The sequence below is a fragment of the Arvicola amphibius genome, chromosome 9 (assembly GCF_903992535.2).
Source record: "Arvicola amphibius chromosome 9, mArvAmp1.2, whole genome shotgun sequence".
Lineage (NCBI taxonomy): Eukaryota > Metazoa > Chordata > Mammalia > Rodentia > Cricetidae > Arvicola > Arvicola amphibius.
The window spans coordinates 40,777,562-40,917,947 of NC_052055.2; the positions used below are offsets into that span (position 1 = coordinate 40,777,562).

General features: G+C 48.9%; 5 protein-coding genes across 9 annotated transcripts in view; 2 read left to right on the plus strand and 3 right to left on the minus strand.

Moving 5' to 3' along the window:
• Ccdc134 (coiled-coil domain containing 134) overlaps positions 1 to 11,856 on the plus strand; it is a 12,508-nt gene extending 652 nt beyond the window's left edge. Inside the window, exons 2-7 of the mRNA XM_038343501.2 lie at positions 1,254 to 1,372; positions 3,085 to 3,206; positions 3,382 to 3,466; positions 4,975 to 5,156; positions 5,467 to 5,538; positions 10,500 to 11,856. Coding sequence (XP_038199429.1) covers positions 1,270 to 1,372; positions 3,085 to 3,206; positions 3,382 to 3,466; positions 4,975 to 5,156; positions 5,467 to 5,538; positions 10,500 to 10,625 — 690 coding nt within the window. The 5' untranslated portion in view covers positions 1,254 to 1,269 and the 3' untranslated portion in view covers positions 10,626 to 11,856. The remainder of the gene's footprint in view (positions 1 to 1,253; positions 1,373 to 3,084; positions 3,207 to 3,381; positions 3,467 to 4,974; positions 5,157 to 5,466; positions 5,539 to 10,499) is intronic.
• Positions 11,857 to 15,841: 3,985 nt separating this feature from the next.
• Positions 15,842 to 77,731, plus strand: Srebf2 (sterol regulatory element binding transcription factor 2). The gene is made up of 19 exons (XM_038341561.1): positions 15,842 to 16,080; positions 40,566 to 41,000; positions 41,954 to 42,135; positions 43,895 to 44,041; positions 45,972 to 46,193; positions 46,462 to 46,576; positions 46,730 to 46,911; positions 49,368 to 49,560; positions 50,066 to 50,247; positions 52,697 to 52,973; positions 55,668 to 55,837; positions 62,888 to 63,056; positions 65,105 to 65,222; positions 65,995 to 66,104; positions 68,162 to 68,294; positions 69,737 to 69,905; positions 71,823 to 72,008; positions 75,556 to 75,667; positions 76,082 to 77,731. Exons 1-19 carry the CDS (start codon positions 15,993 to 15,995, stop codon positions 76,300 to 76,302), a joined length of 3,411 nt encoding a protein of 1,136 aa, XP_038197489.1. The 5' UTR covers positions 15,842 to 15,992; the 3' UTR covers positions 76,303 to 77,731.
• A 1,819-nt stretch (positions 77,732 to 79,550) lies between these two features.
• Positions 79,551 to 84,299, minus strand: Shisa8 (shisa family member 8). Its single transcript, XM_038344270.1, has 4 exons — positions 83,776 to 84,299; positions 80,874 to 81,007; positions 80,140 to 80,286; positions 79,551 to 79,951 (listed from the first exon to the last, which is right to left on the minus strand). Exons 1-4 carry the CDS (start codon positions 84,297 to 84,299, stop codon positions 79,551 to 79,553), a joined length of 1,206 nt encoding a protein of 401 aa, XP_038200198.1.
• A 10,123-nt stretch (positions 84,300 to 94,422) lies between these two features.
• On the minus strand, positions 94,423 to 95,616 carry Tnfrsf13c (TNF receptor superfamily member 13C). Its single transcript, XM_042055791.1, has 3 exons — positions 95,475 to 95,616; positions 95,072 to 95,296; positions 94,423 to 94,568 (listed from the first exon to the last, which is right to left on the minus strand). Exons 1-3 carry the CDS (start codon positions 95,614 to 95,616, stop codon positions 94,423 to 94,425), a joined length of 513 nt encoding a protein of 170 aa, XP_041911725.1.
• Positions 95,617 to 104,036: 8,420 nt separating this feature from the next.
• Cenpm (centromere protein M) lies at positions 104,037 to 114,845 on the minus strand. Of its 5 annotated transcripts, none has more exons than XR_005286856.1 (7): positions 114,728 to 114,845; positions 114,260 to 114,339; positions 113,447 to 113,539; positions 111,201 to 111,280; positions 109,612 to 109,703; positions 104,526 to 104,697; positions 104,037 to 104,360 (listed from the first exon to the last, which is right to left on the minus strand). XR_005286856.1 is itself a non-coding variant. In XM_038342472.1 (7 exons), exons 1-6 carry the CDS (start codon positions 114,782 to 114,784, stop codon positions 104,561 to 104,563), a joined length of 543 nt encoding a protein of 180 aa, XP_038198400.1. In that variant the 5' UTR covers positions 114,785 to 114,845; the 3' UTR covers positions 104,037 to 104,360; positions 104,526 to 104,560. The 5 variants fall into 5 exon arrangements, 4 of the variants coding, with proteins under 4 accessions (XP_038198400.1, XP_038198402.1, XP_038198399.1 ...); XM_038342472.1 differs by having other exon boundaries at positions 104,526 to 104,701; XM_038342474.1 differs by having other exon boundaries at positions 104,037 to 104,697.
• Between the last annotated feature and the right edge of the window lie 25,541 nt (positions 114,846 to 140,386).

Here is a 140,386-nt window from a genome sequence, read left to right on the forward strand (position 1 = left end):
CTCTGGGTTGAGGTGGGGTGTGGCCAGCTTTGATATCAGGTGCCCTTTCCTTATTTAGAGACAAGAGACACTGACCTGAGAGTTGGACTTTTGGCTCAGTGTAGGATCAACTGTGAGGCTCTGGACAGGCCTTTCATTTGTTCATTCATTCGTTTATTTTTGGACCCCCAAATGGAAACATTAGTAAAAACTGGGTATCTAAGTATGAAACCTCCCTTGACTTTTATTTCCCACCCATTTTTCTATCCATTTTGGAGTTTTAGACACGATCTCACCATGTACCATAGATTAGTCTCAAACTTAAGGGAGCTCTCCTGCCTCAGCCTCCCAAGTGATAGGCTTAAAGTCACGAGCCACTACTCATGGCCCCCACTTACCAATGTTGTACCTGATCAGCTTCTTCTCATGATTTTCTTTTTAAATTGTGTACGTGTTCATGTGTGGACACTTCCGTGTGTGCGCATGTGGAGGCCAGAGGCCAATATCAAATATCTTCCTTAATTGTCCTCTACCCTATTTGTTGAGACAGTGTCTTTCACCGAACCTGGGGCTCCTAGATTCAGCTAGACTAGTTGAATCCCAGGGATCGTTCTGTCTCCAGCTCTAAACCACAAACATGCACTGTGCCCAGTGTGTACGTAGATGCTAGGGATCGAACTCAAAACTTCATGGTTCTAACTTTACCAATCAAATCATCTCCCTAGCCCTTTTTTATTAAGTATATTTGCTTGTATGTTTGTTCTGATGTTGGAAGAAGTTGGAGAAGGGGGAACCCACACAAGTTTTACATATTTTTTCACTGCCTGAGAGTTCCTGGTTGGTACCCTCCAAGGAGGCTAGAGCAGGGAACTAGAGGAGTGCTATTGGCCAGCCCCTTCCTCCAGACATAGTACATCATCCAGACCTGCCCCTCTGCATCAGGAAAGAGACCTCCTAAGTCCAGTTTTACAAGTAAAGACGCCGTGGTTTAGAGAGCTGGGACAATTGCCCAGTTACAAAGGCAGATGTTCTCACACTCCCTCCTAGATCTCTGGCTTCAGTCACCCCATCCACTATTGTAAGCATTGCCAAGTCCCTCTTCCTGTCTTTCTCCTGCAGTCCTATAGACCTGTACTGTGTGTGTGCTAGTCTCCAGTCCGGGCTAGATCTTCAGGGCTTCCCAAAGCTGAATTCTTGGCATTTGGAGGTTGGGCCATGTCTGAGGAAGTTGCTTTTCACCGAACTCACTCACCTTCTCTGGTTTACTCCTGTAGCTCCAGAGTCTCAGACATGGACCCTCTTCAGTTCCTCGTGTCCATCTTTGTCCTACTGTTGTCTGGCACAGAAGTCACAGGCACCCTAAAGACCACCGTGGACCCCAGCCTCAAGATTTGTATCTCTTTGGGGATTGGGTGGGGTAAATGAGCTGTTTTTGAAGGGCTGGTAAATGAGATCTCTCAGTGCCCATAACTTCTTAGAGGAAATCCCAGGAATGAGCAGAGTTGGGAAGAACGGGAGGAAGGAGGAAACAAGCTTTAGCCAGACTATAAGCAAGTCAGTTTTCTCCTGAGCTGGTTCCCCATCTGTTAACTGAAGTTTAGGCCCATCTCTCAGCTCTGCAAATGAGGAGTGTCATGTGTAGCGCCTGGCTGGTTAAGACCCCAGGCAGATCCTCCAGAACTCTGGATTACTAGTTTATCTTGACACTGGTTCTCTGAGCCATGTCTTGGCAACACACGGATGAAACAAGACTGTTGTTTTTTAAAAATGCTTTAAAGTCCCAGGCGGCAGCTGTAGGCAGGCAGCGGACTCTGGGAGCAACCAGTCCCAAGGCAGAGACGACTGTGGGTCCCTGCAAGATCCCCGGGGGCCATGTGAGCAGGAGGCAGCCAGCTCACAGAGCAGCTGGAGCCCGGCGGGTCAGAGCAGCTAGCAGAGGGAAATGCTAGTGGGTTCCCGGTGCCACCCCGGAGCGGCTTGTGGCAGGGTCAGACAGACATGGACACAGTAGGCAGACATAAAACTGGACATTTATTACTTAGAGGAGAGAGAGACAGAGACAGAGACAGAGAGAGACAGACAGACAGAGACACAGACAGAGACAGACATGCGCACACGCCAAGACGCCAAGAGAGGACAGGAAGAGAGAGATCCAATATGGCGGCAAGAGGTCAGGGGTCACCGGGAGTGGGCATGGCTTGCCCCTTAAAGGGCCAAAAGAATAACAAAGACCATCCCTGGTTTTGAGGCATTCACAGAGCTAGAAGGAGAAACATGTGCATTAGTTACTGTTCTGTGGCTGTGAAGAGAAACCATGACCAAGGTTTACAAGATTGGGAGCTTGTTTACAGTTTCAGAGGGTTAGTCCTTGATCATCATGGTGGGAAGACAGGCAGCCATGGTACTGGAGCAGTAGCTAAGAGCTTATATCCTTGTCTATAGGCGGGAGGCAGAGAGAAAGAGAGACTTGCTTGGTGTGGGCTTCTGAAACCTCAGAGCCCATCTCCAGTGATGCATCTCCAACAAGATCACACTTCCACCCCTAATCCTTCCTAAAGGGTCTAACAAACTGGGAACCAAACATTTAAATATGAACCTATGGGGGCCATTCTCATTTAAACCACCAGAACATCCAAGTGAACGGCCTTGGTTCTCTGGATCGAGGCTCTGGTGGATACTGGAGGTCTTGGGAGAAGCACTGTACTGTGGACCTTCTTTCTGAGCAAGGTCTTGAGGATAAAAGCTCCAGAAGAATGGCGGGGGCATCTCGGGCTGAGGTTATAGTTTAAGCGGATTGCTGGAGGTCATGGAACAATGAATGCTTGTGAGAGATGACGGGAAGACACAGCGATGGGAGGGTAGGTGCCAGGTCTTGGAGTGTTGGCTTTCGGTTCTTTTCTGGGTGTGGAGTCTCTGAGATCTGGAGAAGTGGTACATTACAGGACCTGTATACTTCACAGGCAGCCCAACTCTCCCCAGGGGCATCCCAGCTGTGGCCATCCAAGGCTTTTAGTAGCATGGGTCAGAAAGGGGCCCTCTGAGTCAGGGCCATCAGATTGCTCGGGTAGGTGTTTTCTGCTAGTCCCTTAACTTAATGGTGCTCAGACAAGAAGATGTTTGAGGTGAAGCGGCGGGAGCAGTTATTGGCACTGAAGAACCTGGCCCAGCTGAATGACATCCACCAGCAGTACAAGATCCTTGATGTCATGCTGAAGGGACTCTTTAAGGTGTGTCAGGGAACAGGGCCGCTCCCAGCAGACAGATGAGTTCTCTGCGAGGTAGTGTTCAATGAGGAAGTGACTGTATATGCGGGATAGTGGGAACAGCGTTCAGGTAACTGGGGCTGGAGCTAGGTTGTGAGGGTCCCCACAGGGCCACTTAGCAGACATGGGGTTCCTGCAGGTGCTGGAGGACTCTCGGACAGTACTCAATGCTGCCAATGTGCTCCCCGACGGGCCCTTCCCCCAGGACGAGAAGCTGAAGGACGGTATGGTCTCCCCAGCACTGGGCTTTGTTGCCTGCCACCCTGGTATTCTCTAGCTGGTCCTTCTCTGTTCTCGTCATTTGTCCCCTGGGAATATCTTCATGTGATGCCTGAGTAGTTGGCCTGGGGTGGATAAGGCCTAGTCTGTGGTTCTCTAAACATTCCTGGCGTCCAGAGCCAGTTTCCCTGCCCTTGCACATATTCCCTTATGTTGTCCTGTGCCTAGGACAGGGTAAACCAGAAAAGAATCTCTGCCCTCCCCACCGAGGGTCAGGACAGAGTCTGCCAGCTACTTTTTGGGAGGGGAGGTAGGGATTGTTTCTGTTGGAAGGTGAAGTGGTCGAGGCCTGTCAGATAGCTGAGTCAGAGTGTGATTGCCAACACTCTTTGCTTCTATAGTAAAATACACAAGCTCCTTAAATCCCCTTTTAGACAAGGGTAGAAAAGTGAGTAAGATGAAGGGATCTTTCACGTCCCTTTGCCCCCTCTTGCAAGAACGTCTCTTCAGTGGCAGTCCCTCCTCACTCATGCCTGCCAACAGATGACATTTTTGTTTCTTCTCACTATGTAACCATGGCTGTCCTAGAACTTGATGTGTAGACCAGGTTGGCTTCAAATGCATTGTGATCCACCTGTCTCTGCCATCTGAGTGCTGGGATTAAAGGCCTGACCTCACCAGTCCTGAGAGTCACTGAGAGGAGGGAACAGCTCATGCGTAGGAACGATGACTTTTACAGGGCCACTCCTCATGCCTGGGAGCTGCTTCTCTTCTCCAGTTGGAAGAGAACAAGTCATTTGCCTTTGCTCCTCTGTGAACCAAACTAACTCTTCAGTTCTCTGAGCTTCAAGATTATTCTGAAGTCTATGGGTCCATGTCCCACATGCCAGCCTGGCAGATCTTTGGCTTCTGCTTGCCCCTCTGTGATGCCCAGCCAGCACTAGGCAGGGCTCTCCGGGTCCTCTCTGCTCTAGGAGTAAAGAGATGGCTACTCTTTGTTGTTATCTGGGTCTGGGGACCTGTCATTAGAGTGAACATTCTAATCCCAGTGTAAACTGATCTGTTGGTCTCATTTGTGGGAAAACTGACCAAATTCAAATGACAAATAGTTGTAGGTAAGTTAAAGTATTGCTAATTTCCTCATTTAGATATAGTGATCTAGGACCATGGCATTAGAGGGATCTGATTGAAGTTCCCTCTTCCCAGATGACTAGCTTATGTCAAGTTGAAAAAAAAAAGAATCCAACAACAAATAAAACAAGCACCTAACCAACATAGTCTGTAAAACAGGATCAGCCATTGTCTCTCCCTCCAAATTCCATCAATGGGGACTTTAGAGGGTCTTACTGCATATTGCACATGCAGTGAACAGCCTGTGATCAATGGGTGCCGACCCTTCTCTGGTTGGGGGATTTTGTAAGTGCCTCCATTCCTGGAGGAGGTCTGGGGCCATCTGGGTGGACAAGAGGAGAAGAGCAACTACCCTGATGACTCACTAAGAGCCTCTTGCCAGCTTTCTCGCACGTGGTGGAGAACACAGCCTTCTTTGGTGATGTGGTGCTGCGCTTCCCAAAGATCGTGCACCACTACTTTGACCGTAATTCCAACTGGAACCTCCTCATCCGGTGGGGCATCAGCTTCTGCAATCAGACAGGTGTCTTTGACCAGGGGCCCCACTCACCCATCCTCAACCTGGTAAGGACTGGTAAGAAGGCTGGGAACCCTGTCAAGTGGTGGGCTGGGAACCTCGTGTCTGTCTATGGTTGGCCCTGTCAGTTATCCTCGGTTGTGAATGCTTAGTTAACGTTTGTTTGTGTGTCTCAGGGCACTTTGGGTCATAGAGGCTTAATTCAAGGGGTCCTGTGCTGACTTGGAGTCCCTAGGGATTGTTTCTGGCCCACATCTGGGCCTGGGTTTGAGGCTTAAGTCCATGCATAGTGGGAATGGCTGTCCGGTAATCAGGGAACAGAAGGCAGCAGAGGGTGACTAGTTTTTTCATCCACAGATGGCCCAGGAGCTAGGGATCGCTGAGAAAGACTCTGACTTCCAGAACCCATTCAGAATGGACCGGACAGAGGTGAGCTGCTGGGTCCTGTGACTGCTTTGTGTCTGGTAGGTGTGGGAGGCTGGGTCTGCAGGGCTAAGGCCTAGGGTAGACTGAGAGCTTTAAACTTGGAAGTGGACACCCCAGTGAATACAGGTCCAGAAATCATTACTCAAGTCACTGAAGGTTTTGACAAATCATCGTTCCTCTCTGAATATGTACCATAGCTGGGATGGAGTGGAGATTGGGGGACAGTGGGATTCCTGCGGCAGTGAGCATCTTTATCTCATTGCACAGTATGTACCCCAAGTTGTGAATGTCAGAATGACCAGGTGAGGTCAGATGATGTTCCCAGCTTTGAGCCTGTGGTTCTGGTACACCGGGGCTTCTGTTCTCACTCCTACACATGCCTTTCATCTAGAGTTCTAAAATTGGCTTTGGGGCTAACAGCTGCAGTTTGAGAAGACAGATGGTGACACATGCAGGGAAGAAGGGACCAGAGGGAGCAGGGCAGGGCCAGAAGGACGGGAAAGAAGGGCCCCCATGCCTAGGAAACGAGGACTGATGCCTGTGCAGAGGGTGTGGAGTCTGATGGGTCCAAGGCTGTACCTGCTTGCAGACTGACACAGTAGCCTGCTACTGCTTGTAGATGCCAGCAGATCACAGATGTTCTTCAGTGCAGCAAAAGCGGTAGCTTGACTGTTGGGCTCATCGTCTTGGATACCCTGTTCTTCCAGATCTTTACATGGAAGGCCAGGCAGATGCTGTGTGTTTAGTGGGTTTGCATTATGCCTGCAGACCTCTATGCTTGGAAAGTTTGCCATCTTTCTTCATAGTGAATTGACTAGATCTATGCATTATCCAGGGAAAGATACTCATCCTTCCAAGATTAGTCTCTCTGCAAAAGTAATCCTGAGAAACGCTCTGGGTAAAGTTGCTAGCTGGGAGGTGTGATCCTCACCTGTAACCCCAGCACCCAGGAGGCTGGAGCAAGAGGACACCTTGGCTGTCTACTGAATCTGAGGCCAGTCTGACCTAAAACTGCCTTAAAACAAAACAAAATTAATCAAACAAAAGAACTTTCCAGATTTTGCATTATTAGTGTCCTCAGCAAGAACACAGGAAGGGGCCCAGCACCATTGCAAATGGTGTACTCCATAGCCTACTGCCTGGTTAATCTGACCAAGAGGCGATGACCAAATCTATTCGGTTTGTTTCATGTCATTTATTGAGGCTGCACTTAGATACTGCTTTTTGATTGTTGGTTTGTTTTTTGAGACAGAGTCTTGCTCTGTAACCCCAGTTGACCTTAAACTTTCCACTTTCCTGCCTTAGCCTTCCAAGTGCTGAGATTATAGGCACAAGCCACCACAGCTAGCTAGTCTGAGTACTAGGGTAAAGCCAACCTGCAGAACTGACTACAATTATCATGTTCTCTGGGTCCCCGACTCAACCCAGACTTAAATATTGGGGGGACTAGTGAGTCTCATTTTAAACCATCAGAATATCACCTAAAATCAATGTATATTATCCGTTATATCCACCTAAAATTTAGATTTTTACCTGCCAATCTCATTGAATGTATTTGTTAATAATTATAGGAAGCAATAGATAAGCCCAAAGCAACAGTCATTCACCGTGGACAGACATTCCTGTGGCCCTTTCTCTTCTGCTTTACACTTTTAAGTCTTCAGTACATTGAGGGTATTTAACTGCAGAATTTTAACCTCAGTTGCCTGTGTCGTATAACCCAAGGCTGCTTAGGCATTAGGAATAAAAGAAAGACCAGGTCATGTTGGCACATGCCTTTAATCTCAGTACTTGGGAGACAGAGGCAGGCAAATCTCTGAGTTCAAAGCCAGTCTGATCTATAGAGTGAGTTCCAGGACAGCTACGGTTACACAGAAAATCTCTTTAAAAAAAAAAAAAGAATAAAAGGTAGTTTATCTGTGAGAGTAAAAGCAGGTTTTACCATCCTTCGTGGGTACATAGGTACTCTGAGCAGACCTCTGATGGTGTGAGACACAGACTGTGTCAGTGTGAGTGTTCCCATCATGTGGATGAGGACTACACACCCCGTGACGGTTAGTGGCACCTGCCACTGTGTTTTCTGTGCCTTCTAGAGTCTCAAGCCCTTCCTAGGTGCTCAAGTGCTGAATTATTCATGTGTCCCATCTCAATGCCTATGATTTTTTTTTCTCTAGTCACCCCCCCCTTTTACCTAGAGCCTTCAGAAGGTTCAGATGTGAGTGGGACAAGGGAGTTTCTACAAGATTATAGAGATCTGTTGGCCAATTGTGGCAGCACACCTGTGATCCCAGTTATAGAGACCAGTTGGCCAGTTGTGATGGCACACATGTGATCCAAATTATAGAGACCTGTTGACCGGTTGTGGCGGCACACATGTGATCCCAGCTATTTGGGAGGCTGACTGGGATGATCACTTGAGCTCTGGAATTTGACACCAGCCTTGACACATGGGAAACCAGCTGTTAGCATTTGCTTCCAGTGGTCACAGATGTATTTAATTCCCCCAGCAACAAGTTGTAGTATGTAAGAGCTTCCTTTATCAACTCACTAGAGACCCAGTGCTTTGGTTTTTACTGGGAGTTGGTTATGAGTGCATTGTATCTAACTAGTACCCAAACTCCAAGCTGCTCCGAGGAAACTTATCATAAACCATTTTGATTTCACAGACAGTTTGGGAACAGTGAACCACTTTTACTTATTTAGACTATGATTCCCAGCTGCCAGTCAAGGGCCAACTTTAGACACATGACTTTTAAAAGATAGCAGCCAGACCTGCAACTCCTTTCCTGGGTTTCTCTGTTGTTTCCTTATTTGTTGAGACAGGGTCTCATGAAGCGCAGGCTAGACATGAAGGGCAGGCTAGCCTCAACTCCAGATTTGCTTGCTGGGACTCCAGGTGCTGGGACTACAGCCATATGCCACCACACATGGCCACACCTGCAGTGTTTACTAATTTCTGTTCACACCTTAGTTTTTTAACCCAGCTGAACCACAGTGGACCATGCCTGGCTGTTTATATCTAGCCGAACCTCTGAGGTTCCTGTTTTATACAGAAAGAGTAGGGAATATGGTTTTCCCATCAAAGTAGCTACTACCCCTTCCCAATGATATACCCCTCAAGGCTGCTTTCTATCATCATAACCCTGATAAGTAGCCCTGGGCAAGACCTTGATTCTAGGTGTACTCAGTCAACACACTCAGGTGCTCAGGGTCTTGGAGATTCTGTCCACCACAAGGTGGCACCTAGGGAGATGCTAAATTTCTGCAAGTAGTTCTTCTGGCAGTGTAAGTCACATGTGCTTCTGTCATACAGATGGTGTCAGAGTACTTCCAAGATCAGGCAGTGGTGGTGCACACCTTTAATCCCAGTACTCGGGAGACAGACAGGAGGATCTCTGTGAGTTCAAGGCCAACCTGATCTATAGAGCGAGTTCCAGGACAGGCTCCAAAGCTACAGAAAAACCCTGTTTTGAAAAACCAAAAAAAAGATAAATTTAGTGTAACATTATCATAATATATAATATCATATCATATAGTGTCATAATATCATTATCATAATATAGTATCTTAGACACTACTATAGGAGCAACATAATTCCTTCTTGTTGGTCAGGGATGATCCCGATAGTTTTCCCACTCCCCCCTCCTCCCCGTACTGGGGCTTGAATCTAGGGCTTTACGCATGCTATCCAAATGATCCCCAGCCTGTCTACCATCTTGTATTCAGTGTGACCCTCTCAGTGAGAAGATTCTCTTGAGATGAGAGTGGCAGCTCTCTGGAGGTGCATGCAATGCCTGGTTGGATTAGTTCTAGTTAGCTGGGCATTCCACTAGTTGTGTGGCCCATCTCTGAACACTACTGGGGTGTCCCCCTTTTCCCAGAGATGCGCATGGCTGCGTATGTGGCAGGTAGATTAAGCCACAAGGTGGCACTCTTAGTTTGTTTTTAATGCCTATCTTGATCACACTTGTCCATTCAGTCTGAGTTTTGGATACTTCTGTGTTTTATAGTCTCATGTTCATTTTGTTCGAAGTGCACACTGAATGCTGTTGTGAGGCTCTGTGCTTGGGACATAGTGGAGTACAACATCCAATACCAGCATTGCGTCTTCACAGAACATGCTGCCATAGGTGACCACAAAGGAGGAGCACAAGAATAAATTAGTACAAAGCTGAAGCGAGGGTGCCAGCGAGGAGGGCGAGTGCCCGTGAGGAGGCAGCCGTGGAAGAGGTCCCCAGGGTAGTGGGAGCAGAGTTGGAGCAAATGAGACAAAGCAGACAGGGCTGGAAAGGGCATTCTGGGCCTAGGCCACAGCATGTGCAAAGGCCTGCCGGAGTGTCGTCATGGAAACCAGCCATCGGTTACAGAGACAAATAGACATAGAGATGCAAGTTAGTTATTTAGCCACAGAGAGCAACAGAAGCTATGGGTTGAATGAGACTTGAGGAAAAGCATGGAGGGAGGAGAGTCGTGCCCTGGGATTGAAGCTGAAGTTGCCCCCGAATCCTTGTCCTTTCCCATCCCTGCCTGCCTGGAAGTCCCATCTCTTTCTCTTCTGGCCCACTTTGCTCCTGTGTGCTCCTCTCCTGGGGACTGTTCCTTGTTCCCTAGTGGCAGCACCTGTAGTCTAGGATTCCTAGCTTGCTTTGCTCCTGAAGGGTGTCAGGCAGATACTCCAAGAGCCACACTGCTCCCTCTTCCTTAAGAGAGTATTTGTTTTCCAGTTCACACCTCAGCTGGCATTGTCCCCCAGACCTGGAATCTCCTGTATTCTCTGTCTGCCTGTCAAGCTCCTGATTATCTCTAGATACAGTCCTGCTTTCCCAGAGCCCTCTCATCGACTTCCTTGTCTGGGACTTCCTGGAGGCGGGGCTTTCTCTGGGATCTTCTCGTTTTACATTCCATGATTTAGCTGGGCGGAAACTCTTTGATACTCCTAAATTAAATTACTCTGCTCATCTCAGTTCATTCCTAGCACTGACCCTTTCCAGAAGGCCCTGAGGGAAGAAGAAAAACGCCGGAAGAAGGAGGAGAAGCGGAAAGAGATTCGAAAAGGCCCAAGAATCTCAAGAACCCAGTCCGAGTTGTAGCCCTGCAGCAGTTTGGGGCCTAAGGATTCAGCAAAAGGCCAGTCAGAAGAGGCGCAACCGTGTGGCTATGGTGTAGCAGCGTCTAGCACCATGGTGAGCAACAGCCAGTTCCAGATGGGGACTCTGTGTTTACTGTGTCCTCGGGAGCTGGGTCTGAGCCTCGACTAGAAAGACTGAGCCTCTGGGATCTTAGGGCACACCATGGAGACCTTGAGAGGACACTGTTCTGCAGACAGGACTTGTAGGGAAACTATTGGGGGAGGCTGACTGAAGGGACTCCTGGTCTGGATCCTCTTAGTGGATGCCCTTTGAGGAAGCAGTAGAACCTGGCTCTGAGTTACAGATGAAGGTGCCATGCTTGCAGCTGGCCTCCCTGTATTCCTGGGCTGCCTAGCACCAGTCCAACAGCTCTCTGCAGAGCAACACTATGAGCCAGCAAATCCACTGGCCTCACCAAGGCTGATGAGGAGGTTGTAAGGGTACCAGAAGCTCCTAGAGATGTCAAGACCAGCCTGGAGTATGTTTCTCCCTCATCAGGAGGGAGCCCAGGCCTTTGCATTGCAGTGAAACGAGTCGGGTTTAGGCCTCTTCTTCACTCACTGCTGCCCTTCATGAGGGACTAGTTTGGAGAGGGGACCCACAAGTGTCCTGGGAGGGTGTTTGTTTCAAGGAGACCTTAAAAGAACATGATCTCTATTCTCAGATAACTGAGGACAGTCATTGAGCTGGTTCAAGGGACAATCAACTTGTTCTCTCTGCTGCTGAAAAATAGAGCCTGTGTGTGGGAAGAGGCTGTAAGAGACAGGTTACAGGAGACTGCTTTGTAATGGGGCTACTGGGAGCTGGAGTGATCAGACAGTGGGCTTCCCAGTTCAGGGTTCAAGCGGAGTCCCATGGGCACAGGACAGGAAGCTGTGGAAGGAATTTAGGCCCTCAGAGGGCAGCCTGGTTTCTGTGAATCCCAAGGCACGTGGCTGCCTTGACTCTATTGAAATTACAGCACCGCCTCTTTGATCTTGCCAAGCCAGAATGTATCTCCTAAAGGCACAGAGACACCCACCATCCCTGTATCATTCCCAGCCATACCCTACCTTCCATATAAAGTTTCCCTCTTACTGCTGACCGTGCTCATGAGACCTGAGTCATAGCCTGACTGATCCTGGCCTACTCTCCCTTCCCTGTGCTGTGCCTTCATTGGTAAAATAAACTTGATGATGTCTGAATCCTCTGCCAAGCTCTAAACTATTTCCTTGGAGGCTGACTTTTCTACTGGCTAGGATAGCAAAGGGAAGCCATGTGTTAGGGAGATTTCATGGAAGATCCTGAGTAGCCTGCATCCCAACAGCCATTCAGGAAAAGTAAAGAAATGAGAAGTCATTGGGAGGAGGGCTGGAGAAATTTTCCCATCAGAAATGCTTGTCTCCCTTGTGAGGCAGAAGAAATACACAGCTGGCTCCAGAGACCTGGGCTGCATTCCCAGTCCTGTCCCTTTCCAGCTGTGTGACCCAGCCAGTTCCTGTGAGGTTTAGAGGAGATGACGGCACTAGGCCTATGAAAAGGATGACTTCTACCCATCACCTGTCGAAGCTGAGTGAGTGCTTGTGAGGGTCAGAGCCAGCCATGAAGGTCCTCCCTATTCATCATCTTTGCTGGCTCTGCAAGGAAAATGTTTCTTCCTTTAACTGAGGGAAGAGCTTCTAAAGAACCAGGCCAGCTTGGCTGGGGACCTATCTTTTTGTTTTTGTCTCTTTTTGTGTCTTTGAGACAGGGTCTCACTATGTAGCTCTGGCTGCCTTGGAACTCACTCTGTAGGCTAGGCTGACCTCACAGAGATCCACATGCCCTTGCCTTCTGAGTACTGGAATGAAAGGCATGTGTCACCATGCCTGGTGGTGGGTAGGTGGGTGGGTGGATTTAGAAAACAAAAACACAAAACACTTGAATGAGGGCACTGGCTTCTTCAGCTTACCCAGCACTGTGTTCAATTATGTGATAGCAGCTCTACCAATTGTGTGTTTAGGTAGTGGCAGTGGCTGAGGTAACAAGAGTGTGTATATTTTCTAGTGGCCTGATCAGTGGCCATTGCTAGGGGTGCTCATGATGGCAATAGTGACATTGTGGTCTTGCATTGTCCAGTCTTATAAGTCCAGTCCATAGCACTCCTGGAGACTCTGGAGCCCCTAAATTATCCTTTAAGGCAGGGCAGCTCAACAGTGGCACTGTTGGCATTTTGAACTATTTTACTGTTGCGTGAGAAGGCTATCCTGAGTGGTGTACGATATTTAGCAGTACCCCTGGTCACCACGTACTAGATGCCAGTAGCAGTCCTGCACTTAGGACAACTAAAAATATCTCCAGTCATTGCTAGATGTCTCTCCTTCCTTCCCCTCAGTCCTCTATTTTCTTCTGCCCTCCCTAGTCATTGTCCAGATAGATGTTGAGGGCTTTTGGGGATGATCTACCAGGGTTATTTTATTTATTTTAGTTTATTTTATGTGCATTGGTGTGAAAGTGTCAGATCTGCTGGAACAGGAGTTACAGACAGTTGTGAACTGCCATGTGGGAATTGCTAGGACTTGAACCCCGGGCCCTCTGGAAGAGCAGCAGTGCTCTTAACCACTGAGCCATCTCTCCAGCCCATTCTGGAGCTCTGTCCTTGTCTGCTCTGTGTCTTCCCTCACCTCTTTAAATGAACAGGTATTTTGGCCTAGCTTCCTGCCTCTGCTCTTTTCCTCTTGGACAGTCAAACCATCTGGACTTAAATCTGCCCTGCCATCCCTGACAACCATCATTACCTATGTTTCAGCTCATTCCAGCCAAACTCTTGATTAATCAGCCAGAAAGCTTCCCAGAGGTAGTGATAGCTGAAAGCTGATGGAGAAAGCCTGAAAGCAGAGCTCTTAGAGGAAGCCAGTGGGAACTATTTCTATGATGTACAGCAGCTACCCAACTCACAGGACATACCGTGACGTAACACTTAGACGCTTCAGATGAACAGCTCAGGTCCTGGGGAGTAGTGTTGACAGGCTGGCCTCCCAGTGGGAGCCGGCTGGAAGAGAAATTTCAGTTATGTGGGCAAGGCTAGGAGATGTCAGCGTTTGCTAAGGTTTGGGCCCAGTGCAGTAACCATCTTGTTACCATTTATTTATTAATTTTTGGTTCAAGGCAGGGTTTCTCTGTCCTGGAACTCACTCTGTAGACCAGGCTGTCCTCAAACGCAGAGATCTGCCTGACTCTGCCTCCTGAGTGCTGGGATTAAAGGTGTGTGCTGCCACTGCCTGGTTTAAAAAAAAAATAAAGATCTTTAAGAGAAAGAATAAAAAACACTACACACCTAGTTCCAAGGCCAGCATGGACTGCATAAAACCTTGTCTGAAAAGAAAAGGCATGAGTCACCAACCATTTCTACTGAGCCTTCATTTGTGCTTTCTTAGGCCTGTTGGCCAAGCACACACATGTAAAGGACAGAGAACTTACAGGAATTGGTTCTCTCTACTTTGTGAGTCCCAGGAATTGAACTTGAGTCATCGAGTTTCGTGGCAGGCTTCCTGGCCCCAGGCGAGAGTCTTGGCGTCACAAATCAGGCCCCTTGTTAGTCTCATCACACCTTTCTTCCTTGCTCACTTGTGCCATTGTCTGTTATTTTATGTTCAGTATTTTTATTTTTACATGCACAAACACACAGAAATACTTAGTGTAAGCCCCTTGAAGCCCCTGAGTGGCCAGGTTCTGTCTCCCAGATTACTGTAAGGACCTTAAAAGCAGTTTTCAGCCCCTGGAGAGACAGGTGGCCAAACTGCCCTACCCCCCCCCCCAAAAAAAAAAAGCGAGAGAAGCTGCAGTCCAAATCAGGCCACAGAATCCCATCAGGAAACCTTTCCCCTCTGGCCAAGAAACCCTATATAAAGCCCGCCTCCTGCTCAGTTCTTTGCTGCTTCTCCCAGCCACACTCTTGTGTCTTTGCTAATAAATATCTTGTGTGAGGGTTGTTACCTTTCCGCTCAGAGCTGCAACACTTGCTCTGGGGAAGCCTTGCCCTCAGTGCTGCAACATTTATACCTACAAGGTAAGAGCTGTGTGCTTGCTACGGAAATCAAATAGATACGAAAATTACAAAGGTGGTCCCGTGCTACTTTCAAGATGGCAAAACTGAGGCTTAGCAACAGTTGCCTAACCAGCCCAGTCGCACAGAGTGGATTAATGGATCCACAAGTTTCTCCATACAGCCTGTATGTTCTTTAGTTCTGACCCGTGAAACAGCTGCCTCAGACTCACAGGAAGATTTTCCTATGTTTGCCCTGAAAGTCTTTTTTTCCTGTCAGTAAATACACATGTCCTTTTTTCTAATGTCCATTCCATAATCTGTTAAGGATGCCATGATATTTCAGAGTGCCTTCCTGGGTTTCTTGATTTTCCCTAGTTACAAAGAACTCTGATGGATGTCAGGGTGTATGTGTTTACTCAGCATTTCTTTGAACACTAATCTTTGTTTCCTCGGGATACCTTCTTGGAAGTTTGCACCTTTGCGTGCTGTGCGACCACCTGTAAGATGATGCTGAGATGACTGCTGTGGTGGGTGCTTCAGAATCCTGAGAGTCCCTACCCTAGAGACCGTTGGTGGACTTGGGCAAATGACCGTCTTTAAAGGCCTTGAAAGATCCTGAGGATCTCCAGATTGAGGGCCAGTTGTAATATGTCGACACTGAGGCGATTCAACACCCTGTCAAGTCTTGGGTGATCCGCCAGGCTGGATGGTCTATCCCTAAGTGTTGGGGTACTATGATTCTCACCAGGGCTGGGTGAGGGAGAGGCTACTGGGAGGATGACGTAATGTGCTCACAGCGTAAAGGGGGTTGTGGAAGGTGCTGCCGGGCAGCCCTGCATTAACCCTTCTATTTCCGGACTCTCGACGAAGCCGCTCCTGGAGCTGATCCAACGGGAAAGTAGCGGCTCCTTTAAAGCACAGGAAGGCTGGGTCGAGGGCCTGGCGGCTACTCTCCGACGGCGCTGGGAGGCCGCGAGGGGCGGAGCCTCGCTATGCAAATCTGAGCTGCTGATCGATGACGCGCCATCACCCCACGAGCCGCTTCGCGCGCCCATTGGCTAAGGGGAGCCTGGTCCCATTGACAACAAACATGGGGGCGCGGGGGCTGGGGGCGGGGCTGCGGTGGGCGCGGCCCAGGGCGGGGGAATTCTGCCCCGCCCCTTCCGTGGAGTCGGGGTGCAGCTCAAACATGGCGGCGGCTGGCACGGGCCGGTGAGGCGGTACCAGGTGGGGGCTGTCGGGTGTCATGGGCGGTGGCGGCGGCACCGCCTCCGCGTCTCCCTGAGCCGGACCTCACGGGGGACTCTGCGCCAAGCCGGGCGATGGACGAGAGCGGCGAGCTGGGCGGTCAGGAGACCATGGACACCCTGACGGAGCTGGGCGACGAGCTGACTCTGGGGGACATCGATGGTGAGCGGCGGCTGGGTGGGAGTGCGGGGGCCGCGCGGGGAGGAAGGGGTTACGGCGGCGCTGGCGGGTGCGCGTGCGCCCACCCCGCGACCGCCCCGGCGTGCGCGGGAAGGAACCCGCGGCCCGGGAGGCCCCGCCGGCTCGCGCTTCTTCCTGCTTCGAAGCCTGAGCCCGGGCCGTGGCGCAGGGCTCCCGGAGGATGAGGAGTCCTGGGTGCCGCGGGGCCTGAAGCGGGGCCGGGGGCGTCGCGAGTGCTGCCGGAGGAGGAAGCGACGGCCGCCTCCCTCGCGCGCCCACTCGCACTCTGGTTTGTCCGGTCTCGGTCGCCGGCGTCCCGCGTCGCACCTGTCACTCCCTGCTTGGCCACTGGAGCGGCTTCGGGATTTCCCGGACTGGGCTCCTAGGCTCGGCTCCCCACGCCCCTGCTCTTTTCGCGGTTGACTGACAGCCGGGTCTCCGGGCGCTCTGGAAAACTTTGGGCAACAGCTGCGAAAGCAAGTTACTCTTGGAGCGGGCAGAGTGCGGCGGCCTCGGATGGAGACCTGGGCGCTCCTGCTGCCGCTCTGCAAAGGGAGTTGAGCAGCAAGAATTTTGAGTTGTGGCCCCCTCGGGTACAGACTAGGGAGCGGGTGGCCTTTGTTTCGGCAGCCTTAACAGCGAAGTGGACGAACTGGTAGGAGCCCAGGGATCCTCTCTTGCAATTCTCTCCCTTTTCAGCCATGGGAAGGTTTGGAGAGGGTCCCAGACTTGCCCGCGGTCCTCATGCTGGTTAACAAAGCCCAGTTCTCTCTGTTCCTGAGCCAATATTAGTTTCTTTGCACTCCACCTTTGAGGATTTGAAGTCCAATGAATAGGGTAGTGATTTAGTAATTCTCAGTTGTTGGGCGCTTTTGACATTCCCAGTCCCAAATACTTTACGTTATTTCATTTACTTCTTGCACAGTCCTGTGAAGTAGGTATCACTCTCATTTTTTTTTTTTTTTCACAGGAGTGTGGTTTAAAGTCCCCTACTTTAGTGAGTCTGGAACTCCTAAGCAGTGACTCAGTTTATTGGAGTGTTATTACTTCTAGAATCTACACCCTTGCAGGCAGATAGGGTGACTACATCCTCATTTTGCAGATGAAGAAACACGTAGAAGGAAGAAAGAAGTAACCAAGTTATTTGAAAAAAGGTGTTTGCCCCTTTCCTGTTTTGTTTTTATATCATCATCCCCCCCCCCCCACCACCCCCTGGTTTGCCCTTAGTTTTTATTCTGGTCATCCAGGCAGCGTGACAAGACCCTGTAATCAAAGTTCTACTTTTAACCGCAGATTCTTCCATTAAGTATTGCTAAATACAAAGATGGTTAACAAATGGGAGGGGTTGGTCCTTGGGACACAGGGTAGCTGATGTGTTTTGAGCATTCAGGTGCAAGACACAGTGTCAAGCACACACACACACACACACACACACACATTCTCAATCCTTATAATAGCCCTTTCAGGTAAAGATGACCTTTAGACCAGTCAGCTCCCCTTGTGGATGCTGGAACCAAAGCCCATGTGTTCATTAGCTTACCAGGTGTTCCGCAGTCAGAAAGAAGTAAACCTGAAACTGCCTCCTGTCAGGGGCCCAAGAAGAAATTCATGTGGTTTTTTTTTTTTTTTTTTTGTACTTACAAAAAAAATGACCTTTATTAATTTTCAGTATGTTAAATTACCTAGTGATTGATACTAACGTAGATTGTTAAATTTATGTCTAAATAAAATGTATGCTCTAGGAAGTACAGCGGTAGATCAGTAGTTTCATAGGCCTCTATGCCAAGTGTTTCCTTCAAGAGCGATAACTCACGATAGATAACTCGTGGGCTGGCTTTGGTGGCTCAGTTGTAAAGAGCCATGGAAGATAAGAAGGATGGTGTTTTATGGCCATGGGATGGAGGTGAGAGCTGGGTGCTCCATAGCTTGCCTTTGCATAGGGCAGTAAGTGAAAGTCAATGAGGAAGGAAGCTGGGTGAAGGCTCCTTTACCAGGAAGGTCTCACCAAGGAGACAGCCCTTGACTCTTGAAAGACAAGATGAACCAGTTGGACAGACTAAAAGACATCGGTCTAGAGGCAGAAGTGTCTCTTGAAACTAATCTGTTCCCCTCAGCATGTTACTAAGGCGAGGGAAAGGACCTTTTCTTCCCATAGTTGTTTGCACCTAGAACAGCACTTGGGACAGTGAGAAAGTTCACTAAGTATCATTATGGAATGCCTGTATGACATGGGACAGGATACTACATGATTGGGTGTAGTTTTCAGTGTTTGAGTAGGTCAGGGTGACCAACCATGTGTTCCAGGATGAGGAAGAAGAGAGATTATATGATTGCATTTAACTTCTGTATGGAATTGGGTGGTTTACAACCATGCCTGCCTCCAGGAGCTCCTCTCTGGAACTATGAATCTGAGACCAACAGAGTCTCTACTCTCTCATACCTTTCCAGTTTTGTTTCATTTGACTAAAATCAGTGGTCAGTGACTGGGAATGTAGCTCTGTGGTGGGGTACTTGCCTGGGATGTGTAAAGTACCCAGTGCTGCAAAGACAAACAGAATGTGGGTGAATATGGTGGCTCACAATCACAACCTCAGTTACTTCAGAGGCAGATCAGAAGGTTTGTTGCCTCATGTTCCAAGACCAGCCCAAGCAACTCAGTGAGACCCTCATCTTAAAATGCAAAGTAAAAAGAGGGCTGGGGTCTAGCTCAACAGTAGAGCTCCTGCTTAGCATACATGAGGTCCTGGGTTCAAGCCCCAGTACTATCGGAAATAGAAGAAACAAACAGTTGTAGCAGGACACTGTGCTAAAATGGGACTGTCTTACAGAGAGAGACTGGGATAACCTAGTTTAGACTGGGTAGCCTCGTAGGCTATCAGTGCCATTCTCTCTGAAGCAGTGCCAGTCACGATTTTTATGTGACATCTTAGGGTTTTTAAACATCTTTTTTTTGTGTGTGTGCGTGCATGTGAGTGCAGGTTCAGCTGTGCCCTTGGGTTTTATGGAGGTTAGAAACACGACTTCAGGTATCAGTTTTGACTTTCATCTTCTTTGAAACAGGGTCTCTTCATTTGACACTGCATACTCTGTCTGGCCTCCAACCTTCCAAGGATTCCCCTGCCCCTGCCTTCCATCTTGGCAAAGGAGGAGCACTGATTGAGATTGCAAACTTGCCTTGCTATGGGTTGTTGGGATTTGAACTCAGGTCCTTACACTTGTGTGACATTTCCCCAGACTTTTTTTATTTTTTACATTTATTAACATTTATTTATTCAGTTTGTGGGTGTGCATTTGCCCACCCATGTGCCCACGTTTGAATGTATGGGACCAGAGGACAACTTTTAGAGTTCTCTCCCTCTACTCAAATGATCAAGTCTGGCAGCATTCCCCCTTACCCACTGAGCCATCTTGCTGGCCTATCCTCTTAAAAAATTATTTTTGAATGCCGGGCGGCGATGGCGCACGCCTTTAATCCCAGCACTCGGGAGGCAGAGGCAGGCGGATCTCTGTGAGTTCGAGACCAGCCTGGTCTACAAGAGCTAGTTCCAGGACAGGCTCCAAAGCCACAGAGAAACCCTGTCTCGAAAAACCAAAAAAAAAAAAAAATTATTTTTGAGAATTCCATATGTATATACAGTGTATTTTGATCATATCCATCCACTGAACTCTCCTGAAACCTCCCCATTACATTTCCTTTCCAACTTCACATACACTTTCTCTTTTTGAATAACTCAGTAGTCCAATTAGTGCTGCCCATATGCACATAGAGGTAGGATCTGCTGTCCCCTGGAGCATGGCCACCTTCCAGGATCCACACTCTTTACCCCATCAGCTGTTTCCTTGTTTATTTACTCTTTGTTTTTGAGACAGTTTCTCACTCTAGCCTTGACTGGCCTAGAACTTGCTATGTAGACGAATCTAGCCTGAAACTTACCAAGATTGCCTGCCTTTTTCTTCCAGATTCTAAGATTAAAGGCATGTGCCACCAAACCTATCTTGTCCCTCTTATTTTTTAAAAAAATAATTTATGTGATTGTGTGAGAGTGTCAGATTCCCTGGAACTGAGTTACAGATGTGTAAGCTGCTGTGTGGATGCTAGGAATTGATCCCAGGTCCTCAGGAAGGGCAGCCATTGCTCTTAACTGCTGAACCATTTCTGTAGCCTTGTCCCTCTTATTTTTAATGATGGGAAAATAAACACCTAAAACCAAAACTTGTGAAAGAAGCACTTGTTTGGGCCCATCTTGAATATCTTGCCTCAAACTTGACCTTGGCCTCCAGCATGACTTCTGCTTCAGAGTAGGGTCTTTGAAGATATTCGTGTTGACAGCAGTTAGAAGTCAGGCTGGAGAGATGGCTCAGCAGTTAAGAGCACTAGCTGCTCTTCAGAGGACCTAGGTTCAGTTCCCAGCATCCACATGGTGACTCGCTGCTGTCTGTAACTCCAGTTCTAGGAGGTCCAATACCCTCAGTATACAAACATACACGCAGGTAAAGCAGCCATATACATAAAAATAAATTAACAAATCAATTTTTAAAAATAAGTGTGAGGGGCATCACTGATAAGTGTATAAAAGAATAACCAAGGTGCTTAGAAATAAAAGGTTGCTAAAGATTTTTTTTTTATAATTAACATTATGTGTAAGAAAATGGTGACTGAGATCCAGGAGGTGAGTTAGGACTAAACTGTGCTCTAGATACGGGGTTTTGTGGAATTTTAGGAAGGTAACTGTTGAACATTTCAAAATAGAGATAACTCTTATCATGGATTAAAAAATTTCAACTCTTGATAAAAGAGTTCCAGGTGTGAGGTGGTGACCTCTTTGAAGGGTTGGCCCTGAACACAGAACAGAGGTAAAATTGTAGGGTTCCATTGAGGCCTTGAACATGGGCCTTTGAGGAAGCTTAGAAGGTAGCTCCACTAGGAAAGCTTGCTGGGGAGATGATGAAATTTAGTCTTAAATGGGTTTAAGTGGGGATTAAGCACAGTGTAGGAAAGGGGAAACGTATTCAGAACTGGCGATGGAGATTGATAGGAAAGGGGAGAACTGGAATGGCTGAAAGAAAAGTGTAGTAAAGGGGAACAAGAAGAGGTGAGCTTCCCGAAGAGTGGTCAGTGTCAGTGCGGCATAGACACAGTGCTGCAGAAGGCAGCAAGGATGGCAAGGCCATAAAAGGAGTCAGGAACTGGGCAGGAGGTCAACCTGTGGTAGAGGCCTCCTGTGGAAGGGGAGGAATCCAAAGCTAGACAACCCAAACAGAAATGAATGGGTGAGGGGGAAGCAGAGGCAACTGTTCACCTTTGGAGAAGGTTGAATAACTTCTAGAAACTGCACCTAGGGCCTTGTGCATGTGAGGCAGCCACTCTACCACTGAGCTATATTCCCAGCCCCATTTCTACATTTTATTTTTAAATGGGCTCACTAAGTTGTACAGGCTGACCTGTCTCAACCTGCAGAGTAGCTGGGGTTGCAGGCTTGTCACTACCAAGCCCAGCTTTACTTTCCTGTCTTATGAGTTGTCTGCTCTAAACGTTTAATGTAAATGGACCCAGGGCCTGTGGCTTCTTTCACTTAGCACACATTCATATTCATCCATGTTACAGTGCAGTGTTTCAGTATGGTTCAACTTGCTAACTCCCTTGTCATCTCATCTGCGGTTAGGAAGGAACAGCTGAGAACATGTGGTTCTCTGTGGACATGTATGTCCGTTTCTGTCCGAGTCTCTGGGCTAGACTATCTGTACTGTTGTTTATCCACTTACTCACTTTCTTAGTTTCCCGGGTCAGTTATTTGTTTCTTGGAGCCCTCCCTTTGTTTGGCCATCTCCTGGGTAAGTCAGCTACTCTTAACCAACCTACAGAGTGATGCTGATGTTCCTGTTCCCTTGTTCTTGGTTTGGGGTAGTGGTGGTGTTTGCTTCCTTGTTTTTACAAAACACACCCAACTTCTCAAGGTTCTTTTTTGTTGTTTGATCTTGAGTTTAATATAGCCCAGAACGGTCTTGACTGTCAGCCAAAGTTGGAACTCTGATCCACTCACTTCTGACTTTGGACCCCTCCCTTTATATCTGACTGTTCTACTGAAGGTTGACCCAAAGTTCTGGAACCACAGGCATGGCTTAGAGGTAAATTTTTGAGGACTGGCCTGTTTAAAAATACATAGTCAAATCTCATCCACCTTAATAGTTTGGCTGGGTTTAGAATTTTAGGCAGGATTTTTTTTTCCCCACAAGGTCTTATTGTGCAGCCCTGGAACTCACTGTGTTGAAGAGGGGAATGCTGGGATTAAGGGTATGTACCACAACTCCCAGCTAAACATAACTTGTTTTGAGAACCGGGCCTTGCTCTGTAGCCCAGGCTGGGCTTGTGATATCTTGGCTAGGCCATCGGAGAGCAGCAGTAATAAACATACTGTAAAGCCTGGTGTGACAGGTAGGACAGAGTTTATGACGGAATTTTGAAGAGTGAAGAGTTGATTGTTTTAGTTCCTAGAAGTTGAGAATTTTGATCCCAGTGTATAGCACAAGCTGGCCTAGAACTCATATCCTCCTGCCTCCGCTTCCCTGTTCGTGAGTGATGGCATTAAACATGTGCACTGCTATCCCCTTTTTGCCATTTTGATGTGCTGGGAACTGAATTGGAGGCTTTATGCCCACCAGGCTGCACTGAGCTACAACCCAGCCCCACCATCTTGACCCTCTGCACTTTAATTCCGAAAACTCTTGAGATCTTGCTGTTGTCCGTAGCTTGTTTATTTTCCACATGCTTTAAGCTCTTTGTCTCTTCTGGTTATGTTTTCTGGGGTTTCTCAGACCACCAAACCAGTGTCCTCTTGAGTGTCCCCTTTCTCTGTTTGGCTTCACCCTTGTTAACCATTTTCTGTGTTCACACCCAGGCCTTTGGGCTAATAATGTCCTTGAGCATTGCCTGTCTCTGATTGAAGTCTTTAAAAATGTTTTTAATTTTTTTTTTGTTTTCATACTTTTTAGAAAGAGTGTTTTTGCTTCTATTTCAAGTAGATCTTAAGTTAGTACCTAAAAAGGAAACTCAAGCAACTCTATGTCAATTATAATTTCCTGGGGCTGGGTGTATAGTTTAGGGGTTCATTCCTCAGCACTGTGTAAAGCTGTGTGTGGTGGCCTACTTCTGCAGTCCCAGCACCTGGGAGGTAGTGTAGAAACAGCAGAAATCCCAGGTTAGCCAGGCTACAGAAGGTCCTGTCTCAACAACCAGCAGCAACAACAGAATAAACCGAGTAGCAGATTGTCAGGACCTGTTTATACTCTTTTGTTTGTTTGTTTTTGTTTTTTGAGGTGTGGTTTCTCTGTGTAGTCTTAACTTTGCTAGAGGTCATTGTGTAAACCAAGCTGGCCTTGAACTCTGCCTGCCTCTGCCTCCCTGCCTGCCTTTGCAGGGGATAAAGGCAGGCTCTGCCACATCTGGCTAGCCAGAATGCTTTAAGTATATACACAGTTGTCATATTTTCACGTACAAATTGTCATATGATTTCTATAGTTGCAGTATAATAGGTATATCATTGAGTATAATCCAGCCAAATTAGACAACTTGCATGTCTTTTTGCTCTGTGGAACATTTTCACTATTTGTAATCTCTCATTGTCATAAGTGCTATTGCTGGGAACACTTAGGGAAAGTCACTTTGGAGTTAGTTCCTGGGTGTGTGTTTCCCAAAAAGGCGTCTTCAGGTCCAAAGCTGGAATCTACACTGCCAGCTGTAACCTTTGCACTTTTCAGATTTTTCTATTGCTACAGATTACCATGATAGCTATTTTATTTATTGGGGGTAGGGGGGCGCTGCATTTATATGGATCAAAATTTTAAACACATAAAACAGGACTGTGGAAAGTCTTACTCTATCTGCTAACTTCCCTAAACTATACCTCCTCAAAAGTAATCACATAAGAGCTGGAGATTGGTCCAGTGGTAAAAGCACTGACTGTTCTTCTAGGGGGCCAAGGTTCAATTCCCAGCACTCACATGGACTCCAGTTCTAGGAGATAGTACCCTCTTCTGGCCTCTGGAAGTAACTGCATATACATGGTCCACAGGCATACATGCAGGCCAGGCACCCATAGAAACACAAATAAATAAATCTAAAAAAAAAAAAAACAAAACTTAGTTTCAGGAGCTGGAGAGATGGTTCAGAGGTTAAGAGCACTGACTGCTCTTCCAGAGGTCCTGAGTTCAATCCCAGCAACCACTTGGTGGCTCAGAACCATCTGTAATGAGGTCTGATGTCCTCTTCTGGCATGCGGGCATACATGCAGGCAGAACACTGTATACATGATAAATAAATAAATCTTTAAAGAAAAAAATTTAGTTTCTTTCACCTTCTACTAAACGTATTATAAGGACAAGCAGAAACATGAGATGACTTAACAGATGAAGGCACTGTCTGCTGAGGACCTGAACTCGATCCACAGAACTCCAAGATAAAAAGAGAACTAACTCCTGCAAGTTATCCCCTGACCTCCGTGTTGTGAGTGTTAATACTCTCTCTCTCTCTCTCTCTCTCTCTCTCTCTCTCTCTCTCTCTCTCTCTCTCTCTCTCTCTCTCTCTCACACACACACACACACACACACACACACACACATCCTATAAAAGAAAAAAAAAGGCATGGCAGTACTCAGAAGGAGAGGCTTGCAGGTCTCTGAGTTCAAGGCCAGTGTGACCGCTTTTCACCAGAATCTTCAGATAAGTTAGGAAATGTCCTTTTGTGTTTTTTCGCATAATACTTTTAAGAAAAAAAAAGAATCTCTCTTGAAGGACTAGAGCAGTGGTCCTCGACCTGTATGTTGTGACCCCTTTGCCAGGGAGGGGGGGATGTCGAACAACCCTTTCACGAGGGTTGCCTTATACCATAGGAAAACACAGATATTTACATTGTAATTCATAACAGTAGCAAAATTACTGTTATAAAGTAGCAATGAAAACTTTATGGTTGGAGTCACCACAGCATGAGGAATTGTTTAAAAGGGTCACAGCATTAGGGTGGTTGAGAAGCACTGGGCTAGAGAGGTGGCTCAACAGTTAAGGACTGTACTGCTTTTACAGAAGACCTGAGTTTGGTTCTTGGAGTCCATATCAGTCTTGGCCTGCTAATAATTTGAGCTCTGGGAGTTTGGGCAGGGAGGGGGGTTTTATGTCCTCTTCTAGTCTCTGAGGGAACCTGCTGCACTCATATGCACATACTCATATACAAATACACACACAATTAGAGTTTTTAAAAATTTTTGTTTTGGTAAGCTTTGAAGTTGGGCTTGGTAGTGCACACCTTTAATCCCAGTACTTGGGAGACAGAAGCAGGTAGGTCTCTGTAAGTTTGAGTCTAGCCTGGTCTACTTACAAGTTCTAGGCCATCCAGGGCTTACATAGTGAGATCCTGTCTAAAAAATAACTGGCTTTGGTAGTTTTTGTGAACTAGTTAGGGGCAAGCTTTCTCTTTATTTCTTGGGCAGGGTTGGACTACAACTTGAGATAGCTGTTTTTCATGGTGGGTTTTTTTGTGTATAATACACATACATAAAATACATATAATTGTTTAAAAGATTATTTTATTTGTTTATATAGTAGGAAGGGCATATGTGGGGGGTAGCGGTCAGAGGAGTTGGTTTTCTCCTTCCACAGTTGGTTCTCTAGTTCAACCATGTGGGCCCCAGGGTTATCAAACTCAGCTCTTCAGGCTTGGTAGCAAGTTCTTTTATCTACTGAGCCATCTTGCTGCCCCAGGACCATTTATTTGTTCTTGATTGTAGATACTGACTTTGATGTTCTCCAGGTATATGTGACTTGTTTCTTTCCTTATTAGTCATTAGCCATTTGCCTTGTTTGCTTTCTGATGCTGTGATGAACCCCATAACCAAAAAGCAACTTGAAGAGGACAGGCTTACTTTGCTTACACACCTGGATCACAGTCAATCACTGAGGGTAGTTAGGGCAGGAGCGCAAAGCAGGAAGCTGGAGGCAGTAACTGAACTGGAGGCCATGGAGGAGTACTGCTTGCTGACTTGGTCCCCGGAGCTTGCCCAGTCTGCTTTATTATACAGTCCAGACCTACCTGCCAGGGGTGGTACCACCCACACTGGGCTGAGTCCTCCCACCTTAATCATTATTACAGTCAATAACATTAATCAAGAAAATGCCCACAGATTTGTTTACAGGCAGTCTGATGGAGGCATTTTTTTATTTGAGGTTCCTTTTGCCCAGATGACTGTAGCTTGTGTCAAGTTGATAAAAACCTACAGCAAACTAACCAGCACACTGTCCCTGTAGTCACATCTGCATGTTGATCTTCAGATTTTAAAGTCACATGTAGGCAGTAGTCACCATGTGCTCAGCAGCATGTCTGTGCAGACCTTTTCAGAGGATCCATTTTATACTATACCCTGGAGTGTGACATTCTTGAAAGGCAAACAGAATCCTTGTTATCATATCATACACAGTTTTGTTTTTAGTCTTTTCTCTAGTTCTCCAGTAACTTAGGATCTGAGCCATGCCACACAACTAGAAAGTGGTCTGTTGGTAGCTTTAATCCAGACGTGTCCAGTTCTAAAACCGGTGTATTTTTTGTCTGGTCCGTGCCACCTTCCTGTCTGATGTAAGCAGGCTTCTGGATGACAGAAGCAAAGTAATGTGATGGCATTCAAATAGATAGATGGTAGCTAGATTCTCTGGTCATCTTCAGGGGACATGTGCAAAGTCCTTGGGCAGTTGGAAGTGACTTCCCCTGAGTTCCCTGGTTCTTCTGTGCATTTCTTTCTTTTTAAAAATTTATTTATTTATTTAGCATACAATGTACTGCTGGCAAGGAAGGCATCAGGTCCTATGACAGATGGTTGTAAGCCACCATGTGGTTGCTGTGAATTGAACACGGGACCTCTGGAAGAACAGCCAGTGCTCTTACCCTCTGAGCCATCTCTCCAGCCCTTCTGCGCATTTCTTTTATACGTAGGATGGGGGTTGGAATAGCTGTACCTTGGGTGCTTGAGGTGAGCTAAATGCACATAGTGGGTTTTTGTTTGTTTGTTTGCTTTTTTTTCCCCTCTACTAAGCATAAAGGAATTGAGTGAACTTCAATTTGATTGACTCTAGAGCCCAGGGCATTTTTAGAACAGTTTTAGAATGTTTATTTTTTTTTTCCCTTTTGAAAGGGCTTTTTATAAGAGTGGGTGGAATACAGGAGGAGTCACAGTGTGGTTTCCTCCACAAGACTCATGGGTTAAACTTTTTGACGTGGTGGAATTTTTTTAGAAGATGGCATCGTGGCCTGGGTCTCCAGGTAAAGCTCTTTGGGGAACTCCTGCGTAGAAACTAACCCCGAGTGTTGACACACAGACGGGAAGACGGCTCTTTCTGCTTTGCTTTAGCCTTGGAAGTTGCTAGTGACCCTCACAATCTTACTCTGTCATCTGACCAGGGAACAGGTCTGTTGGGTTCAGGGTCTGGTTTGGAATGGTGATGAAATTCTGAGCTGCAGAACCAGATGTGGAGCCGCATTGTTGCACCCTTCTGCCTAGCCTGGGCTCTTGCCATCCCACAGCTGCAGGGGAAATAAGCTGTTTCCTAAGTGGTAACATTCTCATGAGGCCTTAGACTTTATAGAAGTCCTCCTAGGAGCATTTGTCTGTCTAACAGTGTTGTGAGATTGATCCTTGATTTTTATCCCCATTTTTCATGGCCATTCATAATGACTCTGTAAAAGAGAAAGAAAATGATTTATCCAGGATTTTCTATGCTTTCAGAGTATGCCATTCAGCCTCTTCCTTGCCCTGTGAGTATGAGGTGGGAGATGGCCTGTTGTAGGAAGCCTGGTTGTCTAGGAGCCTTTTCTCTGCTCAGAAGTTGCAGTGAATGAACACCATCTACTCATCACCCAGAGCTAGAGAGCATTTGAAATTAATGAAACAGTCCCTGTTTTCAGGGAACTTTTTTTTTTTTTTAATTGCTGTACTCAGAGTCGGAGCAGGCATCCAAATGTTCACAAGGGGAAACTGTAACAGGTGCCATTCCAAGAACTCCAGATGTTTGAAGCACTAAGGAAGGAACATAGGAAGGTCTTCACGGGGACTTTCTCACTTGGCCTAAGTTGTGAAGAGTGGGTGAGCAGATCCACTCTTGATAAACTGTTAATCTTCTCAGTTTGGGTCAGGTTCTTCTTTACTTCAGTGTCTTTACCTGGCTAGCTTGAACTAAAAGTCGGGATTTGTTTGGGGAGGGTAGTGTGTTTATTGACCAGAGAAGCTCTAGAAAGCTGGGCTTGGAAATGGGTTGGAACCCAGAGAGGCTCAGGAGCACCAGGCCCAGCCAGTGTTAAACTACACAGCAGCCTACTTAGGACCCCACCCCACCCCATCATCTTAATGATGTGTTTTCTACTTTCCTGGGTCATTCCCTGGTAGAAGCCTTCCTTAATCAGAGCTGACTGTAGGAAGCCTTGTCAAGACATGCCTGGTGGGCATTCTCCAAAGGAAGATCAGGGTGTACGTGGGGGATACTGGCTTGATGGTGGGCAGAGGAAACAAAATGACAGCTGTCCGTTGTGCTTCTACTCCAATGGTGGCATTAAGGCCTTTTATATTTTATCTGTAGGCAGCTCCATCTATCCCTCTTTCATTCTATGATCTCTGTTCTAGCAATTTGGAGAACGTTTCCTGGTGCTGTTTTGTTGTTGTGTCCATTCCACCCCCCCCCACCCCTGCACCAAATTGTTTTCTTTTCCTTGAACATTCTTCCATCCCTTTAACTCCTAAAACCCTTTTTATCCTAGGTTTAGCTTTCAGTCTCCAGAACAGATTGGTCCTTTACTCCGTGGCAGCCTTTTCTTTTTGAGGCATTTGTCTGTTGTCCCCTCTGTTGAAGTTTGTGGGTTTGGTTGAGTTTCTGTCCTTGTTGAGATTTTCTTGAACATGCTAGGCAAGCATTCTACCACTAATACCACTAAGCTACAACCCTAGTGTGTCCTCCACCCCACCCCCCAAGACAGTGTCTCACTGCATCGGAATGGCAGCAAATTCACAAACCTCTAGTTTGAGTCTCCCCAATGCTGGGGATTAAATCCAGGGCCTTACCCTTGGTAGGGAGGCACTGGACCTGAACTACGTCCCAGCACTTCTGAGAGTGAAGGGCGAGAACCAGTACTTTCTCTTTTTGTCTCCTTTCTTTCTGTCACTTTTCTTCAAATCTTTTCCTTCCTATTTTCATGTCTTCTAAGATAATGAGGTTTCTCTTTGTATCCTCAAAGGAAGGCTAGTCTTTCCTTATAATGCTATCTTAGCCTGAGTGTTGAGATTACACCTCAGTACTTTTGTCCTTGCTCTGTACAGGGTCTCACACAGGTATTTGCATAAGATTCCCCAAGCTATCAACACATAGTAAACATCATAGACAAGTAACGAGTGGATGTTTGTATACAATTTAATAACCTATTTTGCATGTATTTTTGGCCTTAGGTTTTAGGGAGATTTGAAAGTGTGATAGTGAATGGTAGAGTCTTGGTGTCTTACATTTTTCCTTAAGGGTTTTAGTGCTAATAAGAGTTGGGGTCCTTTGCTTTGTGGACTCTGCCCCCAAGACCACAGTTCAGGTGAAATGGTTTGTGACTGACTTTTTGACGGTGGGTCATCTGTCATTGTGAAACATGAGGTCCTCTTAGAGCACAGAATCGTGTAGGATCAGTTCCTTGAGCATCTTGCTCAACTTCTACCCTGCTGTTTCAGAAGCATTAAAGAGAGCTGTGTAACACTAGGGTGGGGGCAGATAATGAGCTAGGAAAGACAGGAAAGGCCTGAGATGATGATGTGTGCTTTCCTTCCTGAGCTTGGGTGTTCACTCTGCTCACTCATCAACGAAGCACTCGCTAGTGTCTGCCCTGTCCTTCCGCTACCAGACTTGGTTTGGTGCGATCCACGTGATAATGCAACCAGAGCTTGATGTTAAGTCCCAGCTCCACTACCTGCTGGTTGTGTGACAGTGGCCCAGTTACTTAACCCCTATGCCTTGTTTTACTGTCTGAGACATGGGTGATGACAGCACCTGTCTCAGTGTTGGAGAACTTGCATGAGGAAATCCATGTGAAGTGTTCAGTGGGGTGCTGTCATATGCTGGTTTTGCTAACTAACCCACCCAAAGCCATTTCTTCCGGAATGCTGTACTCAGAGTGCAGACACGTCAAAGAATAAGTGGAACATCATGGGGACAGCCCTTGAAACATGGGGTGCCAAGAGTCTGGTGTCTCCTAACAACCTTAGGTACGGACTAGAGGGCCTGCATAGGATTCTTGCACGAGTGGGAACTCCCATGAATCATTCTAGAATCCAGCTACTGTAAGATGGGCAGTCCTAGTGAGGGAGTTCTTCCGGAAAACCACAGTGTATATGTCTATAGGGATAACTTTTGCACTTGGGTGCTTGTAGGGAAAAAGCAAGACTTCCCCAAGAAAGGCTTCCACCCTTATCTGCCTTTCTTCTCATTTATATGCCTGAGGCTATGTGTAAAACTTTTGTGAATTTAAACTTGTCTTCTTAGGCACAGTCAACTCCACATTTAAGCACTTCAGAGCCAGGCAGTATGTAAAATGCCTTACACGTCAGTACTTGAAAGAAGTACCTCGTGGGGTGATGTTGAGAATTATATAACAATGTGTGTGAACGTGCCTAACAAAGCTTTACAAACACAACAGCAGTGGCATTGCTAATGAGGTGGTTTTCCAGTATTTAAAAAAAAGACATGATTCTAATAAACATATCCAAACATACACAAACTCATGCACAAACACTGGTAAAGAGCCAGCAGTGAAAATGCAGCATCTTTTCAGGCAGCAGACCCCTTTTTACAGTCTCTGTGCTTTGTGCCCAGCCCTAGCATGTTTACTCGGCTTTCACGACCAGAATCTGCCACTTGGAGGCATTTATTTTTGTGGTTGATATATAATAGGATCTCGGGTAATGTTTATTCCATGCATACCTTCTTTGGTTTGTTATCTACTAAAACAGAAGTGGCTAAGGAGAGGCTGCTTTGGAAGGAAAGCTTGTCAAAGTAGATAATATCCTTTATAGGCTAAGGATTTGGGTAGGAAGGTGTGCCTATAAAAAATTACAAACCACAAGACAAAACTATCTCTTCTTTGTTTCCCTCGATGAGCCAGTTACACACATTTCCTAAGGTTGATGGTCTTCAGTTAGCTTGTAGGGAGTTGTTTTTATGATGGTGAAGATGGACCCCTTTACTGAGCTACACCCCCAGATCTCTCCCACTTCCAATATTCACAATATTCAATCAGAACCGAAAGCAGTATGTGCATTATTTCCTAAGCACCTTCTGACACCTTCATTTCCCCTTCACTGTCACTCAGATCTGTAGTGCATCTTTCTCCCAAGTTGTAATTCACATAAATGCAAAATATGTCATATTTGGGAGGCAGGTGTGGTTAGACACACCTCGAATCCCAACACTCATCAGGAGATAGAGGCAGGGGGATCTCTATGAGTTTGAGGCCAGCCTAGTCTACAGAGCAGGTTCTAGGACAGCCATTAACAGAGACACATTATCTCAAAACAAAACAAAACTTAAAAAAATAGATAAATGGGCATTTTGGAAACCAGGCATAGTGACACATGCCTGTAATCTTAGTACTTGGGAGGTGGGGGCTGAGAATCAGGAGTTCAAGACTAGCCTGGGATGCATGAGACCCTTTCTCAGTACCCACACCAAAAAGGGGGGGGGGTCATGTTATCACATTAAATGAATTTGACTTTAGTTGTAATCACCATCTATACATTTAAATAAAATATAAATATTATTTCTAATTAGAAAAAAATTTGCTTTTAGATAGAGTGTAATGGCTTTTTGGAAAAAAAATTATTTACCTACTTATTTATGTGGGAGGAGCACACGAAGGCCATAGGACAACCTGCTGGGAATGAGCACATGGAGACCATAGGACAACCTGCTGTATGCATTCTAAGGGTCAGCTTGGGTCATCAGATTTGGTGCTGCGCGTCTTTATTCACCGGACCATCTTCCTGGCCCTCCATTTATATAGAAGAATGAAGTTGATCTCAAGCAGAAGTCAGTACATGGCGGTCTTGCCCTGAGATTGACTGCCTAACCCCAAGCTGTGCAGAAAGGGAAGTGGGTGTTTTTCAAGGGTAGATGAGAAACTAGTGAGTGAGTAGCGAAACCTTTAAGAGTTGGACAGAGTGGGGCTGGAGAAATGGCTCAGAAGTACTTACTGCTCTTCCAGAGGACCACAGTTCAGTTCCAAGCACCCACAATAGTTGGTTCACAACTACCTGTAACTAACTTGAGCTCAAGGGAATCTGACTAGTCCCCTGCAACACCACATAAGGTAAACACACACACACACACACACATCTTTTAAAAAAGAAAAAAACTGGGCAGTAAGTGTCACATGTCTTCAGAGATAGGGGTGGATCTCTGAGTTTGAAGACAGGCAGGCCACATAGAGAAATCCTGTCTCAGGAAGAAAAAAAGGAAAAAAAAGGAAATCAGAGCAATTGGTAGGAAGCTCTGAAGCTTATTTTTAAGAAATTTGAGGGGCTGGAGAGATGGCTCAGAGATTAAGAGCATTGCCTGCTCTTCCAAAGGTCCTGAGTTCAATTCCCAGCAACCACATGGTAGCTCACAACCATCTGTAATGAGATCTGGTGCCCTCTTCTGGCTTGCAGGCATACACACAGAATATTGTATACATAATAAATAAATAAATAAATATTTTTTAAAAATTTGATTTCAACCTAGAGAGATGGCTCAGCATCAAAGGTACTTGCTACTCTGTAGAGGACCTGAGTTCAGTTCCCTGCACCCACTTGGCAGCCAGCAACCATTTGTAACTAGTTCCAGGGTAGCTGATGCCCTCTTCTGGTCTTTCTGGGCATTAGGCATACATGTGCAAGAAAAAAAAAAGCCAGCCCTTGCTGTTTTTGTGGAGGACCTGGGTCTGGTTCCCAGTACCTACATGGCAGCTCACAACAGTCCTTAGCTAAAATTCTAGGGGACCCAATTCCTTCTTCTCTCTAGGCATTAGGCACACCTTCAGTACACATACATACACTCAGTGAAAACAAACACTCATGCACATAAAATAAAAAAAATTTAAAGTTTTAAATATGATTTGAAAGATGGTTCTACCAATCAGATACTCAAAGCTGATTGCTATTGGACAGGAGACTGGTTGAACTCAGCGTAGGATGTAGGAGTGGAGTGGTAGCTGCTGGGGAGGTGTCTGAAAACAACACCTCTGGCAAGGGGCGAGGGGGGAGGAGATAGAGTGTTTTATACATGTGAATGCGCTGTTGTGTGCAAGCCAAAGCAGGGCCACGTCCATGTCTACTTGTATTGACCTCTTACTAAACTGGAAGCCAGTGAGCTCTTCAGTCCATCCCTCTCTACCTGCTAATTTTAAGACAACAAGCACACACATTCATGCCCAGATTTTATGTGAGTGCTAGGGATTTGAACTCGGGTCCTCATGTGCACAGAGTGAGTACTCTTACACACTGAGCCAGGCCTTTTTAACTTTTGTGCAATGTATATGAAAAGGAATCCATGATTTTAGCATGTTATGAACATTAAGCATTTGAGAACCTCTATTTCCCCACCCCATTTCCTTTTTTGGCTTCTTTGGCAATTAAAAAGAATTCACTCATCTATCACTTAAAAGTTGAAGATAAGGGGTGGGGAGATGGGTCAGAGGTTAAGAGCACTGGCTGCTCTTCCAGAGGTCCTGAGTTCAATTCCCAGCAACCACATAGTGGCTCACAACCATCTGTAATGAGATCTGGTGCCCTCTTCCTGACTGTAGGCATCCAAGCAGACAGAATACTGTATACATAACAAATAAATAAATCTTTAAAAAAACAGTTCACGATAACTAGCTGGGCATGGTGGTGCACACCTTTAATCCCAGCACTTATGAGGCAAATACAAGTGATCTCTGAGTTTGAGGCCAGCCAGGGCTACGTGGTGAAACCCTTAATCCAACACATTATGACATGGATGACCTTGGGGTAACCTTGAACTCCCTCTGCCACCTCCTTCAGGTACAAGATTGCAGACATGTACCACCATGCCCAGCTTTTCATGTTTTTTTAATCTCGTGACCCTGATTCCTCTTTCACATAAGCCCTGTGCTTATAAAGATTTCTTTTTCAAAATTTATTTCATTTGTGTGTGTCACATTTGTGCGGGTACACATGGAGGCCAGAAGGTGTCAGAGCCCCTGCAGTAGGAGCTGGAGTCACAAGTATTTGTAAGTTGTTGGATATAGGTGCTGGGAATCAAACTCGGGTTGTCTGAAAGAGCAGCAAGTGAGCTTAACTGCTGAGCCGTCTCTCCAGACCTCAGTTTTTGTTAGTTTTTTGTTGTTTTTGTTTACTTACTTTATTTTTTTTATCGTGTGTCTCTGTGTGTGAGATTTGTCAGGGGAGGGGAACCATGCCACAGGGTGTGTGTGGAGGTCAGAGGACAACTCTCTGGGGTTGGTTCTTTCCTACCTTTATGTAGGTTCCAGCAATCAAACTCCAGCCTCAGGATTGCACTGTTTTGGTGGAAAGTGCCTTTACCTGATGAGCCAGTAGTCTTGCCACCCTGTTGGTAAAGCTGAAAACCATCCGTTTTCACTACCTGAGTCAGTAAACTCTGGCACCGATATTACAAAGTGCAATACTATAGAACTCCCATTTTTGTTGTTTGAGACAGGGTTTCTCTGTGTAGCCCTGAGCTCACTGTGTAGACCAGACTGGTCCAAGCTCAGAGATCACTTACCTCTGACTCCCAAGTGCTGAGATTAAGGCACGTACCATCACCGCCTGGTCTGTTTCCTAAATTTGTCTGTAATAAATACATTCCTTTCATGATTTAAAACATTGTCTAGGGCTGGCAGGATGTCTTGGCAGGTAAAGGCATTTGTCATCAAAGCTAATTGATGGCTTGAGTTTCATCACTAGAGCCCACATAGTGGGAAGAGAACTGGCTCCCAAAAGTTGCCCCTCTACCTTTGCTATGCATGTGTCCCTTTCCCCCAGGCAAATAAATATAATTTTTTGAGTTCGAGACCAGCCTGGTCTACAAGAGCTAGTTCCAGGACAGGCTCCAAAGCCACAGAGAAACCCTGTCTCGAAAAACCAAAAAAAAAAATTAAAAAAAATTAAAAAAAAATTAAAAAAAATTTAAAAAAATTTAAAAAAAATTAAAAATAATTAAATAAAAATAGATTATATGATTTTAACACAACATTCACAATAAATATAAAATGTAAGAATAATGTATGAAAGTCTCAAAGAATTAGTAAAATATGTATTAAAAAATAAGTAGTAGGGCTGGAGAGCTTGCAGAGAGGACTTTTGTCCAGTTCCCAGCATCCACGGGGCAGCTGATAACCGTCCATAATTCTAGGGGATCCAGTGCCCTCTTCTGTCCTCTGTGAGCACTGCATGCATGTGGTGCGAAGACAAATTCAGGTAAAATACCTGTACAGTAAACATAAATAGGTGACCTTTGCTGCATGTGGCCACTCATTGTAATGTCAGGTCTGAGGAGTATAAGAGAAATGTGCAGCCAACCTTGGTTACGTGGTAAAGTCCATGTGGTTAAGTGTATAGTAAGACTCTGGCCTTGGCTGAAAAGATGGCTCAGTGCTTAAGAACACTGCCTGCTCTTCCAGAGGTCCTGAGTTCAATTCCTAGCAACCACATGGTGGCTCACAACCTTCTGTAGTAAGATGTAGTAAGTTCTACTACTCTAGTAAGATCTGGCCTGCAGGCATACATGCAGACAGAACAAATCTATACATAATAAAATAAAAGTCTTTAAAAAAAAAAAAAGCCTGGCTTAACACTTCTTCCTACCCCACCCCCACAAGAAACAAAGAATAATGATTTCTGATTCTTCCCTCACCTCCCAGGGATAGATAGCTAAAGGATTAAGACATTGCCACCCCATCTGGGAGCTTTGGATTTATTCCTAATCAAAATTAATCTAATCAGGGGCATGGCTCAGTGGTTGAGGGCCCTGGCTGCCCTTCCGGAGGACCCAGGTTCAATTCCCAGCTACCCCCGCACACATATCAGCTCACAACCATCTGCGATGCCAGTTCAGGACATCTGACACCCTCTTCTGGCCTCCTTGGGCATGATGTTTTTACACTTGCTGGGACAGATATATATGCAGGCAAACACCTAAATGCATAAAATGAAATAATAAAAATTTGATCCGATCATATTTCAGGTTATTGTATGTGTATTAGATGCTGTGTGGCTAAGCCAACCAAGATAATTTATGTTGCCTCTAGGTTCATAAACTCCATAGAGCAATGAACTTGTGTCTCTTTGAAGCATGAGACTTCTTGAAATTCATGGGTGCTAAACAATGCCTCTAGTTTTGTTTCCTTGCTCTTGAAGGGACAGAACCCAAATGTAGTCTCTTGGTGCCCAAGCACCTTACCTCTAAATGTCAAAGACAGCTAAGCCTGGGATACGGTGTGGAAGAGAGTGAGGGACGCTGGGTGTGCTGCTCCACTTCTGGGAAGCCTTTTCGCCCTTGTGCTCTGTGAACTGCAACTGGAACAAAAACTCCATTTTCACAGCTTCATAAAACCTTTTCCCAGGCCTCCCTTTCCAGGTCTCATGGCTCTCTGTGGAAATGAGAACCCATATAATTGCCTGACACAAAGCGTGGAACAGGAAACAGTAAAGAGACATTACGATCTCCCACACGGTGGAGCGTGGAGCTAAAGAGCATGACTGTTCCTTCCTGGAGCCTATACCTTAGCTCACTGGGGTCCCTCCTGCTGTCTCTGGATGGCGCTCTTTCCCACAAGCACTCATCTTTCCTTACTACTTGGTTGGGACCTGCTCCCCAGCTGTCTGGAGATGGCATCACTGGAGATCTCGTGAGAGTTAAAAGGGTTCTACTTTAAGAAAAAAATCAGGCAGTTCAGTTCCATCTGCCTATACACTCTTAAACCTGCTTTGTCAACTAAAACCTTGTGACCTTTGCACACCAGCCTACATATCCACCAAGCAAAGTGTTTTGGAGAGCACTTGATGGAAAGCCAAGTGGGCACAAGTGCCTGTGTAGTGGGTGCTCGATGGGTGCCACTAACGAGGGCACAAATTATCTTATTACTCCTCAGAGCAAAGAATCAAGTGTGTGTTTCCCAGCATTCTGTGGTGAGGAAACTGAGTATAGAGAACTAATTTGTCTTCACAGTTCTCGGGCTGCTGTCCTGAGACCCAGACCCACATAGCACTAAAGCCTGCGTCCCTCTATCAGATTGCTGTTTCATGTTGGCTTTATGGGAATTGTCAAAGACTCAACAAATTGTTAGGTTTCTCTTGATGATTTTTTTTTAATAGAAGACTCCATTTAATAAAATCCCAACCCCTCTGGGGAAGAATGCAATGGAAACCATACAACCGCCTCTTTGGATTACTAGCTGTTCATTTTCATGTTTACATTTATTGATATTTTTTTTGGTGTGTGGGGGGGAAAGATGGGCATGTGCCTCACAGCACACCTGTCGGGGCCAGAGGACATTCTCCTTGGTTCTTTCCCTCTAGCATACGGATTTCCAGGGCTCGAACTCATGCCAGCAGGCTTCACAGTGGCTTTACCCCCCAGCCATCTCTTGATGATTTTCTTAAAGTTTCTATAATCTCATGTTATGCTTGAAATGTTTGAGCATTGGATTTGTATTTGGTTCATATTTTGTCCTGAGATTAAGGATGGCTCCTAGTTAAATTGTCTATAAGGAATTGGCCTTAGTTGACAGAGTCGGAATATCTGTGTCTTCTGCGTGTTTCTCCCACCCACATCCAACAGGCTAGTGATGGCAGAGCAGAATGATGAGATGTTCATAAGTACTCGCACTGTGGGAATTTAGCATGTTTGAACAGTTACGCCTCATGGTTAAACTGACTGAATCCTTACAGTGCTGCAATTGAAATACTAAGCTCCAGTTGCTCAATTTGGACCACACTAGGAATCTCCAGTAACATGCTAACATGTCCCACATATGACTCTCCTACCTCAGATGTCTCCCCAAAGGCCCCTCCCTCCTTTAAAGACTTGAAAAGGACTTGCTGGTAGGGATTTGGGGCAATGAATGGAGATGGTGCTCTCCTGTTTGGGTGACTGGTTTTGTATTATGATTATTATTATTATTTGCATTATTATGTGCATTATTGTTTTGTGTGTGGGTATACATTCTGTGACACGTGTGGAGGTCAGAGGATGCCTTGTGAGAATTAGTTCTTTCCAACCTGTGGATTCTGGGAATCAAACTCAGGTTGGCAGGATGGGTGGCAAGTGTTTTTCCCCACTGGGTCGTCTTGCCAGGCATGGTGGCTGTTTTGGTTATGGTGTTTTGTTTGGTGTCCAAGTCAGAGCATCAGTGGCCAAGAGAATTTGGAGAGAGGGGTTCTTGACCACTTGAATATCTCTGCGGTGACCACAAACAATCACTAACTTCATAGGTACACATTAGATATTAGAAAGAGAAAGAAATGCACAGTGAAGTAGAGATCTGAAAATAAGTAGGCCAAAATTGAAGCTCCAGGCATCTAGTAAGGAGCAACCCTAAGAACAAGAAACAGCCGTGAGAACCACGTGGGTCATGGAGTAAGTAGAGTTTAGGTAAGCCTTTGCAGGCTTGAGACTTTGAGGGCCAAGGATTCAGGGGTTATAGTCACTTGGAATCTGATCTAGAAAGGAGAGCATGGTTTCCAAGTGCACACGTCTTCTTGGCCTTACTGACTTCTTTCCCAGAGGGAAAGGACATAGCCAGAAGTCCAGAAGGGCCCTGAAAAGCATGGGATCTGGTGCAGGACCAACTGCTGTGCCTTGGCCTTCAGGCAGGGCTCTGTGATACCATAAGTGAATGAAATAGTGAGGCAGAAAACTGGATCTGAACCTGGCTGTGTACTGACAGCCACTGTTACCATGTTCTAGTTATTTCCAGGACTTTATATATGATCTTTGCATCCTTTCTTCCCCTAAAAGTTCTTGACAATTTTACTGCTTCAAACTCATGAGCTGAACCTCTTGCCTCTGCCTCCTGGGTGTAGGAATTACAGGCATGTACCACCAGACCTTGTGGTTCCTAGGCTACCAGTGACCACCCAGACATGTACCTTGGTTGGAGCAATGACCAGAGCTTGTCTGTTGAGGATGAAAGTGGGTGAGAAGTAGAGTTCTGGTACAGCTACAGCCCCAATAGCTCAAGCCCTGCCACCAGGAGCATTGCTGAGGCTGGAGGTTGCTTCATGGCCAAGGTGACTGTCCTCCAAAGTTTCATGACAGTGACAGCCACCCACCGTCTGCTTTAGGGTGTGGGTTATGTAGACCCATCCTGATCCATTTCTGTTTTTGTCTTAGAAAAGTCATTTCAGTTTACACCTGTAATCTCGCACTCAGGTGACAGAGGCAGGAGGATTGACGCAAATTCTAGACCAGCCAAGGCTATGTAGCAAGACCTTATCTCAGAAAAGATCTCGATCTCTCTCCTCTTCTCTCTCTCTCTCTTTCTTTTTTTTCCTTTCAGACAGGATTTTTCTGTGTACTCTGGTTCTCCTGGAACTTGCTCTGTGGACCAGGTTGGCCTCAAACTGAGAGATCTGCCTGTCTCTGCTTCCCAAGTGCTGGGATTAAAGGTGTGACATTAGATTTTCATTCCCTATATTTTCTTGTTTTGTGTTACGTTGCTTATGGTATCCAGAACAGAGCCCAGAGCCTTGTACATTTATATAACTGCAGAGCGCCACTCTCAACTCGAATGCATCAATTTCTTAATCAAATTTAAAAGTTAATATTTGGGGAACTGAGGATGGAACGTAGAGACAGAACAATTGTCTAGCGTGCACCAGGCTCTGAGTTCATTTCCTGCACCTCAAAAGAAGTCACTAAGTAGTTAATAACCTGAATCACATAAAGGAGAAATTGGCTCTCAGTTCAGCTGTTAGTCAAGAGCTCTGAGCAATAAGATTACTCCTCTCTGCCCACAAATTACATACAAATCCATAGGAGTCATTTAAAAAAAAAAAACAAGTAAAGGTGCTTGTGTTCCATCAGCCTACTGTAGTGCACCTGTTTGTAATCCCAGAGTTTGGGGACTGAAACGGGGATTGTGTGGTTTTGTTTGGTTGGTTTGGTTTTGTTTTGTTTTTTGAAACAAGGTTTCTCTGTACCGTTGGTGGCTGTCCTGGAACTAGCTCTTGTAGACCAGGCTGGCCTCGAATTCACAGAGATCGGCCTGCCTCTGCCTCTTGAGTGTTGGGATTAAAGGCATGTGCCACCACTGCCCAACAGGGGGATTGTTTTGATTACCAGACCACCCAAGTCTACTTAGCAAGACCCTGTCCCAAAAGACAAACCTAAAAAGTACATATTTTTGGGTAGCGATAAAATTACTCCTTTCCTTTGTTCACAGAAATGCTACAGTTCGTCAGCAATCAAGTGGGAGAGTTCCCTGATTTGTTTTCAGAGCAGCTATGTAGCTCCTTCCCTGGAGGTGGTAGCAGTGGCAGCAGTGGAACCGGCAGCAACAGTGGCAGCAACAGCAATGGCAGAGGCAACGGTGGTGGAACCACAGATCCTGCAATACAGCGGGCGTTCAGCCAGGTCCCGTTACCTACCTTCTCCCCCTCAGCTGCTTCCCCTCAGGCTCCAGCCCTACAGGTCAAAGTCTCTCCTACCCCACCAAGGGCAACCCCTGTTCTCCAGCCCAGACCCCAGCCCCAGCCCCAGCCTTCAGCTCCGCTTCAGCAGCAGACGGTAATGATCACACCAACATTCAGCACTGCTCCGCAGACGAGGATCATCCAGCAGCCTCTGATATACCAGAATGCAGCAACCAGCTTTCAAGGTGACTCAGGGGTCAGACAGAGTCATCAGTTGGTTCCACAGCCCCTGTGCCAGTGTGTAGACACTGCAGATCTACCATCTGAGAGTGATAGAGTATTTCAGTGTGGTCTATCTGGACAAGTTTCTGATCATAGGCAGAATGGTACAGGAACATGTCTCCTTCCTCAAAGACCTTATGTCCGTTTAGACCCACTTCAGAGTCCAGCAAACATGGTTGATGCAGGCTTGTCCTGATAACTAGAGGTGGAGTCCTGAATAAAATTAGGTCTGAAACATACATAGTTAGCCATCAGATCTGGGCATCCACGGATGAGATCTGTTCCCTCAGCAAATAATTCCTAAACAAGCACTGTGGAGACAAATAACATTTTTCAAATAGGTGCTGCTTCTCTGAATAGCAGCCCTCACGGCGGGCTCTCAGTATATGTTGAGCAAGTGAGTGACTGAAGCACTTGTTCTTTCTGGGATGTGCTATCTCCAGTGACAGTGGGGAGCGCTGGGTGGGCTCAGGATTCTCTCAGTTTGAAGACACACGTAGTTTTCTGGTGGGTTTGAGACTTTGGAGGAGACAGTATAGCAGAAATCAGAGACTATAATCCCAAAGCAGATTTCCCATTTAGAAAGGATAGGAGGCAATGAGACTCCGGGGGGTTGTTGGTTCTCAACGTCTATTAACTCCATTGCGAGTGCAGCCATTTGCCAAGTAGCTTCCCTTACTTTCACTCCGGCACCCAGAGTAATAAAACAATTTGTACTCATTCTATCAGAAATTGATGCAGCCCTCATGGGATGTTCCTATTCTCTAAACCAGCTTGTAAATGGCTGTGCACATCTTCTTCAGCAGCAGGTGGGGAGTTGAAGTCATGATGAGACACTCCATCCTCAAGTTATGCTGCAGCTACAGAGACACGGTGCATTTCTTATCCATGTAACTTTTTCTTCTCTTCCCCAAAGTCCTGCAGCCTCAAGTCCAAAGCCTGGTGACATCCCCGCAGGTACAGCCAGTCACGATCCAGCAGCAGGTGCAGACTGTACAGGCCCAGCGGGTGTTGACACAGACAGCCAATGGCACACTGCAGACCCTTGCCCCAGCCACAGTGCAGACAGTTGCTGCACCTCAGGTGCAGCAGGTCCCGGTAGGTAGCTTGGAAAGGATTCAAGGAGGAACTGGGGGCGACTGAGCTATTCTTTGGTAGGAACTCTGGCATGCTAAGAAGGGTCATCAAGAGTGTATACACAACAGCTGGGAGGGCTAATAAGGGAACCTGGACAGGATATACTTGGGAGTGTAGCAGAGACCAGAGTGAGCCCCACCTGTAGATACCCTTTGGCATCCTTGGGGAAGGCGGTGATAGTGACTGTATGGTGTTTACACATATGATGGGTCTAAACTGGAAGGAGGGCTCATGAAGTGGCTCAGTGGATGCAGGCACCTGTTACCAAGCCTGAAAACCTGAGTTCAGTCCCCAGGACCTACATAGTGGAAGGAAGAACCAACTCTTACAAGCTTCCCCAACTTCTGCACCTGAGTTGTGACCCCCCGACCCTCTATATACCTGTTAAACTAGTATCTCTCAGATAACTTTCTTTCATTTGTTTTCCCTATTCTGCAGTGGATACTAAGTGTGTATGTGGTGGGGCAGCAAATGTGTATTATTTTTGTAATTAAAAAAAGTATGTTTTAGGGGCCTATGGAGATGACTTAGGAGGTAAGATTGCTTGCTCTTGTAAACATTAGGACCTGTTTGACTTTTGTTTGTGTATTTGATTTGAGACACGTTCTCTCTGTGTAGCTCTGGCTGTCCTGGAACTCACTCTGTAGACCAGGCTGGCCTCAAACTCATAGAGATCCACCTGCCTCCATCTCCCAAGTGCTGGGATTAAAGGCAGTGCCACTACCACCACAGCCACATCCATCAAGTACTGTGTTTGAATTCTCAGTACACAAGCATGGCTGCTTCTGCCTGTAAACCAAGCTTTGGGAAGGGGTTTGAGATAGGCTATCCTGAGCCCACTGAAAGGGTGATAGCCAAAATGGAAGCTTCTAATTAACTAAGAACCTGCAAGACAGTAAGACAGAGAGAGCTGATGTCCTGGTGTGCCCCGCGTGTACGCTTAGATAGATGTGTGTATCTGCACATACATGTGCATTCACTTCACACATACAAAACCAGGCTATACGCAATACAGTATCTGAGCTGTTCTCTTACAAATGAGTCTTTTTATTACGTTTTAAAATATTTATGAATATGTGCACACATGTGGAGGTGAGAGGACAGTTTACAGGAGTTGGTTTTTTGATGGCATACAAAAGAGTTCCACAATAGTCCTCTGCGTGTGCTGGGACCTGGAACTGAATTCAACAACCCAGAAGCCTGCACACATGCTTTTCTTCTGTATTTATAGTATGTGAGACCATGCCCAAAGTGGGTGGGTCTTTTAAAGGCTATTGGCTGAAGGAGTTCCACAGCAGTTCTCTCGTCCCACCTCGTGAGTTCTGGGGGTCAGAGTCAGGTCATCAAGCTTTGGTGACAGGCACCTTTACCATGGAGCCATCCCGCTGACCACAAATTAATTTATTGTAAAAACCTAGGTTTTTATCACTTTTAGTTCTTGCCCATGTGCCTGGCTATCCTGGTTCTCTCAGCTGTACGTCCTTGTTCTGTTCAGGCTAGCAAGTCTGAAGCCTTTAACTCTTCAGCTGTCCCATCAACAGGGGATGCAGGCTGCACAGAATAGCCAACTTTGGGAATTGTCTGTAGGGGATTTCCTTTTTTGTTTGTTTTCAATTCTGTGAAAATGTTTTCTTACTCTTTTCTGATGAGTCTGTGTAACAAGAGCCAAATTTAAAAAAAAAAATACGAAAAATAATGCTACTTTTTGTCCTCCTCCTAGGTCCTTGTTCAGCCTCAGATCATTAAGACAGATTCACTTGTTTTGACCACACTGAAAACAGATGGCAGCCCTGTTATGGCTGCAGTCCAGAACCCAGCCCTCACTGCCCTCACCACCCCCCTCCAGACGGCTGCCCTTCAAGTACCAGTAAGAGTTGCATTCGCCTTCTACTGCTTATCAGAGTTTTTTAAACCTGCTAAGTAGACATTGGGAGCTTCTATAGAATATGTCAGATTGTAAATATCACTCCACTTTTAGTTTTGCTTTTTCCCTTGAAGAAATATTTCCAGAGTGTGTTATTAATCTTGGGAACTTGCAAGGGGGTGGAAAAGACCACCAGGTGAACCCTGCAGCTGGGCAACAGCTCCACATAGAGCCATCATCTCCTAGGTACTATTGTTGCCATGGAGGTTTGACTTCTGCGGTCACCAGACAGGGAGAGGTGTCAAGACAAGGAAAGCACCATCCTTCAGTTCTGGGATCCCAGCCACTTTGAGTAAAAGATGATGTAAGTTTTGGAAGCACTAGTTCTATTCATAAAAACCAAAATCTAGGGCTGGAGATGTATAGCCAGTTGATAGAATATTTGCCTAGCATGCATGAGACTCTGGGTTCAAACCCCAGCAACACATAAACAGGGTATGGTGTCACATGACTTCACATGATTCTCCAGCACTGGGGAGGCAGAGGTTGGAGGATCAGAATTTCAATGTCATTCTCAACTACATGGCAACCTTGGGGCTAGCCTGAGCTATGTGAGATTTTTATCTCAGAAGAAAAACTGCAGAGAACTGGAAACATCCAGTGTCCATTCCTAGAATAATAAAGAACACACAATACACCCGTAAAATGAAACTGTTGCCAACAATAAGAAAGGGGAGTATTGATGCATAAGGCAATCTGGCTAATCCTCAGAATGATAGCAGAAGAAGCCTGTCTCAGAAATCCACACTGGTGATTCCATTAGTAAGAAGCTCAAGAGAGGAAACATGGCTATGGTGATTGTCACAGAAGGGCTATAGGGCAGGACAAAGGGAACATTCATTTCTAAAGGATGAGAGGGAACATACTAATGTGAAGGTTTTTGTCTTGACTTGGGTACTGCATGTTGTATTCATGTAAAACTTCATCAAACTTCTAAAAATGATATTTGTTATGTATAAATTATTTTTTGTTTTGTTTATTTTTATGTAGGATCTCTCAGTATAGCCCTCAGGTTGGCCTCAAACTCAAAAATCTTCCTGCCTAAGCTTCTGAGGGCTGGAGTTATAGGCGTTTGCCTCCTTGCCTAGCCTACTTTTTAGATAGAGTGTCACTGAGTAGCCCTGGATGGTTTGGAATATGCATCTCCTCCCAAGTGCAGGGATTAAAGGTGTGAGCAGTTACAACCAGCCCAGTGAATTATTTTTAATTTTAATAAAGTAGAGCATGGTTTTGTCTCTTTACTGACCATTTGGATTTGAAGCCATTTATCGAAGAATTAGGGCAAAAATTAGTAAACATGGGAACAGGGAAACGGGAAAAGTAGAAATGAGGGATAGGAGCTTCTGTGGTTGATCTGATTAGTTAAGAAGACAGCTCTGAATGGAAGTGTGAGTTTTTACCTTTGTAATCTCTGATGGCCAAACAGTAGAAAAAAGTATGGGAGTTTAGTTGTCATTGAGAAGAGATGTGTCACATACTCAGAGAAAGTGTTCTCTTGGTCCAGTTAATGTAGTTCAATGAAGTTCATACGTGTCTATTCAGAGGTGGTTGACAGTTTGACAGCAAAACCATAGGTTTTTTTTCTGTCACCCCCTAGATCAGAAGTTAAATCTGAACTGATCTTTGGGTGGTACAGCTTACTGACAGTGACTCTGAGGGCAAGAGAGGAGCCAAGGAACTCTTGATGAAGTCTTAAAGTTTTTAGGGACCTATCCTCCTTAGCCCAGGAGGTATCAGACTATACAGAGTATTTCTAGCTGGCACCCTATATGCAGGAGCACTCCCAGCTGATACCCCATATGGAGGAATAAGCAACTTTTTGATATGAGGTTACTTTATTTAAACTAACAGGATAACTCTGCCCTTGTTCTAGACCCTGGTGGGCAGCAATGGGACCATTCTGACCACAATGCCTGTAATGATGGGACAAGAAAAAGTTCCTATTAAGCAAGTACCTGGGGGTGTAAAGCAGCTAGAACCCCCCAAAGAAGGAGAGAGGCGGACAACACATAATATCATTGAAAAGCGCTATCGATCCTCTATCAACGACAAAATCATAGAGCTGAAGGACTTGGTCATGGGAACAGATGCCAAGGTAAGTGCCAAGAAGAAGGTAGATTCATGCCACAGTGTTGCCTATGTTTTTGTCATGGGAGTTAGGGAAGATGCAGGCTTAAGATGAATGGACACCAGAGTGAGTTAGAAAGAAAAAAAGTTTCAGAGTTAGGGTGAGTTGTGTCCCAGTTAGCCACATTTGAGCCAGCATTTGACACCCCCAGCTGTGCTCTCACTTGTGAACTCTGGCTCTGCTCTCCGGTTCCAGCATGCACTGCTGTAGCTGTATTTCCTCTCTTCCTTCCCAGATGCACAAGTCTGGCGTTCTGAGGAAGGCCATTGATTACATCAAATATTTGCAGCAGGTCAATCACAAGCTACGTCAGGAGAACATGGTGCTGAAATTGGCAAATCAGAAAAACAGTAAGTCTGCCTGTTGGGAAAGGCCTATCAAACCTCACAGTTGTTTGGAGAAGTCCTGTGATGGGCATAACAGAGGACCGAGATGTGTATGAGGCCCCACCCATGCGGGATTTTGTAGAAATGAATCGTTTTCTACGGGGGTTTTCCTTGCAGAGCTCCTGAAAGGCATTGACTTAGGCAGTCTGGTGGACAGTGATGCGGACTTGAAGATTGATGACTTTAATCAGAATGTCCTTCTGATGTCTCCCCCGGCCTCTGACTCTGGGTCCCAGGCAGGCTTCTCCCCTTATTCCATTGACTCTGAGCCAGGAAGTCCTCTGCTGGATGATGCAAAGGTATGAGTACCCTCAAAATTCCTCACTTTACCTGAGGCTACAGTGGCCGCAGAGAGGTGACTGGATCAGTGGAGAGGACTAGGAATTCTGTGATATTAGCTACATCTAAAGGGACAAAAACTGCCTAGTGTTGCCGCGAATGCCTATAATCCCAGCACAAGGGAGGCTGAGGCAGGAAGATCTTGAGACGGCAGCAAGACCATCTCAAAAACAAAAAAATTCCAAAAAGGAACACGCTGCCTCTAGATGACACAGACACTCAGATTTAACAGGTCTTACAGAAAGCCCCGACAGAGAGGAATGAGTCCAGATCTTGAATGAGCAGCTGTCAGGCGATGGGCTCTGGGAGTTGCTGGATGTGCTCCATTACTTCCTCTGCCCATAATGGGCCTGGCAAGACCACTTTCTGAGGCTGCTCTGCTAGTTTAGAGCAAGGCTGCCTCTGGCTGCTCTTCCCAGAACAACTACAATTTGCAATCTAACAGATAACATTCTGCCAACCCAGGGCTCTTAAATGGTCCCTGAGCAATGAAAAGCCCATGGCAATTGAAGTTTGTTGAATTAGTTAGAAAAGGCCCTAAGCTTAATGACTGTCTTCGGACCTTGAGAGACTTGATCCTACACGGCATCTTGACATTGGCATTCCTAACTCCAAAAGCATGTAGTTCCGTTTGCTGAAAATCACCATGCTGCTCTGACCGGCCTGGAAGTGGCTATGAAAAAAACTAGGACGGCCTTGCCCCGGTCTTCCTGTCCCCTACCGAGTGCTGCAAGCACAGCGTTGCCAGTGCCTTCAGTAGGAGCTGCCACGGGGCCATATCCAGGACTTCCTGCATGCTAAATAAGCATTCTGTTTTCTTTCTTTTTTTTAAGATTTGATCTCACTATGCAGTCCTAGCTGGTTGCCTGGAACTCTCTAGGTTCTCGATCAGGCTGACCCAGCATTCTTTGGAAACATTGTTGTAAATATGAGTCCGTTCGGCAAAAGTAGTCCATATAACATAAAATTTGAATGCGTGTGTCAGGACTAGGGAAAAATCTTGGCTCCAGTCCCCTTCCTCACCCCTTGTTAGTTCCCTAGGGCCTGTGCTTCCAGTTCCGTCTGTAAAATCAAAGAGACACCAAAAGCACAATTCAGTTTTTGTTTTTTCAAGACAGGATTTCTCTGTAGCTTTGGAGTCTGTCCTAGAACTTGCTCTACAGACCAGGCTGGCCTCCAACTCACAGAGATCTGCCTGCCTCTGTCTCCCGAGTGCTGAGATGAAAGGTGTGTGCCACTACCACCTGGCTACATTCTAGTTTTAATAAGCAAACTCAACTTCAGCATTCTCTCCTTTTCTGTGTTCTCCCTCGCCACCAAGGTAAGACAAGCTCCTCAGCTCTGCCACCACTGCTGTCCCTATTGTGAGGAACTAAAACCTTTGAATCCATGAACAAAAGCAAACCTCCCCCTAAAAAAGTTACACTCTTTACTGTAAAGCATGATTTCCATCATTATTGAGGTGTGGTGTGAACACAATGAAATAGTGCTAGGCATACAACATTGAGCACCTGAGATACAGAACCTGTGTTAAAAACCCCAGATATAGTGGGCCAAATTTGTAATACTCTCTCCAAGACTCTTAGTTTGTTTTTTAGCCACAACATTGTTGCTCATGTACTCTGCACAGTGGCAAAAATAACAAGAGACCCTATTTCAAAAACAAAAAATAACAAAGACCCTGTCCTCTCTGTAGTCATAGGAGTGCTCCTTGATCTTCACGTCTTCAACCCCAGTATGCTCTCTGTTGTAGAGATCCATTTTGTAAGAAAGTTGACCTGGCACTCGGGAGGCAGTGACAGGCAAGTCTGTGAGTTGAAGGCTCATCCTGGTCTATATAGAGTTCTGGGCCAGCCAGCGATATACATTGTGAGACCCTGTACTCTTTACTTTTGTTCTATGGGATATACTCAGTCAATAAAAAGATTTCAATGTTTGAGTAATAGTTTGAATTGTGGACTTCTTAGTTTCCCTCTGGCTTTTTTCCTCTCTGACTTAATGATTTTGAATTTAAAACCCACAGTCTGTTTCTTGGTGTATGGATAAAAATAGTGTTTTAGGTACTTTTCTCTTGATGTGACAAAACACCATGACCAAGGTGACTTATTTAAAGAGAGGGTTAGAGTCTATGATGGCAGAGCAGAGAAAGGCATGGTGGCAGGAACAGCTGAGAGCTCACACCCTGATCTATAAGCAGAAGGCAGAGAGAGCACACTGGGTATGGTGTGAGCGTTATGAAATCTCAAACCCACTCCAAGTGGTGACATACTTCTCCAGTAAGACTTTTCCTCATACTCCTCCCCTAAGCCACAAACTGGGAACCAGATATCAAATGTCTGTGACTTCTGGGGGGCCCCACAAAGTGCTGCATGAACACAGATGGTAATCATGGTAACCCTGTGTTGGTGTTTTGAAGGTCAAGGATGAACCAGACTCTCCTCCTGTGGCACTGGGCATGGTGGACCGATCTCGAATTCTGCTGTGTGTTCTCACCTTCTTGGGCCTCTCCTTTAACCCCTTGACTTCCTTGCTTCAGTGGGGAGGAGCCCACGATGCTGAGCAGCACCCATACTCAGGCTCTGGCCGCAGTGTACTGTCATTGGAGTCAGGTAGGTGGGTTCCCTGATGCTGCCTGGGTTAGGCGGACTGCTTTGGCAAAAGGACCCTGTGTAAAACTGCATGGTGTATTCACCTAATCAAAATGGGGTTGGGCCTCCCACCTGCTTGTTTCCAGCAGGGGCTGGCCTAAGTTAAGCATAGTAAGTCAAGCTTTAGTTTAGTTGGGACAAGCAAAGCAAACCCAGAACCTGCTTTGTTACAGTTACTGTGGAGAGGGATTGGGAGAGATGGGGGAAGTGCCTGTTTGAGGGACTATGTGGCATTATGTCAGGTGTGAGTTTGATGTCCTAATGTCCTTAAACTGAGGTTTGTGTGGCACTCAGTTCCATGGTGCCAGGGGATATAAAGATTTCTCTTTAGACTGTACAGTTGTCTACTATTTCTTCTGAAAATGATGCAGAAGGCTCTTTGACCTCACACTTCTGGAGACTGTCAGGAGCCTTGCTGTTTCACAAGGGGCCGCCTGGTAGTCTCAGCTGAGCTGCCCCTCTTTAGGTTCTGGGGGCTGGTTTGACTGGATGATGCCGACTCTCCTCCTGTGGCTGGTAAATGGTGTGATTGTCTTGAGCGTCTTTGTGAAGCTGTTGGTCCACGGGGAGCCAGTGATCCGCCCACACTCACGCTCCTCAGTCACCTTCTGGAGACACCGGAAGCAGGCGGATCTAGACCTTGCCAAAGTGAGTTCTGTCATCCACCTTTCTTCACCTTCCTCTATGCTGAAACAAGAACTCAGTTGTATGAAGTCTGGTGGCTGGTGCTGGGGTGACCTGTAACAGGCCCAAGGCAGTGGTGGATGGTGCACCTGTGCATAGGTCATGCTGTGGACACTAGATGAGCTTTGTCCTTGGTATGGCATACTATGCTGTGAGTATAGGTGGTGCTGTCCTCACTAAGGACAGGCAAGCAGGCATGGCAGGACCTTTCAAGCTGATAGTGCCATGAGTAACCAAGTACCTAACAGAAGCAATTTAAGGGAGAAGTGTGTTTGAGCTCATAGTTTCAGTCCTTCCTGGGGAAGGCTGGTGGTCACGGGGCAGGGGCTTGTGGTATGGTATCCTGACATCTTGGCAGATGAGGAAGCAGAGAGCTCATCAGTCATCAGGAACTATAAATGGAGATCACTTGCAAGATCTGCCACTAGCACCCCGCTTCTGTCAGCCAGGCCTTAGTCCTGAAGGCTCCACAACCTTCTAAAGCATTACTACCAGCTGGGGACCAAGTGCTAAACCACATGAGCCTTTGGGGGGAGGGGAACATTCACATTCAACTCTTGACAAGTAGACAGAGGATATGTGTGTCAAAAGTGGAGGATCTATCAAAGAGAGATGGCAGTGAAGGCTGGAGGTGTAGTGGTCCACCTTTGCCGAGTTCTAACTTTGACTTGTAACTGAGTTCAGTCTTTTTTTTTTTTTTATTAGACTTATTTTTATTTATGTGTGTGTGGGTGTGTATGAAGGTATACAGGAATGCACACGAGTACAGGTGCCCAAGAGCCAGAGAAGGACGTCAGAATCCCTAGAGCTGGAGTTTTAGGTTGCTGTAAGACTCCTGGCGTGGATGCTGGGAGCCAGACTCTGGTCCTCTGGAAGAGCATCAAGCGCTCTTAACTGTGTGCAGTCTCTCCAGTTCACTGATGAATCAGGGCTCAGGGAAGATTTTTGAGCAGGAAAATTAGCTGATGGTTTTTATTTGGAGTCAGTATAAGGAGAAGTTATGGGGAGGAGTCTGTGGCATCTTATGACTCTGAAGGAGTTAAACTTACATATTTTGGGAGTCATATGACAGAGAACAGTCCTGAACCACAGTAAGCCAGTGTTTACTCTCCCTTTGACAGGCTGTCACACCTCAATTGTAGTCCATTAGAGTCTTCCCTCAGCCCTGGGTCCTAAAACACAGATGTGATGCTGGGGGTGTTCACAGGACTGTCATTGAGGCAGATGTAAGGGTATTTCATCATGCCATTCTGGTGACTGTATTAAGGATAGATCGGGGAAAGGAAACATGAACGGTACAGAAACAATTTAGGAGGTTCTTAGAATAGGCGCAATAAGAGATAAAAACCTGTAATTTAACACTTCAGAAAGGTAGACGTGAATAAGTATTTTGAGATATAAAGTAAGTAATAACTGTAACCTCAAAGGTGGAAGAAGCTGGAAGTCACTAAGGGCTCTTTTGAGGTTATTTGGAAAGACTCAGATGCCCTTGTATTTGAGCAGTGACCAGGAGGCACGCTGCCGGGCCAGAACAAGTCAGCTTCCCTGAGTGGGAGGCTGCATTCTTGCTAGGGAAGGATTTTTAGGGAGAACTGGACTGATTGAGACAAAGGAGCAAAACCAAAGATATCCTGGAAAACAGTGAATCTTCTAGGGAAAGAGCTTCTCATAGCCATTGATAACCTCTCTTAGTCACCAGAATCAGCAAGGTGCCATAGACTCCTTTGGGGACCCTCAGCTTGGCAGAGATCCCAAATTGAGGTAGTTTAGCAATTTAGCTCTGAGTTGTCCTTAAAGCTGTGCTTTTTGGCCTTCTCCAGGCCACAGAATCATAGGCTACAATTCCAAAGCTGTGATTGAGCAACTCTGAGGTGGGGCTCAACAAATTTCCAGAACCTAAGCATGTAATTTATCTAAAATCTAGTTTCTACCTTCTTTATAAAAGCTGCTGTGGCAGCCGGGCAGTGGTGGTGCACGCCTTTGGTCCCCGCGCTCAGGAGGCAGAGGCAGGTGGATCTCTGTGTTCTAGACCAACCAGGTTTTCAGAGTAGGTTCCAGGACAGCCAGAGCTACACAAGAAACCCTGTCTCAAAAAAGAAAACAAAACAGTTGCTGTTTTGCCAACAAACAAGTTGCTGGAAACTGCCAACATTTGCTCAAAGACAACACAGTCCTATTTCATTTAGTAAAAAGGTCAGGGAGTTCATCAGAATTTGTCTGTGGGGATTCTTTGTTGGGGGTAAGGTTACAGGTGGTGGCTTTTTATGTTTTTGTAGCTTTCCAAAAATTTTCAGAGTTTCTTTAATGGAAACTGTGTTTTATTCTGATAACAAAGTTGGTAAAATAGAAGTGTCTGAAAACAAAAAGACCACAGCCAAGACCAATGACCATTATTCCACTTGCTGCTTGATAGGGTGATTTTGCGGCGGCTGCTGCCAATCTTAAAACCTGCTTATCAGTTTTGGGCCGGGCACTGCCTACCTCCCGCTTGGACTTGGCCTGCAGCCTCTCCTGGAATGTGATCCGGTACAGCCTGCAGAAGCTGCGCCTGGTACGCTGGATACTCAAAAAAGTCTTCCAGCGCTGGCGGGCTACCCCAGCCACTGCAGCTGGCTTTGAGGACGAAGCTAAAAGCAGTGCGAGAGATGCAGCCCTGGCCTATCACAGGCTGCACCAGCTGCATATCACAGGTAAGAACGGAATTGCTGCGTGGCCTGCTGCCCATTTGCACACCTCTCTTCCTTAGCTTGCTTTGCCAGAGTTCCACCTTGATGGAAGCCACTTTTACTTGGCTGTAATCCAGCCATCAGCCTGTGTTACACAATGCTATAGCTATAGTTTACCATTTCTGTCTCTCTTTTTTAATTTATTGATTTTATGTTTATAGATGTGCCATATGTGGGCAGTGCTTTGTGAGGCCAGAAGAGGCCGTCAGGTCCCCTGGAACTGGAGGTACATATGGTTGTGAGCTGCCATGTGGGTGCAGAGAATCCAACTCCAGTCCTCTAAGAACAGTCAGTGCTCTTAACCACCGAGCCCCCTCTCTAGCCCATTTTTTTGTTTACCATTTCTAAGACAGATATCATTCACAGTGACACTTCTAGATTCTTCAGCCTGGCCAGGAGGCCCACACCTAAGGGGGCTCAGGAGTTCAAGATTATCCTTGCCCAACTTGTGCTCCCTGAGATGCTGTCAATAAATAAATGAATGAATGAATAAATGAATAAATAAATGGTCAGCGAGGTGGCTCAGTTGATAAAGGTACTTGCCACCAAGCATAACATCCTGAATTCAATCCTATTGATTCCCATGACAGGAGAAAACTAACTCCCTCAAGTTGTGCTCTGACTTATACACACGTGCCCACACACATGCACACATAAAATAGCAATAAATGTTTTGAAAAATAAAAGTGCTGCTTAGGATGGCTTCCTGGCTTCCTGCTCAGGAGTTTGGTTGAGTTGTGGTACCACTGGCAGCTGAAGGGAACGAGGAAAGTTGTTTTCCAAGAAAGGATGTGATGCACTGTTTTGGACACTTGCCTATGAGACATGGAAGAGAAATATTCCGTAGGCATTGGACCTATGGGATCTACAGCCCAGATAATGGGCCTTGGTTCTTCAGGGGAGAGTGAGAACCAGGGGCATCTAAAATATCTCACCAAAGAACAGATGGAGCAGTGTAGTCAAGACAGACACTGCCTAGCTGGGCGTGGTGGCGCACGCCTTTAATCCCAGCACTCGGGAGGCAGAGGCAGGTGGGTCTCTTGAGTTAGAGGCCACCTGGTCTACATAAGGAAGTCCTGGTCAGCCAGGGGTACATGGTGATGTCCTGTCTCTAAAAACAAACAGAAAAAGCACTGCCTGAGAGGGACAGCAATCAAAGGTCAGGAGAATCAAGAGGTGAGAGGGTCAAGGTGAGGACAGGGATGGTTAAGGAAAAGAAGTTTGCTGCTGCTGTTCCCTCTAGCAGTAGATGCAGTCAGAAATACCTATAGGCTGTGGTCCTAAGGTATGGAACATTCCTTGTGGCTTTGAGAGGAAGCAGGCTTAGTCATCTAGGATGGAGGAAGGACCAGGAGATGAAATGGTGGCATCAACTTTAATAGGAAATCCCTATCTTCAGACCTCTCCTACTGGTTTCTTTTTTCCCTGCCCTCACAGTGCCCTAAGGACAGACTCCACACCCTGGTCTCCGAGACTGAGCTGCTAGGGTCTGGAGTTCCAGCTGGAACATGTCCTACCACTCATCTCCACATTCACTAAACAGTCTCAACCCCAGGACCCATGGGGCTCTCCAGGGATAGGGTGCCCACAGCATGGTGTTCATGCTGCGTTCTGGCCCCTCCCTGAAGGAGAAAGCTTAGAGCTTCGAGGGAAAACAGATACTCCACACTAGTACAGAAGGAACTTAGGGATGAAGAGCTCCCCATGTTGATAACAAAAAGGCATCTGGGTAAAAAGAACCCTCAGCTAATGAGGTTAAGAGGGCCTGGTTGCTGCCTGACCCTCAAGGCCCTGAGGTCAGGAGAGTGCTAGTCCTTTGTCACCTCCCAGCTTCCATCTGAGGATCAAAGCAAGAAACTGTAACTATATAAAAGCTTCAGGACAGCCATAATGGTTCCTTGGGCCTATAGCAGGGGCACTTTGTCCTCTGATCTCGTAGTGTAGGCCTTCTACCTACTAATCTAACATGTGTGACTGGCATCGTTCAGTTTATATTTTCCCTTCCTGTGATGCATATGGGAGGAGGGTGATGAAAATAAAATCCATTTGGTTTTTGTGTTGTGTTTTTATTTTTTCCCTTCAAATATTTGGAAATTCAGACCTTTGTCAACAGAATGTGGCCATGCCATTGGCACTGCCTTGGAAAATGTTACACCACACACCTCTGAGTTATGTCCAGTGGCCAGCAATCCTAACAACTCCATTGTCACAGAACCAGAGCCATGTCCCTGTCAGTTTGAGAGGTAGACGAGCACATAGCTAGTAACTTGCTGAGCCTGCATGCCATCTGGCCCGGTGATCACAAGGGTTACTTCTTTCCCCTGGCACCTCATGGATTTTTACTGTGCTCACCACTGTGGCAGAAATGGGAGGAGTCGTTTACTTTGATTCAGTTTGGAGAGTAGGCAGAGGGGGTTTTCAGCCACAGGTGGAGCGCTGAGTCAGACTGGATCTGGAGCTGTGCTTTAGCCCTAAAGACCCTCCCGCCCCCCCCCCCCCCAGTAACCTTCCCAAACAGCACCACCAAGTGGGAACCAAGTGTTCAAATGCCCTAGCCTGTAGATGACAGTTGACGGATAAAACCCTAGGCTAGAGAGGCAAAGAGACTTGTGGTTTGGAGATTTTGTCAACACTAATGTCTGTCTCTGCCTGCCCTAGGGAAGCTTCCTGCAGGATCCACCTGTTCAGATGTACACATGGCTCTGTGTGCTGTGAACCTCGCCGAGTGTGCCGAGGAGAAGATCCCACCAAGCACACTTATTGAGATCCATCTGACAGCCGCCATGGGGCTCAAGACCCGATGTGGAGGCAAGCTGGGCTTTTTGGCTGTGAGTATCCTGCGATTCCTGTATTAGTTTCTTTTCCCATCACTGTGGTAAAGCAACCTAAAGACAGGATTTATTTTAGGAAGGGTGTTGTCCGTGGCAGGGAGGAGGAATCAGGGATAAACCAGAAGCAGGACCAGCCTACAACAATCAAAGTTACCTCTGTATCTCTATCTGCTAAGTAGGCCCATGTTCAAAGTTCCACCACTTCCAAAACAGTGCCACCAGCTGAGGACCAAGTATTCAGTCTGTGGGCGATATTTCATCTTCAAGCTGTAATGTTTCTCCTGAGCACCTTCCCAGCCTGGAGCTAAAAGGCAGTATGTGCTGCACCACTTAGGGGGTGGTTTTTACTTGCTCTTCTACGAATACTTAGAGCAATGAAGAAAACGCATCAAGATGCCCCCTTGCTGGGGTTTTCAGGCATAAAGCCTTCTGGGGACATTCTGGCGCATTAAAATAAAAGTTTCGGTTTGTAGACGTAGACAGCTGTATGTAGGATTCGTGTTTTCCATCTCTCGTCTTTAATTCACCCAAAAACTATTGGGTGGCACCTTGTGTTGCTCTTGGTACCTTAAACCCAGAAATAAAAACCAGGAGCCCTCTGCAAAGAGCTCGGGTCAGATGCAAGGTGGGAATGAAGTTAGGAGGCACGGCCCACTTGTCTGGCAAGGTGCCAGTTTGGTATTCCCAGCTGGTTGATTCCCAACCCCTGTTATCAGCTAGTTCGTGTAGCATCTGCTGACCTCAGCCTTTCTCTTGCTCTAGCAGAGACAGGCAGGCACATTTTAGTCAGTGCTTTACTTTGCATAGATAACTGAATGCATTAGATATGTTGAAAATGAAATTGTCTTATCTCAGCTTGTTGCTAGTCAGTAATGAGGTGATATGCTGAGAACAAACCAAGAACACACTGTGTGGTAACACGATTCATTGCCTCAAGTGGACCATTGTAGTTTACAGGACAGAGAACTCAAGGAAACTCTCCACTGTCTTTATGACCATAATGAGACATCCATTGGTTGATTTATTCAGCAAATCCTACCTAACTCCTGTTCTGGACCAGGTACTTAACTCCCTGAGGGTATAGTACATAAAGCATACGATCTGACAGGAGACCCCCCAAGGTTCAGGCTTTCAGAAAAATGCATGGGTCCGTGCTGACACAGGGTCATCTTGTCACTCTGAAGGCCCACTTAACTTCAGCTATTGTTAATGCTAAAATACAGCTACCTTTAAAAAGGACTCAGCCTGTTTGAGTTAAACGCACATGTGGCAGCTGAGGATCAAGAAAACAGCTCCATTGTAATTGTCTCCAGAAGCTAGGGGCTGTGGCACACCTTGTTGAACCATCTACTTGGGAGGTTGAAGCAGGAGGATCACTTGTGCCTAGAAGTCCAAGGCTAGTCTGGGCAACACAGCAAACCTTATCTCAAGAAAGAAACAAAACCGCCCTGCCTGTAACTTCCTCTCAGTCAGCAGTTTAGTATATAGTTCCTCGGAAGCTTCCTGCACATTAACATAGCATTATAATCCCCTGTGCATAGTTGATTCTGCCTTAAACCTTGGTTTACCTCTTGATTTTTTTTTTTTTTAACTTAGAGGTCTTAGGCATCTTGTTCTGCGGAGGTAGTTAGCCCTGCTGAGGAATGTTTGAAGTGCCTCCTCTCATGTTTGCTGTTACAAACTGGTAGGGGGAATGTTTTTATATTGTCACCCACCTCTGGGCTTTCTCATACTAAATCCCTAGCGACATCTCTCATGACAGTGCTCCTGGAGCAAAGGGTATAAACACCTGCAACTTAATGATGTTGCCCAATTTGCATAGTCAATAAGGTCAGAGAGAAGAGTGGTGGGTGGCTAGAATGACTACCCCTTTCTGTTCGCTCCCTTTTGGTGCAGCTAGATTAAGAGATGCAGACGGTAATGTAAGCATTGCATTGTGGCTCAGATGGAAAGAGATCCTGGTAGTCAGGAGCCAAGAAATACTGAATGTTACAGCTCGGGTGGAAGAGTATTCTGGCAGTTGGGAGTCAGAAAATACTGAGTGCTACAGCTCAGATGGAAGAGTGTTCTCGCAGTCGGGAGCTAGGGAATAGCACAGGTCTCAGTAAATGTAGCAGTTTATAGCGCTGCTCCAGCAGGAGAGAGCTTCCCCAGCGAAGTTGTTACCACTCAGTTCCTGAGTGTGTAGCAACTCTGTTCTACTCAGCTCCTCCCTACCCCCCAATATCTGGCTTCCCCGGGGAAATTGTAACAATATTATGCTACTAGGGGAAGGCTCCCCCAGTGAATGTGTTACATTCTCACCCTGCTTGGCTCCAGCAACCCGCAAAAGGTCTTCATCAGAACCTCATTCAAAATTTGTTGGGAGGGAAGAATTCAGGAGAGTGGCTGCCTCTGCCAGGGTGGAAGAAAAGCAGCTGGAAACTGAACAGGTGCAGGGTTATATAAGGCTTCTTAGGGGCGGGTTTTTTTCAGGGAGAAGAGGGATTGGTGAGCTCAAGAATTGGTTAGTTTAGCTGGTCAGGGGCAGAGATGGCTGATTTTAGAGCCACTGTGCGTCTTTCACTGGCCTTGTTAAGCTTTTTGGCTCCAGTTTTGAAGCCAGGGCTTATTTCTTTCACTGACTGAGTCTAGGACCAAAGTGTTTCTTTGGCACTGGTTTCAGAGTCAGGGTGGATTTCTTTGGTTCTGGCTGGGTTCAGGGCTAAAGCATTTCTTTTACTGGCTCAGCTCTCTGAGCCAGGGGGTTTCTTTCATTGGTTCTGGTTTCAGGGCCAGGGTGGGTTTCTTTGGCTGGCCCTTTTTCCCTACAGGTAGACACGTTGATTTTGGTAATTAGATTTAGTTGACAAATGAAGCAGGCGTTGGGAGCAGAGGGCTCACCTCTGAAAATAGTTTAGATCAGAAGTTCCCAAACTTTCTGTCTGTGGCACTCACTAACGTTTTTATGGTCAGTCAGTAATGGCATTTTGGTTTTGTTTGTTCAGTGGTTAGTAGTTCCGATACCCTAAAAAGTATTTATGTCTTAACAGCTTTGTGTAAAAAGATCATATATGCAATTGAAATAAGAGATGATGTGTATATATGTGTGTGTGTGTTCGAGACAGAGTTTTAAGATTTATTTTCATGTGTCTGGGTGTTTTGTCTGCATATACGTCTGTGCTCCACGTACATGCCTGTGAGCCGCTGTGTGGGTCCTGGGGAAGAACATTCAGTGCTCTTAGCTACTGAGTCATCTGCAGTCCCTTGCCTCCGCTTTTTCCTTTCTTCCTTTCCTTCCTTCCTTCCTTCCTTTCCTTTTCTTCCTTTCCTTTTCTTTCTCTTTCTCTCTTTCCTTCTCTTTTTCTTTCCCTCTCTTTTTCTTTCTTTCCTTTCAATTCAGAGTCTATCTACCCCTGACTGTCCTTGAACTCAATACCTAGATGAGGCTGAGGTCAAAGTCACAGAAATTTGACTGCCTCTGCCTCCTGGGTGCTGGGAGTAAATGTGTGTGCCACCACACTCTGCTTGCCTCCACTTCTTAAGTATGGCTATTACAGACATGTTCCACCACATCTTAGAGTCAGACTCGATACCATTCCCTGTTCCCTGCTGATTTTCACATACTAATTGCTTTTAAAAACAAGACAAGACAGACAAAACCAATAGCTTCCTAAAACTCATCTTTACAAAAAATATGATGTCATTTAAAGGAAGGTAGTGTGGTCTGGCTTTTCCAGTGCAAATCTGGCTTTTCCACCCTGATCTAGTATTTTACATAATGTCCACATGATATTGAATATTTGTGTTTTCATCAAAAATTTTAGATATCACTTGGCTCCCCAGGACTCTATGTGGCACTTATGGTACTTGACACACAGTTTGTGAACTATAATGGGGGACTGGAGTTGGGCCTGGTCCAGGAGTACTGGAAAGCTCTCAAGATCTAAGCAACCCTGGGCTCCTGCCTGGCTTCTCACAGCAGGCAATTAGCAGATGAGCTATAGGAGAGGCTTCTGTGCTGCAGCTCCGGAGAGGTCTGCTGTCTATAAAATTTACAAGGAAAGTGTTTTTTTTAATTAGGAACAGTATAATTGGGGTTATAAAGCTGAGAAAATTAAAAGAACAACAAAAATTATTTTCCCTTTTAGAAGTCAAGTTGTACTGTCTATCCTGGATTTATATTTCTTATTAGTTCAAACTATTAAACTCAGGTCTCCCCCAACCCTCCCATGGAGATTTGTTATTAGCTAGTACTTCTTTCTCTTGCTTGTTTGGTTTTTGGTTTTTTGAGACAGGGTTTCTCTGAAACAGTCCCAGCTGCACTGGAACTCACTCTGTAGACTAGGCTGGCCTCAACTCACAGAGCTCTGCCTGCCTTTGCCTCCCAAAGTGCTGGGATTAAAGGCTTGTGCCACAACTGCCTGTAACTCCAGCTTGGGAGACTCCGACATCCTCTTCTGGCCTCTGTGGGCACTGCACTCATGTGCACAAACACACAAATAAAATCTTTAAAAATTCTTAATGTCCTGCCTGACATAGTGGTACACATGCCTTTAATCCCAGAACTCAGAAGGCAGGGACAGATGGATCTCTATGAATTCAATGAATGCCAACTACAGCTACAAAGTGAGATTCTGTTTTAAAAAAAATTCTTATCCTACAGCATGATTTCATTTTTTTTTAAAATTCAGCTTTAAAATTTATTTTTACTTAATATTTCCTAAATGATTTCTATAGATTCTTCTTGCCAACTGACCTGACAGACTCTTTTTGCTTCTCCGTGTTACATTTGGACCCCTAAGAACCTTTTTCATTTTCTTTTGGGACAGCTGCCTTACCTTGTTGACCATCTCTTTGACCTGGAGAGTTGCTCAATTGTTAGAAGGTTCTGGGATGCAAGAGGCCCTGGAATTACATACACAGTCGCGCACACATGTGTACGCACACACACACACACACACACACACACACACAGAGCCTTTGTTGTCCCGCAGTGGTAGTTATTAGTTCAACTTCAGTGAGCACTTTGAAGGTCTCAGCAGGTCACAGAGTTCTGCTCTGTTTGCTCTCACAATACCTTGTTGTCCAAGTTGGAAAGTAAGTAAGAGACTGTGTCACTGTCTGTCTGAATCTAAATGAAGTGCTCTCCTGGTCCCATAAACTGCCATGAAAATGTCAGTCAGTGTCTGTAGAGCAGTTTAACCAGGCAGCTGTCCCCATGTTCCCCTTCGGAATCTCCCCATTACATCCTGGAGTGGCTGTGCTATTTCTGACTCTGGCATTCAAGTTTTTTGAAGCTGTTACATTAGCTGATTGCTACTTAAAGTCTATTAAAGGTCAGAACCATCAGACTACCAGACCATGAGATGGATGCCCTCATTGTGCCTGAGCGGAAAGGGGAGCTTCCCAGACCAGCAGCCCCTGAGTGAGCTCCATGTCTGCTTCTTCCCTCCCATTCATCTCTGCTCAGCTCCCTGTTCAGATTGAGTCGTTTTATAGATCAGAAACCATGAGTTTTAGAGTAGAAATTTTATCACTCAAAAAATGACAGAGCTCAGGGTCAGGATTGAGGGAAAGTTTCTAAAAACAACAAACAGCGTTGTCCTTGAGTGAGCTTTACACTGGGTCCTACAGTGTTTTCCCAGGTAGGGCTCTGATGGTTTGTATTCCCAGGAGATGCTTTCAACATGTATTTGAGACAGGGTCACTCTGTAACCTCCTGACTGACCTGGAACTCACAGAGATCCTTCTGCCTCCTCATCCCTAGTCCTAGGATTTAAGAAAGGTGTGCACCACCACACTTGGGTCAACGTCCCTTTCTTATGAAACTAGCCTAGATGTCTATCAACAGATACTGATAGGATAATGAAACACGCACACACACACACACCTGTAATGGAGTTATTCAGCTATGAAGGAAAACTGAATCATGAAATTTGTAGGAAAATTGATGTGGCGTTCATATTCAACAAAAATTATTCTGTTAAGCAAAGTAGCATGGCTTCAGAGAGGTCAATCCCACGTTCTTATTCATCTCCTAGTGGGGGGTGAAACTAGAAAAGAGATTGAGCAAGCAGTGTTCACTAGAACATACAGAAACAGGAGGCTACCGGAGTGGACAGGTGTTGGGGGGGATGGGTGGAAACTGAGGAGAATCAACATGCTCTGTTTGAAAATGCCATAATGAAAGCTGATCCTTTGTATGTTAATTTGAGGCTGGAGAGGCAACCCAGCGGCTAAGAGTACTTTCTGTTCTTGCAAGTACTGGTTAAAGGCCAAGTCTGGTTCCCAGCACCCACACCTGGTCTCACAAGCACCGAAAGCTTCAGGTTCAGGAGTTTGGACCCCTCTTGTGGTCTTAGGAGTACACACATGGTGCACTTGCTCATCACCCTCAGGTTTGCCTAAGGGAAAAGCCCATGTTTGGTCTTTCCTCTCAGGTTGGGGCTCATGCAGCTAAGGCATAAGTCTTTGTAGAGGGTTTTCAGAGTCACGCATGGGCACACAAACATGAAACGGTCCTTGGCAAGGCTCCTGCTGCCTGGCGTGGTACTGAAAGGTGCTCTGGGTGTTTGCACAGACTGTTCACATGCAGGTAAGAGCTGACGAACTAGTTGAACAACACAGTTTACCTAGAAACACTCTAAAGGACATGCAGTTTAAATCACCTGAGAAGTCCCGGGGTTGAGGGGCTGCTTGGCTAGGCATTCGCAGAGTCACAGATAAAGTTAGTGACTTCGGAGGCCCCTTCCTACATGAACATCTGTTGAAAACTAGCATGTGAAAGAGAGGTAGACTCTGGAAGGCTCAGACAGGCTCAGCTGGACAGGATGTAGCAGGAACCCTGCTGCATGTGCCTTGGCCCTACTCCCTGGTGACAGGTTCCCCAGAGCCAACTTTGCTACTTTCTCTTGTTTCCGTGAGGGGATCATTTCCAGGGGTTCGCACAGAGCTTGTCATCTGTTGACCCCCTTTCCCCAGCATTTCTTTCTGGTGACTGCACAGTAGCTGCCGCCAGCATTCTGCTACCTTGTGTCACTCCTAGTCCTTTTTTTTTTCCCACAGAGCTACTTCCTTAATCGTGCCCAGAGTCTGTGTGGCCCAGAGCACAGCACTGTCCCTGACTCCCTGCGCTGGCTCTGCCACCCCTTGGGCCAGAAGTTTTTCATGGAGCGAAGCTGGTCGGTCAAGTCAGCAGCCAAGGAGAGTCTGTATTGTGCCCAGAGGAACCCAGGTGAGTGCTGTCTCCACTGCTCAGAGCTGGTGATAAGCTAGGGACAAGGGAAACAAGAGACCCAGGCGTCTCTATCTTAATCAGTGTTCTTTCCTGTCTTTTTTTCCCAAATGATTGGGTCTCATAAAGGTTAAGTAAGTTTCCTGAGGTCAAGCCTCCTCAGAGCCTATCTGTAACTTAGTTCGGCTCACAGCTCTGCTGTGTGGGGCAGTCAACGCCTGTGGTTACTACATAGCAGGGCCACACATGGTAAGTTGTGATTAAGACCAGCTGTATTCTTAGCCCCTGTCTGAACTCTCGGAAGATGGAAAAGGTGTAGGATTTGCTGTTCCTTGGCCTCGGCCTTCCGGTCGCATTGGGGAAGCAGACAGAGAACAATAGGCGGCAGGCAGTCAACAGGGCTCCGAATGGTGACAGGGACAGGGCTCCAGGCATCAGAAGGAGAGGCAGGCTTTCTGTCCCTGGCATTTGACAATGATTGGAGTTGACTGGCCCAGTCTTAGTGCAGAGGCTGGCAGGGTAGACTCACACAGGGAACAGTTGCCTCGTGTTGTTTTTGGAGAGGCTGTGAGACAAGGAACCATACTCTGTGAGTACAGAATGGATGCCAAACAGGTTTTTTTTGGGGGGGGGTACCTTGTTTGTTTTTTTTAATAACTGTTATGCAGTATAAGGATTATGTTTGACACCAAAAGTCGAAGAATAAAAAATGAAAGGAAAAGTAACCTCAAGTCTTCTGGCAGCCTCGTCAGAGGGTAGACCTGGGGCTATCTCAGGTCTTCTGGCAGCCGCGTCCACAAGGTAGAGCTCTACAGACCTGTATTCTCAGAACTAAGTTTTGTCACAGAGAAAATGTCCAGAAACATTCCCCCTCCTCTCGACCATATCAGGTTGGTGATGCTATGCAGGCCTACTGGTAAAGGGACTTGTCAGCCATTCCGAGTTTGCAGGGCCCTTTATCAGTCAGCTTAGTCACAGCATAGCTGAGCATGGGTTCTGGGGTAGAGAGAAGTGGACTCTTTGTAGTCAGGAGCACTGCAGAGCCCCTGCCACATTTTCCTTGGCGAGCAGTTCTCACAGAAACAAAAGGCCTCTGAGATGTGGTAGTGTTCACCTTTTTAGTTTCTGTCCCCTGATAAAGCCTATAGCTATTACCTTACAGTTCCAACCTGGAAGTTCCGAGCCCTGTGTGTGGATAGAGAAGTGCCTGCGTGTACACAGACCCTGGGGGCTAGTTCAGAACTACACAGAGGCTGGCACTGCCTTGTGGCAGTGTAGTGCCTGCTCTTCGGGATGGTTCGCAAGCCGAGCAAGGGGCTGGAGATTAAAATGCATACACAGAGACATGGTCATCCTTGAAACAAGAATGCCAACTTTATTGTGCTCCAGGGAAGCTTATATAGGAATCTTTAACTGATAGCCACGCCCCAGCTCTTGGGATTTTCAGTTGTAAACCCACCAGAAATCACTCCCTGCCATCAGAAACTCATGAGGCTCTCGTGCTCAGAGCAGCTGCAGGCATGGGAGAATAAGTTGTTTACTCCGTTCACTCCAGCAGGCAAAGAGGTCTGCAGCCCCAACAGGGCAGTTTTACAGGATAATTCTTTTCTTCCCTCCTTTCGTCATTTTAGACATTTATTTTGTGTTTGGTTTGGTAGGGACACGTGCCACAGCACTCCTGAAGTCAGAGGACAATTTGTAGGAGGAGCAGTTCTCTTCCCTGCTGTGTGGGTTACAGGGTTGAACTCAGGGCATCAAACTGGGTGGTGTGCACCTTTGCCCATTAAGCCATCTCACCAGCCCCTGAAGGGTAATTGTGGGTTTGGCTGAGGAAGATTTGATCCCTATTACAGGCACAGCTGTTCTAAGACTGTTTCCAATGCATTTTTCACCATAAAAAGGTCTCTGGCTTATTTGGGTTTTTTGTTTTGTTTTCCCCTTACTGTACAAATACTTCACAGGCTAAACATGTGTTCTCTCGCTGAGGTACACCCCCAAGTCCAAAGGCGCTCACAAGTATGACCCATTTAACCCTTCTTTCTGTTCAGCTGACCCCATTGCCCAGGTCCACCAGGCTTTCTGCAAAAACCTTCTGGAAAAAGCCGTGGAGTCCTTGGTGAAACCTCAGACTAAGAAGAAGGCAAGCGACCAGGAAGATGAGAGCTGGTAAAGTCCCCAGTCTCCTCAGGCAGCATTCCTAGACCAAAACTGTCAGCCAGGAAATGGAACTCTGATTTAAACCCCCACAATGTCCTTTTTCACCTTTTACATCCTTTTTCTAACGGGGGCAGTTGTCAGAGCAGGTTAGAAATTGGATGAATTCGCTTTGCTTTTGGGGACAGAGAGCAGTGAAGTGTTGAGAGAGACAGGCGTGAGAGATGGAGAGCTCACCAGGCAGGCCCATCTGGCCCAGGGTGCTTGGAGATCCAGCTCTATGTGAGCATGCGGTCTTTAAATTCTTATATAGTTACTGAACGTGGCCTTTCTTTCACAGATTAAGACCTGGTAAACAGAAAGGTATCAAAGTTACTCACACAAGGCCTGGGCCCTGAGGGAGGGGCAGTTCTACTTATGCAGTAGGAAATTTCTGGAAGCATGTGGCATTAGTATCTAATCTGGAGGAAGAGGAGTCAGGGGTGTCCACTATAGAAGGATACTGGCCCTCAAAGTGGGTGGTCCTGGTAAACAGAAGAATATCAGTGCTGCCCAGAGATGCCTGACAGAGGCTGGCGTGCCAAGCATGTAGATGGTATGCATGGGCAGAACTGGGTGATTCTGGGGTGGTGGGGAAAAGGAGCCACAAAGGGCCATTCAGTCTTGGCACTGGATCTGTAACAGCCAAGCTTAGAGATGTAAGAATGTATGTGTTATGTAAGAGCGTACATAAGTATGGTCTTTCTGTATGTTATACACATGAGACCCTTTCTTTTCTTCTTAGTGAATTTTCCAGTGCCCTCGAGTATTTGAAATTGCTTCATTCTTTTGTGGACTCTGTGGGGTTTGTGACCCCACCATTCTCCAGCAGTTCTGTGCTCAAGTCAGCCCTTGGTGAGTATCTGGGTGGCTCTGTCCAGCCCTCTGCCCATCTGATGTGGACCCAGAATGAGTGAGGAGCATGTCCTGAAGCCTCCTCCCTGGTCCTTGGTTCTTATCTGTGTCCTCTGGGCTGCCCAGCCCAGTTATCCCTCATGGGCAGCCTTCTTTGAGCGGAAAATAATGGAGCAGTGAGTGGTGGTGCACCCCACTGGGGCCCTGGTAAGGTAGTTCATGTCAGGACCTTTTCTAGATGCACAGGACAGGCAACAGGAGTAAGTACCTGGGGCTGCTGGGTTTTCACCCTAACCACAGAAGCCCCTGGAGCTGGGTCCTAATGCTCCTGGCTGTGAAGACTGTGCATCTGTGCCACCCAGCTCCCCACTGCCTCAGGTGCACTCTCCCCTGCTGACTACAGAGCTAAGATTTCTCTCTCTAAACTGCCATCAGAATGACAGTGCATCAGCTGCCACTTCTCAGCTTCTAAAGCACCTGAGGGTAGGGGTTGCCAAGCTACCCTCTGCCCGCTCTTCCAAGGGAGAGAAGTGTGGGCTCTGTTGACTTCTGAGTTGAGAAGAGTACGTGTTCTTGCTTTTGCTTTTTTTCTGTCACTGGCTGCCCCTCACTGGTCTTGTGAGATTTGTGGTAACAGAGTTTACAGTTGAGAACCTGGGGCTCATAGAAGGAAAACTGTAGCAATGTAAGCATAGAATGGATCTGCTGCTATACCTCTTTAAGACCAGTCCCTATGGCTATTAGACCTTACCTTACATTTACACTAAGAACAAGCTGAGGGCCAGGCAGTGGTGGCGCACGCCTTTAATCCCAGCACTCGGGAGGCAGAGGCAGGCGGATCTCTGTGAGTTCGAGACCAGCCTGGTCTACAAGAGCTAGCTCCAGGTCAGGCTCTAAAGCTGCAGAGAAACCCTGTCTCGAAAAACCAAAAAAAAAAAAAAAAAAAAAAAAAAAAAAAACAAGCTGAGCCAGGAATGGTGGCGCACGCCTGTAATTCCAGCCCTTGGGAGGCAGAAGCAGGTAGATCTCTGAGATTTTGAGGCTAGCCTGGTCTGCAGAGTGAGTTCCTCTGTTCAGATACCTTGCCTCGAACCAAACAAACAGAAAGAATAACAAGCTAGATGGGAATGGAGAGGTAGCTCAGCCTTGCTGCTCTTCCAGAGGACCCTGGTTTGGTTCTCCTCACCAATATTAGGCAGCTCACAGCTACCTGTAACTTTAGCTCCCAGGACACACAGTGCCCACTTCTAGACTCTGGGTACCTGTACTCATATGCATACACCCACATACACATAATCTAAAAAGAGAATATATGTTTAAAAGCAAACCAACAAAACACAAACACATTATCACACATCTGTAATCCCATACTGAGACACTGAAGCAGGAGAATCACCACAAATTCAAAGTTAGCTGCATGCTGAGATCCTGTTTCAAAAAAAAATAAAATAAAATAAAACAAAACAAAAGTGGCCAGGCATGTTAGAACATACCTTTAAATCTTAATACTTGGGAGGCAGAGGCAGATAGATCTCTGTTTGAGGCCGCTCTGTTCTTCATTGTGAGTTCCAAGCCAACTAGGGCTACATAGTGAGACGCTGTCGTTAACTTTTTCAAAAATCTAGCATTTAGCAGGGCAGTGGCTATGGATGCCTTTAATCTCCACACTTGGGAGGGAAAGGCAGAGGCAGACAGATCTCTGAGTTTGAGACCAGCCTGGTCTACAGAGCAAGTTTCAGGACAGCCAGGACTACACAGAGAAACCCTGTCTCAAAAAATAAACAAGTAAAAAATCTAACATTAAAAAGAACATTTTTGTTAAACCAGTGTCCTAATGATAGAGTACCAAATATGAGATTAATGGGTTAATAATAGTAAACATTTTAAGGTTCTTGATACATACTGCCAGATCATGTAGGAGGCTAACCCAAAGATCCTTTACCCATCACCACAAAATAAAGATGACTCATGCTGAGGGTCAGGTCCTGTAACCAGAGTTCCTCAGACTTGGTTCCAGTGGGTACTAATGGGTGCTCCTCGCTGCTCTTCCCATGCAGGTCCAGATATCATCTGTAGGTGGTGGACATCTGCAATCACTATGGCCATCAGCTGGCTCCAGGGAGATGATGCTGCTGTGCGCTCTCATTTTACTGAAGTAGAACGGGTCCCCAAGGCCCTGGAAGTGACTGAGTGCGTGAGCTCCTTGATTATTTATCTACTCCTCTCCAAGGGAATCTTATGTGAGGTAGCAGAAGGGAACTGGTCCGGACAGCCATGTTGATCTGGGGTCAGAACTGTACGACAGATGGGAGCTGGAGCAGGGGCAAAGGAACCACAGAGATGTGATCTGGGTCAGCACAGGCCTCTCTGTGTGTTCTGTATAGCTCTTCAGGAGCCCTATCAGCTATCGTAATGATTAGGCTGCCTCTTCCCTTCTGCTCCATAACACCATGTAATATAGAGGAAATGAAAACAGCATAGCCCCCTGCAAATTCAGAAACAGCAGTGTGGTGTAGCTGTGGCCACTTCAAGGAAGTCCAGCAACTTGTATGAACTCCATTTCCAGTTTTCTTATAGCTGCTCTCTATTTCCCATCAGCCCTGTCAGGGGTGTGTGTGTGTGTGTGTGTGTACACATCTACTCATATGTGTGCTTCTCATGGCACACATAAAAAAAGTCAGAGGACAGCTTACAGAAATAGTGTTTTCCCCTCCACCTTTCCATGCTGAGCCATCTCTCCAGCCCCCAGCTTTTTTTTATTACTAAAGTACCTATAGCATGAGGCATAGCCAGAGACTTTGACATTCTTTTTGACGCTTTTGTCTGAACCTTAGAGATGTCTAACAGTTAATGATAAGCGACCTATCTGCTGATAACCTGGCTGCTTGTGGTTAGATTTGGCTGCTTTATAATTGCATAAAATTATAAAATGCGATAAGGCAAAACAATCCACCTGGGGTCCTGTCTTGAAAGCCAAAACATATCTTGTCAAGTAGAATTCTACCCAGAGCACAGAAAGGCTGAAAAAAGTGGGAGTAAGCAGTTCAAGCTGTCCCAGTTTCATTTAAGTGGCCCTATTTTTAAGTCCCCATCCAATAAATACCCAGTCCTGTACCTGCCCTGCAGTAGCTCTTCCACCTGAGTGTGTCTCACTTGACTCACCAGGAGACTCCAAGGTTCAACAGGTAGGTTATCTGAAGTCACTTGGCCACTGAGCCACAGAGCCTCAGCAGATAGCAAAGGTACCTTGTGGGCATCGCTACCCTTGTTCTCGGCTTTGGGCATCCCTACCCTTGTTCTCGGCTCCTCTGCTGTTGAGAACTGATGAGTGGGAACCCTTGCTACCCAATGCCACCACATCCATTCTCTCCTCAACCCAGAGACTTTAACAACAAATTTGGGTCTCTGGTCACCTCTAGCACCAAGTAAAGGAGTACTGGACAGGTAAAGGCTTGACTTGGTTCAAAACCAGTGTTTTCCATCTGATGCTGGCTTCAAGATACCACTATGACATTATTACAGTGACAACAGGTAACAGTGATAGAGGATGTGACAATCCCAATCTTAGGCTCATCCATCTGTTACCCAGCTAACGTGCTCTTCCCGCTCTCACCTTCTGGTTACTGCTCTAGGAGTTCCTTGGTGAAGGCCGTCTTCTATGCCTGTAGAGCCATGCATGCCTCACTCTCTGGGAAAGGAGATGGGCAACAGAATTCCTTCTGTCATTGTGAGAGGGCCAGTGGTCACCTGTGGAACAGTCTCAATGTCAGTGGAGCTACTTCTGATCCTTCACTTAACCATGTGAGTGGGACCTTGAGTTGGTCTGTATGAACACTCCTGCCCCAAGTTTACCTAGTTGTTGGGTTGTCTATGAGACACAGAAGCCAGAATAGTAGTTCCCTTCCCCAGAATGGAGTCTACTAGGGGAGGCATATCTCCTGGTTCCTGGAGTAAATGTGTTTGCACCTTCCCCTCTCCTTGGCTCCCTTAATCCCAGATTTTTCTAGCTGGCAGTTTCCTGTTAGCCACAAATGAACTGGCCAGGGCTCTACATTTGCTTCAGGTAGTGTGTGCTACTTCCTCAGATTCTCCTGTTCCCTAAGAACTGAGGCAACAGACAACCATGGTATCCCCATGGTCAGCTGCACAGCTCCGCGAGCTGCTGGGGTGCATTGTAGTTGCATTGCATGTTCCTGTAGTACCTGTGCAATGTTTCCACAGTGCATCCCAGAGGCCTGCTCTGGCTTCCCACTCTTCTGTGGCCAACGGGCTCGTCACTGGAGAGGACCCTGGTTTGAAGGCACTGCTAAAGGCTGAATCATCCTGGGAGAGTAAGAAGGATAGAATGTCACAGCTAGGCCCCTAGGAAATGTGTGGTGTAACTCCAGAGAGGAGGGACAGGGACCTTTTTGGAAGGTTAGAACTAGCTGCTCTCTGAGGTTTAGTCCCAAGTGGCTGTGCTGGATTTTCAAGGTAGCAGTTGTCAGCAGGTGTGGGTGCTTTATTGAAGTCAGGATAGCATGTCAGCCTTACAAGGATAGGCATTGTGTAGATCATATGCTAGATGGCAAGCCACTGCTGGGCTTTCCGTGGGTCTCCTCTAATTATATCTTCATGAGGAAACCATTGTCAGCCGTATTGAGGAACTAGAAAGGCTTGTAATTGCCATCCTTGGAACTGTGGTTCCTAGGTAGCAGTTCAGGGTGGGAGAATGGGCCTAGAAGAGCGTGGTCAAAGAGCAAGATCCAGTCCAGGCTACTCTGCCACATGTAAAGATGCTGTTCCAACACCTACAGCTTAGAAATGCCAGCTTTGGTAGGAGGAGTGTTTCTCATTTGCACTCCCCTGAGGCCCTCCGCAGCCATAAGATAATGGCCCAGGGTTAGGGCCTTGTGCAGGAATGGGGTAGTACAGGTCTGGGCTGCATGGTACCCCAAGTCCGATGCCTGCAGGAAAGCAGAAACAACCTGGGTGGGATGAAAGTGGCGTGCAGGGAATCCGTGTGATCCATTCAGGGTCTCTCATCTTCCTGCTGCACATGGTACTGTCGGGCTGTTGGGAGCAAGTAGGCAGGAGTAGTAACCTTGTCGGCGGTTGCGGAGTATATACAGCTCATGGCGTGCATGCGGAGTGCTGTTCCTAAAAAACTCATACAGCTGTACTGCCATTCCCATTTTATAGATGAGGAAACTAAGACTTAGGTTAAGTCAGCATGCCAGGGTCGTGTAGCTGCTAAATGGGAAACCTGGGAGTTTGGGTCATTGACTCCAACCTGACTACCAGTGTTCTGTCTTCATGATGTTCCACCTCCTTGTCCCCTTCTTCCTTCCCCTACCTTCTTCCTCTAGGCTTTACTGCTAGAGGGGGAAGCCTGGGTTTCTTTGGGTGACCTATCCTCCAGACCAGTCATGGGAGTTTCCCACAAGGTGCCCTGAGACCCATAAGGGTTATCTCCCTGCCCCCACTACCTGTGCCCTGCCCCTTTTAGGGCTTTTATTTTCTTACCTGCAGAATGATGAGAGCAGACCTCCTCTCTCCTGGGGAAAGAATTAGCATTATTCACAGCTGTTCTTTCAACTCCAGCCCCTGGGTTTTGCACCTGGGTTCAAGCCCTAGAGCTACTGAGTGTTAAGTTGATGGAAGGCTATCTGGCAAGGTGCCAGGATCCTTGCATTAGGCATAGGCCAATCACCGTTCTCTTTTTGATTTATTCCTTAGGTGGTCCAGCTGCTTACCTGTGACCTACTACTGTCTCTGAGGACAGCACTGTGGCAAAAGCAGGCAGGCACCAGCCAGGGCCTGGGTGAGACCTACCACGCATCAGGCACTGAGCTGGCTGGCTTCCAGCGGGACCTGGGCAGCCTGCGCAGACTGGCTCATAGCTTCCGCCCAGCATACCGCAAGGTGAGGCCTAATAGGCTGGTGGGGTGTGCAGATTAGCATCTGTAGGTCCCTTCATAGGCATATGTTGAGAAACTGGCTCTCTGAAGTCAGCCATATGACCTGTCAGGCACCTACTGGAACCAACACTACACTGGGTGCCATATGTTCCTTTGCATATTCCTGTGTGCTCAGCCCAGAGCCGTGTGTCACCAGTCAGGCACGCAAGAGCGTTCAGTGGGCAGAGGAACAACTGAGGCATTCCCAGTCCTGGCCACAGGGGAGCCTGACAGTCATAGCTAGTTGTCAGGGGCACCCTTATCCTAGAGCCTCATTCAAAGTGAAGTTCACCGTGATCTACTCACTAAGTCACTTAGGAAGTGCCTTCCCGTCGCAGCAGCCCCAGGTCCGGCTGCAGATAAGCTTCTGAGGACAGCTGCACGACCGCACTGATCCTAGACACAGGTCATTCCTTCTTTATGTTGCTCATTAGAATAATGTACTGGGCATTTTGTTTTTGTTTTAAGCAGAGTCAGTATATTGCCTAGGCTGGTCTTGAACTCCTGGGCTCAAGTAATCCTCCTGTCTCAGTCTGCCTCAGCACCTTATATATGGAATTGCAAGCACCTACCTCCAAGCCTAGATTGTATTAAACATTTCAAGTTGGGGGGCAAGGGGTTGGCTAGAACTTGCTATATGTCAACCAAGCTTACCTCAAACTCGCTGAGATATGACTGCCTCCCAAATTAGGATTAAAGGGTGCACCACCATGCCCAGTTTAAGACCATATTTAAATTTTTTATTTGACACATAATAATATATTTATAGGTTTATATATAATACATATATATTACAAGTTAATATGTACATAAGATGTAATAATCATAATTGGCATATCCTTCAGTTCATTTTTTGCTTTTATTAGAGTATACTAATTATTCATAATGGGTTTCATTGTAACATTTCCATGTGTGATACATATGGATAGAATGTACTTTGCTCCTAGTTACTCCTGTTACCCTCTTCCCACTCCCCACTCCCGCAGCTCCCATTCATCTCCCCGACTAGTCCCTTCTGCGTACAGGTTTCTTGGGGGTTTTTGTTCTTGTTGTTTTGTTTTTTTTTAATGACCCAGTGACTTTCATCAAGTTTGTTCATAGGCTCATGGGACTTTACCATTGGCTACACTGCTGGTGATAAATGTCTGTCCATCTCCCATCGATCAGTAACTGCATATAGATCCTCACAAGAGAGCTGACACCTCATGAGCTCCACCCTATTCCATGACAGGAAGTGGGTGAGCCTAGTCTGTGCAGAGCTCATGGAGGCGATTGTAGCTTCTGTGTTCCAGAGCTCGAATCTAGGTGCACTGGCTAGATCCTTCCCAGAAGCCAGTGTTCCACAGCACTGCCTCACTTCCTCTGCTATTGTTGGGGAAGGAATTCCTTATCCTAAGGTATAGCCTCAGGGTTGTACCGACCGCTCTGTGCAGCAAGCCAAGACAGTTGGCATATTAGGATACAGTCCTCAGAGCATTGCACTGGCTGCAGGGAAGTAGCCAAATGGATAGTGTGCTTGCCTGGAGTGCACAGATCCCACACCAGTCCCCACACCAGTCCCCACACCACTTGAATCTTCAAGTGTGATGGTGCACACCTGCAGTCCTCGCACTTGGGAGATAAGAGCAGAAGGATCAGGAACCCAAAGTCACCTGGGCTACATCGTGAGTTTGAAGCCAGTATGGATTCCATGAGACCTTACCTCAGCTAAAAACAAAAGGGGACAGTGTGCCCCAAGGTTTAGGCCATGTTGACCTAATGGAATGCACTCAGGCCAGACCTCTGATCTGCTCACAGACTGACATCAGAAGCCTCCATTAAAATGCCCTCCCTTGGGCTGGAGAGATGGCTCAAAGGTTAAGAGCACTGAATATGGTCCTGAGTTCAATTCCTGACAATCACATGGTGGTGCATAACCATCTATAATGAGATCTAGTGTGCAGGCAGAACACTGTATACATAGTAAATAAATAAATCTCTTTTTAAAATGCCCCAGAGGCTTACATGTCAATCTTATGGAGGCATTTTCTCAGTTGTGTTACCCTCTTCTCAGAGAACTCCAGCTTGTCTCAACTTGAAAAAAACAAATGCCCTCCCTTCATGCCTGTTCTTGCTCAGGACGCTACAGTGCCCCCATTCCCTCCCAGCATCACTGAGTGGCATCACTAACTACTCCAGAGGCTGGAACAGGAATATTGCAAATTCAATGCCAACCTCCACAAAAACCGTATTTCACCGCTTAAAAGACTGAGGATACAGCACAGTGTGGAGAGCTTGGCAGGCATGTGTAAGGCCTTAGAAAAACAAGTTAGAGACCTAGACCTGGGCCTCCACCCTCCAGTGATTCTCTTTACCTAAAAGCTGCTGGTCTAGGCCAGAGAGATGGCTCAGCAGGGAAAAACACTTGCTATCAAGCTTCAGGGCCTGAGTCCAATCCCCAGCACCCACATGGTGGAGAGAGAGAAGCAGTTCCACAGTCATCCTCAGAGCACGTGCATAATGTGGCATTTTCTGCCCATGCTCACATACTCACACACAAAAGATAAATACTTCTTTTTCAGCTGGCATGATAGCTCATACCTTTAATTCTAGCACTTGGGTGGCAGAGGCAGGTGGATCTCTGAATTTGAAGCCATCCTGGTTTACAGCGGGAGTTCTAGGACTACACAGTGAGACCCTGTCTCAAAGACAAAAAGAAGCTGCTGACTTACCCCAGGAAACACGTACCAGGTCTGGCCAACCAATCTACAGCCCACATGTGACAAATGAGAACGAGTGGCTCAACTCAGAATCATAAATTTAAAAGCCAAGCATGTAATAATCCCAGCACTCAGGAGGCAGACGCAGGTGAATCTCTTGGGTTCGAGGCCAGCCTTGTCTGCATAGGAAGTTTCAGGACAGCCAGGGCTACAGAGAGAAACCCTGTATTTAAACACACACAAATGAGATTTCTTATTATGTATGATCTTTGGCCAGTGGGAAGTGGAGGAAGGAAAGGGAAGACCAGCCTTATTGTACGATTCTTAGGCATGACCCTGGTAGAAGGACAGTGTTGTGTTGCAGTGTCAAATGGGCAAATAAGACTGTGAGTCTAGACTCCATTCCTTTCTGAAGAAATAAGATATCGAACTTGATACCAGCCTGACTGTCCCCCCCTCGTCCCTCTCTCTTCCTTTGTCCTTTTGTCTGACTGGAACACAGCCTGCAAGGACAGGGCTTCACCCTAACTAGCTTGCAAACCCTAGAGGACAGCTCAGGGCTTTGTGGCCAGCAGGAAAAGCTGCCCCTTGCCTCTGGCTCATTCTAGTATTGCTCCTGCCCAGCAGCTGGCCTGTGCTCTGTCCCCGTTCCTATGATTCATCTAGGTTTCTAGATTGCTTTCCAGGAGCAAGAAAGACAGGGTGGTATGGAGAAAAGATGGAGGCATCAGGTAGCGGAGGAAATTGAGAAGTACCTACTGAGCTTAGACAGGCCAGACCCCAAGAGTTGACTGTGGTCCTTGTACCTGCCAGGTATTCCTGCATGAAGCCACTGTGCGCTTGATGGCAGGAGCCAGCCCCACGAGAACACACCAGCTGCTGGAGCATAGCCTACGGCGACGTACCAGTCAGAACACCAAGCATGGTGAGTTCAGCAGCTCCCTTACCACAGGCCTGGTGTAGCCTTGCGCTTGGAGCAGGGAGGATGGAGCCCTGGCATCTGGGGAAGTGCTCTACACACTTGACTCTCTTGGCTACTTAGTGGGAATGAAAGGAGCTGGCACTTGTCTCAGTAGGCAGCAGGAGTGGTGTTAGCTGAGTAGTCGTGAATGGGACTTAGGGTGTCGTCCAGTGCAGGAACAGGGTAGAAGTTGCGTAGGTTCTAATATCTCAGCCCACACAGTGACTGTATGGGATGCCTGCCAAGTTCATCTTCTGTCCTGTGAGGAGGACTAGGGAGAGAGCAGAACATATCTCCTCACAGAATGACGGGTGAGTTCAGCAAATGAGGCCGCATCAAGTCCTTGGGACAGTGCTTACATAAATCTCATTCCCACAGGAGACGTAGACACCTGGCCTGGCCAACGAGAGCGAGCTACTGCCATCCTGCTGGCCTGCCGCCATCTTCCCCTCTCTTTCCTGTCTTCCCCAGGCCAGCGGGCAGTGCTGCTGGCTGAAGCTGCCCGCACCCTGGAGAAGGTGGGTGACCGACGTTCCTGCAATGACTGCCAGCAGATGATTGTCAAGCTGGGTGGTGGCACTGCCATCGCTGCCTCCTGACCACATCCGGGGCTTGGTCCACCTCTTTCCACCTTTGTCTCTTTCTCCCAGGAACTTCCCTCTGTGTCTCAGACTGTCTCCCCATCTGTTTTTCTTCCTTCTCCAAGAGCTGTGAGGATGAAGGCAAGACTGACTTTCTGAGCTGTTACCTGCCAAGGCTTTTGGATCATTTCAGGCCAGTAGGACCATGGGCAGAGCTCCTTACAACTGCTGTGGTCTCAGCCCAGGTGGCCTGAGCAGGAATGGGGTGATCTCCTCACTTGAAAGCAACATAGGGTGCTGCTGAGCCCCTTCCCCAGCCCTCTGGAGACTCTTGAGTGTCTCCCTCTCTGCCTCTTCGGTTTTTTGTTTTTTTTTTTTTTTTTTTATTTTTATGTTTTGTTCTTTTTTTTTTTTAATCAGGCTTTCTCTGGGAACTAGGTCTCTGTGCACCAGAGAGCATTTTGCATTCTGGACTTACCTGGCATGCCCCTTTTTATACAGATGTTTTTATATGTGTGTGCTTGGGCCTGCCACAATACAGGGCAAAGTTGCTGTGGCATCTTTATTTCTCTCCCTGGGTCTGCATTCCTCCCCTGTGCCTGACTAAGCCTGTTCATTGTTTTCTCGTCATTACAAGGGACAGCCAGGAAAGGAAGGGAGCTCAGCCCTGGGAGGTGGGTGGAAGGCAGGGGCAGGTCTAGGGATGGATGAAATAATGTTGGCATTGTTTTTTTAATTTTTTAAAAAATAAATGGTATCTTATTTAATTGTCCTGTTCCTTCCCACTCCTCCACCCCCTGAGATGGCAGCCTGAGCTCAGGGAGGCCCAAGGGGCTGGACAGGATGAAGCCACCATTGGGCCTGGGATTCAGGGGTCTTCAGCATGATTTATTTGTTCCTTCCTAGCTCAGCCTAACTCCTACCTCCCGTATAGTGTATTTTTATCCTGAATTCCTGTATGTGAATAAGCCAGGGTGGCAGATACTGGTCCCAAGCCCTCCCCAGAAGCAAGCCTCTCTTTTTCAGGGTAGGAATCAGCTCTCTTGCCTTGGGATGGGGGAGTCCTAGGAAGAAGAGTGGTCTTGCTTTTCTGGACTGCTTGGTCAGGGCTTCCTGAGAGACTTAAGAGGAATTCTCCCACCTTGTGCTTCTCTTCCCTTCAAGCTGGTTGAAGCAGAGAGCAGGCAGGGGTGGGCCCTTCCTGTGCTTGGACCCCACCTATCCTATCCTCTGTCTCTCCCCAGCTATTACTGTAATTTATGGCCCCCGCCCAAGGGGCAGCCCAGCCCTTGTGTCTTGTGTATATACTGTGCCTTTTCTCCTTGTTGGGGGGTGGGAGGGTGGTTTTTCACTGAACAGGGGATACACCTATGTCTTCCTTGATGTTGAAACATTCACCATGTGCTGGACATAGGTTATTCAATAAACACAAATTGGTACCACCTAACAGGCTGTGTGAGTCTGTAGTATGACCTCTGTAGTCACTTACCAAATGACTGCATACCGTGGCCAGCAGTGGGCTAGGACTAAGAGCAGCCAGGTGGCTGCAGTCTGCTAGTCCTTTGTTGCCCACAGGTGTACTTGACAAATCCTAGGGGTGGGTGAGGGTCTGGGATAAAAGGGCTGTCATCCAGGTTCCAGCCCCTTGCCTGGCCATTCAGCTGGCTGGCTGGTGGACAGTAGCAGTTCTTTGGAACTTGAGGTGTGAAGTCACTCCTCCATCCGGTGGGCCACTCCTTCATTTCCACTTACTGCAGGCAGGGCCCTCCTAAGCAGCTCAGCAACTGATGGCCACATACAAGTATGGTTTCTGCATTTCCCACTGAGTCACTGGTGAACTGACCTTTCGCCCCCACTTGCATGTATGCAGACTGGGATAATCCATACCCTTGACCTCGGCACCACAGGCCCATTGCTCAGATTAGAGTGATGGATGCTCACGAAGTACCAGTGTGCAGTGAGCACGTTGTGAAGCTGTGAGGGGGGTGGCGCGACCACGTGCAGTACTCAGGCCTTGGTAGAGGTAGAGTGGAGGATTCCATCGGAGAAGGAGCCTCAGGCTGACCTGTTTGGTGTGTGGCTGAGTCTTGTTCATCTGGCCGAGAAACAACCCTGAACCACATCGTAAAGGGCATCAACAGCAAAGTACACCGCAGAGGATTCGAGCAGCCAGGAGGCACAACTAGGGCATTTATTCAAGTCAGCATTTCAGTAGTGACAACTGCCCTTGGCCTAGGCCTAGCCTCAGTGAGCAGATAAGGCTCTTGAGCAGAAAGGTCATGCTTGGCAGCCAAGACCTGCAACAATGTGGCAGGTGGCCTGAGTGACCCTGGGCAAGGTACTCGGGTCCCCAAACTTTAATTTCCTTATCTGCAGACAGCCCGAGATCTCTTAGGGTTAGAGATGGCAACAGATGACAGCAGTGTGCCACCCTTTGGAACACAGGAAGGCCTGTAGCTAGGGTATCCCCACACACAGCAGAACCTGGAGCTGAGGAACTGGGGAAGGTGCAAAGAGGCAATGACAGTACGCTGGGCTTCAGCCAGGTACTGGGAGCTTCTGGCAGGAAGGGGGAAAGAGCTGGCAGTGCCAACCCTGTGCAGCGGGAGCAACCCCAAGGGAGGGGCATTGCTAGGCTCCCATTCCAACATCTCCACCCCCCTAACCCCAGAGCAGCTCCTGGGAGGAGGCTAGGCTCCTCTATCCTGAGCACCAGATGTCCATGTGGCCCGCACCCATTAGGGGGGTGGCCCTGGGCCAATCTGGTCAAGCAGCCTTCAAGCTAGGAGCCGGTCCAGGGCCAGACTATGTCCATGAGGATCAGCCAGGCTGAGCTAACTGAAACTGTTGAGTGAGAGATCAGCTGTGAGGAGGGGAGTGGCTAGCCTCTAGAAGAACACATGGACCCTTTCCCCTGAACCCAGATCTTAAGACACTGAGGCCTAACCGCTCTTCTATGGCTCATTCTGCTCTGAGCAATGTTTGGAATTAACCCAGCCATCCTCTCTGGCCACCTTTCTGGGGCTTGCACTGCTGTCATGTACAGTCAATGACTGACTATCCCCTTGAGACAGGAACCACATTAGAGGGTTTATTTACACAGGAAAGGATAGCCCTGCATTCCCAAGGACAGAACACATGGCCCTACCCTTTTGGCCCCTTAGCCACAGGCTCCAAATGTCCCCAGTCCCGTGTGGATCGAAGCCAGCACTGCCACTCCACTACCTGGGGCCCCAGACCCCACAGAAGGCTCCAGTGGTTCCATTTCAGACAGTGACTTCAGCTTTGCTGTTGGTGCTTAGGTGCCGGGGCCCTCTGCCGGCGCCGGCGCTGCTGTAAAAGGTGGCAGGCTGCGTGCTGAAGGCTTCGGGCAACTTCTCCACGCTGAACTGACGCCGTGGCACGTGGCTGGGCCGCCGGGGTGCAGGGGAGACGTGAGCCACCAAGTGACCACGGGGGACCGGCCGCGTGGGGCGGCCCGCGGTCCATGCCGCATAGGGGACCGATGCGACAGGGCCGGTGGGAGGTACGTAACCTGGAGGGGCCCAGGGACAGGCTTCGAGCAGCGCAGGCAAGTCCTCCGGGTTACGCGGGGTCCGGGCTGGGAGGGTCCGTGGGGCCGGCTCCGTAGAGGGAAAACGTTGATAGAAGTCCTGGGGTGCAGCCTCTGCAGGGCGGAAGGGAGGAGACAGGGTCAGGCGACACGGCACTGGATTTAGGAGACGGGCCAGCTGCTGAGGAGGGAGTCAATTGGCTGCTTGGGGATGTCCTGAGCTCGGATTGGCCAAGCGGGCTGCTCTCGAGGGAGAGAAGGTAGCATCTCTGGGGAACTGGCGCCAGCAACATGCACCTCACCTGTGGCCTTGAGGGCTGCTGCTTTGAGAGTAGCGAACTTGGTGTAATCGGACTGCAACGTCAGGCTGCTACCACCCTGCAGCCGGGGACCGCGCGGGGGTCCCGGGGTGGCAGATCCCAGAGGCGCATTATTGAGGCGTTTCTTGTCTGGAAGGGAGCGGGGCGGGGGTGGAGGGGTGAAGACAGTAAACTGACCCTGCCTGCGCTACCACTTCTTCTCAACACCCTTCCCAATAGCAACTGCAGGCAACCTGGGGCATGGATAGCTCTCCAGAATGTTCTGGCTTAGCTCACAATAACATGAACAATGGCAGCAAGCCCTGAAGGGTGCTACCCTAATGCATGGCTCGCTAGCTAGCAAGGTGCTAAATCCCTGGACCGCTCCCCAGAGATGGAGGTGCACCGAACTCCATGTAAATAGTGGAGGAACGGCCAAGAAGACCAAGAAATGGGTTCCAGGCCCACAAGCCAGAGCCTCGGAACCACAGCTCTAGCCAGCGTATCCTGAATCTGGAGCCTTCCTCACAGCATCCTTGCCCAGGAGACAGGAGGCAAAAGGATGGTTCCTCTCCACCAAGGACTTGTCCGGACCCCAACCACACTCCTGCACAGGCAACCCCCTCGTTTATAGACAGCAGGCAGCATTTCCACCCCCAACCCCTACCCCGCTCCCTAGCCAACCAATCAACTCTCCCCACTCCCGCGGACCAATGGCCGGCCACTAGCCTACTCACCTGTGCTGTTGTGAGGGGAACCCCGAAGAACACCATCACCCATTTGGACCTGGACACAGTTACCCAGGGGTGGGCCCAGAGGTGGAGGCAGTGGTTCCTGGGAGCTTGGCTGTTTGAGAAGCTCTGTTAGTGTCCTATGGAGAAGAAGATGTGGAAGGGACTTGTAGGTCTCAGACTCTCCAGTTAGATAAGGCTGGTGACCGTCACCACTGTCTCACTTTGAATTGTTTTAGCATTTTATGCATACCGGGGCTTTGCCTGCATGCATGTCTGTGCACCGCATGCATGCTCAGTACCCTCAGAGGCCAGAAGATTCTTGGAACTGGGGTTCCAGATGGTCATAAACCAGTGGTCCTCAACCTTCCTAATGTTGTGACCCTTGAATGCAGTTCCTCATGTTGCGGTGACTGCAACCATATAATTATATTCATTACTACTTCATAACTAATTTTGCTACTGTTGATGAATCATAATGTAAATGTCTGTGTTTCCCAATGGTCTTAGGTGACCCCTGTGAAAGGTCGTTCCCCCCACAGGCTGAGAAGCGCTGTCATAAGCCAACATGTGGTTGCTGGGAATTGAACCTGGGTCCTCTGAGAGAGCAGCCATCACCCCAGTCCCCCATGGGCTCACTTTGTATCTCTGGGCAGTTCTTTGAGCCTCTCTGAGCCCCCCTTCTGTCCTTTCTAGTGATTGACCTGGGATATCTCGCTTCCCCTACCAGGCATGACCTGTCAGCCTCGCTTGTGGCCCCAAGATGGCTATCTCCCAAAGCAGGTCAGGAAAGTAATGAGGTCATACGGAACTAGGGCCACCTTGTGTTCCTGAAGCTCCTTCCTGTGGCTCACTCTCCGAGACCCTCCCTACTGAGCCTCCTGGCCCAGCGAAGCTCTCTGCATCTGGTATCCTTCTCCCCAACTTCTCCCATACTCCTTCACTCAAATGCTACCAGAGTTCCCCTTCCAAGGTCTCCCTTACCTACCTGCACTCCCGCTATGTGGGGTTCTGCTGGGCCTGGGACCTAGCTGCCACACAAGCAAGGAAGGCAGACAATGAAGAAAACAGGGAAGCCACGAAGATCCCTCTGTACCCAAAGGCTGTGTGACCTTGGGCAGCTGCCTCCCTGGGTACCCAGAACACCCAGCCCCCACCCAGCTGTGGCAGTGTCTGACTGAGCCTTCCCTTAGGCAGCCCAGCCCTCAGCTCAGCTGCCAGAACCCATGATTTCCTCCTATTCTGCCTGACCCTCCTTCTGACTGATTAATGAAGAGGCACACTGGAAGACACCTGAGGTAGCCCAGGATTAGCTACAGAGCGGCAGGCTCTAAAAGGGTCTGCAGCCTGTCTGAGTTGACCTCTCCTTGTCCCACTCAGTGGGACAAGCTATGCCACACAGGCACGGATAACCCAGCTCTCCCAAGGAAAGGAGGAATCGTCATGCCCCTGGGCCTTTGCACAGACTCCAATCTTGACTCCAACCCCCCTCCCCAAGTCATCCGCATCAGCATGGCAGAATTAAAGAGAAACTTGGGCAGGGGTTCAGAACACACTCACCTAGGAGCCCAAAGAAGAGAGTCAAGGCACATTGTTATAGGGACATAACCATATCTGAACGTTGCTGATCATGTTGCACATCAACGAGCCAGCCATGAACTAGCCCAACACCCCTCTACCACAAGGGGCCTCAGTTCCCACTGTTTCTCCGTCCTCCCCACTGCTACCTCTGTCCTGCAGGAGAGATCCCAAATTCAGAGGCTGAGCTTCTTTCTGCCTCTGCAACATTCAGAACCCCTTGCTAACGCTGACAACTCAATAGCTAGGAGAGAAACACAAGATCCAGGCCCCCAGTTCTGTTCTCCAACTGCCTGGAAGAGATGGGCTAAAATGGTCTGCTGGCGACAAGTCTCAAGCTCTGCCTCTGGGACACCCACATCTGGTCCTCCAAGGGTGTGTGCATGTGTGTGTGTGCATGCGTGTGTGTGTGTGCATGTGTGTGCATGCGTGTGTGTGTGCATGCGTGTGTGTGCATGTGTGTGCATGCGTGCATGTGTGCGTGCGTGTGTGTGCGTGTGCGCATGTGTGTGCATGTGTGTGTGTTGGGGGGACCTCCCTCTGTTGTCACTCCCAATTGCAGCCTGTTGCATGTGGTGTCAACAGTCTGAGCAGGCTGGGACATGGGTGGACAGGCCAGCACCAGCAGGGTATGGGATGTGCTGGGGGCATAAGTGGAGGAGGTAGAGGGGGAGCCTTCAGGATCGGCACAGAATTCCCATTAGGCTGAAAACTCAAAATAAGCTCAAAACTTCAGCCAGCACCTGTCAGGTCCTTAAACACACTGGTCTCTCTCCCCCTCCAATCTGTGCAACTGGAGAGACAGACCTTCCCCTGGGGGCTATTGAGGGGATGCTTCTGAAACTCCAAGGAATGAAGGTCAGGTTTGAGTCACACTGGGTTGGGAAAATGGATGGAGGTGGGAGGAGGGAGGGGAAAGCGGGAGCCGCAGCAGGGGAATCCGCCAAGCACCAACATCTCCCTTCTCTCCGCCTGAGCCCACCCTCAGTACTGCCCCAGTCCGTGTGTGTCCTGCCTGGTCATCGTCAATGCCTCCTCCCTTGGATGCCGACTTTTTTTTTCTTCTTCTTCTTCTGCAGAGGAGGTGCAGAGCTACAAGGAGAATGACCCAGAACCCAGTCTAAGCAGGGAAGGTCAAGGGGTGAGGTACCAGGTGTCTCCTGCGGGGGCAAGAGAGACAGACCCAGAAGAAAACAAAAACAAAAACAAAAGGAGAAAGAGGCTGCAGAGAGGTCGAGACTTACAGGGGGTCGAGAAGGGTACAGTTGCAGGGGAATTTGGACCCAGCCGGGGACTGTGAGGACATGGCGGGACCGGAGGGCGCGCTCACCTGGTCACCGTGCGCCGAGCGCGCGGGCTGTGCGCTCTCTCCAGGCCCAGGCGTGCCCCGATGCCAACTAGCACAAGTAGCGCGGCGACACCGCACACCGCGTAGACCGCAGTGTGGCTGCGCTCGCGGGCCGGATCGCGCGGGGCGGCAGTGTCTCGGGCACGGGCGGGCGGCCGGCCAGTCTGCACCCAGGCTGGCGTGTCGTAGTTAGAACAGCGGCTCTGGTCCAGGCGGCGCGGGCCGTCGTGGCAGCAGAAGCGGTAGCCGCACGTGCCGCAGCAGAAGCTGTAGACACCCGAACTGCAGTTGAAGGGCGGGTCCCACTGGCCCATCACGTCGTAGTAGCCCCGGCAGCGGTCGCCTCCCTCCGGGGCCACGGTGCCGGACGCTGCGGGCTCCTGCGTCTCGGGAGCCCCAGCGCGGCCCGACGGCGACCCAGCCAGCAGCAGCGCCAGCCGGAATGCGAGCGGGAGCCCATGCAGGCGCCGGCCACCGCGCTGTCCCCGCGTCCCAGCGCGCTCCATGCAGCCCGCGCCTTCTGCTATTGCGCCCCGCTCATGGCTCGGCGCGCGGCCGCTCTGCCCGGCTCCCCCGCGCCCTCCGGGACAGATCGCCTTGTTGTCCGCGCTGGCTCCGGGCCGACGCCTCCTGCTACGTTCGCGGCTCCAGACACAAGTGAGCTCGGTGTGGAGTGCGCGGGGCTGGACCTCCTCCGGTGGGCGCGTCCTCCCCCGGGGCTCACCTCGGACTGCTCACGGTGGAGTAGGGCGGCGGAAGCTCGCCTGCGCAGTCCCCGGTTCCCTCTGACCTCAGCGGGCGTCCGGAGCCAGGGTCTTTCGGGGACTGAGCCGGGCGGCGGGTCGCCGGACACCACTGCCTTCCCGCCGCCCGCTCCGCGCTGCCCGCGCTCTGGCTCCGGCTCCGGCGCGGGCTCGGCGCGGGCTCGGGCGGGAGGGAGAGGGAGCGAGGGGAGGGGGGGTAGGGAGGCAGAACCGGGGGAGGAGCGCGGCCGCTGCGCGGGGAGGGAGGGGTTCTGTAGGGCCAAGCGCTTCAGGCGCACCCCACCAGAGACCCTTTCCAAAGCCTCACTCAAATTGTTGTCTGAATTGGACCCACGAGGGGGCTCAGCTTAAAGCTCTGCGGACTCGGATCCCGGCGGCCTTGGATGAGCGGTTGGTTCCTTCTTTTTAAGTAAGGGGACAGAGTCTTAGAGATCAAAGCAGCCTGGAATACGCCAGAAAGGTGGCTCCCGCCCTCTCCCTCTCCCCAACATCCCAATGTTCCTTCACTCTATGTGTTCTGATTGAGACATGGGTGAAGAGGGCATTTCCCCTTCTGCAATAAGGACCCCCAGCACAAAAATGGCAGAGAGGCAAGCCTGGATCAGTGCTCTGTTTCCAAAACCTGGACATTTGGCTGGGGTCCTGGGATATCCCAGTTCTGGGCACAGCCTGGCCAGAGCCCACTTGAGTTGGCCACCTCAAGACCACTGGAGGAAGTGGCCTCTGTGCCACAGAAGATTGGCCAGGCCCTAGGGAGCAGGCCAATTGCCCTCCCCTGTATGTCCTTGGTCTCTCACTTTTCACAAACAGAGGGAAAGAATGGCAGGCCATGGATCAGTGCCCCCCACCCTCCAGGTGAGTTTTTTAAGGAAATGTGACCCTGATGCTGGGCCTTGCTCCTCCCTGCAGCAGTAGCTACTGTTAAAATCGAAAGGTTTTCCGGCACCTGCAGTGATGGAGCAGTCAGTAGACTTGAGAGGCTAAGTGAAGACCACCTGGGCCCACTACTTTGAACAGCCTGGGCTACAGAATGAGACCCTGTCTCAAAATGCAAACACAACACCCCTAAAGATGAAGCAGGAGAGGTGCTTGAAGCTGAATTGGTCTACACGGTGAGTTCCAATCTTTCCTGGAAAACTCTGCCTCGAGGAAAGAAAGAAGGAACGAAAGCTAGCAATCTGGGCTCAGTGGTGCATACCTGTAGACATGCGTATTAGGAGTTCAAGAGGAAGCTGGGCACTGGTGGTGCACGTCTTTAATCCCAGCAGAGGCAGGTAGATCTCTGAGTTCGAGGACAGCCTGGTCTACAGAGCGAGTTCCAGGATAGTCAGGGCTCCACAGAGAAACCCTATCTCAAAAAACCAACACTGCCCCCCCCCAAAAGGGAATTCAAGAGCAGCCTGGACCATATGAGACCCTATCTTAAAACCAAGCCAAACAAATAAAAAAAAAACAGCAAAATAAATAAAAACCTTTTTCTGAAGGGCAGATTTATTATCCTCCCTCCCATTCCTTCGGGGACGCAGAGATTAACAGGATACTTCTCGATGTCCAGACGGGGACACCGGGAGGACAAGGACTAGGTTTCCAGTTCACCTCAGTGGCTCTCTGCTCCCAGCCCAGCTCGGGTGCCTGTCAATATTTGCCGAAGGAAAGCGCGAGATGATACGTGCTTCTAACTCCTGAATGGTGCAGAATTTAGCCACTCTCGGGTCCTTTCCTCTTTCTTCTCCACCTCCCCTGCTTTGGAGCCTGGAATCGGCTTATGAAACGGAGAGTGTAGCAGAGTAGGAGGAAGGATTTACAGCTTAAGGAAGATCGCATCCTTCTCGTGTGTGAGATGAGGGGCCCACAGGCTCTTAAAAGCGTTAAGGCTGAAGGAGGGCAACTCTCCCCTCGTGCCAATCAGGCTGTCTCCATTTACCCTGGCTAAAAACGGCCTGTCCCCTCCCCAGACACATACCCATGTGATTCCCAGCCAGTCCTGACACCCCTGTCCCCATAAAGACTTTCTACACTGTCATTTAGAAGGTGGAGGAGACATGCTGGGCAGGGACAGGACACGCTTTAATCCCATCACCCGAGACAGCCTGCCACCAAGCCGCTCCCACTTTGCCGCCTGTGTTGGGGCTGGCTTTTAGTTCAGGTTCTGTTGCTCTGTTCAGAGCTCAGTTGTTCTTTCTGACCTTTCCTGCTTCCTTCCCCGGCTTTCCTGGAGATGGGGTAAGCGCCACCAACTGTGCTGTGTACATTAGGTTCACTAATGCCAAGCTGACCCTGGGGCTGCAGGGGCTCTGGGGGTGCTCTCCCTCCGCTCCCATCTCTGAGCAGCGCTTTAGAGCTGGGTTGTCTTCCCACGTCCAGATTCTGTCCTTGTTGCCCTCTCTTACCCCTACTGTGCTGGTTGGTGTCTGCTCAGCATGGACCTCATGTTGACCCCTCAGGACCTGTAGTGTGGAATGATTCCTTTGGGCCAATAAAGACCTGGGTTCCAGGTCCTCATCCTACGCAGGGGCTGATGTGCAAACCTCACCTCCAGCCCTCTCCCCGTCTTAGCCTGAGTCTATGGATTCTGCAGTCAGTCAACAACCACAGGTGCCAACAATTACAGGGTTTGTGCCAAACATTCGATGCCTGTCTGTGTGGACACGTGGCCTTGGGGTGAGGGGCAGCAAGAGAGAGTTACAAGAGAATGTTACAAGACACAGCTGGTCTGTGTCTGGGGTCTGGCTATCCATGCAGCTGACACCCCCACTTCAGGTACATGGCCATGAGCTGGGCCAGGGATTCTAAAGGTAATGCCATCCAGTGAAGGAGCGACCCTTTGACCCTGGACCCCAGGGTCTCTGCCCACAGCAAAGGCTCTGGGACACCCGCCCCTGCCTCTTCCCCTCCCAAGCCTGTGTCACCAAAAAGTTGCCCATTGATCCAGGCTTAAAATAACCCCTGGCATCTGCAGTGAGCCCCACGGGGCGGGCAAGAGGAGCTGAGTGTCTGCCTGAAGGGCACCGCCCCGCCCCCAGCTCCCAGGGCTGGCAGCTGAGTGTGAGTGTGTGCGTGTGCAGTCGGAGTGTGCTCCTGCATGTGAGTGAGAGAGCGAGTGTGTGTCAGGTGCAAGGGTGACTCTCAGGGCCTTCCCTGCACTGCGGGTTTACACTGCCTGACTGGCTGTGGGAGCCTGAAATCCTATGGGCTTTAGCAAAAGCTTGTGTTGGGCCTCAGTGTCCCCCATCTTAGACGTTAGGTGACCTGTCTCCTCCACTCTGTACAGTTGTAGACAGGAAGGTTTGGAATTTACTAAACAGAAACCTAAGAACAGGAGAGGAGAAGTGACTTGCTGTGACTGGTACAGAGCCAAGGGGAGCCAGGGACTGGCCAGGAGCCATACTACAAGTCCCAAGCCTGCCTTTGGCCAGCTCAGTATACAGCAGCTAGAAGCCCCCACAGTCCCAGGGAGGCATTTCTCCCCCATGACCTGCACATGGGCAGCCAGTGCAGAAGGCCTCCCCCAAGTGGTTTTTCCTTCTCCCCTCCTCTCTAGAACACCTTCTACTGCCCTTAGGATGAGGTTCCCGCTCTGGGTGGACCCATCCGGCTGTCTAGGTCTGTTTTCTCATCAGCAAGATGGGCAGCTAGGAGACACAGAGCTACAGAAACATGCTAAAAGGCCCTGACTGGAAACACCTAGTATAGGCAGCCACCTGGGAGTGCCCCTGCAGAAGATGATGTGACGTCAGCTGTCACTCAAGTCAGAAGGCAACACCTGAATTCTTCCATTTCCTCCTGAGGTTCTGGGGATGTTGGACTCCCTGCTAGTACAGATGCTGGCACCAGGAGGGGGTCTGGAGGGAGGGCCTTGGGCTGGCTTTGTCTCCTGAGAGGCAGCTCGTGACTCAGGCTCCAGCTGCCTGTGGGAGGAAGGGGGCGATGAGGCTCCTGAGGTCTCAAGGGAGCAGCAGGATTGGGGGTGCGGGGCTGGGCGCTTAGACTCAGCCTGCCTGTCCCAGTATTTATGCTCTGTATCCTGGCCTCTGCCTTCCCCCGCCTGGGAGGCTCAGGTAACCCTCTTCTCTCTGCTTGCAAACACCACCCCCCACCTCCATTAGTGTCCTTCAGGAACCTCCAGAGGCCAGGGCTGGATGGGAATTAGACAGTGCGGCCACCGGTTCAGGAAAGTTCTTCTAGCCCAGGCTGCCCACGCCTGGGGGCAACTCCACTGAGTCAGCTCAGGAAGTGGGGTGTGGGGTGTCCTGATCCCTATCATTCGCACAGCATCCTAAAGTGTATGGTGGCTCACATCCAAGCCCCTCTTGCTCCAGCTGAAGGCCCGTGGAGACACGGACCCCTCGTGAAGAGAGCTAGTAGGGCAGTGGGGGTGGGGTCTGTACTTAGCGGCAGAGAACTTGCCTGATGAGCACCAGGGGTACCATCCTCAGCACCACGAAAAGGAAAAACAAAAAACCTGGCGTGGCAGCGAATACTACCATTAGTAAGGGGTTGACCAGATCAGGAGTTCAGGTTAATTCTCCGCGACAAAGAGAGTTCGAGCACAGCCTGGGGCGAGTTAGAGACCGGCTTCTCAAAACAAAACAAGAAACTGTTGCCTCCGAACCCGACCTGCCCTTTATCAGTCTCCGCCCTTGACCTCATCCCTTGGATTTGCCTCTGGCCACACCTCTTCCCTGCAACTCAGCCCCGCCACTCCTTGGCCCCGCCCCAAGCCCCACCCCACCCCTCTATTCCCACCCTCTAGTCTCAGCTGGTGGTCTGGCGAAGACTTCTCGACCTGGAACCCAGATTCACTAAAGCTTGGTCCGTCCCGTCCCGCCCCTCCCCCTGGCTGCAGCACTCCGCAGTCTTCTGAGGACGCGGTGACAGCTGGGTGGTCTTCAGGAGACCTTTCTTTTGTTTTGTTTAGTGTTTTAAAGATAAGGTCTCATGAACTGGATATTCCTGCATCCACCTCCCAAATGCTGGGATTACAGGATTACAGACGCGAGCCTCCGTGCCCCATTTTATACCGTGCTGGAGATGGAACTAAGAGCTTCTAGGATGCTAGGCAAGCACTCGGTCAACTGAGCCACACCCCTAGCCAGAAGCCCCAGTCTGAAGATAAAGAGGCAGACCTGAGACATGCCCAACTTTTAAAGACGGGGCTGTCCATCTCTGCTGACAAAAAGGAGATGGGAAGGAGGATCAGCAGGCTTTCCTATCTGGCTTCACTAGTGGGTCCCCACCTCCACCTTGCGCCCCAAGGCCCGGAGCTGCCAGGCAGGAAGTGAAAATGGCCTGCAGGAAACACCAAGGGGAACTGAGACTTCTACCCTCTGCCCCCACCTGTTAGTCCCTGGGGACCTTGGGGAAACCAGACCCTCCAAAGGAAACCCCAGACAGAAGCAGGCTGGGGGGTGTCGGGCTGCCTCCCTCTGTTCCCACTTCATCCAGTGTGCCTTCCAGAACCCTACCTTGGGCCAAAGCGAATGCCAGAGACAAGTCTCTGAGTAGTGATGAATACAAGAGGCGGGGTCCGGTCAGTGCCTGAGTCAGTGGCTCTCCAGGACCTAGCTTGGGTAGGTGACCCCCTGTTGGGTAGGCAGACCGGTGGGAGCAGGTACCCCAATAGAACTCAGCCCCAACACTGGTTGTGATTTGTATCTCGCAACCACATAATCACACTTGTAGATGTGATGTCTTAGTTCCTGCTCTCAGGACAGTGGCGGTGCCACCCAGAGGTCGTTAGAGAGGTCAAGGCCATTGTCCCTGCAGGCAGAGGTTTCTTCAGGATGAGGTGCTTGCTCTGTGCCTGCGCAGCGCGCCGAGCCTGCAAAGGACCAGATGCTCACACGGAAAACTTGACAACTGTCGAAAAGCTCCGTTGGGAGTGTTTAAAGCCAGAAACCTACCTTACGTGCCGATCAAGATGGAACTTGAAGGAAAAAAGTGTGAGGGGGTCGGGGGCCGGTGAACACTTGTGGAGGTCAGGGGGCAGCTTGTGGGAGTCAGGTCCCAGGATGAAACTCAGGTTGCCAGGCTTGTCAGTAAGCACCTTTACCGGGTGAGCCATCTTGACCCACGATGGGAAACTTTCAAGACTGCAATGACTGTGGTGGTGAGCAGCACCCACAGCACAGAGAGGCTAGTGCCTGGGCTATAGTCAGCTCCCCTCAGCCTCCACTCTATCACAATGCGCTTTCCGACTCACATACAAAAAAAAAAAAAAAGTATCTTGATTCCCCACCCCCACCCCAGATAGGGTTGCTCTGTGTGGCCCTGGTTGTCCTGGAACTTGCTTTGTAGACCAGGCTGGCCTCAAACACACAGAGATCTGCCTGCCTGGCTTATTTTTAAATAATTTTTAAAAAACTAATCACAGGGGGCTGGAGAGATGGCTCAGCAGTTAAGAGCATTGCCTGCTCTTCCCAAGGTCCTGAGTTCAATTCCCAGCAACCACATGGTGGCTCACAACCATCTGTAATGAGGTCTGGTGCCTTCTTCTGGCATACATATTGACAGAATATTGTATACATAATAAATAAATAAATATTTTAAAAAAACTAATCACGGGTCCCTTCCCCCTTCCAGGTGTTGCTATGAAAGCAAAGCTCAGAATGGATGGAATGACGCCTCAAATGACACCTTCGGCAATGGCAGGGTACTGATTCATTCCCTGGCAGCGCAGCCCTTGGGGGAGAGGACAGTGTCCCTGCTCCTTGTCCCCCTCCTCTTGCTTTTCCTTGCTTTCCCGAAGAACTTCCTTCTTGTTTGATTATGATGATGATGGCAGATCCTCTCCCTATGTAGGCCTCGCTTTCCTCATCTGTGAAATGGGTGTGTGTGAGACTTCTCTCAGCTTCCTTCAGCCCTTCTTCTTTAGGGGCCAGAGACCAGGAAGGGGACTTTGTATCCTGATTTTCTTCCAAAGAAACAGGTTGAGGGAAAACTGTGTGCCAGCCAGAGGCTTAGCTGGGATGTAGAGGTGCCAAAGGTTTGTGTGCCATGGCCCCACAGGGGTTTCACGTCTTTTCTCCTCCAGAGCCTAGATCCTGGCTGTCGCTATTACAGGTGGCCAGGGACAGCTCAGACAGCAGTGGCTTGACTGACCCACCACCGACTGTTTGTCATCTGACTTCATTTATTCATCTGGCCCCCTGGAGAGAGGGGCCTCTGGGAAATGAACGTCCAGGTCCTGGAATCTCTAAGTGTCACGGGATACTGTTTTCTAAACTAGGGAGTGGGCAGGAGGGGTTAGTGCTATCAGGCAGGTATGGTGAGCTCAGAGAGACCGGCAGGTGGGGACAGAACTCAGCCAAAATCATACAGTGGGACTCCATTTCTGCCTCCCAGGCCAATTCTCCTTCCAAACAGAGGCTAAGTGGCGACAAGTTCCAGTAAGTTATGAGATCAGCTTCACCGTGAGGAGGGCAGGCAGGAGACAGGATGGCTCCTGGTGAGTATAACATGCCCAAGATTGGTATCTTCAGCAAAGAGCACACTGTCAGGGAACAGCTTCTACAGGGGTGATGTTGAGCCTGGGGACACAAGCTTGGCCAAGAAAGCCCAGTTCAAGGGGAGAACAGTCCACAGGGGGAACACAAAAGGACCTCAGTTCAGCCTGCCCCGGCCTTGCTATGAAGGATTGTCCTATAGGCCAGCCACTGCCCCGTGCACTACTGCAGAGTGGGCCGTGCCCCAGGGGACACTGGGCCCCAGGTGCTCTCTGGGGGGGAGAATACCACCATGGCGTCCCTTCAGCTTGAGTTTAGACTCCAGCCTGAGACTACGGACTTCTTTCTGTGACTCTAGAAACTGCCCTCGCGGTAAGATGGCATCTTCTGTCCTGGCTGACTGAGCCAAAGAAATCCATGATTTCTGAATTATTCCTGACTTACTAGCACCTGAGACTCAGCACAACACAGCACAGCCCAATCATCTCCCCAACTCCCAGGTTATTTCTAAAACTTGCTCTTACAGTTGGGGTTTAGCTCAGTGTAACTACTTGTTTAGCCTGGGTCTGGTTCCCAAGGCTAGGACAATAAAATCACAGAGAATCTTGCATTAAATACCAGAGTCAAACCATCAGCTCATTGCTGTCATTTGCATCAGCATCAAAGCAGGACAGTTCTGAAAGCAAGAATTAAAGAAACACAGCACCCACGACAGACAAAGCGTCTTCCCACTAGCCTTTATTCAGATGAATTTTGGCATAACGGCACCTTTCCCTGCTAAAAGGAAAATCTCTCACTCATAGTGCCTGTGTTAATCTGTTTTATAATACTGTAACAAAATACCTAAGGTTAAATAACTTTACAAAGAAATAAGGCTGATTTAGCTTACAGTTCTGAAGGTTCAAAGGTCACATCTGATGATAGCCCTCTGGCTGGTAGAGCCCAGAGTTAGCACAGTCAGTATATCACGTGGCCAGAAACAGGGAGTGCTCATTGTTGTTTATTGCTCTGTCCTGATGACTCTACCTGACCTTCCAAGCATACCACTTCTAAACACCAGAATGAGATTAATTTTCTAATAATAATAATAATAAAGAAAAAAAATCAAAATTTAAAAAAGATTTTATTAACTATTATTTTGAGACTTGGCCTCACTATACACCTCTGGTTAGTCTGGAACTTGCTCTGTAGACCAAGCTGGTCTCCAACTCACAGACATCTGCCTGCCTCTGCCTCCCCAGCGCTGGGATTAAAATTGTGCGCCGCCATGCCCAGCTTATATTTTATAATTTGTAAGTGTGTGTGAGTGTGTGTGTGTGTGAGTGTGTGTGTGTGTGAGTGTGTGTGAGCGTGTGTGTGAGTGTGTGTGTGTGAGTGTGTGTGTGTGAGTGTGTGTGTGTGAGTGTGTGTGTGAGTGTGTGAGTGTGTGTGAGTGTGTGTGAGTGTGTGTGTGTGTGAGTGTGTGAGTGTGTGTGAGTGTGTGTGAGTGTGAGTGTGTGTGAGTGTGTGTGAGTGTGTGTGTGAGTGTGTGAGTGTGTGAGTGTGTGTGAGTGTGTGTGTGGTGTGTGTGTGTGAGTGTGTGTGTGAGTGTGTGTGAGTGTGTACGGTGTGCATGTGAGTGAAGGTGTCCATGGAATCCAGAGGCAGCAGATCCCCTAAAGCAAGAGTTCAAGTCAGTACCGACTCACCTGAAGTACATGCTGGGAATCAAAACTCTGGTCCTCTGGGAAAGCTGTCAGTACTCTTAACCACTGAGCCATCTTTCCAGCCCCTATTTTTAAGACTTTTAATTGTGTGTGTGTGCATGTGTGTACATGTGTGTGTGTGCATGTGTGTACATGTGTGTGCATGTGTGTATTGTGCGTGCATGTGTGTATTGTGTGCGCATGTGTACGTGTGCATGTGTGTACATGTGTGTGTGTGTGTGTGCAAGCAAATGAGAGCTGGTCCCTTTGGAGGCAAGAGGCTTTGGCTCTCCCTGGGTCTGGAGTCCCAGATGGTCGTGAGCTGTCAGACACAGACGCTGGGAAACTGAGCAACCCGCAGTCCTGGGCAGGAACAGAACATGGACTCCACTGCTGAGCCATTTCTTCAATCCACCACCCAAATGTTGTAGAAAGAGATTGAGTGTCCAGTCTCTAACTCTTCGAAGAGATTAATATCTAACACTCAAGCCTGCCCAACCGTTTAAGGCTTAAGTTTAAGTTTAAAAACAGTCTCAAAAATAGAATGTTCTTGAGCCAAAGATGAACACAAAATCAGCCTCGTGCTGGTGCGAGCCTGTGGCCTGTAGTGTCTGTGGTTCTGCCGGGTACCCTCCAGGCAATGGGCTCCGTCCCTGAAGGGCTGAACTCCTTTTCCAAGGCCTCTGGTGAGAGTCCACAAAGCCGATAGGGCTCCCTCGGTTCCCTCCACAGCTGCTATTCCTCGGGGCCGGCTGTCTTGGTGGTCACCAGCTCAGTGGAACCCAGTTCTGTGGCGGGCACTGGGATGCTGTGGCTTGGCAGGGTGGCGTCGGCATCTTCTTTGGGGGTAGGCCAGATGGGAGCGGAGGCAGGAGGGGTTTCTGAGGAGGACACGAAGACATTGTCCAGGGACTCTGGGGTAGGCGGGGGACCAGGTAAGGCAGGTCAGGATTGAATCACAGCCTCCCTGCAACGAGCCTGTTCTAGAAGCCTCCTGGGGAACAACCCTCAGTGGAGGAAGTGGGGCAGCACATGACAAGTCTTCAGGACAGGAAGTGCTGAGTCCAGAGACATGTAAGATGAGGAGGTGGGAGACCCCGACATGGGGAGACGAGTGTCTGGGCAGTCCACTGGGCATAACCTAGGTCCAGGCCACTCGGACTCGTACAAGGAAGGGCAGAATCTTTCATCCCCAAATATCTCTTCCTGGGCACTGAGTCTCCTTGCTTGGATTAAGGCTTGGCCTGTGCTGTCCTCCCTGACAGCCTCAGCGCTGACTCCTCAGGACCCCCCACCCCTCAATCCTGGGTTTGGTTCCGGACATCCCCTATAATAGGAATTGTATCCCCCACCCCCGTTGGGCTTCCCCAGACATGGTTCTCACCTTCCTGGACTCCGTCTGGGGTGTCAGGGGAGGCCATCCTGCGCTGCTGCCACCACCTCCAGATCACCAGGGCCACCAGGACCAGCACCAACACCAGCCCCAGGAGGGCGGGGGCGCCGAAGAGCAGCCCGGGCAGCGGCAGCGTCGCGTCCGGCCCTGGTCCTGTGCCCACCGACTCCTGCGGCTGCAGCGCTGTCCCGGGCGCTGATGGTGAAGGGGATGCGGACGGAGGGCGGAGGACCGAGGGGCCGAAGGCTGGGCGGAGGAGGGACAGAGAGGAAGACGGGCGGTGAGGGCCATGAGGGACCGCTGGCCCCAGGATCAGCTGAGGGGCACGTGGCGCTGCCGGGCTGGAGACCTTGGGGCAGGTCCCGCCTGTCCCCGTGGCCTGTCTTACCGTGCCGAGGAGGGTCCGGTGTGCGGAGGAGGTTACATTCCAAGCAGCGTCGCACCAGAGGGTCGAAGCACAGTGCCTGAATGCATGGCGTGGGCATGGGGCTGTCCCGGCTTCTCCGGTTTCTGGTCCCGCGCTTCCGGGCGCCCATGTCGCCACCGCATGCAGGTGGGACAGAGTTCTGAGTCTGGACTCTGTGCCCCTCTAGTCTAGAATGAAACCCAGACGGAGCAGCAGCATCCTCCGCCCCGCCCTTGCCTGCTGGGGTGGGACCACTGGGGTGGAGCTGCAACCTCGCCTGAACCCGAGACCTCTTTCACCTGTGGTTCCTGTATTAAACCACTCAACTGTCACCGCAGACGACAGCTGAGCATTGCTAGTGCTGGGGGGTCAAACTAGAGGCTGCTCTTGGACCGCAGAGGGGATGGGACCCAACAGTCACCTACCTCCCTCGGTCTCCTGCCGCCTCTGCTGTAGCTCACCGAGGCTGCCCCTAGTCCCTCCTGCTTCCTGCTCTGCCCTTCCCAGGGTCAAGACATCAAATGCCCACAGTGATGACCAAGGGACACGGATATCCTAAAAGACTTCCCAGTCTCACCATCCACTAGTCCTTTGCCCAGCCCTGCCTCCCCGTCTCTTTGTCCCCTTTGAGAGTAGTGGGGACAGGCAGCTACTCATCCTGAATTCCATGGGAGTGGGTAGGTATGGGGTCTGCCTGAGGGCCACCAGCACAGCTCACCACCAAAAAAATGACAGGAAAACTTGAGAAAATGACGCGGTGTTGGTAGAGAGGGACGTCTAGGGGCCAGTGGTGGGGTGGAGTATGAGCAAAACCCTGGTGGCACAAATGGGAAGGCCAAGGAGTATGGGCAGGATCTGCAGATTAGTAAGGGTATGGTTTCCCTATAGTTTTTCCAGAGCTGTGATCCTGCTTGGTCGTGTCTTTGCCTTGTCCATGCCTCTGCTGTATCAGGCCCTGGTTTTGGTCTCCCGCTTGTACCTCATCAGCATTGCTCAAACCCTGTCAGTCACACAAACAAGCTCTCTGGGTCTTGAGACATATGCAGTCCCCTCCTCAGAGGTCATGGGCTGAGCAGCGCCTGAGGGGGCTCCCAGCTAGAAGCTCAGGCCTGTAGTCCCTTGGTGTGCCTCATGGTGGGTCGTACAGAAGAACTCTTAGGCTAGGGGCCGAGGGATATCTCCGGCAGGGAAACGTGCCCTCCAGGAAATGGCATGAGGGGGAGGCCTGCGAAGGCAAAGGGCTGCGCAAACTGGGGGACAGACATGGCAGCTGCTGTGGGGTGCTGGGAGAAAGGAAAGCACCATCGTGACAGCTGGACGGGGGCCCAGCTGGAGAACGAGGCCTGGCAATGGGGCCTGGATTCAGAAGGGCCCTTTGGCTGCATCCAGAGACTGGAGGGGGAGGCAAGGAGGCTGGATGGAGGGCAAGGGATGATGCAGAGCTGATCATGGAGTAAGGGAATCAAAGCTGCCACAGGAGATTCTGAGGACCCACATAGAACCCTAAGCAGTTAGCCTTGGGGGGGGGGGGTTCTGGCCCATTGCTTCTCCAACCCCTTGCCTATGGGCCAGCAACTCCACAGCAGGAAGGTGTAGGCGGCAGGGTGGCTGCAAAGGAGAAGTGGGTCTGGGGAGGTGGGTGTGGGTGTGAGCGTGGGTGTATAGGGAGGTGGGGGCAGGGAAGGAGCATGGAGCCAGCCAGGGCAAAAACAGTCCTTACTGGAGAGAGGCCGGAAGGTTAAGACCAGAAGGCTTGGCTGCAACCCTCTGTCCACACCCCATCTACAGGACTCATCATTGTCAGGGCCATGGTGTCCCGCCTATGCACCGGGCATCTTAGCTATTGGGTCAAACACTGGAGCTGAAGAGCAGGGGTTCATGGGAACCCAGGGACTCCAGTCCTGGGAGAGGGCAGCCAGTAGGGCCCGGGTTGGGAAATGTCCCATGGGCTTCCCCAAGGAAGCCAGCCTGCAAGGAGACGCTACTTCACAACAGGAAGAGGATTGGATCACCAGCTGCTCTGCTCCTGCAGGAGACCGAAGTCACCTCAGGGTATGAAGCAAGAGGCCTGTAACTCGCGGTCACAATGACAAAACCCTTCACTTCAGTCAGAGAGGGACGCTTGAATCTGGAAGACAGAAGCAAAATTACTCATTTGACACAAATGTTTATTAGGCGCTTCCTACGGGCCCCATCGAGACAGGAGCCAGATAAGCCAGCGACAGCAAAAGGCCTGTGGGATTCACGTCTGTGGCGTGTACAGGTGTCTGACCTCAGCCAGATATTTTCACTTGCGCCTCTGTGGGGGCGGGGGCGGAGGCTGTGGTAGTCCTTGAATCTCCGCTTGAACGATTTCATGGTTAAGAGGAGAGATTTGGGGACTAATGACGTAACTGAGCTGTAGAATGGCTGCCTGCATGCACGAAGCAGCTCTGGGTTCCACCCTGAATGGCAGAAATTGGGCATATTGGAATACACACAATGGAATACACTTGTAATCTCAGCGTAGCGCTAGGGAGCCGGAGGCAAGAGAGGCTTAGTTCAAGACTATGCTTGAGCTTCATAGTAGATCTGAGGAGTCCATTCTAGGCTACACGAGGCCCAGCAAATGGAGAGCTAGACCAAGAGGGGGACAGAGCAAGCTCAGTGACGCAGGGAATGTTAGGCTACAGTTTAACATTGTTTCTTCATAGCTACTAACTCATTTATTTATTTTTATTTATGATACAAGGTTCTCCTTGTAGCCCTGGCTGCCCTGAAACTAACTCTGTTGACTAGGCTGACCTCGAACTCAGAGATTCACTTGCCTCTGTCTCCGAGGTGCTGGGATGGGATTAAAGGTGTGCATCACCACCGCCTGGCGTTTACTACTTAGTACTTATTTCAGTTGTGTGTCTAAGTGTATGTCTGTGCACCATGTGTGTGCAAGAACCTTCAGAGGCCAGCAAAGGGCTTAAGATTCCCTGGACCCGGAGTTACAGGCAGATGTGAGCCATCACGTGGGTGCTGGGAACTGAACCCAGGTCCTTTCCCTCTGGAACAAGTGCTCTTCACCCCTGAGCCACCTCTCCAGCCCCAAGATCACTAATTTCTCAATTCCTTCTGTGTAACGGAGTTAACCTGGGAAGCAGCAGCAGAGAGCTGCGGAGGTGGTGGCGGGCTTCTGGGACTTCTCTGGGCTAGCACACCCCCAGTGCCACCTTCTCAGGCAACAAGTTCTTCTGTGTCATTCTTAGCTATGAGATGATCAAGAAGTTAGTCTCTAAATTCACTGTAGTGTTTACACATTTTCCTTTTAACAAATTTTTGCTTTTCAGTTTTGTTTTTTTAAAATTCTGTTATTTATAAATCTGTTTATGACAAACAGGATCTTGCCATGTTGCCCAAGCTGACCTCAAACTTCAGGGCTCAAGGAGGTTTCCTGCCTCTGCCTCCTGAGTAGCTGGGCCTAAAGACACATCTCATCAGCCCAACCTCCTAACCCCTAAAAAACAAAGAAACAATTTTTACTTTAAGCAGTCTGTTATGACTTCAATGCATTTTTATCTCCCCCCAGGGCTGTGTGAGGCAGGAGGTAAGGAGGGGCAGGAGGATCAGGAGTTCAAGGCAAGACTGGTTTACACAAGACTAAAAAAAAAAAAAATCCCCAATTTTTTTGATTTTATTAGTTGTGTGTATGATGTCTTAAGTCAGGGCTTCTATCGCTGTGAAGACACTGTAACCACAGCAACTCTTAGAAAGGTAAACATTTCAGGGGTGGCTCACACTTTCAGAGGTTCAGTTTACTATCATCGGGCAGGACATGGCAGCATGCACGCAGACATGGTGCTGGAGGAGGAGCTGAGAGTGGACAAGGAGCTGCATCTTGATTCCACAGGCAACAGGAAGTGGTCTGAGATACTGGGAGTGGCTTGAGCATATGAGGCCTCAAAGCCCACCCCAGCGACATTCTTCCTCCAAGACCACAGCTCCTAATGGTGTCACTCCTTCTGGGAGTCATTTTCTTTCAAACCACCACAATGCATGAGTGGAGGCACACACATACAGTGATGTCAGAGGGCATCTCAGGAGTCAGGTTCACGAAGCAAACACCTCGTACCAGCCTGTGTGTGTGTGTGTGTGTGTGTGTGTATTCTCGACTATAAAATGAGGGACTTTGTGGCTGAAACTTCAAGTTTTTGTCGTACTGATCTCAACCTTTTCATTTGCTAAATGCTGGCTTCAAACTCACTGTGTAGCTAAGGATGACCTTGAACTCCCAGGGTTCAAGACCACAGTTCTTGGCTGCAGGAGTAAAGTCCTGTCCGGAGGCCAGCGGGCTGTTGTAGACCACCAGGCACACTTCAGATGCCTCAGATCTGCCTGCTTCTCTGCCCCTCCTGAGGGCAGGATTAAAGTTCCTGACACCATGCCTAACTGCTCTTAAAAAAAAAATTAAAAAGGTGATTCATTTGGGGGTGGAGTGCGGTGAGGAAATCTTGCTCTGAAAATTTCCCCAAACAGCATGAGACGAAGAGAGGAAGAAGGCTCTCAGAGGATGAGCCAGCGGGAATGAAGGCCAGGATGGAGTCTGCACCCTGAGTGTGAAGCATGGCCCGAAGTTCATGTTTCAGAGATGGTCAGGGAAGTAAGACCACTGTGTCTATGGGGCAAGCCCAGTGTGATGGGGGTGGGGGAGGAAGCCCCTGGGGACAGAGAGGCCCAGCCGCTCTCCCCGCCCCCCATCTGGATGTGAAACTGTTCTGAGACCTGGGATATTCTCAAACATCAGTGTTAGTTTTAGCTGTAATCAGGCCAGGGCACTCCCAGTCTCAGTCCCCTTGCTCTGGACACTGCTCAGACACAGCCTCAGGTCCACACAGGCAAAGGTTTTTTTTTTTTTTTTGTTCTTTCGAAATGTGAGTCATAACATGGATTGCCTTGGGGCCTTCCCAGTCACCCTGAGTTGGCTTGGGAACTTCATGTCCACCCTCTCAGCTCCACCCCATTTTCTCAGTGTCTGTCTCAAAGTAGAGGCTCCCTTGCCCCCTCACCCCTTGTGACACTGTTGGAAAGTTCCCTGCGGTGGGGACAGAGCAAAGGACAATGTCAGGTTTTCTGTTCACTGAAGAGGGGTGGGAATGGGGGGGGGGTCATAAGAGTCTGCAGGCCTGAGAAACCAGGGTCACAGGCAGAATAGTGGTCAGGGTGGTCCCTATCCTCTCTCCTCGGAACCCAAGCCTGTCAATGGCAGGGCATGCCCTCCCTCTTAGCTGTGTGTGCGCCACACTCCACAGCCCAGCCCTCTCCTTACACACCCACTGTGTACACACTTGTGCACTGTCACGACGGGGCTCCTGCTCTGCCATTCTTTAAGAATGGCCTTGGCGCCAGACAGTGGTGGCGCATGACTTTAACCCCAGCACTCGGGAGGCAGAGGCAGGTGGATCTCTGTGAGTTCGAGATCAGCCTGGTCTACAAGAGCCAGTTCCAGGACAGGCTCCAAAGCTACAGAGAAACCTTGTCTTGGGAAAAAAAAAAATGACCTTGGTGTGGCCCAGGGCCTTCAGTGTGAGATAAGAGACCACAGATCTTCAGGTTCTTGGCTGCAGGAGTAAAGTCCTGTCCGGAGGCCAGCGTGCTGTTGTTCCTGGGACAGCGAGGCTACCAGGTGGAGGAAGAATGGGAGTGTCCCAGCTTTGATCAGGGCACACAGGCAGAACAAGCTGTACCTGGGCTCCAGGCCTCCTGCTGGCCCTACACAGGGCTATTTCACCATCCAGCAAGTGCTGACTCCTTTACCAGGCTCCACCAAGTTCAGGAGCAGCGACAGGCACCCAGAGCCAAACTCCAGCAAGGAGCCAGTCTAGTAGGCAAAGGATGAGAAGGGTTTGGGAGAGAAAAACTCAAGGAGGGTTCCAGGGAAGGAGGGGTATGCTCGTCTTTAAAATTGACTTCAGGTTCTGTGAGAGACACGGATTCAGAAATAATGTGGAGAAAGGCCGAGGAAGCCATCTGGAAGATGCCCACCTCCACGCTGGCAAGCACAGCATATGCCGGGCACCTGCAGGCACACACATACCTGTGGAGGAAGGGGCAGGGCCGCCGAGGACCGGGCTTTTGTTTCCAGCCACGAGAACCCCAAGGGGCCGAGCGGTGGGGCTCAGAACAGGAAAGCAAGCTGACCCACATCACAGGACCCGGTGGTGAGACTCTCGGGCCTGGTCCTTTCTCACTTCACCACTTCCTCCACGGCCACGCAGCCCAGGCCTCTGTTCTTGGGGGCAGGGGTGAAGTGTTTTGTTTTGCTTTATTTTTTACAAAATGACATTGGGGAGGCATGCCCACACATATGGAGGTCAAGGGACAACTTGCAGGACTAAGTCCTGGAGATGAAATTCAGGTCATCAGGGTTGGCAGCAAATCTCCCCAGCTGAGCCATCCTGCCTTGCTGGCCCTGGTTTGGTTTAGATGGGGTCTCGCATAGCCCAGACTGACCTCAACTGCACTGTGTAGCTAAAGATGACCGTGAACTTGGTTTGAGTCGTTGTGCCTGCGCGTGGTGCTATGGACTGAACTACGGCTTCAGGGAGGATAGGCAAACACTACCTGCTGAACTATACCCCACCCCTTATAAAACATGAATATTGCATGTGTGTGAGGCCAGAGGACAAGTTATAATGTTCTCCTGCTTTTACATGAAAGTCCAGCTCACACGGCAAATGCTTTACCCCACAGACCACCCCATCTGCTTCCCCTGTGCATGGACTGGTCTTACGTTGTAGCCCAGGCTGGCCCGAAAAAACACTGCTCTTCCCACCTCTGCTGGCTACAAAAGTGAACCACACCCAACTGGGTGGAGGATCCTCCGTGCCACTTTGCAGTTTCCTTTCCTCTATAGGAATGGCCGGCCACCACTACTTGGGCAGGGACGAGAAGTACCATGGGACTACTGCCACATTTGGGTCAGCGCCCTCCTGCAGAGAACTGAGCTTCCAGGAGGGGTAAAGAACTGCCCATCCCAGGTAGCCTAGGGTCAAACGAAGCTGTGATGCAAAGCAAGCTCTCCTTGAGGATCTTAGTCCTGATTTAGGTCGCAAGCATCTGACAGCTTCCAGATCCAACTGAGCCTTTGAGTCGCCCAAGTACTCCACTTCAGCACCAAGCCTGGTCCCCATGCCCTCAGTCAGACGCACTGCCAGGAGCAGCCGCACCCTGCTGGCTTCGGTAAGGTAAGCGAGGGCACCTGACTGCCATTAAAGTGTCACTCAGCCCTGCTGTGCAGCAGGGGCAGGCCAGCCCAAACCCCAGAGAGGCGCCTCTAGTTCCAGGGCCCCTGCCAAGCCTGGCAGGGAGCTGGCAGCAGTGACAGCCTCAAGCTCCCCCGGCACTTGGAAGGCTCCCAGGCTCTCACTGGAGAATGTGATGCCACTTCTCTTGTTAAATGGCACCAGGTGGCAAAGAAAATGTGGCACAGAGACCTGAGGGAGAGATGTGCACACCGTGCTCCTAGGCGAAGGAGGGCGAAGCAGGCGACACAGACAGGAGGCGTGCCCGTGCTGCCTGCCCCTCTAGCTTAGGTGCCTCACTCTGCCACCCTACTCAGGGCCCAGGGTACTAAAGGGTCTGGGAACAACGTCCCTGAAGACTGCTTCCATCTCAGGCCCTCCCAGGGGAGGTGCCACGCTTTTGTTGAGTCACACAGAACCAGGGGACAACACAGGCAGGCCTGCCATCCATTGGCTATGATTATGGACACGCCTTCAGTGAAGTCTGTCTCAGGAACCCTGAGGCATGCTGGGAGGTCCACAGGAGCTGCTGCCCTGCGAGCAGAACACCGTGAAGTGAAGCGTGAAGGATTCTGCAAGCGTCACGTGACATGCGTGGCCTCACAGGGTTCTACAGAGCTAGCCCCTCTCCCCACCCGGGACCCAGGGGCCATCAAGTCAGAAAGCTACGTCTAGCCAGGTCGGGTGGTTCCCACCTTTAATCCCAGCGCTTGGGAGGCAGGTGATCTCTGAGTCCAAGGCCAGCCTGGTCCACAGACTGAGTTTACTACACATAGAAACCCTGTCTCAAACACAAACAAAAGCCCCAAGGCACAAAAAACCCAACAACAAAAAAACCAGAGAAGTATGTCTAACTCTTCATTCTAGGGGCAGGGCTTTGGGCTGTTCTGAAGGCAGCTACAGGCCCTGTGACATCTAAGCAGAGGCTGTCCCTGACAACTATTGATGGAAGCCTTCTGTGCTCAACAGACCTCCCCACCCCCACCCCCAGACTTCCGTGAGCAAAGCCCACCCCATAGCACTGGGAATCTTGACGGGGCTCAGAACTTCCCCAGCCCAACCTGGCCCTTCTACAAACTTCCCCCAGATCTGAGGTGGAGTATGCATTGGCCCCTTGCTTCTCACACTCTGACCTTGCTGGTGTCATGTCTGCCTGCTTTAAGATAGCTTTAGGAACCCACTCGGTCTGGTTTTACATGACTGTGACTGTTTGCTGAATGCCTTGTTGCTGCTGTGCAGGGCATGACGATCTGTCAGACAAACAGACAAGTTGCAGGAGTAATGCAGTCGCAGGCAGCATGCCACCTGCCATGTCATTTAATCCCCTCAACATGAAATGAGAGAACCAACCATACCATTTACACCGGGAAACGGTTCCCAGGAGCCACGGCCAGGTTATAAGAAGCAGGGCCAGCACGTGACACTTCACTGGGATCCTGGAAGCCACGCTCTCCCCTTAATTGCACTGAGTCAGTTTCCTCATTTACAAAGTCAAATGGTGGATGAGACAGATTTTCAGGGTTTTGTTTTTTTTTAAGTCATGGCTCTTTGTCCCAAAGAAATCTTCAGCGGATGCAGCCCGCCAGACAGGTGAAGATATGGGCCTCTGTGGGGTGAGATGGGAGGCATGGGATTCCAACCATGGGGCTCCCTTCCCATTCCTGCCCAGCACTGCATGGCCTGGTGGAACAGAGCTCACTCAGCCCTGCAGTGAGCAGGCTGCCTCCGGGCCTGCCAGGCCCTGACTGTCTTCACAACAGTGATTGCTTACGGAGCTAGAGCCAAATGCGGGGAGGGCAGCAGTGCTCACGACTCCTTGGACGGGGGGCTGTCGGAGCTCCTCAGCAAGGACAGCAGGTTCAGCACTGAGACACCGGGCACGTGGCCGGCGCAGATCTGCAGCATGCGTACCAGGCGCTGGGCCATGGTGGCTCGAAAGCTCTCTACCTTCAGGGAAGAGCAAAGAACAGCAGTGAGGGGTGGCTGGCCCTGTGGCCCTACTCAGGGCAGAGGCCAAGGCACAGCTGGGGGCTGAGATGCAGGGGCACCCCATGATTGTGCCATACCCGACCAGGTAGCTTTTAAAACCTAGAGACACCCAGAGACTGAGTCCCGATCAAGAGGAAATAAGGGATGTGACAAGTCTGGTTGGCGGTGATGGCGCACGCCTTTAATCCCAGCACTCAGGAGGCAGAGGCAGGCGGATCTCCGAGTTTGAGGCCAGCCTGGTCTACAGAGTGAGTTCCAGGATGGCCAGGGTTACACAGAGAAACCCTGTCTTGACAAACCAAACAACCAACCAAGCAAACAAACAAACAAAAAAACCTGATACGGTCAAATACAGTCCAGGGTCGCAGAGGCGTGACTGCCGAGCTGGGACCTCAACCATGGCTAGTCCCAGGCACCCCGGAAGACATAGGGACAACAGGGAGGATGGACAGAGTGGCCCTCGACACAGATAGGAGTGTGTGACTCATACCCACGTGTCCTTTATCGGGCCCAGGGAAGCCGGGGTTGTGCAGCTGTCCTGACCTGGATCAGTGAGTTCTGAGCAAGTAAGAGGCGCTGACAAGCGTTTGCCTTGCGAACAGTAAATGCTCCAAAAAGTGGCCCCGGGCACTGTCAGTCGGTCACTGACTGCTCCTGCAACTGTGCTCATCTCTACAGGCAGGACCATCCCACCGGCCGTCATGCCAGAAGCCTCAGTTGTCACCTCACATCTGGCCACTCTCGTACATTCTGTTGACTGTCCAGGAAACAGCAAGGACTATGAACACTCTCCCATGTCACTCTTCCTGGACATCACTGAACCCAGGCTACTCAGCCCTTCCAGAAAAATCTCTAAACTCTGTCCTCATTTCTGCCCTCCTCTCTCTCTCCATCCACTCTCAGAGTCAGAGCAGAGCCGCATGCCTCCCCACCCTCCCCCAGACCACAAGCTTCCAGCAACTCCAGCTTCATCTAGAGTAAAAGCCACAGCCTTTACTGACTTGATGACCTAACCCTTCACTACTGCAGTTCCCACTGCTGTGCCCTCCCAGTGTTCGCTAGACATGAGCTCTCCCATTCAGTACCCACACAGCTACACCCCAAGCTCCCATCCCTTACACCCCAGTCATATATTCTCTCTCTTTCCTCTCTTCTCTCCTCCCCGATCCTCCTCCAGACAGGGTTTCTCTGTGTAGCCTTGGCTGTCCTTGAATTTTTTTTCTAAGAAAGGGTTTCTCTGTAGCTTTGGAGCCTGTTCTGGAACTCACTCTGTAGACCAGGCTGGCCTCAAACTCAGAGATCCGCCTGCCTCTGCCTCCTGAGTGCTGAGACTAAGGGCATGCAGAACCACTGCCTGGCTCCAGCCGTTCTCTTTTACACTGAAAACAAACAAGAAGTGGCCTGTTTGTGCTCCTGACTAGCACACACCCAGGGTCTCTATATAAGCTTTACCATTTAGTTCTGTGCGATATCTCCAATGCCAGCAACGGTGCTGGGCACACTGTGTATATGTGAGAGGTATTTTGAATCCCCCTCCTAGAAAGTCTCTATCTCCAACCTACCGCTGCTCTAGTCTGAGCGCCACAGATGTCTGCCACTCAAGCCCCACACGGAGACACCCCCAACAGCATTCTGATCGCAGTTATGACTGCCACGCCACACGGGAAGACATGCTCTGCCAGGCTGCCAAGCACCTCACTAATGTCTGAAAAGACTGGCCGGTGTTTGCTTTGTGTCCCCAGGCACTAGCACAGCCCTGAGGTAGACAGCTGCCACTGGATGAGTCACACCCTCTTAGCGCTTCTCAAGCCCCCTAGTGCTGCGACCCTGTAATACAGCCCTCATGCTGCAGTGACCTCAACCATAAAATTATTTTGTTGCTACTTCATAACTCTAATTTTGACAGTTAGGAATCTTAACGTAAATATCTGATACACAGGATATCAGAGATGTGACCCCAAAGGGGTCTCGACCCACAGGTTGAGAAGTATCGTCCAAGTGTGTTTCCCAGTCTAAAAGAGAGCTAGCAACTCTCCGTCACACAAAGGCCTTCAAATATGTTGAGGTTCCAACTTGTTAAGACAGTAGGTATGCTCTGAAAAGGACAACCCAGACACGTGGGCCCCCCCAAGGCAGGTGTTTTGGGCAGGTATCTGTGGCCTTGCTGCCAGCTGAGACAAGACTGCAGCTTTTGCTTTCCTCTCCACAGCTGGCCCCGTGACTTTCCTTTCAAAACCACATTTAGAGAATGTGTGTGTGTACACCCACGCATGAAGGTCAGAGGTCAATTTGCAAGGAATCCATTCTCTCCTTACCCGTGGGGCCCAGGGACAGAACTCAGGCTGAGAGCAGTGCCTTCACCCGCTGAACTCCATCGCTGTCCTAGACTAGGCCTCGAGTGCCGTGAAAACTCAAAAACTGGTGTGGCCTGCCACCACACGGCCACATGCGGAACAGCAAGAGCACCTGTCAGGGTCAGCAGGCACCACACCACCACGGGCACCTGCATAACAAAAGTCGTCCCGTTCCTCTCCACCACCCCATCCCCCCATTTTCAAAGACAGGGTTTTTCCTCTGTAGCTTTGGAGCCTGTCCTGGAACTTACTCTGTAGACCAAGCTGGCCTCGAACTCACAGAGATCCACCTGCCTCTGCTTCCTGAGTGCTGGGATTAAAGGTGTGCGCCACCACCGCCAGACTGGCAAAGATGATTCTTCAGTAAGAGATCATGAAAACTACCAAGAAATAGGTCGAAGGCGACTCACGCAAAGCCATATGGTCAGCAGCCCTCAATGAGGGGACAGCTGCACACTAACCGGCTGGCTTTACCTTACTGTGTGACTGAGCAAGGTGATTCTGTCTGGAGTGTTTTCTCAGGGTTTGTTATGAGGAAAGCCTGGAGGGTAAGACACTTCGGATGTGCCAGGGGTACAGGGTGTCGTCACCTATGAGAGCACAGCCTGGATCTAGTCAAGACTTCTGAAAACAATTGTTAACAAGAAAGACCGATGTGTAATGAATGGCATGTATACCCTGATCAATGTTTCAGTCTAGGGGTAATCTAGGGGCAGTTTAGCAGAGCACAGCAGTGGTGAGTTGCTAACATGTAAATGAAAGCATCAATACCTCTGTGTATGGGTGTTCTGCCTGCATGTTTGTCTATGCACCGTGTGTGTGCCTGGTGCCAGAGAAGGCCAAGTTGTAAACTGTTATGTAGATGTTGAGAATCAAACTCAGGTCCTCTGCAAGAATAGCAAATGCTCTTAACTAATAAGCCAGCATTACAGCTCCAGCTTGCTATGTCTGTTGGTAACTGCTAACTTAGCTATTCCTACTAACACTCTTGGCTAATTCATGAGCTCAGCTCCACCTAGAGGGGTGTATGGTGCCATGGGGGAGGGGTCAAGTTCTACTTCTCATCCAGATTTATAGATAACCTGAATTCTGCTGTCACGGGCACAGTTCACAAACCAAAAAAACAGAAAACCCTGGGCCACAGGATGTGGTGGGCTTTGTCCTGATTTGCTTCTTATGGAGTCACTTGTTCTTAGGAAAAAGGTGTCCTACGCAGGACACAATTGTTCAAAACAAACCTCAAAACTAACAAAACGATCATCAGAGCATCTGAGCAGGCCAGGTATGTAGGCGGGGCAGCTCGGGTCCAGAGAACTTTTGGTAATTCTCCCAGGGAGCATACATTAACTCCTGCTGAACAACACCTACCAATGCAAATGCACTTCTGCGGCTCCAGAGCTAGCTTGTGGGCAATGCTGAACAAGTGTGCATTCTGATGCTAGCAGCCATGTCAAAAGCTGTACACGGCTGCGGGTGCCAGTCACTCTAGTGCGGTGGGGGGAAGGGAAGGGCAGAGGCAGGACACTGCTGGGGCTTGACAGCCACCAGTCTAGTTCCAGATTCAGCAAAGACCCTGCTTAAGGGAAGTAAGCAGTGTGAGAAAAGGACACCTGACATCATTCTCTGGTTTCGGGGAATGCGCAGGTACACGACCCCTCCCCTACATATGCATACAACACACAGAATAAAGAGAAAAAAGTGGGGCTGGAAAGGTGACTCAGTATAGCACTGACTGCTCTTCCGGAGTACCTGGGTTCAATTCCCAGAACCCACATAGCAGCTCACCACTGTCCATGATTCTAAGGGACCCGACACACATGGGAAAACACCAACAAACATGAAAAAAAAAAAAGAGAGCCAGGTGATGGTGGCATACACTTTTAATCCCAGCACTTGGGAGGCAGATACAGGCAGAACTTTTGTGAGTTGGAGGCCAGCCTGGTCTACAGAGTTGAGTTCCAGGAAAGGCTCCAAAGCTGCAGAGACAGAGAGACGAGAGAGAGAGAGAGAGAGAGAGAGAGAGAGAGAGAGAGAGAGAGAGAGAGAGAGAGAGAGAGAGAGAGAGAGAGAGAGAGAGAGAATGTATATCTGCTTTGTTATGACTAGACAGGGCTCACCTGGTGAGCACACCTACAAAAGCTAGTCAGGGTGGAACCAACACACCCAGCTATATACCCATCCGTCTCATAAAACATCCCCATCCCTTGCTTTGTGTCCTGCCTTGTGACACCAGACTGTAGTCCATGGAGGGTATATGACATCAGATACTCTAACAGCTAGAAAGGCACGAGGATACACTGGTCAATTACACATGACACTTTATAAGTACTTATACCCTAGCAGGAGAGGGCAATATTAACAGGGCCTTTCAAACACAAACACACGCACACACACGACTTACCTGGACACCTGCTGACCCTTCAGTAAGCATTCCCAATGTGTCTGTTCACTGTGTTTTCACAGCCCTTTCCTTGTACTGAAGTATAATACTGACCACAATGACAGGGCTCTCACCTTTAAGTCACAGAAGAGCAAGGGACTTCGGTAGGTGTGGGCCAGCTTTACGACAGTGTTCCGGTGAATGCTGCAGTGGCTCTCCTGTCCAGCTGCAAAGAAGCCAGGCACATTGCAGGCTACATCCGCCAGAGACCCACCTGCCTCTGCCTCCACCTCCCAAGCGCTGGGATTAAAGGCGTGCACCACTGTGCTTGACCCACTCTTTTCTGAGCAGTCAAGACTGTCACATCAGACTCTAAGGCTGGAAAGCCTTGATGTGCTCTATGGAGTTGAGGCTCTTCACTTTTGAAATAAGGATAAGAGAACCTACTACACAGAGCTGCTCAGAGTCAGTGAGTTGATACTGAGGGGTCCCAGGCATCACTGAGATCATCATTACCACCACCATCATCACAGGCATCGTGTGGGACTCTCCCCTCAAGGACCTCAGTGCCACAGGGACTGTGAGCAGATCAGACAGATCACTGACCCTGAGCAGTGCTTTGGTTCCTGTAGGAGTTAGCAAAACAAAGAGGAGAAACAGTGCCTGATAGGAGCCCCACAGTCCTGAGGCTAGGCATGGGGACACATTGAATTTGAGGATAGCCTGAGCTACACAGCGAGTCCCTGTCTCGAAATGCAAACAAAACAGGACTGTGAACCTCTGCTCTCCACTGTGGAGCTATAGTGCCCGGGGCAAGTCACTTAACCTTATGCTCAGTCTTCTCAGGCGTAAATCTAAGGCAGTGCCCACTCAAAGACCACTGGGATGAGAAACCAGAGTGTTTGGTGCACTGTGAGAGCCCGTGATTACCAGTAAGACTGCCTCGTCTCAGGACCAGCAGGACTTTTTTCAGAGAACTGCAGCTGACCCAAAGGATGAGAGGAAAGGGAGGGGAGGCTAGACGCAAAGGCAGAGGCCAACTGCAAAACCCTTGAGACTTGATCTCACCAGGCTGTCAGCTGGCCTTGGACTTTCAGTAATGCCCTGTGTGTGCTGTCCTCAAATTCTCGACCCTCGTGTGTTAGCAGCATCCAGCAAGTTGAGATTATAGGTCTGTGTCACTTCCAGGTTTACTTTATATTTTCAGAGGATTTGAATTTCACTCTGAAAGCCATAGGAGTGAGCAAGGAATTCCAAGTAAGAGCATAATTGGCTACTTGGATCAAGTTAGAAGGTCAGCAGTGCCTGGCATGGTCAAGCACATCTTTAGCCTTTAATCCCAGCACCTAGGAGGCAGGTGCATCTCTGTGAGTTTGAGGCCAGACTCATCTACATAGTGAGTTCCAGGAAAGTCAGAACTACATAGTGAGACCCTGTCTCAAAAGTACGTTCTAAAATGGGGACCAGAGAGATGGCTCAGCAGTTAAGAGCAATGACTGCTCTTCCAGACGACCTGGGTTCGATTCCCAGCACCCATGGTGGCTCATAACCATCTGTAACTGTAACTCCAGGTCTAGAAGATCCCATGTCCTCTTTGGACCTCCTCAGACAGCACGTGGGTAAGGAGACTTTCTCTGCAGGTCGCCGTAGCAAGGGGCCACAACTGTGATTACTCTATCGCTCTAGCTGGGGTAGGGGTGAGCAGGAAGGGGCCCACACTTACCCCCTGTGGCGAGGAAGCAGACTTTCCCCAGGAAGAAGCGACTGTCCACATGGTTCAGAGATTCCTCTACCTTCTGGAAGCTGGGATACAAGGCCAAGCAAGAAAACAAACCATAAGACAGAATTTTACAACACAGCCCTGCTTGTTTATGCCTCTAATACTACCACTCAGGAAGCAGAGGCAGGCAAAATCTCTAACTTTGAAGCCAGCCTGATCTAGAGTTCCAGGACATTCGAGGCTACTTAGAGAACTGTCTTAACATCTCCCCCCATGTTGTTTTTTGAGATAGGATGCCATTATTGTAGCTCAAGCTGGCTTCTATCTCCTGATCCTCCTGCCTCAGCATTCTGAGTGCTGGGATTATGACATACAATATTATGCCTAGCTAAAACCTGGGTTATTATTTTTTGATATTTATTCATTGTGTGTGTGCATGCATGTACATTCATGGAAGGTACTTGTGTGGGTCAGAGGACCATACTGCGTCCTGGGGTTGAACTCGGGTGGTTAGACTAAGCCATCCTGCTGTCTACCTTACCCTTTTGAGTAAGATCTCATGTAGTTCAGGCTGCCCTGAAGATGACCCTGAACTTCTGATCTTCCTGTCTCCACATCCCAAATGTTGGGATTTTCCCATCTGTTTATTTTTTCAAAGGTATTATTATTATTATTATTATTATTATTAACTATGTGTTCACAAGTGCTTGCGTGAATTTAGGTGTACAAGAGTGCTGGTGTCTGGAGGCCAGAGGCATTGGATCCCCCGAGCTGAAGCTATAGATTGTGAACCTCCTGTTGTGGGTGCTGGGATCCAAACTTTCATAACCACTGAGCCACCTGCCGAGCCCATACCCTGTTTGAAAATTTACTTTTACTTATAGAGAAATTAATGCATGCTTATAATCTGGCAATAAATATGTACACACACACACACACACACACACACACTTTAAGAGTTCTCATTCATTGAGGATTCTTCGCTGCCAACTCTCCACAGGAAACTGCTGCCAACAGTCTGGGGTGTAATTCTTCTAGGAATTTTCTCTGCAAACACCTGCTGTTTTTCTCAAATACTGTCCTGCATATTATCAACTCCTGACTGCTGTAGTTTTGATAAGATTTAGTCCCTAAGAGGTCATGTGCTGAAATTTAACCCCTGTAGAACCCAGCCCTGACAAGCTCCATAGAGGTCCCAATACCTGGTTCCAAGAAAGACCACAAACTGATACCACCTAGGAACAGACTGTCCAAAGGAAATTCTTAATGTTCCAACCATTGTAGATAGGATCACCTGCCAGCACACACCCATCACTTTTCACCAGGACACCCCTAGACAAATGTCAGTCAATCAGGGGTCCTGAACCTTAGCAATCCCTCACCCCAACCTCTGCTATTATAAAAACCAACCCCAACTGAGCTCGGGGCTCTCCGATCACTCCAATACATTGGACACATGGAGAGTCCGAGTTTGCAAAGTTGTGTAAGAATAAAGGCTCTTTGCTTTTACATACAGGACTCGGTCTCCTAGTTGGTTTTGGGGGGATTCTGTTGCAATCTGCTGGCCTGGACTGTCAGCTGGGTATCCTATTCCTTGAAGAGACAAGCTCCGCCCACTTCCAACCTCCCCACCCCCATATCACCCTTGCAGGGACCGGTCTCAGGTCACACCCCATTTATAAATGATCTGGGCAGGGGGCTGGAGAGATGGCTCAGTGGTTAAGAGCATTGCTTGCTCTTCCAAAGGTCCTGAGTTCAATTCCCAGCAACCACATGGTGGCTCACAACTATCTGTAATGAGGTCTGGTGCCCTCTTCTGGCCTGCAGGCATACACGCAATACAGAATATTGTGTACATAAATGATCTGGGCATAACAACCCCCAGTGTAAAAAACCTCAGTAGAGCACTGGTTCACAGCACTACAAACAAGATAAACAGGAAACAAGGGCATGAAGTGTAGGCATGAAGGTTAAGCGCACTAACTCTCTTCCAGAGGACATGAGTTTGCGCCAGAACCCACAGGACAGCTCACCACCGACTGTAACTGCAGGGGGTACAAGGCTCTCTTTTGGCCCCCTTAGGCACCAGGCATGAAGGTGCTAACAAACAGGTCATGGTTCCTCTTTCAAACCCTGCAGCCCTCCCTCCTCTCCCCAGGCAGTCTCTCAGGGCCCCGCCTTCCCATCACAAGGTTACTGTTCCAGCAGAGTCCAAGCTAGGTCCCCCAGAGGCCTGTCCTGGCTCTCACCTGTGTTTACTGTGAAGGTTAATCACAAACACAATCAGGTCAATCCGGGGCCGGTTCCCGTCGGAGGGCAAAGGGAGGGAGTTGGCCAAGTGGCTGAAAAACAAGAAGGGCAGGACTGAAGACAGGCGTAGCCACCTCACAGCGACTGCGCACACACCGTCCTTTACCGCAGGAGCTGCCTCAGGAGTCCAGCACTGAGATGGGACACAACCAGTTCTTCCCAGACCAAAAGTATAACATTTTTAAAAATGTCATTTTCCCCCCAAGACATGGTCTTATGTAGGCCAGGTGCGGCCTCTAACATTCTAAGTAGTTGAGGCTCACTACAGGTGACACCATTTTCTGGGAGGGGACCGGATAGTCTAAGAAGAAAGCAACCCACGCACTAGCATGCATGCATTCCTCTTGACTGTGGGTATGATGTCACTCACTGACTGCTTCAAGTTCCCGCAGCGCCGGCTTCTCCAGCCACCAAGGGCTGGAACCTGGCACTGCGAGCCAAGCATCTCTTATCCCTTGAGTTGCTTTCGTCAGAGTATTTTACGCAGCAAAAGGAAGCGAAACCAAGACACAAACCTCTGCTTTGCTTTTAGGTGCTGACGACCAAACCCAGAACTCCAATGGATAAGTGGGCTTTTGGCGTTGTGTGTGGGTCATGAACATTTGCAGAGATTTGTAAAAAGTCAGTTCCACCAGGGTGGGCAGGACGAGGGAGGACAGGTGTCATCACGGAGGAGTTGGGCCCTCTCCCGCAGGCTCCCTTCCCTTCCCCTCAGGTCAGCCCAGAGTTCAGGCTGCACCTCCGCAACTTACACCCTCAGCTCGGACGCACAGTCGTCTTTGAGCATCGATTCCGCCAGCTGCTGCAGAAGCGCATCCTCCGTGCCCACCAGCTGCGAAGGGAGAAGACCAGACAGGTGGAGACCCGAGCAGGGCGGCTCCGCTGGAGGACCCGGCGCTTTGAATCCCCCATGAGGGTAGACACCCAGCCAGAGGCAGCTCGAAAGGGAACCGGGGGAGCGACACTCCAAGGAACCGCTCGGCCTCTCCCACGGAACGGAACGCGGGAAACCCAAGTTCGAACTGAAACGCCCACTCAAGCATGCGGCGCAGGGCCAGCCGCACGCCTATTGGTGGAGGCGCCATTCAGTTTCGCGAGCCGCCGCTCCGATTGGTCCAGAGTAGTGCGCCCGCCCACTCCCGGACGGGCGCGCTGTGGCTTGAGGAAGCGCACGGGCCCGGGCTTGCGGGAAGCCGGCCCAGGGCGCCGTCAGTACCTACCAAGATGGTGGCCCGGTTCAGGTCGGGCAGCTTGTCCATCGGCCTCAGCACCGACATCTCAGCGGCAGCCGAGCCACCCAGCTCAGCGCGCCCCGCTTTCAAACCTCCCGGAGTCCCGCCTCCAGTGGGCGGGGCGGGGCTTGGACGTCTGGGCGGGTCTCTCTGCGTGCCCGCATTCTTAAAGAAACCGCCACTTCTCTGCCTGCCCTTCGGGAGCAGTACGTGCTCTTAACTGTTGAGCCATCTCTCCAGCGACGACCATCCTCCTCTTTTAAAAAAATGATTTTTATTTCAATTTAATTGAAACGATTTTACAGACCGTCGTGAAACGATTTTACAGGCCGTCGTGAGCTGCCATGTGGGTGTTCCGAATCCAACCTGTGTCCTCCGGAAGAACTCTTAACGGTTGAGCCATTTCTCCTGCTACAACCCAAGTTTCCCTACTGCCTATTCCTGACGGTGCGATCTCTCTCTCTCCTAGTCTTGGGACCCCTCCCTTCCCAACCAGAAAGTTCCAATGTATAGTTTTTCTTTAAGTTCCTAAACTTTAACTTCTCTCTTTTTTAAAATTTATTTATTATGTATACAATGTTCTGTCTGCATGTATGCCTCCCCGCCAGAAGAGGGCACCAGATCTCTTAGATGGTTGTGAGCCACCATGTGGTTGCTGGGAATTGAACTCAGGACCTCTGGAAGATCAGCCAGTGGCTCTTAACCTCTGAGCCATCTCTCCAGCCCTTAACTTCTCTTTTTAGTCTATTTCTGTCTCAGCAGATTTCCACTTGACTGACAGACGCCATCCAGGAATCAGCTGTGGACTATAAACTTCCTATTGGCTTCAAGCCCTGGTCTTGCCTAAACGTGATGTGACTGCTCCCAGTCTCTACAGCTGGGTCAGTGATCCAGATGCTTCTGTTGAATGCCCTATTGCCTGAGTCCCCTCCTGGCCATTGATTAACATTCCAGCCTCCCTGGGCCCTGACAAGGGGGTCCTAATTTTAATAGAGAGTAGATACAGAAGAGAGCATGTCTCTCCTGTAAAAGGCTGGAACCTTAGGTCAAAAGGAAAACCCCTGGCAGAGGGGACAAAATGGCTACCTATAATGCTTACTGGACTACAAAGGGAAGTACCTATTAAAACCAAATAGACCCAAATCTATCAACAGGTAGACTCATTAGCTGAAATAGTTCTACAGTGTGCTCTGTGCAGGACAAGGAAGTCATGGTGTGGCTTTAAGAGAAATCTTTCTGCCGGGCGGTGGTGGCGCACGCCTTTAATCCCAGCACTTGGGAGGCAGAGGCAGGCGGATCTCTGTGAGTTTGAGACCAGCCTGGTCTACAAGAGCTAGTTCCAGGACAGGCTCCAAAGCCACAGAGAAACCCTGTCTCGAAAAACCAAAAAAAAAAAAAAAAAAGAGAAATCTTTCTATGCAAAGCACTTGAAAACCATTAAAGAAAATTGGCAAGGATTAGATCTAACAGCGGAGAAAGGTGGCCTTTGCCTCTTCCTCTAGGAGGAATGTTGCTTCTATGTCAACCAGGTATAATAAAAGACAAAAATCTGACAACTCCAGACAGTTCTCCAAAATCATAAGGATCCGCTTAATGCCTCTGGCCAGTGGGTTGTTGACTGTCCAGTATGGAATTGGAGTTTGCCTTTTGTTTGTTTGTTTGTTTGTTTAAGATAGCATTTCTCTGTGTAGTCCTGGCTGTTCTGGAACTCAATCTGTGGACCAGGTTGGCCTTGAACTCAGAGATCTGTCGGCTTCTGTTTCCTGAGTGGTGGGATTGAAGGCGTGAGCCACCACTGCTGGGCTAGAATGGTTTTCTCTTTTTAGAGTCTTACTGGTATTAGAATGCATGCTAAGCAAGCGGTTTACCACTGAACTATTGCCCACATATTGCCATTCTTAACTCCTCTTCACCTCCTTTTCCTAGTTCCACTAATTGCACCTTGTCTCATAAACTTCTTGTCTAGATTTCTTCAACAGCAGACTCAAAAGACTTCTTATCAGACATTTAATCACTTATTACAGGATTTTCAGCCCCTACCCTGATTATAACAAGATAATCAGCCCCAGAGGGCTATGACCCCCATTACACCCAGATGGCAAAGATCAAGCTTGCCCCAAAGACTTTGATACCCCCAAACAACAGGAAGTAATCTAGCAATACCCTCCATTGTTTTTGTTTTATTTTTTGAGACAGGATTTCTCTGTGTAGCCCTGGCTGTCCTGGAACTCACACTGTAGACCAGGCTGGCCTCGAACTCACAGAGATCCGCCTGCCTCTGCCTCCCAAGTGCTGGGATTAAATGCATGCGCCACCATGCCTGGCTCTGCTCTACATCCCACCACTGCAGTATCAGGACTGCCGTTGTCATCTATCACGTGGACCTTCTCACCTGCTCCCTGCTCTAAGATTCCCAGGCAGCCAGCTGTTCTCCACATAGCATCTGGGTCCGTTTGAGACAGAAATCAGAAGATGCAACTTCCTTGATCCAAACCAGCCCCTGAATCCCATCTCAGCGTGCTGCAAACACCTGGCATGATCCATAGGCATCCTGACCCCAGACAACTTCCCTGACCTCCTCAGCTCTTAGCCCTTCAGTAAACAGCCCATCCTCCCGGCAGCCCCTGGCTGTCCTTGTTCTTCCTCTTGGTCCCTCTGGATGAAATCTCCCAAACAGAACTTGTCCCTTACTTCATGCCTCTGCTCCAATTTCAACCTGTCACGGGGGTTCACTCTTTTGTGTGGCTTTTGTTTTTGAGACAGGCTTTTACTCTGAGATGCCGGCGGTCCTTCACCTCTGGGCAGTCCTTCCTGCCTCAGCCTCTCCAAGGGCTGGGATTACAGGCAGGAGCCACCATGGCCAGTTAGAGGGGGATTTTCTTTGCATTTTTTTTTTTTTTTACGTTTTGCTTATTTACCGTGTGTGCACATATGGGCAGAAGTGCCATGGTGTGTATGTGGCGCTCAGAGGACAGCCTCTGGTATTTGGTTCTTTCCCTCCACCATCGTCAAAGCCAGCGGCAAACACCTTTACCCATGAGGCCATCTCACTGGCCCAGTTTTTTTCTTTTTCTTTTTCTTTTTTTTTAAAGATTTGTTTATGTATACAATTTCTGCCTCCGTGCACACCAGAAGAGGGCACCAGATCTCGTTACAGATGGCTGTGAGCCACTATGTGGTTGCTGGGAATTGAACTCAGGACCTCTAGAAGAAGAGTCAGTGCTCTTAACTAACTCTGAGCCATCTCTCCAGCCCCCACTGGGCCATTTTTTAAAGAAAATGATTTTATTGGCATGTATTAGTTATATGTAATAATGGGGTCCATTGTGAAATATATGTAAGTATTTTGGTCCCCTCCCCCCCCCACTCCCGGACATCTCCTTCCTCCTCCTAAATAGCTCCTGGGTTGGGGTCTTTCTTTTTCTTTTCTTTTTTTCTTTCAAGACAGGGTTTCTTTGTGTGTCTCCGGCTGTCCTGAACTCACTTTTGTAGACCAGGCTGGCCTCGAACTCACAGCAGAGGGGCCTTATTAATGACCCTACCTAAAGTAATACCCCCTCCCCCCACGCTTCCTAGTGTCCTTTCCTGGTTCTGCTCTGCTTTCCCCACGGCACTCATCTCAGTGGCATTGTCACCAATTTCCCAGCCTCTAGAGTCTGTTCCGCTTACAAACTAATAACCCAGCTCATTCCCGTTTGCTGGACGCTCCTGAAGACAAGCCCTTCCAGGAAGAGATCAAGGATATGTAGCTTTATTTAATTTATGGGAACGCTCTGAGCTGGAGATGTTGCTCACTTGGCAGAGTGCTTGCCTCCTAGACACAAAGCCCTGGCTCCGGTCCCCAGAATGACATAAACTGGGTGTGGGGGCACACACCTACGATCCCAGCACTGGTGGGTGGGGGCAGGAGGATCAGAAGTTCAAAGCCATCCTCTATCATGTAGTGATTTTGAGGTCAGCCTGGGCTACATGAGGCCCCGTCTCTAAAATAAAATCAAGTTAAAAGCAGTAGCTAGTGTTTCTTACTCGCGACTCCTGAACTCCACAGTGGGCCATTGTAGATGTTGTGAAGCTAGTAGGCAGCTTTTCTTTTTCTTCCTGAGACAGGGTTTTCTGTGCAGTCTGCCTTTCTTTCTTTCTTTCTTTCTTTCTTTCTTTCTTTCTTTCTTTCTTTCCTTCCTTCCTTCCTTCCTTCCTTCCTTCCTTCCTTCCTTCCTTCCTTCCTTCCTTCCTTCCTTCCTTCCTTCCTTCTCTTTCTCCTCCTCCTCTTCCTCTCCCTCCCCTCCTCCTCCCCCTCCTCCTGCTTCTCCTTCTTTTAAATGTTTTTATTTTAGTTGCATGAGTGTTTTAAGTGCACCACATGTATGTAGTACCTGAGGAGGCCAGAAGAGGGCATCATGTTCCCTTGGAACTAAGGTTATAGGCAGTTGGGAGCTGCCATGTGGGTGTTGGGAATGGAAGCTGGGTCTTTTGCAAGATCAGCAAGTGTTCTAAAACTACTGAGCCGTCTCTCCAGCCTGTAGATTGTTTTTGTTTTTTTAAGACAGGGTCTCACAATAAGGCCCCAGTTGTTCTAGAACTCCCTATGCAGGCCAGGTTGGCCTTGAACTCAAAGAGATCTGTGCCTCCCTTTGCCACCACCATACCTAGCTCTTGATTGTTTCCTTAACAATACAGTTGTTTGTCTATTGTCTGTTTATCCAACTAAAGATATAGGAACTCAGCTGGGCAGTGGTAGTGCTCACCTTTAATACCAGGCAGAGGCAGGTGGATCCCTGTGAGTTCCAGGCCAGCCTGGTCTACAGAGCAACTTCCAGGACAGGCTGGAAAGACCAACCAACCAACCAAACAAACAACAACAACCCCCCCCAAAACAAACAACAACAACAAAACCCCAGATATATGAGCTCAGAGACTTTGTCACCTTGTCTGTCCAGCACATTCTAAAAGTGGTACGTTGTAGTTGATAATAAATACTTGTTGAATGAAAGAACTACTTTACATCCATCCATCCACTCATTCATTCTCATTAGTTAGTCATTCATAAATACCAGATTGAATGCCTAAGTTTAGGAATACAGATACACAAGGCATTATATCATGCCTGTGATGGGAGGAGTCAAGGGTGACACCGTGATTAATTTTTATTTTTAAATTAAAAAAATTATTCTTTGGTAATTTCATACATAAATACAACGTATTTAGATAATATTCCCCCACACTAATTCCACCTCCTCTTTTACCCAGACTTGACTCCCCAATCCCTTTTCTAACTTCCTCTCCTCTTTTTAAAAAAATTTTTCCAATTATTTTTATTGAGCTATATATTTTTCTCCACTCCCCTCTCTTCTTCCTCCCTCCCTTTCTACCCTCTCCATGATCCCCATGCTCCCGGGAGAGCCTGTCTTTCTCTACTTCCCATGTACATTAGCGACCCTGTGCTCATGACTTCTGAGAGAGCCTAAGTCTTACTCCTTGACCAACCTAAATCCTCACTGTTCATTGAACTTGTCCCACTTAGAGAAGGAACTCAAAGGCTTCCTGGAGCTGCTGTTCCCCACACAGGCAGCGCTTTGATTCTCACGGCCTAGAGTTTCAAGGGGCTCCCCCAAAATCAGACATTAACAGGAACTATGAAGAAAAAAGTAAAGCAGGCAAGGGGGTGATGGATGAGAGGAAGTTACTTTGGAACAAGGGAGGCCTCATTAGGAAGATGCTGGGGCCCATTCCCATCTCCTACAGGGAGGAACCAATAGAGGATAAAAAGCTTCTGCAGAAAACCCTGAAATGCAGAGACCCCAGTGGGGAGCCCTGCTGAGAGCCTGAGATCACAGAGGCCTGGGGCCTGAGCAAATGGAGGAGGGGAGGAGATGCAGGCCAGGTGATGTCCCCTCAGGGTTGCAGGCTACCAAAAGACTTTGGATTTTGGTCTGGGCTTTTCAACAGGTGCCGGGATGAGACCCAGTTAATCAATAGGTGCCCGCCTTGGCAAGGCCAATGCTGGGCATAGGGCACTCAGTCTCAGGGGGTCATCAGCAAAAACAGCAGCAGTGCTAACATGGAGAGTCAGCAGGGAGCAGCTGGGAGCCCGAGCAAAGGTACAAGATAAACGTGTATTAAATGTCCCAGGGGAACCCAAGCACACCACACTCCATTGGAGAGATGGTTGCTGGCTGAGGGGCCAAAGGAGAGTTGGAACCTGTCAATGTAGGCATTGGTGTAGAAGGTAGTTGTATGTATGCTCTATACTGTGATGAAGGGTCAGGACTAACAGGAAGGCTAGGCCCAGACCTCAAGGGTTTTATTTTATGAATACTTACAGAGTCAACATCTGAGTCAACTTTTCTTTTTCCTTTTTCCTTTTTCTCTTTTGAGACAGGGTTTCTCTGTGTAGCACTGGCTGTCCTGGAAACTCACTCTGTAGACCAGGCTGACTTCAAACTCACAAAGATCCTCCTGCCTCTGCTGGGATTAAAAGTGTGCACCATCATTGCCCCGCTGACATTTTTCTGAAGACTGACTTCTGTGAGGCCCTGGTGGGATACCTATGAAAGACGGGGGAGTCTGAGTGTTGAGGTCCAGAGATCTTACCCTTTAATAGAAGTCACCTGGCTTTACCTCTGTTACACACGAGGTTCCCATGAAGCTTTTCTATGACTACAAGAATCAGTGGCTGTGCTAGTTTAAATAGGTATGGCCCTCAAGACTCATGTCTGAATGCTTGGCCCACAGGGAGTGGCACTATTAGGAAGTGAGGTCTTGTTGGGTAGGTATGGCCTTGTTGGAGGAAATGTGTCACCATGTAGAAGGGCTTTGAGGTCTCATTTGCTCAAGCTATGCCCAGTGTGGTAACAGTCTCTCCTGCTACCTATGGATCCAGGTGTAGCACTCTCAGCTCCTTCTCCAGCACCATTTCTGCCTGTGTGCTGCCATGTTTGCCGCCATGATAATGGACCAACTTCTGAAACCACAAGGCAGCCCCAATTAGATGTTTTCCTTTATAAGAGTTGCTGCCTGGGGCTGGAGAGATGGCTCAGTGGTTAAGAGCACTGACTGCTCTTCCAGAGGTCCTGAGTTCAATTCCCTGCAACCACATGGTGGCTCCAAGCACCTGTAATGAGATCTGGTGCCCTCTTCTGGCCTGCAAGGATACATGCAGGCAGAACATTGTATACATTTAAAAAAAAAAAAAAGAATTGCTGTGGTCGTGCTGTCTCTTCACAGCAATAGAAACCCTAACTAAGGTACTATACATGCTGAGGTGGTTCAAGCCTTTAGTCCTAGCACTTGGGAGGAAGAATCAGGTTAGGGAGGAAGAGTCAGGTAGATCGAGGCCTACATAGTGAGTTCCAGGATAGGTAGAACTACATAGTGAAGTTCTCAAAAGAAAAAAAAAGTTATTATGCAAATCAGGTTTGGTGATGCAGAGCTCACACATAACACATGAGAGGCTATAGGTTTCATATCTGACATTAAAGAAAGAGAAACTGGCCTGTAAGAAAGCCCAGCAGGTTGGGGTACTTGCTGCCTCAAACCCCATGACCTGAGTTCAATTCCTGGAACCCACGTGGTAGAAGAGAACTGATTCATGCAAGCTGTTTTCTGACCTCCATACCCAGACCACAGCGGGACACACAGATAAAAGCATGACACACAATTAACACAATAATTAAAAAACAGTCTATGGGTACAACAGGTGTATTTTACTCAACAGTATACTTTCCCTAGCATACCTGAAGTTTAAAATTCCCCTGGAACCTCAATTCCACTCTTCCTTAACCCACATACACTGGGAAGGACCCACTTCACTTCAGAGCTCCCAGGTAGCATGGTGGCATGCTAGGGGACTGAGGGCCCCAAAGCCACCTCACCCAGAGCTGCCTTCCACCTCTGCGTGTCCTCGGGTTTCTGGGAGCACATTCTGGGAAACTGGGTCCTCCACGCATCTTCTGTACCTTCTGGGACCTTGGGGCTGGTCTATCCTTTTGAGACAACAGCCATTGCTGTTCATAGAATGTGCACTGGATGAGACATCTCCCTGACTACAGGTTCTATCTAGAGCCCCCCCGGAGGAGAATCCAGCCTTAAAGCTTGGCTCTCAAACCCCCAACCCTCGCCTGTGACTTCAAATCCATCAGCTTCACGTCTCTGATCCTGGGCTGTTTCGTGGTCAAGCAGGCCAGCACCCGGCCAGCAGGCAGACTGAGTGGGGATGCTAGTACCTGGTGAGTCGTAGAGATGATATGGCATACCTGCGTGCGTGCGTATGCGTGTGTGTGCGTGTGCGTGTGCGTGTGTGTGTGTGTGTGTGTAGCTGAGGGTCCTGGAAAGCAGGCTAGTGTGCTTACCTAGCAAACTGCTCTTGTTCAGCCTTGTGACCTTAGATGAATATCAAATGGGTCATGGAAATGAGGAAGGACAGAAAACAGTGTCTAGCCAGGAGCAAGAGATCACTGAAATAGCCCACCCTGGCCCTCAGTCTCAATTCTGGGTCATCCCTTTATATCCCTCGTTAGCTCTGCCTGTTACTATTGGTGTGTTTTTGTCCACCTGACAGAGACCCTAGTCTGTCCTGGGTTCCCTCCTCTCTGCCTGCCATCCTTGGGACCTAGTCCCTGCTAGGGTGACTCTCATCCCTCCCTGTCATCTGCTGAACCACGTGTACAGTGGAGGGATCCAGAAAAGCTGGTTGCCAGGGCAACAGAGGATAAAGCCCTTGCACTGTCTGGCTGCTGATTGGCTGAGACAGGTCCCACCTCCTGCCATCCTGAATGTGGGGGTGCAGAGGGAAGGGTCTTTGATGGCAAGAAGAGGTACCAGGGTGCCAAGCCGGCTCAGGATTGTTGCTTTTTGGCCGACTCAGAGGCCTTCAGACCAGAGAAGCTCCATCTCCCGTGGGAGTATTGGCCTGTCACTCCCTGCCTCTAGCTAGCACAGCGGCCACAGATGGCAGTGTCTCTGGGGACAGCAGCTGCGCCTGAGTCTACAGGCCAACCCTGAGCCGCTCAGGCTGAGGCAGCGCGCTCTGTGCAGAGTGCAGACCAGGCGTCTGCGGGTATGAGGTGAGTCTGCAGGCATGCTGGGGACACTGAGTGTAGCTAGCGGCTTGGGGACAGGGAGTGGGGCTCTGTAACCTTTACATTGTCCCAGGCAGAACCTGGGCTGAAACATTCTTGGCTATTTTCTTAGCGATTGTCTGGCAACCCTCATCCCCATCCTGCCATTGTGCACAGGGAACCCTGCAGCCTGCAGAGGGTGAGGGGTGGTCCAAGGTCACAGAGAGAGATTGTGGGTGTTTTCCTTTTCATTTACGTCAGTCCCGTGAGGAATCAGGAAAAGGTCTGGGAGTTCTCTGCTGCCCTAGAATGCATGGATTTTTGTCTAGAGTATTGGAAAGGGAAGGGGACCCCAAGCTCTGCAAGTGAAATAGATAGATACCGCTTTGCCCCAGACTGTCATTTTCAGACTGAAGTTTTGTTCTGTCCTGGGGCCCCTCTCTCTACCTCCCACAGCAGCCTCCCCACCCAGCAATTCTGAAGGCTTTATTTGGCTGTCCAGAAAGGACGGTGTGTAGGAGGGGGCTGAGCCCTGCACCGTCTCCACCTCTGCTGCTCTAGTCCTGACTCAAGACCATGTCTGCCCTTTAATAAGTCCCTCCAGAAATAGGGCACCTTTAGTTGTTGGCTGTATTTCAGGACAGCCAATGGAAAACCTGGGGAAGGGGAGAGGCAAGTAGACACATGACCAGGAAGCAGCATCTCTCTCTCTCTCTGAAGGTGACAGGTCACCTGAGACTAGGGGACACAGGAGGAACTGGCGTTTGGAGGTCAGAATAATGGTGTTTCTCTTCAACCTGCTCTGGAGGTGATTCTGTCCCATCCCCTGTCCCGCTCACCACCAGAAGCCAAGGTGGCTCATGTTCTCACGCTTGGGAAGTTTCTTCCTGTCGCAGAGGACTCGAGCCTCAGGTCATCACTGGGAATGAGCTCTGCCCCTTCTCAGTTGAGTAATCCTTTGCAAAGTGCTTTGTCTAGGCGTCTGTTTGTCCTGTCTACAGACGGTGACACCCAGCCAATATGCCCTGGCTAAGCCTGTGAAAATGCTGGACTCTGCCGGGTATGCAGAAGGGGGGGTCCTCAGACCATGCTTTCCTAGACCTAAGGAAGGGTTAGGGGTGGGTTAAACGGACCCTGCATTTTTCCATCCCTGAAGAAAGCGATTGGTGATAGGACTTTTGAAGTATAAATGGAAGTTGGCCCAGTAATTAAGAATGCAGAGAACTAAGGAAGACCAAAGCAGCCCTGAAGGTGGGGACTGCACAGCAGGTGACTGGCACTGGGTTCCATGAGAGCACACAGCATGGGACTTGAGGTAGGGAGGCTGGGCGGAGCACAGATGGTGGTTGCATTTGTTTCTTTTCTATTGCTGTGACAAATGCCACCAGCAAGGAAACTCGGAGAGTAAGTTGGGTTTGTGGTTTCAGGGGTCGGAGTTCGTGATGGTGGAATAAAGGTGTGATGGTGGGAACAGCCGAGGGCTCCTGCTTTTATCCACAAGCAGGAGGCAGAGAGAGAGAGAGAGAGAGAGAGAGAGGGAGGGAGGGAGGGAGGGAGGGAGGGGGGAGAGCACGAGTGAGATAATTGGGATTAGCTTTTGAAAACTCAAAGTTCATCTCTAATGACACACCCCCTCCAACAAAACCACACCCCCTCCAACAAAACCACACCCCCTCCAACAAGACCACACCTCTTAATCTTTCCCAGACAGTTCCACCAACTGGGGACCAATTGTTCTAACATAGGCGCCTGTGGGGAACATTCTCATCCAAGGCACCACCAGGACAGAGTCTAAGCAGTCTGGGTTCACGTGACTTTTGTGAAATACTTTACATGTTCCCGTCCATGTTCCTGCTTTCTCCTTCTGTGGCTCATTCAAAGCAACAGTTGTCTGGCTGAGATGGCTGCGTGAAGCCCCAGGTTCGATCCCCAGTACTGAATAAATCAGGCATAGCACTGGGGGGGGGGGGCGCGGAAGGCAGGAGGATCAGAAATTCAAGGTTATCATCAACTACATAGTGAATTTGAGAGCAGCCTGGACTATATGAAGTCCTGTTTCAAATTGTTTTGTTTGTTTGTTTTTGAGACAGGGTTTCTATGTGTAGCTTTGGAATCTGTCCTGGAACTCACTCTGTAGACCAGGCTGGCCTTGAACTCACAGAGATCTTCCTGTCTCTGCCTCCCAAGGGCTGGCACCACCACTGCCTAGCCCTCCCTCCCCTTTTTTTTTTGAGACAGACAGTTTCTCTATGTAGTCCTGGCTGTCCTAAAACTTCCTCTGTAGACCAGGCTGCCCTCAAACTCAGAGATTTGCCTGCCTTTGCTTCTGGAGTTCTGGGATTATAGGTCTGCATCACCATTCCACGCTAAAACCTTTCTTTTTTCTTTTCTTTTCTTCTCTTCTCTTTTGTAAATGGAGCTGGTGAGATGGCTCAGCAGTTGGAGTCACTTCCTGCTTTCCCTGGCAACCTGAGTTTAATCTCCCAGACCCATACAACCATAGGGATTGATTCAACAACTGAGAGTTATCCTCCTACCTCCACACTCATGCTATCACACGTGTGCACACACATGTGCACACACATGTGCACACGCACGAATGCATACGCGCACATGCACTCGTGCACACACACATACATGATTAATAAAATGTTTAAGTTTAATTTACAATGTACTTAGGAACTGAGGCCTATTTCGATTTCTTTTTTCAGATAAGGCCAGAAGGTCAGAGTATAAACACAACATTGTAGCACCTATATACACGGCAGGCATGGGTATGGGAAATCTTACATACACTGACCCACTTAGCAGCCCCAGAACCCTACCACTCAGGAGCTGTCATTTCCATTTACAGCCAAATATGCTCTGATCTTACCCAAGTTATATGGTGCTAGCGACCGTGGCCTCATAATTACAAAACTGGGCTGTGCGGGCGCTATTGATACCAGGCCGGGGGCCCTGGGGATGGCTGTTTGAACCCCGTGTTTTCACCAGGCCACACTCTGCCTGATATAGCTGTGGACCCAGTCATCCTTGCATGTGTGAGCGGGTGGGCGGGGGTGTCAGCAAGCTGCAGAAGGCAGGGTTCAGCCAGGCCTTGGGGTGCAGGGAGACCAGAAGAGGTTCCTCCCCACCTGTTCTCTTGCAGAGAGTGCTTTGGACACCCACAAGGATTAGTGAATGCTCACCATGACCTGTGCTGGGGTTGGACCAGTTTCCCCTTCCATCCCAGGAAGTGGCGGCCCAGACTTGGGCAACTTGTACAGCGGCCCAGACTCTGGAGCCAGCGCAGCTGCAAATCTTTCTTGACAAATGAGTAGGAGCTGAGTGTTCTCATGTGAAGGGGACAGCATGGTGCCTGTGGGAAGGCCGCTGAGTCACCCTGACGTCTTGGTCAGGCACAGTCTCCCACTACCCTAGGCAGTCTCCTCATCTGTAATATGATGCTGGCAGGCTCTCGGGTCTCTCTCAGGGTGGGTACTACCAAGGAGCCTTCTCGTGTCCTCATGACTGTGTCTTGGCAGCCAAAGCCGCCGCGATGCCGCACTTCCTGGACTGGTTCGTGCCTGTCTACCTGGTCATCTCCGTCCTCATCCTGGTGGGCTTTGGAGCTTGCATCTACTACTTCGAGCCTGGCCTGCAGGAGGCGCACAAGTGGCGCATGAAGCGCCCCCTGGTGGACCGTGATCTCCGTAAGACGCTGATGGTGCGGGACAACCTGGCTTTCGGAGGTCCAGAAGCCTGAGCCAGAGGACAATCCCTTGATCTTTCCATCCATGCATCTGTAGCCCAGTAGAGGTCCTTGCTGTTCAGGAAGGCCCGCCCCTTGTGTAGACACCAAGCACTCGAATATTTGCTGCTCCGGGCTCAAAATCATGCCTTCCCTTCCTAGCTCTGGGGACATCCTTCACTGGCCCTCAGTGCCTTTAAGTGCTGTCCAGCCCTCTTCCCCTCCACTGAATTCCCAATTGCTTTCAGCTCCCATCTCTGCCTCGCAGCTGTGCCACCGAGCTGGGCTCAAAGCTGCCCCAGGAGAAGCCTTTCAACAGAAGGATGAAAATTCAGATCAGCCCCGCCCACCTCGGTGAGCTCAGACTTAGAATGAGTGTATGGTGGGGGTGTGCAGAAGGGCAGGACTTGGGAAAGTGTGTGTGTGTGAGAGAGAGAGGAGAGAGAGGAGAGAGAGAGAGAGAGAGAGAGAGAGAGAGAGAGAGAGGAGAGAGAGATGCGGGAGATAGAGCGAGGAGCCGTGAGAGACAGGCGACTGCTTCTGCGCTCCTGTATGCCAATTCGCGAATTGCCGAGAGCGCGATAGGAGGAGCGGAGAGAGAGAGAGAATGGGGGGCCCTGGCAGAGGAAGCAGCGGTGGGCGAGGAGTGAGGACTGTCCACAGCAGGTTCCAGCGCCTTCCTTCTGTTGGAGTCTTCCACTCTCCCCCTAGGCTGAGGTGGCGGACAGGAGCCCCTGCCCATGATCCCTGTCTGTCCCCTGCTGCACTTCCGGGACTGAGCCTAGCCTTGCCTGCCCACCCTGGAAGCTCCTCCTGTGTGGAGACTTCATTACTTGACTTTGTGGCACAGCTGGGCAGACTTCATCTCTCTCTTCTGCTGTGGCTTCCATCTTCAGTAATTCAAATCTAATAAAGGTTTCGTGGCTCCCTCTGCAGGACTGTTCTTTCTCAAAAGCAGGATCGTGCCCATCTGGGTACTCAGGAAAAACACAACAGCTTGGTGGTCCCCAAGCTTGGTGCTCAGGAAAGGTGAGCAGAGATTCTCAGCCAACAGCATGGACCATTGTTGGTAGGAAGATGTCTAACATCTGGAATTTCTACCCACAAGAAGCCAGCAGCATCAACTGTTTCTCCTACCAGGATAATAACAATGTTTTATTTTACATCCTCAAACTTGCTTTGTTTTGTTCTAGACAGGATCTCATGTAGCCCAGGTTGGCCGCATACTGTGCAAGCACAAGGACCTGAGTTTGGGTCCTCAGCACCCACGTAAAATCTGGGTACAGTGGCATGCATCTGTCTCCTTAGCACTGGTTGGAGGAGGTTGGGGAAGCAAGTGAATTCTGGGGGCTTCCTGGCCAGCCAACATCACTGAAATGGTTAGCTCCAGATACAATGAAAGGTCCTCTCTCAAAAACAATAAGGTAGAGAGGGATGTTGACCTGATACTGACCTCTGGCCCCTACATGTGCTTGCATGGGTGTGCACATCTGCTACACACACACACACACACACACACACACACACACACGCACGCATGCACACATGCACACACACCATGCACACATACTTACAAAGCAAACAAGGTGGATGGCTTCTGAGGAATGGCCCATGAGGGTAACCATATGTACACATGTATACACACACACACACACACACACACACACACCCCTACATAATAACTGTGCACACAAACACAAAGTAAATATCTGGATGATCAAACACTGTCTTAAAGATTTATTTTTATTTATATGTGTGTTTTGTACATGTATGCCACGTGTGTGCAGGTACCCTCAGAGGCCAGAAGAGGACATCGGATCCCTTGGAGCTGGAGTTACAGATGGTTGTGGGCCACCTGGTATGGATGTTGGGAGTCACACTTGAGTCCTCTGGAAGAGCTTGAGCCAGCTCTCCAGCTGCATTTAATTAAACATGTTAACTGGAATCCCTGGAGTAGAGGACAGTCTAGAAGATAAGATTAGTTACCAAAATGCCAAACAACAGGGTCCTAAAGCAGGAGGCTGTCCAGAGCTGGTTTGGTGGCCATTTCCATTCAGGAACCGGAGGTTCCTTTGGTTGCTTTGCCACACCTGGGATGTTGCCTGCTCAGCGTGAACTGGTTCCCATGCATCCTGAGTAGCTAAGCAGCAGAGAGATGGGAGGGTGATGTTCCCCGAAGGGATGTTCACTCTGACGATGGTATCCATTCATCTCCTCTGCTTGATATTTAATCACATGGCTATCTTAGCTGCAAGGGAGGCTGGGGATGCAGCCTTGAGTTGGGTGACTGTGTTCTAATTAAAAAGCCCATCTAGGGCTGCGAGTGGTAGAATACACCTTTAATCCCAGCACTCAGGAGACAGAGACAGGTGGATCTCTGTAAGCTTCAGGGCAGCTGGGGCTACACAGAGAGACCCCGTCTTAAAAAAAAAAAACCTAAACCAAATCAAACCAAACCAAAACAAACTTTAAGGAAATATGGGGTTGGAGAGAAAGCTCATTAAGAGCACTTGTTCCTCTGGCAGAGTACCTGGGTTCAGTTCCCAGCACCTACACAGTATGGCTCATAACTGTCTGTAACACCAGTTTCAGGGAATCTGACACTCTCTTCTGAACTCTGAGGGTACCAGACATACATATGATACATATACATCCATTTAGGCAAAACACGCATAAAAATAAAATAAATAACTCTTAAAAAAGCAAAAGTTCACCTTGAACAAGTGAAATGGCTCAGGGGGTAAAAGGTACCTACTCGCAAGCCCAACAAATTGAGTTTGATCTTCATGGTGCAAAACTGGCTTCTGCTGGTTGTCCTTGGGCCCATCTGTACCTCATCCCTGCCCCAACCTCTTGACTCCAGATCAGGCCTTGTGCCCTGTCTTGGGAGGCAGGGAGGGGAAAAGAAGCCATTTTCAACTTGAGACACTGGGCTGTTATTTATCCATAGCCCTAACCCTGGAACAGCATGAGCTGTTTGGCAGAGATGGTTCTAGAGTGAGGCTTGATGGATACCTCAAAGCCATGTTTGGCAAAGCTTGCGTCCTCCCATCTCTAAGGATGGCCTTCACTGCTTTATGCCTCACTCAGCAGCTCTGAGGGATTTCCCACCGTCCTTTGCACATCAGATGAGTGGCCAGAACGGTCTCCTCACTTCTGAAGACTCTTCCAGGAGTAGGTGGAGACCAAACAGGATGGCTGAAAGAGACTCTAGACTCAACTTGCCTGGGGTAAGAACTTCAAGGTGTCACTAGGACTCTCTCTCCATCCCGGAATCTATCTATCTGTCTGTTTTTCTTTCTTTCTTTCTTTCTTTCTTTCTTTCTTTCTTTCTTTCTTTCTTTCTCTCTTCTTCCTTTTTGCATAGGTTTCATGTCTCTATGGCTGCCAGGTGCTCTTTCCAGTTCCCAATTTCAGGCTTATACAACTTTCAGCACCTTGATGTCTTAAAAAAATTTACCAAGCTTGGCAGTGGTGGTGCACACCTTTAATACCAGCACTTGGGAAGCAGAGACAGGTAGATCTCTTTGAGTTCAAGGCCATTCTAGTCTGAAGAGCAAGTTTCAAAGAAGCCAGGGCTGTGCAGAGAAACCCTGTCTTGACAAATTCTTTACTAATTCTATGTGTGGCCGTGTTTTGCTTGCACGTATGTAATGTATGCGCACCTCATGTGTGCAGGGTCTGCAGAGGCCAGGAGAGGGCATCCGGTCCCCTGAAACTGGAGTTACAGAGGCTGTGGAACCACCAAGTGGATGCTGGAAACCAAACCTGGGTCCTCTGCAAGAGCAGCAAGTGCTCTTAACCACTGAGTCATCTCTCCAGCCCCCACACCTTGACTTCAAAGAGCAAGTCTCAGTAAGCAGCACTCTAGTGAATCCCTAACCCATCACTTCCTTGCAGTGTACCCAATAAGGACTCTTCTAGAAACAAAGACAAGAAAAAAAAAAAAAAGAGGAGGAACGTGAGGAGGTCACTTAAAGGTGAGAAGGTTCAGAAGAAAGGCTCTTATCGACTCCTAAAGCCTGTTAGCTCTGGTTGGGGTTCTCTGATTGGCCAGACAGCTCTGAACTGATCCTGTAGTTGGAAGGTGATGGTGACTAAGGAAGGGGAAGGAGAAGAACGAGGTTATTATTTTACAGAGAGGAAACAAGCTTGCAGAATGGAAGGATCATTTAGGGTCACTCATACTTATTGCCACTTGGGTTAGGGTCTGGAAGTCTGAGGGTGGGGTATGTGGATAGCAATCCGTAGAGTTTGGTGAACCTGCAAGTTAGGGGTCTGAGTACGTGCTGTTGGCAGGCAGGGTATGGCAGAGAGGTCAGCAGGGGACTGGGCTCTATGTGGACCCTCCAGAGGGTAGAGTTCTTCCTGTGTTTTTCATATCACCCCATAAAATCATGGGGGCCAGTTCCCTCACTGGGAACACAGCCCCGTGTGACCTCAGTTTTTTCTGCAATGCTAGGCCCTTGTGTATTCGGAGACTCCTTCCCTGCAGGTCAAACTTCTGACACTTAAGGTGTCAGGTTTCACAAGTCACTTGTGACATTTTTCTTTTGGTGCTGATCTAAATGGCAAGAGGTGTGAAGCCAAGACCAGAAGCTCAGTGCGGAGCTGTTATTATCGGAAATCTTCCCCAGCCGTGTTCTGAGGCAGGGGCTGCAAAGGGCCCAAGCAGAAACCATGTGATGGCTTCTGGGGCAGAAAGCCACCTCCCCCAGCTTGGGTGGAAAGGAAAGGTAACAGAGGGTTTTGTGAGCTCCACACCTTTACAAGAAAGTGGATAAGGGCTCAGGAGCTCTCGAACCAGGCAGATCCTACAGGATTCCTTTTTCTGCCTTAGCAATGACCCTAGGGGCTTGTGCATGCTAGGAGAGGTCTCTACCCCGGACCACACCTCTGTTCTTCTGACCTCCTTCCATTCTTGCTTTTCATGTACCCTTTTGTTTGTTTTTCTTTTTTTTGTATTTTTTTATCTTTTTTTAAAAATTTTTATTGAGTTCTGCATTTTTCTCTGCTCCCTTCCCTGCCTCTCCCCTCCCCTTCAACCCTCTCCCAAGGTCCCAATTTACTTAGGGGATCTTGTCTTTTTCTATTTCCCTATTTGTTTTTCAAGACAGGGTTTCCCTGTGTTAGCAGTCCTGGCTGTTCTGAAACTTACTCTGTAGACCAGGCTGGCCTCGAACTTACAGAGATCTGCCTACCTCTGCCTCCCAAGTGTTGGGATTAAAGGCGTGCACCACCATGGCTTGGCTCTCTGTGTACCTTTTAATCAGCCCTTAACTTCATCCTTCACCATGGGAACAACAGGCAGCTGCTGGCAGCTTTTCTATTCCCATCCCTTTCCTTCCCTCCATCAAGATATCAGGGTCTCAAACGGCCCAGGCTTGTCTTAGACTCATTATGTAGCTGACGCTGGACTTCAGCTTCTAATCCTCCTGCCTCCACCTCTGGCTGGGATCTCAGGCATATGCCCCTCACCTGGTGTTCAGGCCAGCAGTTTTTTTGTCCTGTATCTCCAGCTCTCCTGGACAGGTTACCTGTTCCAGGTTCTTGCTGAAGTGCCAGAGACTCAAAACAGGGACTCATCCCTCACCCTAGGCCAAGCACCCACTTTGAAACTATCACCCTTATGTGGGGCAGGGCCCTACACATGGCCCAGCTGTTTGTGTGTCTGCCTGCAGGCCAGAAGAAGGCACCAGACCCCATTACAGATGGTTGTGAGCCACCATGTGGTTGCTGGGAATTGAACTCAGGACCTTTGGAAGAGCAGGCAATGCTCTTAACTTCTGAGCCATCTCTCCAGCCCCTTGTTTTGTCTTTTTTTCCATATGAAGTTGAGTATTGTTCTTTTGAGGTTTGTGAAGAATTTTGCTGGGAATTGTATTGAATCTGTAGATTGCTTTGGGAAAGATTGATATTTTTACTTGCTTTGGGAAAGATTGATATTTTTACTATGTTAATCCTACCTATCCAAGAGCAATGGCAATCTTTCCATTTTCTGATATCTTCTTTAATTTTGTTATTCAAAGACTTAAAGTACTTGTTGTATAGGTCTTTCACTTGTTTGGTTAAAGTTACCCCAAAATACTTTATTTTTTTTTGTGGCTATTGTGAAGGGTGATGTTTCTCTGATTTCTTTCTCAGCCCATTTATCATCTGTATATAGGATGGCTACTAATTTTTTTTGAGTTAATAGTATATCCTACCATATTACTGAAGGTGTTTATCAGTTGTAAGAGTTTCCTGATAGAATTTTTGGGGTCACGTATGTAAACTATCAACAAACAGTGAAAGTTTGACCTCTTTTCCAATTTGTATCCCCTTGATCTCCTTTTGCTGTCTTATTGCTCTAGCTAGACCTTTGAGTACTATGTTGAATAGATAAGGAGAGAGTGGGCAGCCTTGTCTTGTTCTTGATTTTAGTGGAAACATTTTCTTTGAATTTCTCTCCATTTAGTTTGATGTTGGCTGTTGGCTTGCTGTATGTTGCCTTTATTATGTTTAGGTATGTTCCTTGTATCCCTGCTCTCTCCAAGACCTTTGTCATGAAGGGGTGTTGGATTTTGTCAAAGGCTTTTTCAGCATCTAATGAGACAATCATGTGGTTTTTTTTTTTCTTTCCGTTTGTTTACAGGGTGGATTACATCTCCCCAGGTTTTAAATGGAAGTCTCTCTCCCTTTAAGGCCTGCCATGCTGTGTTTCCCTCCCCTCCCTGGTAATGCTCTCCTACTTCAAGGTCTGGTCATTCAGCCCCCACTGTGATGAGGCTCTCTCCTAATGAAGCTCATTCTGGAGAGCCACCGCTCTTAGCTCCTTTCTTAATAAACCCACGTTTCTTTTGTTATCACAAGCTATATGACATCACTTATATCTTATGAGAGACTCAATATGATGTCACCTGTTCATATGTCATAAAGCATTTGTCTTGAAAAGCTTATCTCTACTATAATAGTTATTATTGTCCTTGGGCTTCCTGATGGCCAGAGGGAAAAGAGAAACACAGGAAGTCTTCTTATTTATACAACGGAGGGAGTGACTCTTCACAAAAGGTGTGTTTTCTGCCTCTAAATGGTGCAAAGATCTGTTCTTACTGGGCTAGGAAGCAGCAGAGACAACTGTATCCTCAGCATTTCTTACGGGGTGAGGAGGTGTGCTGACCTCCGACCACAGACCGGGACTGGTAGAGGCAGCTTTTCCATTCGCCAGGGCATAACAATGGGAAAACCAACAAAACTGGGGATCGAAGTATCATACATAGCCTTAGACAAGTTTCCAGAATCCACACAGCTTTTCTGTGTGCCAGGCAGATGAGTCAGGCCAGGTACATATCCCTTGGCAGCACCTGACCCTTGACTTGCTCATGCCACGCTCTCTGTGGACACCTATTTTCTTTCTTTCTTTCTTTCTTTCTTTCTTTCTTTCTTTCTTTCTTTCTTTCTTCCTTCCTTCCTTCCTTCCTTCCTTCCTTCCTTCCTTCCTTTTTTCCATTTTATTTTATTTTTTTGAGACAGGTTTTCTCTTTGTAGCCCTGGATACACTGAAACTTGCTCTGTAGACCAGGCTGGCCTCGAACTCACAGAGATCCATCTGCCTCTGTCTTCCAAATGCTGGGATTAAAAGTATGAGCCACCACCACTGGGCCAGAGGGTAGCTTTTCAGATACAGCTTAGACCCAGGAGAAAATATGATAAACTTCCAGTTGCCACCTCCTTGTGACCCACCATCAACTTACTCCTGCCCTATTTTTTTTTTTTCGAGACAGGGTTTCCCTGTAGTTTCTAGAGCCTGTTCTGGAGCTAGCTCTTGTAGACCAGGCTGGCCTCGAACTCAGAGATCCGCCTGCCTCTGCCTCCCGAGTGCTGGGATTAAAGGCGTGCGCCACCACCGCCCGGTCCTCCTGCCCTATTTGTATGTGATTTATTGATATCATGGAGAAGTGTCTTGTGGTGGCCTGTAGGTCTAGTGTTCAAGCAGTGACCCCTGAGGCTTGCCAGGGGCTGCCGTCTGCTCAGAGACCAAGATTACAGGAGTTTTTTCAGCTGCTTTAGGTTTTGCAGAGTCCCCGGAGCTGGCAGGGCACATCAGGGTGGGTGTGTCTGGGCTCAGCCCAGAGCGTGAGGACAGGGAATGGGGCTGTGCAGAGTCCCGAGTGGGAATGGAAGCAATGTTCAGATTCCAGCTGAGAGGGCAGGACAGGCTTCTCTTTGTTCCTCCCCCACTGTTCTCCACTGTGCCTGAGCTCAAGGGCTGCAAGAGGCCAAAAGAGCAGCTTAGAGAGAAAAGCGGAGGCTGTCAGCATCCCCAAAAGGTGACCATGGGAGTCGGACATGGTGGTACACGCCTTTAAGCCCAGCACTCAAGAGGCAGAGGCAGGTGGATTTCTGAGTTTGAGGCCAGCCTGGTCTACAGAACAAGTCCCAGAACAACAGACAGGGCTACACAGAGAAATCCTGTCTTGAAAAACAAAAACAGCCAGGCCGTGGTGGCACACGCCTTTAATCCTAGCACTTGGGAGGCAAAGGCAGGTGAATTTCTGTGAGTTTGAGGCCAGCATGGATTGCAGAGCAAGTTCCAGGACAGGCTCCAAAGCTACACAGAGAAACCCTGTCTCAAAAAACAAACAAGAGCCGGGCGATGGTGGCGCACGCCTTTAATCCCAGCACTCGGGAGGCAGAGGCAGGTGGATCTCTGTGAGTTTGAGACCAGCCTGGTCTACAGAGCTAGTTCCAGGACAGGCTCCAAAGCCACAGAGAAACCCTGTCTCGAAAAACCAAAAAAAAAAAAAAAACAAAAACCAAAAAACAAACAAACAAGAAAAAAAAAAAACAAGAGACCAAGCAACAACAACAACAACAACAACAACAATAACAGGAAAGCCATAGGGCCGGGGAAATCCTCCACAGGTGGAAATGTTTGCTGTATAAGCAGGAGTTGGCTTCCCAACACCCACATCAAATTCAGGTGTACCTATAATCCCTGCACTAGGGAAGCAGAAAAAGGAGGTTCCTGGGAGTTCATGGGGTAGGCACCCCAGCTAAATCAGCAAGCCCCACGTTCATTGACAGACTCTGTCTCAGAAAATAAGATGGAGGGTGATTGACCTCTGACCTCTACATGCAGGCAAACAGCCGTGCAAGCACAACCTGTCCATATGCACACACATGTGAACAGGGCCACACATACGGTGGCCACAGTGTCAGTTAACAATCTTTCCGGAGGACCCAGGCAGGCAGACCTTCTCCCCCTTGCCCTGTAAAGTGGGAACATAAGAAAATAAAGCATAGAGAGCTGAGTGTCTCGCTAACGCCTCACTGTGTGACTGTAGCAAGGCCATTTCCTCTTTTGGTTCTGCGGCTTCATGAAAGGCCAAAGAAATCAGAGGGGTGAATAGACAAGAAAATATGAATCCCAAGGTCACCACTCGTGTGTGTGTGTGTGTGTGTGTGTGTGTGTCTAAATTCGGGGTTTTATACATGCTTGGTACAGAATCTACAACCAAGATAACCCTAGCTCCAGAGGCCTCATTTTCACGGCTCACGCGGAGTGAGTACAGCTTACACTAACACTGCCATGAGCGTCTTCGAGGTTCCCTGAGGTCCTTCTTAGAGCAACCTGAAAATGGGGCTACACCACTGCTTACCAAATACCCCTGGCTCTCCAGGTCTCAGGATGCGGTAGGATTTTACTTTCCCATGTTCGTGTAATGGGTGGGTCATCCAGCTAGTTCTGGCCAGAGTTGTAATTAGGCCAAAGCCTTTAGCAGCTGGCAAGGGGGTCACTAATCACTGGCAATGCTCTGGAAGGCTCTATTGGATCCCAGAGTGAAGATGACTTAGTTGGTCCACAGTGTGGACAGGAGGCGTAAGGGAGAAGCCAGCTTTTGGTGTTATAAGCCCCAAAGATTTTGGAATGGTGTGTGACCCTCACTGTCTAACCCAGCCCCTATTACAGCACAAAGTGGAACTTAAGAGAGATGAAGTTCAAAATCACATGGCTGCAGAATCACATGTTTGAGAGATCTCATAGCATGTGCCTCTAGTCAGGGAGGCCACTGTAAGCTTTGGAGTGGAGGTCTCTGTCCTTGTCTATGTCTGTCTTTGATGGGAAAACGGCAGATGTAAAGGAGGGCATTGCCATGTTTGGCCACTAGAGGACAGCTAGACCCAAGTTTGTAATTGTTGGACAGGCGGTGAACTCTGAGCCCCAGACTCTCAAATCTGTGGGTGGCCACCAGTAACTGAATGTGGAGGCAGCGAAAACTGGGCAACAGTAGAAGGTGTCGGAGTGCACAACAACCAAAAATTAATTCAGCTCAAACTCGACATGAATCTGTGGTGTTTTCGCCAACTCCTGTGTGATGGCTGGGTCTCCTCGGTAGTGAACATTCAAAGTTCATAACCAGCTTTGGCCTGCACATACCAGCACTCCATATACCACCAATGAATGCCATTATAAATTGCAGTGTTTTTACTGCTATTGCAGAAACATAATGGCTTAATGACGGAAAGTGAAGTCGGCATTTCCCCACGGTCAGTCTTCATTATCTAAGTATAAAATGAGTTCAGGCTACAGCGGTGCACAGACTGGGTGTGGGAGGCCTCCATTAGCGGAGGCCTGAGGAGCAGAAGTTCAAGGCCACTCTTGGAAGTTTAAGGACGACTTGGTGTACATGAGACCCCGTCAAAGACAAAAATCTGACTTGGGAGTAGGGAAGAATTTCTAAGAATTTCTGAACACATTCCTGCTGTTATTATACTTTTGATTTATGCAAAGTGGCATTCTCAGTATTGTCAATTATAAAATCAAAATGTCCTCCAGGCGTGGTGGCACACTCCTTTAATTCCAGAACTTGGAAGGCAGAGGCAGGCAGATCTCTGTGACTTTGAGGCTAGTCTGGTCTACAGAGTGAGTTCCAAGGTAGCCAGGGTTACACAGAGAGAAACACTGTCTTGGACAAAACCAAAAACCAAACCAAAACAACAACAACAAAACAAAATAGCCATCAGTTCTAAAAAACACCCTGAAGATGCTCTACATCCTATGATATTGGGTAAACAGCTAAGATTTAGATCTTTTGTAAAAATAAACAAGCATATCCATCTCATTAATATGCAAATTTACCTCTTGTCTTTAACAAATGGTAAGATTTTACATGTACCAAAGAACTGTTTTAAAATGAATTTCTTTTTCAAATTAATGTTATTCGTTTTTGTGTAGGGATTGAACTCAGGGTCTTAAAGCATGCTAGCCGAGGGATCTGCTACACTCTGCCTCAGGCAAGATGAATTTCTCTGAATTATTATTAGTAAGTACTGGGTTTGTATACTTACATTATATACTTGTATACATGAGGTTGACTGTGAGTTTCTTGCCTACAGGGGCGGCAGGTTTGCTCGAAGCCAGCCAATAGTGGAGGGAGAGGAGAGAGGCAGCCCAGCAGGTGGAAAACAGAGAGAGATGAGACCTTGGTACTGTTCTGAATGGAGGGAAGAGGGGGGAGTCTAGACCTCCAGGCGGGAAGAAATCACCTGAGAAATCTCTAACTAGAAAGATAGCTGAGGCCAAAGAGTCCGTCCACCCTCTCGCCCCAGGCAGGGTTTCTCTGTGTAGCCCTGGCTGTTCTGGAACTCACTCTGTAGACCAGGCTGACTTCGAACTCAGAGATCCGCCTGCCTCTCCCTCTGGAGTGCTGCCCAGCCTATCAGCCAGGAGTCTTAGGGTGAGAGGTCAGGCAAGGAGGACCCAGCACCCCTGACTTCAGGGCTGCTTCATCACCAGGAGGTGATGTCATGGAGCAGGGTGGGCCCTACAGAGCTTGCCCCCTTCCCCCGGATGTCCAGGCCGACTTTGTGTCCCTCCCCCAGCCATGTCTTTCTTTTCTCGGGGGGGGGGCCCTCAAAACGTGTGCGTGTGGGGGAGAACTCAGACAGTGCCCCTCCCCCCTCCGCTGGGATTTCTCGCAGGTTGCCCTGGTAACCGGAGCATAACCAGCTTTGGAAACCTAAAGCTTGAAAGAAGAGAGAACAGGATAAGAGGGGAGGACCCTAGGCCCACATAGCCGCCATTCAGTCGCGGTATGAGCGGCTCTTGCCAGGCCCTTGGGCCCAGAGAAGACTAAGGGCCAGGTCTTTTGGACCTGGGCTGTCCAATCTAGTAGACACACATTTGGATGACATCAAATCAAATGTTCAGGTCCTTGGTCGTCAGAGAATAATGGTGGGTGCTCAGGAGCCAGCCGAGGCTAGTGGCTATTTTATTGGGCAGTTTGAGATATAGAACATTTCCATTATCACAGAAAGTTCTATTGGCCAGGCCAGAAGCTCATTCGCCAAGGAGAGCAGCACATAGGAAGGCAGGCCAGACACCCCGCAGTGTTGTGGGGTACAGTGTCCTCACTGGCAAAAAGCAAGCAGCAAGGTGATGATTGGAGGCGGTGCCAGGGGAGTTTCGCTTAGCTCCTGGTTCAGAGGGAGTGTCTGGGGGGTGTCTGTGTTGCTGATGTGTGAGGATCTGTCTACACCTCTTTCGTTCTGAGCAGACTCTAAGCTCCCCCCACCTGACTCAGTGCCTGGCACAGAGTAAATTCCTGGCCTATGGTGGCTCTTCCCTCCACCGTCCTTATGACACCACCATGACAGAGGCAGCACCGTGCTGGGGGACACACGAAAGGTACCAATCCCAGTCCAGTGGCCAGGAGCTGCTGAGAGTCTGCCTCATCAGAGCCAGCTTGGGTGGGTTTGTGGATTTCTTTGAGGTCAGGTCTGGGGCCAGTTACCTTCATGCCCTGAATTTTAGTCTAGGATGTGTCTGAAGCAAACTGGACCTCAGAGAACAGTTGTGAAGGGTACAGATGCACACTC

Bases quoted from the DNA above. Each gene is read 5' to 3' on its own strand.
- Srebf2 (XM_038341561.1), top strand. From the start codon at position 15,993: ATGGACGAGAGCGGCGAGCTGGGCGGTCAGGAGACCATGGACACCCTG. The intron at 44,042-45,971 runs GTAAGAGTTGCA...CCCTTGTTCTAG, and splicing joins CGGCTGCCCTTCAAGTACCA to ACCCTGGTGGGCAGCAATGG. The intron at 55,838-62,887 runs GTGAGTATCCTG...TTTTTCCCACAG, and splicing joins GCAAGCTGGGCTTTTTGGCT to AGCTACTTCCTTAATCGTGC.
- Shisa8 (XM_038344270.1), bottom strand. From the start codon at position 84,299: ATGGAGCGCGCTGGGACGCGGGGACAGCGCGGTGGCCGGCGCCTGCAT. The intron at 81,008-83,775 runs GTGAGCGCGCCC...TCTTCTCCATAG, and splicing joins GCTCGGCGCACGGTGACCAG to GACACTAACAGAGCTTCTCA. The intron at 79,952-80,139 runs GTGAGGTGCATG...TCCGCCCTGCAG, and splicing joins AGCAGCCCTCAAGGCCACAG to AGGCTGCACCCCAGGACTTC.
- Tnfrsf13c (XM_042055791.1), bottom strand. From the start codon at position 95,616: ATGGGCGCCCGGAAGCGCGGGACCAGAAACCGGAGAAGCCGGGACAGC. The intron at 95,297-95,474 runs GGCACGGTAAGA...TCCGCCCTCCGT, and splicing joins CCGCACACCGGACCCTCCTC to CCGCATCCCCTTCACCATCA. The intron at 94,569-95,071 runs GTGAGAACCATG...TGTCCTCCTCAG, and splicing joins CCCAGACGGAGTCCAGGAAG to AAACCCCTCCTGCCTCCGCT.
- Cenpm (XM_038342475.1), bottom strand. From the start codon at position 114,784: ATGTCGGTGCTGAGGCCGATGGACAAGCTGCCCGACCTGAACCGGGCC. The intron at 114,340-114,727 runs GTAGGTACTGAC...CTCCCTTCGCAG, and splicing joins TGAACCGGGCCACCATCTTG to CTGGTGGGCACGGAGGATGC. The intron at 113,540-114,259 runs GTAAGTTGCGGA...CTTGTTTTTCAG, and splicing joins TGTGCGTCCGAGCTGAGGGT to CCACTTGGCCAACTCCCTCC.